Genomic DNA, 120,511 nt, shown 5'->3' on the forward strand with positions numbered 1-120,511 from the left:
AGAAAAGAAGACTGAGAGGCAATCTTATCAATGCATACAAATATCTTAAGGGAGGGTGTTGAGAGGATGGAGCCAGACTCTTTTCAGTGGTGCCCAGCGACAGGATGCGAGGCAACAGGCACAAACTGAAACACAGACACTTCCACCTGAACATGAGGAAATACTTTTTCACTGTGAGGGTGTCAGAGCACTGGACCAGGTTGCCCAGAGAGGTTGTGGAGTCTCCTTCTCTGGAGATATTCAAAACCCACCTGGATGCAATCCTGTGCAACATGCTCTAGGTGACCCTGCCTGAGCAGGGGAGTTGGACTAGATGATCTCCAGAGGTCCCTTCCAACCTCAACTGTTCTGTGATTCTGTGACTTGCATATTGTYTATACCAATCAATATGACATTACAATATTTGATACAATTATTTATCAATGATATATTATTGGTAAGTAATTTCATTTCATGAAAGGCTTGAGTGATACACACTGTTTTCTGAAACTGGTATGAATATCACATATGAAGAGCCTTTAGAATTTCTGAAGTKTTCTAACACTATATATTACATACACACATGTATATGAGTTTTAGAAATACCACAACATACTTATATTTGTTACTTGGTAAAATTAGTTGTCTATTAAATGTATAATATTCAGATCTATTTTTTCATGACTGTGCTGGGCCTTATAATAGTTTTCCCACAGAATAAACAGTGTATTTTAATTACATTAATGATTTTTTTCGTTTGTGCTAAGGATATATATAGAATGTATATACAATCTACATATGCATGAAAAATGTTTTGGTTCTGTTAATCTATTTTTATCTTCTGTTGTCTATTACTGATTGTTTTTGTTTATTTTTCAGCACACCATCTTGTTTTAGGAATTGCAGCGCAGTATGAATTCCCTAGCTTTCTCCAATTATCAACCCAGCATTGCTCTGTCAATAGGGGAGGCTGTTGAATTCAAGATTAATAAACCAAAGCCTGCTTCAAATGCTGCAGGTAGGTTATTTTTAATTAAATGTAGAAAGAGCCAAATTTATGCCACTTATGTATTCAGTCAGAATGTGCACTTTAGAAAATCAATGTTCTGATCAAAAATATTTTGCAAATTAGGGCAGTAACTTGCACGGCCTCTCATGCCAGCATGACTTGCATGCCAGCTCACACACTGGTTCATATTGGGAAAGAATGGTCACCACTGGTCTGCTCATTTTCTAATAATAATCACATTAAGTAATGTTAAGTGATGGTGTTCAGATAAAAATGAGGCACAAGTTGTCTTGTGCTGTTCAGGTGATTTGCACTGAACTCCAAATCCTAATGCTGGAGCAGGCAGCTCTAATGCTGTTTTGTTGGAGAGGAGGTGCACAAAATCAGCTCTTTTCATCTTTGTACTTCTCATGGGCTGCAAAGGGGGTCAGGATAGGGCAAAGGTTTGTCACTGGGATTTCAGATGCCAGGTGTGTCATTGGGTTTCAGGTGCCTTGGAAACTTCTGAGTGCCATCATAACTCTTTACAGCAGTTAACAGCTCTGTTACAAACAGGAACAGGACAAAACTAAATTATGCCTCATGACTAATCCAGACCATATGGGGCCAACTAGAAGTTATAAAAACTTGATTGATTTGAAAGATTGATTCAAAGAGCTTTCCCCCAACCCTGAAATTATACATTCTTCAAAAAGCAGATGCCYTTTCTGCTAGTTATGGCACAGACCAAATGACCAAACATTTTATGCAGTTACTGCAGAGACTAAGATACCTCTGAAGGAAAGACAGGTATCTCCCTTTACAGAGACCAACACAGGCAGCCTAAATTAGCAACTGATTTCTGTCTATTGACTGTGCAAGGAGCCTAAGCACCTCCAGAAACGCTAATAGAAAACAGGATAAAGAAAGAAGGAATGTTAGGTACTACAAGGTTGTGTCCAAACAGTCCTGTTTAATTCAGGGCTTCTGAATGATGGTCCATTCCTGGAGAGTGTTTTGTGTTTACATACAAGGTGAACTTAGCTCAGATTGGAGAGGTACAGAGGGAGACCCCCCCACCCATCAAGCACATGCCCCTAGCCCCAAGGAATATGGCAAATTAGAGCCGGTCCTGTTCTGTTGAAGTTGGGCTACCGCACAGGCAGGAACRCGTGAACTGTGGGTTCAGGCAAGAGATGGGGAGCCTAACTCCGACTTAGCCGCTGGGACACTCTGCTCTGGTGGCTGAGCTGTGCTTGTTTGCTCCCTGGGTTACTTCTGTTTTTATCCAAAAARTGCAGAGTCCCCAGATGAAGGGAAAGACCCTAAGGTGCTGAGCACAGCGTCTTCCAGCTGCATGCCCACATGGTCCATCTGCAGCCACCTTTTTAGGCTTCTCTGAGGAGCAAGGCACAGCATGGATGTAATAGCAGCAGTGTCCCAGAGCTGGGCACTTGCCCCACTCTCTGGGTCAAGGCAACCCTGCAGGAGCCAGGAGCTTTGGTGCCTGCAGCTCTCTGCACTCCAAAATCAGGGCACCTACTGATCTCTACCGACTTTAGACAAGCTGGTGGTTGAGAGTACACTTTCCACATTGTGTTCATGCACASAGGCAACAAGGCTTCACCCGGAGTCCCAGTTTAACTGATCTCAATATGGGTACRTTTTTTATACTCAGTGAGGATCCTGGTCTCCTAAATTGGAATATAATCCTTACCAGGACTTCGAACAAAGATTGGACAGGACAAAGTTTCAACTAACAAAGTAGCATTACTACCTACAGGTTTTGCACTTAAACCATTACAACAGCAGTAAAAAAACATGATTTGCAAACTCAGCTCTAATTTTCAGGCTAGTTATGGTTGTCAAGAATTCAGGACAGCAAATTCAGGATTCTGACTTGATCATTTAAAAATGTGACTGACCACAAATTTCACATGGATTTGTATCATCCAGACTCATCCTTAAGACTTGGGAGCATGTGAAAGTAAGATTTGGTGTCTGACTGATTTTAGTTATGTATAACATAAGTTATTGTTGCTAATCTCAGTAAGTATTAACACTAATTTTCTACTCTAACATACTTATAGAGCTTATATAGAGAAAATGCAGTGATCAGTTCTCTTCTAGAAATCTCAGAACAAATATTTAATGTTAGGGAGCAGGCGAAACTGGTTTTAAATCAACCCACCACTAGTGATTATTTCTATGTATTTGTTTACTACAAAGAAACCCTTCAATAGAAACGGTTCTGAATAAGTAGGCTTACAAAAAGACTTCCCCTAATATTCTATAACTTAAATTTCAGTTCACTACTTATTCTATGTATCTCAAATCTTTGACTATTCAAAGGAAAGTCTGATTTGACTTTGGTATGACTTCCATCCTTAGTAATGAAGAGTGTAAGTAAGTGTGATATACTGTCAAACCACTTTGCCATGCTAGTGGTGCTTACCACATGAGTACAGCAAGCGTGAAGAGTAACCACAATGCCAATGGCTGAGGGTTTTTTAAGCAACTGATGCTGGGAGATGAGATTAATAGGCAGGTGTTTGTGACAAAGCAATGTGAAGCACAATCTTCACTGATACATCAACAAAAACTGAGTAACTGACTCTTTCTGGACTTCTGTCCTTCAGCAACACCAAAGGAAAACTGCTTTGAGAGCTGGGCATTTTAAATATGAAATCACTTGATTGGGATAGTTTCCTTAGAAAAAGCACCATTTTGCTTTTTCACATGGGAGAAATCCCATAATGACCCTATGCTTGGGAGAGCTACCAGTCAATATCCACAAATCCATTTCATTACTCTTCTATTTAATCCACAAAATTCTCCTTCACAGTGACACCCACAAAAAAAGTCCCTAGACAACAGTTAGTCTGCTGACATGCTGTAGCTACTGCCTATTCAGCTGACTAATATCTTTTCCTATTCCTTTCTACTCCCCTGCTTGCCTCCATCCATGTGCTGTTTCTTCAATGTAAGTGCTTCGTAAGTCCAACTCCATGATTGTGCTCTTTGGCACTGTTTGCAGTAAATATAAAAGTAAAGATCAATAGTTCACTCCCCCTGCCATTACAAGAATTTACTTCCTGTGCTGCCCTATTTGGTTACATTTAGAGCAAAAGCACCAGTCCAAATTACAATACTTTGACAACTTCAGGTATTAGATTGCACACTCCACACCCCAGGTGAATCAATATAGCCTCCCAAAAATACAGCGAACTCACATTTTGCTAATTTTAATACGGAGGATAGAGTACATGTTGTCTCACATTACTGCATGTACTCTTTTACCTAGGGTGTAATGCAAGTTCACATCCTAAATTATCCACAGTCAGAGGAAACACAGAAAAGTATTGCAGAGCTCATGAGAGGACTGTTTCTGTAGCACCATTTGGGACACTGTAATATCTGAGACATCCAGGCAGGGCTGGCAGATGTGGCACACCATATACAGGAGGCCTGTAGGCTTCTCAGGTAGCAGCTAGTGGCCAGGTGGGATATCTAAGGGAGCTAGACTCCTAAGTTCAGACAACTGAACTGTATCCATCATAACAAAAAGTGTACTTCAGCCACTGTAACACTGGCCTTATTACCTCGACCCGTTAACCTGATTTGGGTTACATTCCATCTTGATGGTGACTCTGGCTGGGGGCTGCGATAACCAGTCTTGCTGGGGAACACGTGGACTCATCTTTGACGTCTGCCCATATTCACTGGAAGAGGAGGCGGTCATCTCTGTCTTCGCAAGGTGGGGCGATCCGTAAGCGCACTCGAACAAAGACTGGTCTTCACTCACCACTGATAACGCTTCCTGAAAACCAGAGAAGAGGAGTCAGCATGACAGTGTTTCAGAGCAGATATTATAATACCCCACAGGAAAAAGGGTTGCTCATCTCATGACAAGATGTACAGCTGGCTGCTTATTTAAATGATTATCATTTTTTAGGCGTGCTGCTTGTCCACAGGGGTGAGGACTCAGGTGCCAGGCCCACTGTCATCTCATAGAGACAACATCTCCCTTGAAGTACTGACCTGGTGAGACATTTCCTGCTAACAGCTAAAAAGATGCACACAGATGCCCTATTAAACACTTAGGAAAAATGGTTGAGAACTAACAGTGAGAAAAGCGCAGGAAGGGAAGTGAAGCTCAAGCCTTTTGCTTCCAAGATATGGATGCTGAGGGCCAGATCTGGGTGTAAACTGCCATAGCTGCATTAATTTTTCCTTCAAGAAATGATTAAAAGTCGGACTTTGCTGACTCACTGGGAGTTTCTCTTCCTTCCTTTAGGATTAAGGCCAATCCCTTTCTGGACAAGGAGCTGAGATACAGCTGGGTGTAACCTCTGAACCAGGGATCCTGCTCTTTCTGTGAGCAGCAGCAAAGGCAGATCAGCCCAGGATTTGCTGTTGGCACTGGTGGAGGTACTAACTGGCTCCTGGGCTGGACACTGCTCCTCAGCACACACCCCGAGAAGACACTGTGCCAACCAGCCATCTCTCTTTCTCAGAACAACGCTTCCTGGTGTACTGGCTAGACATCCCACTCTGCTGCTGTGTGGGAAGGACTACCCCAGGCCCTCTTCCCTTGCTGTGGTGACAATGTGGTTGCTGCACCTTTCCGGCCCCAACCATTCGGGGTGGCAGAGTTCAAAAGATGCGTCAGTTGTGAGGCCGCTGCAGTTGCAGCCAGCCAGAGATCAGACACAAGAATGAAGTAGTCATTGGGGAAGACAATCCTCCTTCCTCATCATGAGAGACKGGTATGGATTGGTATAGACTTCTTCCTGGTGTTATCTGGAGCCAAGTCGTGGGAGAAGATGACTTCCTGGCAAGACTTTGGGTGCCCACCTGGTCCACCAGAAAGCAGAGGGAAGGGCTGAAGCTTGTGAAGGGATCCATACTACCTAACCTTACGTGTCTAATTTGGGTACACTTGCCAGTGGGGTCCATGGCCACGTGAGCTGGTCTCCGTTAGGGCTCCTGCCTTCTCTTTGGCTCCCAGAACTGGGCAACCATGTGGATAGCAGGGCTGGGGAGCTGGTCTGCCAAAACCCAGCCCTCCAAAGAAAAAACCCTTTCTCCATCTGCAGGTGCTCTGTAACTTTGTAAATTGATAGTAACCCAACGCAGGACTACCTCCCCCCAGCTTTGCCCTGACATGGATAAAACGGGGGGCAGCCCAGCACCTCCCCCCGGCAGGGCTGCTTCAGCCTGCTGCGGAGCAAGCCGCATTGCCAAACGGAGGAGGTTTGGCTGAAGCTGCGGCATGCTGAGGCATTGCAGCGCGCCAGATGAGAGCAGCCGGCGAGCCGGCCAGCTGGCGATGGCTGGAGGCGTGGGGGCCAGCAGGGAGGGGGGCTGACGTGCTAGCCAGATTCGGGGCAGGGTGCTGCGTGTGTGACCGCACCCTCGTGAGGCAGTGTGTGTGGGCCCGTGCTGCAGCCAGCCCCATTGCTGACGGCCAACAGGAGGACAATAAAATAGCGTGGCTATTCGTGTCAGCAAAGGAGAACAAAATGGAGAGGGGAGAGACAGAAGAGTCAGAGCGATGGGAACCCTCAGGCTGCAGGAAAACACTCTGCTGCCTACCATGCTCTTACCTTCCTCAGCTGCTTTACACAAGCTTCAGCAATTATACACTATCTTAAAAATCAGGAGTTGCATTTATTCATTTTAAGGGGTAATACATTTATCATTCTTTTTATTTGTCTGGTTTGTGAGCCCTCAGGGTGCACTCTGTTAATATTCATACTTTTCTCTCCAGCCACAAGGGCTAGAACATCACTTTCTTTCTATTATTTCTCATGAAAATTGAGATTACCCCTTAATCTCTTGACTTGCGGAGCTGGATCTCAAGCGGAGCTCCAAGTACCATGAGACTTATGACTGAATCGCTAACGCTAACCAACTCCCTCTTCCTGCCACAGGCCAAGAGGCAAAAATCAGACAGAGATCTATAGTGTTTYGTTACTGCTGTTTGGATGGTGTTTGAGTGCAAAGGTCACCTCCAAAATATCACCATTAATTTTAACACCCTAATTACGACCCCTATTTTCCATGCTCTTTCCCTCCAAACAATGATCAGCTTCCTAATTGCTRCATCCTGAATCTCTGGGGGTGCGAAAGTGCTTCCAGGAGAGGGGAGAAATGCTAGAATACGTCCCTTTTGTCCCATYTCTCAGACTCCTGTGGGTCTCCGGTCTGCCCGATTGTGCTAAGAAATGCTCTTGCTGGTGGTCTGACACTTTCCTGATGAGCCACTTCTGCTGGAAAAGCCTGCAGACAGCTCCTGCTTTTCCAGGAGATGTGGAGGGAGATGACTACTCATCCCTTGCACCCCAAAGGCTGGCTAGACTGTACTGAGACAGCAGGGGGGACTTGATGTGCTTGGATGGTAAAGTAGCAGGGGTCATATCACAAAAACCAAAGAAAGAAAATGTTTTGCTGGAGGGGGAAAAAATTCTGTCACTATAGTTGATGCAACTTTTTCATGAAGATATATATTTACAGCCTGGCCAGGCGATCACAGTATATCCAGTGCCTAAGACTATAATTTGCTGCACAGTTCCCTCTCTTCTGCCCCACTGGAGAGCTAATACATGCGCAGAATAACATGCTGTGTAATGTTAATTTTGGAAGAGCTAGCTACAGCAAATACATGAAAGAGTGAATTGTACAAGAGAAAGCATATACAAGATTGCAAATACAAAAGGCAGAATATTATTTTACTCTGTAAACCACTGACTAACAGATATTTTCAAAACAGGCATCAAAATGCTACATAACGGTTATATTTCTCACCCTCCCACACACAAGTGAAGCAAAGCAATTTTATTCTGCTTCCTATTAAACCTGGCTCCACCTAATGTAAGTTAATTTAGGAATACTTAGGGTAAGCATAAATTTAAACCAAAAAAAGATGTGATTTCTATCTATTGGCTTTACTAATGACAGTAAATATTGCCTATGCTATGGATGCATATTATGTTACACAAAGAGAGAAAGCACACACATTTTAACTTCCTGAGGAGGACAGTGAAAGCCAGAAATATGATGCCAATTAATAAGTGTTATGAAAATATATAAAAGACTATGGCAAAAACAAGACAAACATAAATCAACCTGGGAGACGGACTATGACTTCATATTTCACTAAAGAATGTCTAGTTATAAATGGAGAAAAAATATGCAACTTGCTAGCTAGATCTTTATTCTAACTTAGTTACACTCATCTGTACTCCATCCTGTTATTATTGCATATTGCACACTCTATCACAGTGTCTTCTCTGATGTTTTACTCTGAGCCTTCATTGACTTCCACTGGGGTGTCCTCAAGGACTCTAGGACATGTATTACTCATCCTTTGTGCACATTACAAAAGCTGAACTGGTTGACAAAGCTTTTGCATAATTTTGAGGAGTCAGCATAACTAGAGAACACAGCCTAAACTAGAATTAGCCTAACTTCCTCCTTAACTATCTTTTCTCTCCTCTTGCACACAAGTGAGATTGAGATTTCACTGTGGGAAACATGGAGACTATGTTTAGCATCTGTTCTGCTGCCAGGGTTGAGGATTCAGGCAGCTGCACCTTCTGTCGTCTTTGCCAAATGCACTCAAGGCCACTGATGTCAATTTACCAGCAACCACAACAGGGTGATATACCTGGTCCTTACACACCCTCGTACACAGACAGAAGTCTCCTGAAATACATGGGTGGGAGCTGTGTGTCACGGGTTTGTAATTGCTGACTTTTCTTTTTTTCCCCCTACTAAGCTTGAAATGTGAGGCACTCTGGGCAGTGAGTGGCCCAGGCACTTCAGACTCTGCAGACCATGCAAGATGCACTGACACTGAGCAATCAGCTAATACAAACTGATGCAACCTTGTGTGAAATTCGTACTGTGGGATAGCCTAGAAATAACATCAAGAAATGTGAAGCATTTCTCAGCTATATAAAACTTTCTGCTACATGATGTAATTTGTATCCCTGAGACAGACAGAAAATATCCTTCGGCTGCTCCTTGTATGCTTCCTTTCAACTTGTCTATCCTAGATTTCTCTTTACTAATTAAAGTCTAGAAGCCTTAACCCTGTGGAAGCTGTGGAAGGAAGGCTCTAACAGCAAACTATAGTATTGTACAGCTGATGGAAAGCAGTATAGGTAATTTTTGCCTAAATGCAGGGTCTTAAAAGTGCACTTTCCACACTCATCATAAAATCAAGCTCCTGGACCAAATGTAATACAAAAATTGTCAGTGTTCACCATTATGAAGAATAGCTGCATGGTCTGGCCACATATAAACACAGACAGAGACATTAATATTGACAACGTCTGGCAAAGGGCTTTTTACATATGGATGGCAGTTCTATTCCTAGTAAATGTTGTTCGTTACTCATTTACATGCTAATCTATTTTTCTCATCCATATTAATGCTGTTACTGGAGCAGTTTGGCAACATCAAGCAGTAAGTAGGATAAAGCAAAGTAAACATTAATAAATATTATAAAATAGATGCATTACAAGGCTCCATTGAATCGTGCCAAATTTTGTACCTTTAAGGGAATAGTTTTAGTATTGGATTGGTCATCTTCCTGGATTTCTCATGACAATAACATATTGTCATGACATCTCAGAAATGAAGCCTTTCCTTTTGTAGTAACCAGTGTCTGGGGTAATGTAATATGAAGAAACCAACACGTACTACATACAGTGGCAGATGGGAAGAGTCTTTCATGCATGTTTGTGAAGTAGAACAGTTTGTAATGTTATCTGAGGTAAATATTAGACATGCCTGTCATCTTTTTTTTCACACATACTTCCTCTCGTGATGTCACCAGCAAAACTAGAAAATCCATTCCTTCAGTAAGAGTTTTTCATTTTTTATCCCTTGTACTATGCAAAATCTGGCTTTTCATTTGGACTTTTTGTACTAGTAATGAAAGAACAAAATGTCTTTCTGTATTTGGTTTTGATTTATACTGTGCTGATAAGTTAAAAAAAAAAACAGGCCGACAAATTAGTAGAACAATAGGTGCAGCAACGCCTTTAAAGTAGGCATAAAGTCATTAGGACAAAGGTGTTTATTTAATCAAATACAAGATTACTTGGCCTAGAAACATGAAGTTACAGGAAATGTGATTGAAGTAGTCCACATCATGAGGAGTATACACAAGCTGATCAGTCCTTTTTAACCAATGGCAGGAACTAAGAACAAAGACACAGTTTTTCCTAAAGTTTGATCAAACTTAAGAAATGGTAAAAGGAGATAATGAGGTGTGCAGTAATCTAGCTTGTGCAGAGCACTATTGGGGAAAAAATACTGTTGCAGGATTTTAAAGGAACTGGAGGCCATTCTAAGCCAGTGATGCTTTCTTTCATGTTAACTCTACAAACACGTCTGCTTGTGCTTAAAATTCAGTTGTAACCTCTCTCTCCATGCCACCAACCCAGCTTCCACTTTAACATTACAGTATTTCCACTCATTTTTACAGCAGTCAAATTGAATCAAGCCTCCAGATAGTGTACTCATTGTATATAGATATATATACACACGCATAAATATTCAGCTCTGTTTTTTTATTTCCTCAAATATTCCCATGGTTTATTGCTTCTTCCCTACAACAGAAAAGATTTCCTAGATCTTTTTTATCTCCATTGACTTGTCCAAAATCTATGAATCTATGAATCTATGCTTTGTTGCTCAAAAAATGCTTCAAGAACTGTTAAAGTCAACAACTTACTGGCCAGTTCTGTCAAAATCTTAGCAGACAACAGATGATCAAAAACATGGACCACCAAATAGCAGGACATTGGGCAACAAGTACGTGTAGAGAGCAAGATGCACTGGGAGTCACAAATATAGCAACAACCCTCTTTGTATGTTGAAGAGTGCTGCAAACAGTGAAATAAGTCATTTGTTGCTTGTAGTGTCATTTGTGGCCCTCACTCCCACACTCCAAAATGGAACTGTTACCTCTGACTATGAGGGACTTGCAATGACACTGCAATCAAGAACTTTTAATTAACTTTGCCATATGTCAATGCATTTATATAAACTTTTTTTGACACCAGTTTTATGATATTTTTCCTCACTGATRTGGACAACTTTTTCTCTAATCTGACTTCATAATAATGTATATGTAAGTGTAAGCTTATACCTCCACACAGCTAGAAAATCCATTCAAATATAGTCTATTTCCTATCATTTGTCTGATGCCCAGAGTTGGTCAGAAAATGAATTCTCTAGTCTATGAGGAATTCTGACATCCTAGGACTTATTTTCATTTTAAGTTGGACAAAAAACTGGTACATGAAAACTCCCAGCAAAGCATTTATTAAAAAGATAAATTCTAAAGAAATGATGCATGTTTTGGAGGTGTTAAAACATTCTAATATAAAATAGTAAATACAATATTCTTGTTACTGAAGATAAAGTATTCATATTATAATTGTACAATTGTATGAAATTATTGGATGGCAAGTTTTATCAAAACATTTATCAGAACAGGCCATTTCAGCATTATTGAAATGATTAGTTTCACCCTTTTCCTAGAAAAAGACCACCAAGTTCCTGTTAAACATTTACATTTTCAGAGGGATCTGCAATTTCTGAGGGAAGACTGTTCTGATTCATACTATGCAATTAGCTCTATCACGTGTTTCCATGCTTTGTTGCATGGAGTATCCCTTGTATACTTGAAAACATTCCTTAATGAAATTGTATGCAATTGAATTACAGACAATTGTAACTGAAAGAAAGAACAGGGGAAAGAATGGACTCATGTGCAAGAGAGCACACAGTATGTACCTTGGTACAACTGTTCCAGTTGATTTTTACCAGGCCACTCAGAAATTCACTCTTTTTGCTTGCTACTCTTATATTCTTCCTCATAAGTATTCTCATGCAATTGGAAGCTGTTTATTTGGAGCAAAAGGCTAATTTCAAACAGGCCAGGAACGTCATTTCCACACTGGAACAGATACCATAGGAGAGGCTGGACACCAGAACTTCCCAGCACAACGAGCAGTCTTCCAGTCTGAAACTCCACTCTACTCACGTCTGAAACAGGCACTGCTGCACAACAAAGCAAGCTGCGGTTGAACTGCTAAAGGGCTTCTAGCCTAAATTTGCAGCCCTAGTTTAAAGCCAAGTCTTTGAGCCTTGGATTCATTGCATTTAGCAATAATCAGCGAAACAAAAGACAAACGATTGATGTTTTAGCCTTACTGTAGCTTACTAATCATGACATTCTCACAACTTTATTCTGACCATTCTCAAAAGAAACAGCTTCAAAAGATATGGAGTATGGCATGTGGAACATACTGGAGAAGTTAGTACTTGAAATGCAGTCACCTGAGTCAGGAATCACAGCACACATCTGGAATATGTTTTCCTTCTAAATCTCTAAGTCTTGGATTCATTAAATCAGACAAAAATCCACATATTATATTCATGAGAGAGTTCAGGAACAACAAAAAACCTTGGCAAGTACAACATAGGAAAGACAGATGTTGTCCTCACCTCCACTCATGAGAATCTTATAGTCAGCTCAGCTAACATCCTCCACCTATTTCAAATGAGCACTTGGGTCGTCAATGGTAATCCAAGTATAGGCCCGCTGCTGCCTCTTATTGGTATCTTCAGCTCTTGATGAGAAAAATACAAAGGATATTTGAAAGCAAGGGAGAGACACTGCCTCAGTTCTTCTTGAAAAAGGAATAATCAACCATTTATCAAAATAATGTTATGAAACTGCAGGCTAGATTTATTTCTGGGAAACAATCACAGATGCGTTAGGACTGATCCCACAGACCTCATTGTGCAAGCCATTCTCCTGGCTTCACTAGGACTAGTGACGTGAACAGAGGCCTCAAGGATAAGTCCAAGGGTTTAAAATTTTGTGTTTTAGTGAACAAATTCTAAGACATTATAAATTTAAATGTAGAATGTGGTGCTTTACCACATTCTAATGTATAAACTGTCATTCCTGAAATGTCAGCAAACCCTATTTTTGCCCAAACTATCTTTGTCACCTTCCTTCATTATGGAGTAATATTTGTAGCACCAGATATTCACCACCAGGTCTCCAAGTGCTTCATAAAATAAGGAAAAATCATCATTCCACTTTTGCAGATGGGGACGCTTCAGGAAAAATGACTAAAAGGTGGGTCTTGGGTTAGAAACCAGATCTTCCTCATGCCAAGTTCAGTGCCGTATGCACTACCCTGCATCCCACACATAAAAGTCATCACATTCAGTACAACTGACAAACCATTAACCACCAGAGGTCTGGAACCGTCCATGAGTGCCTGATTTAAAGAATTGCTATTTCACAATCAATTATTTCATCTGCTACCTCCATACGAGAGTAAAGAGCAAAAGCATAGTTTAATGCCAAACAAGAGTTAATATATGGAAATAGGAAACTGTTTCATACATGTCACATACCCTGGACACCATGAGAGTTAGCTAAGAAAACTCAACAATTGCCATTACGACAGATCTCTCATCAAAGTAATGCAGCAGCCTTTTTCAAATACAATGCTGAAAGCCTCCATCCTGCACCTGGTTCAGTGCACATTCAACGCTCAAGTGACTTTAAACCACTACTTCAGAGGGGGATGGCTGGGAACAGCTCTGCCCACACACAACCAGTGCTAGTGCCGGAGAACTGCACCAAGTCCCTGACCTCAGAACTCACAAGACTGTATCAGAAATCCTAGGGAATAAAGCAGAAAATCTGGTGCTATACCATGATGAATCCCATTCTTTTTTTCCTTCTGCATAGGCAGAGTGCTGTTAAACTACCTAATGGCTGAGGCAATGCCGGGTTTTATTTGCTACACCTGTAGCTTTGCTATTCAGGCTCCTGGGGCTGAAGGCTGCAAATGGCCTGGACTCGTGTTAACTCTGTGAGATCTCTTTGGAGGGTTGGAGATCTATGGCTTCGCGCCCCGATGCAGTGAGAACATGTTGCCTATGTAAAAAGAATATTTGCTGAATATTTGTCAGACTCCAAATATTACAATCACAACAAATGACACTGCAGATCTAAAGTATCTCAGAGAAATAAGCGGTAATTGTTATCTTATTACTATGGCTTATGTATTGTATGTCAAATAAATACAATAAATAAAGCATAATAAGAGAATTAGAGCATAATTAGAGAATTACAGAACCAGGTGGGAATTCTCCAGCATACCCCAAGAACGTGGGCCTGGCACCTGTTTTTTCCAGTGGGCACCCAGGAAGCATCGGCTGGCACGTCTCTGTCACTTGGAGCAGAGGTCTGAACTAAATGGGCTACATGGCCATAAACCTCGAGTGACACTGATCAGTTTGGCTCTGAATGTGTGTCCCTACGTGGTTATGTCAGTCCAGACTCAGGAGGGCAAAAAAGAATACAACCGCATCCTGCAGATTGTAGATTGTACATGCATTTTTAAAGAAACTTTAGCTTTGTGTGCTTATTTTAGTACTTCCAGCCATATAAAGTAACACTGTAACACTGAAGTTTGAATGACTATTTTTTTCAGTCAATACAATAGACTTTTCTTTCTTTTCATCTTGATAGTATTGTTAATTATGAACTTTGAAAGCTTCATTTTTTTTTTTCCTCCTTCAAGCTTCTAGGGCTCCAAAATGGCTAGAAAACTGGAAGAACTTGGATATAAAACTCCTTTTCATTTCTGCATTGGTCCAGGGCTAGCCTTTGCCTTTACTCTGTTTTTAGTATAGGATTTTATCAATCTGAAGGAGCAGCCAGCCTTCTATTTTGTTGAAAAGTATAAACATCTGTTTTTCTCTCAGAAATCTTTCAAGCAAAGATTTGTCTCACCAAACAGGTAGCAAGTTTGTAAAGTGAACCACAGCCCAACCAGAAGTGAATTGCAGCTGYGTGCCACACTTGCTGTGAACTTTTGTTAATTACAATGATATTGAGAGTCTTGGGCCCAAAACAATTCCACATCCCAAGACAGTGACCACCTTCTAGGCACTCAATCCTATCTTTTCTGTTTTTCTACTTTGTGTCTTTGGCATCGCAGGTAGCCCCAACAGTTTGAATACCATGTCTTTAAGAATTACTGCGTATTTAATGAAGGTAGTCACCTGTCTGGAATTACAGGCTTTGCTTGAACACAGTTACTGCGCTGGTATTTTGGTTTTGTTAACTTTCTTGAGAAAATTCTTAAAAGAAAAGTACCATGTGATTTTTTTCTGCCTTATTCAAAAGATTTGCCCAGGGTTATAACAAGCAGGTAATATTTGCACCTCTTTTCCTCCAAACAACAAGATTATACATGGTGTTCATTCCAAGTTCAATATTTGTTACACTATTGGTATATACAATTATATATGTCCATTATATATATGCACATATGTATATACACACACAAACAATTTCAGATAATCTCACCCTCAATCTCCAAATAAATTTTAAAGTAAACATAATTCAAGCATCAAAATATTTTTCTCTAAGGCATACTATATAYCATAAACAAACTCATCTGTCAAGTGAGGAGAAATGCACAGGAAGGAGTGAAGAAATGGCTAGAAAACCAATGCATTGATGAAAGAATTAAACAACAGGGGTAAAACTGAAAGGAGCATCCGAAGTAGTTTCCTTTCCAATGAGCCTTTGGTTTTTATGAATGCCTAGTAGCATTAGGGAAATAACACTTGGATGAGGGCCATGAGCTGAAAATCTGGGTGACCCATCCCTTCCTCTTAGCCCCCCTGCACACAGTGTGTATGTGTGTGTGCATGTGTGTGTGTGTGTGCGCACACATGCAGGTGTACATGTGCGTGAACAGCAGACTGTTCACTTTCTGACCAGAAAGGCTGCAGATACAGGGGAAAATATGGGGGAAAAGCTCCAAATGTAATCTGCTACTCCAAAGAAACTGTGGGATAACAAAGGGATGTCCATAGGCATGTTACCATGTAAATCTGGCTGGCCACCTCAAGCCAGCAACCAGGCACAGCAATCTGCCTGCAGAGAGAGGAGGAGGAACCGTTCACAGGCATTTGCAGAGCCGCTTTCCCACAGCTTGGCCTCCTCCTCAGAAACCACTTGGAGCTGGAGACCCTCTCACCCACCTCAGCAGCCTGCTGAAGTCTCTGGATGTGCCACCTTCATACAGATTCATAATTCTCATCTTCCTATTTAGAGAACACTTATCACACTCAACATTTATTAATTTCCCTGCTTGATAACCTTTGCTAACAAATGCTGTTTAAGCCATCCTTATTTATAAGAAAGTTTTTATTTACTTCCAAATGCATTCCTCTTGGTGTTTTTGACTGAGTCTTCTGCATTAGAAAACTGGTATTAAAATGCAAATTGCTACAGCTTTTTAAAAAAAGYTACATTAAGACTGCTCTCCAGTTTCGTGGAACATTTTAACAGAAATCTTATGTTTTTACTAGATTGCCTTCCTTTTCCTCAGCCACCTTTGATTCTATATCTGTCTTGTATGTATTGAATATATATATATATATATAGTATTATATGCTTCTCATGGTATTCTGATTTTTATGAGCATATGGAGTATTGCTCAGATAGCTAATCTTTCTAAATTCAGAATGAACTTTTCAAGTATGCCCACTGTGTATGTAAAATATGACTTCCTGTCATGATAACCTTTATAGCTATAGCCTAACATACTTTCCTATAATTGTTTATAATGAATATCTTGATTCATGCTTCAGCACATGTTATTTTAGTCATTTGCTTCAAAACATGACTAATCAAATTAATATGAGGTTGGATGTCACAGCATTAAGACATTCTGCGTGCGCAGAGATTAACATAGGAAAGTGCTTAGTAAAATAACAGTAAAGTTAAGCATGTGCTTAAGCTTTAGCATATTCAATGCACTCTGCTGAACTGGTATAACTTAAGCATACTGTTGTTTCAGCTCAGGTTTTAACTGTGAGATCAGTCAAAGAGATTGCTATAGCTTTTGATATTGTACTTAGAGAGGTTGTCAAACCAACAGATCAGAAGAAAAATGTTGTTTCAGGTTGATGAGAGACAAAGATTGGAGTGAATGTTCTTTTTCTTTTCCCAAACAAAAGAAAACTGACACAACAAAAAAAAACCCTCAACACACAMAAAAATATTTACTTTGTGTCACTCAAAAAATTTTTTAACTCCAACTACACTTGTGGTTTGATTTTTCAACTGAACTCCTATTACTGTTACTAAGCAATGTCTTTTTAATGTCTTTCTAAACAAAATCACCAATCTGAAATTATAAAATGGAAACGATTATTGTAGAAAAATTTCAGCTTTTTTCATTTTTCTCCCTTTTTTAGGAGGAGTACCTCACAAATTCAAACTCTGCCTCCATCAGGTAACTCTTGTGGTTCTGCATCCATGTTCTCTGCTTAGTCTATTACACAGCAGAAACAGGTTGCGGCACATTTTTAATTGGACAGATGAAGAAGAAAAGGAAAATGCGCATGGTGATATCGATGCGACAACAAGAAAAATCCTGCAAGTTTTGCCTGTAGTAATATCCCTTCTGAGCCAGTGATGGCCAATATTATCACTCCTATTAAATCCATTCTGTGACACCAGCATTAACCCCAGAAAGAATGGAAAGACCACCTGCTGCTGTTGATGAAAACTGAACTAACAAAGTCAACACAAATGAAGACAATCTCAAGTCCAGAACACTGAGATACGCATTTACTACAGCAAAAGAAAATATTTCCCCATACCTCACTAATAAGACCAAATGACTAATACTACGAGAAGTGAAGCTGTATGGATGCAAAGCTTAAGATACCCTAAAACAAAGATTTTACTTTTCTTTGGATTGTATTTACAAATGACTCCCAATATGACTTTACATACTGTCTGCTATGCCTTAAAACATACAGGAGAGGTATGCAGGCTGTTTCTCTTTTATTGTTTCCCCAAACAAACCCATTTCCTACAAGCTGTTCCCATATCTTTTGTGCCATATCCAGCTTCCCAGAAAAACAGCAGGAAAACAAAGTGTGAACTCAAAACAACCCATTTCCACAGAACAATGTGCCATACCAAGGAGAGAAAGCTACGGGGGGGGGGGGGGGGGGGGGGGGGAGGTCTGAAGGGGGAGAGAGAAAGAAGCTGTTTTGATGCTGCCAAGGGACTTAAAGAAAAAAGGAAGAAGGAACTTTTAAAAGTCACAGAGAGGAAGAGTTGTGTAACTGTAAATATGCAATAGGCTGGTTGCCAACTATTTCAAAGGATTTGAGGTTTCAAAATCATCCAGAAGGCTAACTGATTTGCACTCTGGGTTTTGAGCTTCCAGGAACACCTTTGTATGTCTGAGAGCCAGAAACTAGCATATCTTTTTATAGACTACTCAAGCCATACTTGGTCATAATTTCAAGTTGAATCAATAAGGAATGTAAACAGACACCATTTATGCTTCTCTGCAATCTAATAAAAATGAAAGCATGGACTAAATAAAGCAAAATGATACATGTTGTTCTATAAGAAGGGAAAACCAGAGACTGTATTAATTTAGTTCCTGGCTGACCTAAGCAATCTTCAAAGTTCCTGGTATTCAGTAAACCAAAAAAAAACATATTCTAAACTCCCATAGGTATAATGTGTATCACTCATTCAGACATGTATGATAAAAGTCAATGATGAATGTCACTGTGCCATTTGAAAATCCTGTTTCCATATTTGGGTTATCAAGGATAAAAAAACAGAAAGAAGGAATAAAAACAAGTAAGGAACAAAGTCTTGCTATTCATGACAATTGTGCAAGTAAGAAAGCAACTATTTTAGAATAAACTCAGCAACTGGAATGCATTTCCCCAATTTGTGAATCTGACCAGCTTTGAAATCTTTGAGTAGGGAGATATTCTGCTTTTGCGGTGAAAAAATGTGTTTCCTTTCTGTTTATTTTTGATAAAAGATGCAAATGCACAGACCTTGCAATCATTTGCAATTAAAACCCACAGTCCAAAATACTACCCCTTGTAAACACGGACTTGGCATTAATATGAAAGACGTACTCTGCAAAGAAGGTGATAAGGGGCAACATTTGTGCCATGATGCCTTACTAATGCATACTCTTAAACTGCCCTGGTACTGTGGAAAAAAGGGGCCTTTCAAATGTAGTATTTACAGTAGTATTTACTAATCATGACTCTTCTGTCATGCTAGACTCAACCCGGAAAGGGACTCTGCTATGTTGGGCACTAACTAAGCCAAAGCAGTAGATAGACCTTTTCACAAAATGCCTTGGACAGAAACTGAGGGAAACGGATAAAAAGCACAAATGAAGTGCATAGTATGACCAATGTGACTGTCACAGTTGTGCCAAAGGTTATTTTTTAATTCAAAGGAGCTATGCAAAAGACAATAAAGAATGAAAGGATGCTATGCAAGGCAGGCAAAAAGCAGAATGGAGATGAAGAAAAAAGACTGAGGAAGGAGGAAGGGGAGCAAACAGCTATTCAGCACAGAGAAAAGCAAGACCAGCTGAAAGCCTAGAAACGACTCATCCTCGTACTGGCTCCTTCTGCAGCTGCTCTCACTGGCTCTGCTCTAGCTGGTCTCCCTCTCTACATTGGCATCATGGTGGCAGGGAGGGACCTGGAGGGATCTCTCCAGTTTTTGATGACCTTTAACTGTCCAGGACCAACCCTCCAAGGATCTCATGCTGGGGACAGCACGCAGTGGTGGGGGAGGCACGAACCCAATGTGCAGTGCTGACAGTGCCCCCAGCCCCCTTTTAGCACCGATTCCTCCCTGCCGAGCATGAGGCGGCTGCAGAGAGCTGGGCCCCATCCAGGATGGGAGGCCATACCCCTGCATGCTGCTCTGGGGGCGCATCTCCTAATGCAGCACATCCCACCAGCGGGAAGATGGCCTTGACTTCTCGTGTGCAGGATCCTCCTGCCCTACTGCAATGGGGGAGCTTGGCTTTTGGTAATGTCATGAGCTGCCAACAGTGGGGGTAGCCAAAGGCAACAGTAACTCGATAACAGTACTTCACATGAGAGCAGAAAGGTGGGCTTTTTCTGCTTTATTTTCCCTCTAAAAGCCTAACAGACTGAAGACTGGAATTTGACCAAGGAAAGTCTTAGAGTTTTCTTAATATATCATTCAATCCAACTGGAAAACATCCAATTAATGAGGCTTTTGTACCTGTGGGTGCCTAATAGCCTTGCAAATCAAGCTACTAATTATGATGCACACATACATCCATAGGTGCCCAGCCTCAGGTACTCATGTTTAAACTATGCATCTGTTCAAAGCACAACTTTCTCAAGACTGTAATTCTGCAGCTACCCAAATGCAAAGTGATTGCTGATTATTTCAAGCACCGTTTTGACCAAAACAAAACGGTTTTTAATTTTTCATTGTGCACTAACTCCATCAGATTTAATAGAAACATTGGCTTGGTTTTACCACGAGAATGCTGTCTCTTGTGAATGTTTTTAAATATCTGAAAGCTTTCTGAGCCCTTTTATTATAAGATACTTTAGTAAGACTGGAAGCTAAAACAGATCTTTAAAAACCAACTCTTTTGTAAGAATAYGGAAAACAGATCAAAAGCTTCAGGAAGATTTTTTGCTTCCTCCTGTTGAGTATTTCATCACTGACCAGACATGTTTTAAAGTTGTTTATTACCCGCTCAAGCTTCAGACTTTGGTCATGACTGTGAAGAAAACGTTTGCTAGAAACATTTTAAATTTCTGCCACATCTTCCTGTGTTGTACTTTTTCTACAAATAGACCTTGTATGTTGAATATGCTAAAAGTTACATTTGTCATATACACAAATACATTTTTCAGTCAGTTATTTGAAAATCCTGTTCTTATTTACAGTTTTTAAAGTCTGGAATTCCTGATTCTGTGTTTCTATTACAATCCCTGAGGATATTTCCAACTCTTACTATACTGATTAGACATTAGTGAGCTCATCAATTCTTGCAAAGCAAACTGCATTACTAGTTTCAAAACCTGGTAGTTAAAAATTTTGCATTCTATGTTTATCTTTTATATGAGCATTCCTATTAACATAAATGGACCTATTTGTAAGTAAGGGCTAACAGTCTTTCATATATAGATATTTCTGAGAACACTAAAACAACTTCAGCATTAACTGAGCTTTGTGGCAGCCTATGAAATTTCAGGAGCTGAGTATTACAATGCCCCATTTCATGGCAGATAAAAGTGCAGAGAACTTAATAATGACACCAATTCAGTGGGAAATAGAAAATCAGACTGAACGTGTCTCAAGATGGGAACCTGAAACAAGTGTCTGTTTTTGAAAATACAGACATGGCTGATTTTTCCCAATCACACAGTGAATTTGTCAAAGATCTGTGGATATAACTCAAAAGCCTCCCTTCTTGGTCTCTATCCCAGCCATTAGCATTCAGAACATGAGTGTACAGAACTTGCTTTGACTCGTCAGTGCTACATATCTCTCTGTTCCCACTGGGCTTACAACATGTGAATTAAAAGAGGCAAAATGTCCTGTACTTGGCCAGCAATGGCAGGAGAAATTAGCAGGCTATTGATTACACAAATGGAAGGTTTCTGGATTGTGTGATTTTTTTTTCTCCTGTTTTTTCATGATTCAGGGAGAAAGATTTTCCCACATAGACAAGCTACTCTTACAAGCACATCACCACGATCTAAGTTTGCAGAGTGAGGTGAACCATGTTACTGGTGGAAACAGGTGTAAGATGTTTGTGTGAAGATTTAGGAGATGGGCTGTGTGAAGCCAGCTCTGTTCTTTGAAAACATTTTAAGTTGAGGGCAACTGAGGATTACATAAAGCAGAGAAAAAGCAACTGAGTGAAAAAGAAAACAGAGGAAGAGATGAAGTCCTAAAAGAGATCACAGAAATCTACAGGGGGAAAGAGGACGGGTGATTAAAGAATGGGCTGAAGTCTGTGAGACTGGAGGAGTCTGGTGGTGGCTGGAGCACTGGGAAGGCTTGGAGAATGAAGAAGTCAGCCAGAGAAACTGTAAAAATCAGAGGCAACGTAGGTAATATTCATGAGGACTTTGGTGTGCTGGAAATATCTAGAGTGGTTAAGATTATAAAAGGGAATATCCATTGATTAGTGTTGCAAAAACTCTATGTATGGACACAAATCTTTCACAGGTAAGATTAGAATTTTTCAGAGCACTGTACAAATATAACTTCAAATACTTATTATTCATTTTAGTTTAGAGATATTTTTTGACATATGATCAGCAAAACCACAGGCTCTAGGATGCTTAGAAAGTAAATCAGAACAGAATGCAACAACAGAGAAGGTCAGAGAACTGAAAACTTCTATTACAAGCTTCTGCATTACATTTCTTCYGTCATCTAAAATAAGATAGAATCAGCATTTGGTATTTAGCAAATATGTTGAGTAACAGGCTGGAGTAGAATGGAGAGATTTTAAACGTTCATACTACACCAAATACAGAAGATACAGCTTAGAAAAACAGTGGCTGGTTAAATACATTTTTCATGTCAGCCCTGTTAGGGTTTTTTAACAGTAGGACAAACTAGGGAATCTCAATGCAGTCTTTTCTGAGCCAGCTGAGTTTACAAATAGTGTTGTGTGAATCTCTGACATGTTAACACTTGGACTTTTGCTAAATGATCTGCCCCCCCAAAACAGTATATTTAGGAAGGAGAATGCATTCATATGTATGAACTGAGGATTCATTCTTGTGCATTTGTTCCAGTTATGCTGGGACCACCACAGGCATCGCATCCCTTCAAATAGCGAGACGACTCTCTCTGCCATTTGCTGGGCACAAGGTGCTCCAGAACAGGTAGGGAAGTGCTGAAAAGAGGAAAAACCTTGTCTTGCTAAAGATACCTTTACACAACTTCCCTGGAAATATATTTTCTCATTTCAGAGGGCAGCACACCCACCCCTCTGGCAGTGGTGAACTCCTAGAGGAGTGCCGTGGCCTTTGTGCAGCATCTCTACCACACTGTAGTTGAAGGGCACAGCAGAGCTTGTTGCTCAAGCCAAGGCATATTTAATAAAAGAAATTCAGGGTCTTTGCACAGAAAAGAGTCTTCTACCGTTGCCCACTGCTCTGTAAAAGCAAATGTAAATTTTTAGCTTGTACTTTGGGCTTTGGTTTCTCCATGCATTTGCCTAATTCACAGAAATAATCAGGAGTCACGGGTGCTGTTTTGTGTAGAACTTCTTTGCTTGCAAAGCTTGACTTTTTTGGAAGTTTGGCCCTCTGCTCTCCTCTGATTGGCCACATTCTCGTTTATTTACACAAGTTTGATGATTGCAAATGGTCTCTGAAGTACTGGAGATTGTAGTTTATACTCGCTGTCATGAAAATGCATAGTATAATGACTCTGTTTTTCTTTTCTCCTAATGTCTCCTGTGTACTAAGCTGATGATAGTTTCAAAAAGTCTAAAACTTTGTCTTCCTTATGATCCTCGATAGACTCTAAATACTTCCTTGACAGATTTTGTTTTCCCATCTTTATTTTGTATTTATCAGCACTGACCTACAGTCATTATTATTGCTTCAGCTGCTAATGCAGCACTTTGCAAGTCATTTTGAATCAAGTTATATCGTTTCTCCTTCTCCTCAGCATCTACTTTTAGTGTCATTAGCAAACTTGGAAGCTTAATTTTCAGCATTATCACAATCATACTTGGTATATCTGTTATCTAATATTTTAAAAGAGCTAATTCTGAAGATTTATCAAACTTCCTTTTCAAGAAACTGCAGTTGCCAACTTTCGTGATCTTCTTGAAAGTCTCATTATATTTCCCTTTGAACCTAAATTCTAGAGTCAGCTGAAAGCCTAAGGCAATTAGTTCTCATTTCAGAAAAAAACATTTGTAGCCTAACAGTTGCAAACAAACAAACAAAAAACCCTTGAAAACATGAAGGTCAAGGTTTAAAAAACAGACAAGAAAGTAAAGAATACAGCACATATTACTCCTTGATATTCCATGATTTTGAAGCTAATCTCATCTTCTCTTGCATCCTGAATTTTGAATATTTTTTACTGAAAAAAATTATAAAATGCCTTATCATTCATCTTAATTTGAATATTGCGTCCCATTGCTTTCTACCTTCACCTTGAAACTTTCATATAGAACCTTTTCCAACATTTTTCTTTGTCTTCTTATTGAATCTTCTGAATTTCTCAGAGTCCTCCTCTTTTGACCAGGGAAATGAACAGCACAGCAGCCAGAGAAAAAGGGAAAATAATACCTTGGGGCTCACACACATCCTAGTTAACACTGGCCATATTCAGGCAACCTACCATCCCCTTTAATTGATCATCTCCAATGTTATAAAAGCCTTCAAGCTCCACAAATTACAATATTTGGAGAGAAAATTGCCACTAACATATATAGAGATGCATTATCTTACCTGTGATATTGCAAACACTGTAGATTTCTGACATCCCCCCCCCCAAAAAAAAAAAAAAAAGAGCTGAGGGGCTCAGTTACAATTCAGTCACTACATAGAAAATACATTTCTCCCTATAGGTTAGACTGCCAGCTCTATTGCTTTGGATATGCCTCCTGGCTTTTAAACCTTTAGGATAGAGCTGGGGTCTTTAACACTAGAGGGTCTTTTGTAAGTGAAAGCTGAGGTCTTCAAGTATTCACATCATTTAAGAAACTGCCCTTTAGGAAAACCACCAAATATCATAAGACTCCTGATAAAAATTGTGAGAGCTGGCAAGTACTGCATCCTGTGAGAAGTAGTTGAGACTGACAGAGGCTGAGGCCAAACTAAACCTCTGTGACCAAGGAAAACGGCATTATGAAGGCCCAGGCTCAGAAGAGAAACATACTGGGAATAGAATTTGCTCTGGTCTGGATTCTAAAAAGGTTAGATTTAGTATGTGATGAAGGTCTGAAAAGTAAGTAAATCTGGAGACAGCTAAGATTTATAACGCATGCTAATTGGAAAGGATCTGGGCACCATTATGGAAAAATAATTCATGCAGAATACATATAATTTTATAGACTGTGCTATACTTCAAAATGTTTTTAACATCTATTCAAAATGCATTTAAAAAGAAAGGCACTGTGGTTGTCAAATCTGCAACACACTTGCCAGCCATGCAGCTTTGCAATTCATAGTTCATTGCAAGTCCATTTTGAATGTGTGGAGCTAAAGTTTCCCTTCCTAAGGTGAGACAGAAAAATGCAAAAGCATTGCATTAGTAGCAATGGCTAGTGGAAGCTTTCTCTCCAAAACCATGTCATTGATACCCATGCAGATAAAAACCTAGCAAAACAACACCAAACAAAAAGTCTGAAGAGTTTGAAAGGGAACAAAGTTACCACTTTACTAATCAAAACCACTTTTTGTTTCCATATGTTAAAGATGGGAAGGAAAATATGGGAAAAGTTTTGAAAAAATAAAAATTTCTAGCCTTTGAGCTGTTTAACAGTACAGGTTTGGAGGGAGGTACAAGAAAGAAAAGTACAGCAAAGCCACTTCATCCAAATTCACCTACTGTTTGACTGTCTTTATTTAACTTTTAATTATATTATTTTAGTAACCAAAGACTTTTCCTAGGAGAAAAGAAGATCTAAACACTTTGAATTTTCCTTTCCTTACTTTTTCTAGAAAGGTGCTATTGAATAAGTAGTTTTTCTGACATTGCCAGAAGCAGGTAACTGCCATAATGGCTCTTGCCAATTGTAAGGAAGCAGGTCCCCTGCAAAATTCTCCCCATCCAAAATCTCGATTAGCAGAAACAGTGGGAACTCTTGAGTGGTTTGTCACCTTGGAAAATCAAGGTCCTTTTTTAGATGTCTAAGTGGAGATTTAAGAACCTAACTTAAGGACCCTTTTTTGAAAATTCCAACCCACTGCATTTAAAGACTTTCTACTACACTTGCATTCTCAGGCAGAAACTCATAAGATTTAGTTAGGATTGTAAAGATTTACTATACTGTTATCTTACTCGAAACAGTAATGGACTCAACTTATTTGAATTGTGACTCTGAATACATAGTGTTGAAAGAGTTTATAAAGCTGACATCCAGAGATTAAATTCCTGTCTACCTTTCTTTTCAGCTCTATATGTATGTTCAGCTTTTCTGTAGCTAGTACATTTCCTTAAAACCCATAGATTCTAAATTAAGGGTAAATTTATATTTAATATGGCCAATATTTGAAAAAAATAGGAATTCAGCAGTAAAGTTACTATGCTAATGATTAAAAGAAAACACAAAAAGGAAATTAAAGAATTGTCAAAACTTGGTAGATAGAACATGGTTTTCAGACAAAACCTATTTTTATAAAAGTTATGCTTTCTCTACAAAACCAAACTAAACAAGAACTGTTAGTTAACTGTTTACAAAACATAAGCTAAAAATAAGTAGTTTCAGTAAAGACTTTTAATGGAACATTTTCGGGACAGTAACTGCTTCTTGACCAATATTATGAAAAATACATACAACTTTACTCTTCTTGCTATGTAGGAGCTCCATGCATGGGAGCATTTTTTGCTCTGTATCTATCAGATGAAGAAAAAGATATGTCTCTTTCAGTCTCTTTTTTCCTATGTTTTTCCTCCACATAGAAAATAACACAATTTCCTGATCTTTTCCTGGGCACAGCCTCCCCACTACTACCTAATACAACCTACATAACACTGTACATGCTGCAGACACCTCTATTCTTACAGGTGTGTAAAATGTGCTGGATTTGGGGCCAGGCACTCTGCCACAGCAGAGCCCAGCATGATGAAGCACTTAGGCACACTCTTAATCTAAAATGTCAGCGGAACCGCTCAGACGCTTTCAGTTCAGCATGGGCCCATATGGTTTGATGGATCACATCTATAAAGACCATTTGATGAACACTGTGCTGCCTGCGATCCTCCACAGAGCCTGTCTTTTCAGCTGGGGTAACCCAGCCCCATCCAAAGTTGACTGAAGTCAATGGAGAGCCTCAGCACCTTAAATGGGCAGGATTGTGCTGATCCGAAGCCAGGACAGGAAACTCTGAGGAAACATAAGAGCTACCCTGTTTGTTGCCTTGAATATTTGTTTAGTGTTTTGGAATTTACTGACTAAAGCTGCATGGAAGAAACTTGGCAGCCAGAGACTTTTGCCAAGTTGAGTTATTTTGGTTGTATCAGAACTCCCGAAATAAACCCAAAACTCCAGCGAGACTTTTGTCTTCACACCGTAGCCTCCATCCAGCTGCTCAGAATCACCCTGGATTGGCGGTCCTGCTGTAGTCTTGGCTAACGAGGCAGATTATGTTAAGAACATTATGTGCCCAGTCCTCCTCTCACTTTACACCCATCTGATACCACTGTAGCCCTCTGGATGTAGTGTATTCAACTCTGATTTACTCCCACTTAGGGAAAAAAGCAAATTCCACAAGTTTGAGGTAGAGCTCAACACAAAACTCTCAAAGTTTGAACTTTGTTGAGTGGCCACCATGCCATATTTCCTCTCACTGAAGCAATATTAACTGAACCAGCCACATTCATCAGTTTATCGACTGTACAGAAGGGAAGCCAAGGGTTCCACATCTCAGAAGTGGCTATTTTGTTAACTAAAATTTTCAACAAAAATATAGTTCTTAAAAATACCACATTTAGAGTACAGTGGACATGGAAAAGGAGCCCACAGATGATTCAGCCTGAGTTTGTGTTCATTAAGAGGGTTAATACAAACGCTCTGATTGTTTCTGTTGTTTATGAATCTCGACCTTCAGAACAGCACTAAAATGTGCTGTCTCCTAAAGATGTTCCCTACCGATATGACACACACTTTGCATTGTTTCACTGCACACAAGCATTAATATCCCAGAGGTAACCCACCCTTCTTTTAACGGCTGGTGACAGGTCCAATGGCTGAGCAAAAATCAGTTGAAGGAAAGGGAAGTCTTGTCGGAAATGAGATTAATCTTGTAACGAGTGTTCAGCCCTGATAACCCATCTGTGCAGAGAACTGCTTTAACTGGAGAGCAATTAACCTTCACCTGACAAGCTCTGTCCAACCGTTATAAACAACATTAAAGGCACAGGATCCCCCTCTTTTTTCCCCCCTTATGTAGACTAAACAATCAGATTTTGAATTCCATGAAAACGATACATGTAACTGTGCCTTGATGACAAATCACAGGAAAAATTTTTAAAAGGTAATGGCTGTATGGAAATAATGTGAAAAATGTCTCTGGCCACACTTTAGTAAGTTGAGCTGATTAGCAAAAAGCAATAATTTTGAGCACTTCCAAGGGAATACCTTACGCATGAGGAAAGTAGATGTGAATACGCCAAAGACTAACAATAATAAAAATTTATGCAAGTAGATAAGAGCTGGCTAGTCAAGACCCAGAAACATTCCTTTTAGGATGCAGCATGCATTTCCCTAACACTGATGTGAACCCAAAGCCAAGGGGCAACTTCCTAGAGCTTCTTCACCCATGGCCTTGCGGAAGTTAGTTGTCAAAACTAACTTCAGCTTGCAGGACTCATCTTCAGGACCTGGGCTTTTGTACCAGATCCCCACAGGACCGACTCTCGCATCCAACAGCCGATGCTCCAAACAATGTATTTATTATGTTCTTTGAAGTGGTCTATAAATCCATCCTCTGATTCCCACCCTGTTAGAGCACAACATGAATTTAAACAACAGCCCTTCTGAGAGAGGCAATAATCCTCATGCTTCAGTAGTCTAAAGGGATAACAGAACGTGGGTCTATTTTTCAAAGATGAATAGGCATGATATAAATCAAGTCATGATAGCAAAGCACTGCTGAACTCTATGGGGAAAGGCCAAGATACCGATCTCAGTCACAGTGGCAGAAACCTGGAGTGACTCCACTGGAGTCATTGGCAGAACAATGAACAAAATTTGGGCCAAGCTCCTGAATAACTTGAGTAAAAGCCTGGCCCCAGTCAAGTCATTGGTCGAATCCTTTTGACTTCATTTTGGCTGATTTCACTCCAGGTTTCCTAAATCCTCATTCATTCTGTTCATGTGCCTGAAAGTAATTACCCTGAACTTACTATTAGTAATTGAGGTTTTAAGGTCTGTTTACTTTTCTTTCCTTTAGGTTTCTCTTTTTCTTACCAGAAGGTTAGTCATGGTTTTATTTCTCGGTATAGTGAAGCAAAATTTCCATTTCAGTCATTTCAGTTGAAAATACATGGCATTGTGAATTCCAAGAGGTGGCCGTGATTCTTTAATATATCCGGAACATGCCCTGAACTATTTGTGGATGAGCACTACCTCAGCACTAGCGAAATGTACAGTTCATTGGGTGATGCATACAAATAAGGAAAGGATGTGGGCAGTATGCAAGGTGATGGGGGGAAGTTGCTTATTTTTAATCTGGAGTGTCAATGTATTTTAAAGCATTCTGGTTTACAGTATTGTAAAATGCAGGGCCACTTTTCCTACCATTGCAAAAAAACCTCAGACATTTCATAGTCCAGTATAACAACATTGGTCCTAAATTTCCTAAATTTTTATGCAAACAGATCTATTGTTCTGTGGCTTAAATGTTCAAATAGCAACAGGTAGGACGTTACCTTTATTTCAAACATGAAGTGCTTAGATCTTTTCAGTAACTTAGATATTAACAGATAGGAAGTTCCTATTGAAAGCACTTCCTGTATTGGTAGTCCCTGATTTTGGCGACTTATCTTGGTAGGAAACGAACACAGGAAGTATCTGTCTACAGACTCTTTATCATCGAGGTAATTGCTGTGACAGCATTTTACTGTTTACCAAGGTAATAAACATGTCTTCTAAAAAAAGATGTTTTTCAGCTCTAAAGAACAAGGTTTAAAAAAATCTTATGTGATACCACTGTGGTTATGCATAATCTTCCACGTAGGACATATATGCTGCCACTTGTTTCTCTCAGCACATCTGTAATTAGGGGTTTGTCAGAGCGAGATGTTTCCCCTTTCYGAGTGTCAGTACAACTCCTAGCAGTTAAGGAAGAGGTCTGCAAAGGCAGACTCCCATGGCTTTTTCCCAGTTATAGTACTGTTTCCCTATATTTCGCTCTTTGATGTCTGTAAAGTCAGGTAGGTCATTTTAAAGAGTTCTGCTGCTTCCTGTAAATAGTTATTCACCACCCCTTCCTTCAGGTATTTGCATATACCCAATACTTCCAATTTGTTGTTATACTTCCTTCCTGTTTGTCAGGCACTACTTAACCAGGCAATACATACATTTAACTCACCAAGTCAGAACTTTTCCTAGTGTAAATGTGTTAACATGGCTAAGTGACACCATTTCCCACACATCAGTTGAGATATATCCTCCAAATAAATATACATTTCAAGTGAAGTTGAGACATCATATTATATGCATTCCTTCCATTCATTCATTTCCAAAACCTGCTTGAAAGATAATTTGTCTGGTCCATTGTATGTGGATGAGTTTGATGTGTCTTTCAACCTAGGGCTCTTTAAAAAGCCTGCTAACTATTACTCATGACTCTTTTTAACCTTTTGATAGTTAATGACATTTTTATGATCATAATTGTCCTTCTATTCATCTTACTTTGGGAGGAGTTAGATATATGACATAATAATTAACAGAACTGGTAATCACTAGTTTGAACCCAGTAGTTCTTAAAAATCATTACTGACATTATTACTTGGCTGTAACCAACTAATACCCTTCTCCTGAAAGCAACGTCTAGTGGTTTTAATAGGATAACTACCTGCATAATAAAAATTAGCAACTCAGTTTCTAAGCTTGCATGCCAAGGAGATAGAAGACCTCCTTGTGGTACAGGTTGGCAACCTGAATGTCACCAAATTTCCTGAAACTTCTCTTCCCTCTCGTCACTGTGATGAACTGTGTTACGGGACTGTGCAGCCTTTCTTTTAATGGGGAGGAGCGAGAAGGAGGGATAGAGCACTATTCAACCTCAAGCAGGTTTGGATATAACATTTAAAATAACCTTTTCAACCATAAGGACACATTCATCCTTTAAGGAAAAGATTAATCACTTTTTTATGTAAGCACTTTGAAGTTTCTGTCTTTTTTCTGTGTTTTGAAGCATTTCTTCTATAATATACAAATGCATACTAAGGACAGCAGAATGATAAGCAGAGCACATGCATTTGTCAGACCATTATCATTAATGACTGTGAATAACTGCTGGTGGCATTTCTCTACTGTACCACTACCTATCAAAGAAAATTAATTTTTAGCTAATTAACTGTGAACTGTGAAAACAGTTTTACTCTGTTAAAATTGATGATAAAAGTGATATAAACCTGACTTTTCTTCCCCACACACACACTTTACTTATTTYCAAAATAATTCTGCTGGCTTGATTTAGAAACTTACATTGTGAAGCCTACTTCCTTTTGGGGGAACAGCATTATATATGTGCACTGAATTATAAACTGTCATTGGAAAATAAATATCTTCTTTTGGCATTCACGTTTCTTAAAAATACTTCTGCATTTATCTTTCAGCAAGTCATTCCCTAAGGGCTCTTGATTCTTTTAATGTTATTTCTGAAAGGCCCTTTGTAACTCATGGAATTTACTGAAAAACACTTTGTTACGAGATAATACAGTTCTTGTTAAGAAGAACAAACAAATAAACAAACCCAAACAGCCAAACATATGCATTTTCCAGCTGTTGTCCCTTTCCTGCAGACTTACTTCTGGGAAACAGAATCCTTACATTGCACTTAGTTTTGGCATATGTAGCCGCAAACCAGATAGAGTTAAATAGCTGCTGATTAAAAGCAAGATAAAACAAAGTAAGACCTCCCAAATACCTTCTTCTATTCTTGTATGACTATTTTGTATTTGCAATCCTACATTTGTATTTGAGTTGGAAATACTGTTTTATCTGGAAATAATTATAGGCCTGATTATCCTGCCTTTATTGGAACAAAATCCCCTTGAAATTGGTGGAAACTTTGAATTAAGGAGTGCAAGATCAGGCTACACAGTTTAAGGCACTCCTTCTGTTCTTGTTTCTGATTCACCAAAGCAATTAGGTATGAGCTTAGCTTTAAGAAAGTTGAATTATATCACCAAAGACAATTGGACTATTTACAGATCTAAAGTTAAGTATAACATTGAATCATTTGCTAGTTAAGATGAAGGACAAAAACAGAATAATCTTCATAATTTTTTTTAATGCAAGGAACAGAAGTACAAATTACTGTATTAGTTCTATTGGCTTCAGTGCAGATGCAGCCCTCTAAACAAAGACTTAAACATTATCATATGCCAAGAACAGATTTTTTTAATCTCCTTCAGCTTTCCTTGACTTTAGAAATATTTGAGGGAGTACTTAGCCTTTTTTTAAAAAAAAGTGAGAAATAAGTAATAATCTAGAGAGAAGGTCTCTTACAGAAAATCTTGCCTTTGTATATACTGCTTTAATCAGTACATCCATACTTTTTCTAGCCTTAGAAAATGCAATGATTCTCCTGTTCTCTATCAGATATACATACATTTTCTCACAGAAATCATAGCTTCCAATCCAACAGCATTTTAGAAATTAATAATAAAATGTGGCCATGCACATATTTAGAAGTAAATTACAGTAAAAGAAATATCTACAAGTGTGATCAAGAAGCCATTGAAGCAAACTTACTGAAAAGATTTTCTAAAAATAAGTATAATTGCACTGGCAGTCAGGGACAGAAATATAACAAGGCCTGCTACAGAGCAAGGAATTAAAATTCTAGCTGCGTTTTTCTATTTAATGTTCTTTCTTTCACTATAGGATAATGGGGAAAAACAAAATGACCTTCAGGTAAGTATTGTTACTTCACCACAAGGTGACACTTAAGTGATTTTTGCTCCATTCTGAAAAGGAAAAAAAAAACGAAAAACAGATGCCTATTTCAGAAGCCTTTGATATTTTCTAAAATTATATTTATTGTAACTGGTGGGATACATATAATTATCAGCTCTGTATTGATCTGATAGTCTTCAGCTTCAGTGCTCTGCATCATTGTGTCACTGCACACATCTGTCAGGTGCTGTTTGTGCCAGAAGAAAACATGTCACTTCAGTGCTGAAATCATGACTGTTAGGACACATTCTCCACTTGAAAAAGCATTTTTTCCTTAGAAYGCCAAAAAAATGTAATAGTGAGATTATCCGTACATGCATCAGGTAGATGGTGTGAATATACTAAAAATAATCAGCCTCCTGACTGTGTACAGAAACCAAGACCCCGACCGTGGAGACGCACACACTATCCCACCACTTTCCTCTCGGCTCTTTCTTACATTGCCCCCTAAAGCAGCTGCCATCGCTTCTTGCTACAACTGGGCTGCAGGAACCACCGGCCTGAGCTTGGATGGCTACTCTTACAGCAGAAATGGCAAAATTAAAGCAACTAATCTCTTTCATAGTCTAGGAAAAAGACACTGCTGCTTCTTCCTTCTTAGGAGAAACTTTTCACCAAAGACACCAGTGAGGAACAAGCTGTTCTAGACTTGCTGGCAAAAGCTTAGGAAACTGCTCTACTTATCAGCACTGAGATGAGCTACGAATCGTGCCACTTTTCCTATCATTGGGGAGGAGGGAAAAAGAGAAATGAGGGGGGCAATAGAAGGAAATTAGAGTATGAGAAGAGATATATTTCCCAACAAAACCAGGCTTGTGACATCAACGCCAGGCCCAGAAATCTTACACAAATGTTTGTCTTCAAATATACCAGTTAGTCCCAATTAAGTCAGTCCACCTTCTTGTGAATCCAAACTCTCTGCAGATTTGTGATACAAAAAGGATGAATCAAACAGTTACAATGGAAAGCCACCTTTGCATGTATATGCATCCATAGCAATTTCTACCTGGTTATGAACAAACAAATAGCCATTCAGAACCCAATTTTCACACTTAATGACTCTACAGGTTCCCTAAAAAAGCAAGTAAATACCCTGGGCAGAGATCCCATATAAGGCTTTCTACCTTCAGGGCTACAGTCTCATGACGACTATGTTGGAAAAACTGTGCTACCTGACACCAGCAGAGAACACAGGCCAATATTTTGAAATTGCAAAAAAATAAGAGAAATCATATTACATAGCTGTTTAGCAAAAAAACAGACACCCCTTTGACCTACAGATGGAATATTTTTATTTTGAAAACCTTCTCTCAGTTAAATAACTTCTCTATATACCCAGTATAAAAGCAGAATTGAATCTCTTGGGACTGGGTTAGCTTCATGTCAGAGCATTTCCCGCATCCACAGTACAAAGCACCTGTCATTTCTTCCCAATCATTTTACATTTTGCACTTGCATAAATAAAAACCTTGCTTCAAAATATAAGGCCTTTCTAGCCCCTGAGGGCCAAAATCCTCAGGGTTTTGGGGTGCACATTTCCCCCACAGGTTTTATACTCCCGGATAAGGAGACAAAAATGTACATTTTTTTCCACTTAGGAGGCTTTGCTGTCTGCATTGTACAGGCTGCACAATGCATGGTAATATCTTCTCATCACTGTAGTGTAAGGTACAGGTAAAATAACAACAAAGTGATATTGCTTATTATCACTTGCCCTACTATAATTCAGCCCAGGGAAAACGTCAAAAAATAAATAACAAAAATTCCTCAAAATATATACAACATCTAGACACATTGTACCATCATTTTTGAAGAAAAATTCCCATTGATATCAATAATATATTCTGTTTAATAGATGCAACCCCCCCCCACGTTACTATCTCAGCACATAGCACCTTCTTTTAGCAATGCAAAACTTGACTCTCTGAACCTCAAGATTTTCATATAGAGCCCTATCCTTTCACGTCCTCTGTGCTCTGAATTGCACAGTGAAACCAAAGGGAACTCAGCTGTTTTGGGAGCTACTTAGTGTATAATAGATACTGGCCAGTAATGCAGAGTAGATTCCGATCTTTGTCTCTACACATAAACTCTTGAAAGCATCACTGATTACAAAAAGAGAAGGTTCATTATTCTTTTTAATCACATTGTCTTGAGGTAAGACTTTCAGATTTCAAAAATTTTAACAAAAAGCATCAAATGATCATTAAAATGTAAACAACTAAGCAGAAGTTACTCAGGATCAAACTGCAGCTCCACTTAGCTAACGGCCAGGCACTGCTGCTATCCCATATCCCTTACTAAATCTCTGGCACAATTAGAAAAGTACAAAAATACACAATACCATGAAGAAATCAAATACCTTGATCCCAAATCTGATAATACAATGATGCAGAGTCCTCATTGTACATGCTGTTTTGCTCTTTACGTAAAATTAGTTTCACTATCACAAAGCATTTAGTTACAGTTATACTTCTGCAATTAATCACAGCTATTGCTATATCTGTAACTGCTGTCTATTGCAACATACAGAGAAGCAAAAACTTGATAGATAGACATATAGATTTATTCAACTTTCTAAGTGACACAACCTGAAAAACTCAGCAAAGCTGTTCTTAAAAGAACAAAACTTACACACCGAGATAAATTTATAAACCAATAAGAGAATTTTATTGTCCAAAAAATTAAAACAAAAAGAACACGCCCAGGAGATTTTGCCGCCACCATTAAAATAACATTAAGCACCGTCCTGAGTATCAGGATAGATTTTCTAGAAAAGCACATCATTAACATCTGTGTGACACAGAAACTAGCTGGTGCCTCTCACTCCCGCTTGCTAATATTTACGTCCCCATCAACAAGAGAAACATTTAAAAGTATCCAAAAGGTTAGCATTCTTAAGAACCCTTTTTTTCCTTTCAGTGAGCAACCTCTCCCCTTATGGCAGTCCGCAAACACATCCAAGTTGTCATAATGATACCTACAAGAAATTTCAGAAGCTCTCATAAAAGGGCTTCGCATATGCAATCCACAGCACTGAACAGTGAATTTAAAAAACCCAATTTTTTTTCCGAGTTTGAAGTTTTTAAGCCTTGCGGATGGTTGGAGTAGGAAAAAGGAAATTTACTAGGCAGTACAAAGGAAATCTTGTTGTCCTCTATTGTGGCAGTGGGGGTGTTGCCCAATTCTAACTTATCTAGGTTGATAAAGGAAACCAAAGAACACGTTACTGAAAAAAATTCCAATAAAAAATGTACCCCTTTCTTACCTTAATAGTGCTTGCCATAATGTGATCAAGATTATTGATTGCTAATAATTGTTAATAATAATTATTGCTTCGCTCTGACCAGAAAGAAGTTTTGATGAGGTTGTTTAGAGCGGATGAGATTGTGCTAACTCTGGGAAATGAAGTCAGCCAATGGCAGGAAGAGGTTTCTATTGGTCCTGGCCACTGCAGCTCAAAGAAACAGGATATTTGGGAGTGAAGAGATAAGAGTCCTAAAACAATGTTGTTTTTCTTGATGATATGTGACTAGATTTTTTTTTTTTTTTTTTTTTACAAAAAAAGTCAATTGCCTATGACTGCCTAGGCAGGTGTGATCTGATGTGCAGTAAGTGTGACATGCCACTTTGAGGCAGGATGCAGATGTCAGATGAAATGGGCCAAATTCAGCACTGGTTTCAGAGACTCTATTCGCTGGGGAATTGCCAATTCAGGGCCAAAGCCAGACTTGGTATAAGCGGGTGTATCTCCAAATATGTTAATGAAGTCTAGCCTGCTTACACCACATCTATATTTGTCCATTAACCTCATTCCTGGATTCTTGAGCTATTGACACTTTCTAGCCTATCTGATCTAGCACATTTTTTCTTAGAGAAGTAACTAGACTGGAGACAATCCTTTCTTTTTGATGCCTCTTTCTTACTGAGAAAAAGAATCACAAAAACACATACATTTCTAAAGCAAATGCCTGAATGCCTTCAACGGTCTTAAAATTTCCACACTCTTTCTTTTGTTCACAGCTTTCTCTGCTCTGTCCATGTATGAAAATGAGATGATTTCATTGGCAATTCCCTTCCTGAACTGAGTGTGATGGTCATTTGTTACTTGGTGTTATACCAGATTTTCATTTACCTGGGTGTAGTGCTTGGCAGTCTCAGGACACCCCCAGTACTACAGGCTGCGTGAATGAAAGACTGTCCATGTCCTAGGACCTTGCTTAGGAGTGCTGAACTCCTAGTAGGGGAGGAAAAAAAAGGATGGGAATAAGAAAGGCAAAGTGTTTTCACAGCACCAGCCAATACAAAAGTGCACATGCAAAGACCCACTCAGGATCCGGTGCTGGCACAACCCTCTTGTTCTTGTGAGTCTTTCAACATCTTCTGTTTTTGTAAAAGATGTAGTTCTTGGTGTCAAGAGATTCTGAGCTTTCATCTAGAAGAGAAAAGTTTGAAAATAGGACCCTCAAAAGTTGTAGGAAAAAATAAAAGAAGTCAGTTTTGTTTTGTTTTGTAATCTTRTAATTTTTAAAAGCTGGTCTGATAATGACCTGCTTATGATTTCCGGGTACTTTGTATAACAATATTGAACCACGGACATGCTATTTGAAAGCACTGCAGCACTGGGTAAACAATTCTCACTGCAATAGGGTCCTGCTCTTGGACCAGGGACTCTGGTATGATAAAAAAGAATAAGAAAGAATAAGAAAAAGAAATAGGTTTGTAGCAGCATTATTTACCAGAGGTAGGTGATCTTACCCTCTCCCAACGCCTTCCTCTCCTGCTCCTTAGGAAAAGAAATGGAAATTAGGGCGCTGTTCTGTAACTGGTGATGACTATTGAAATTTCATACTACCTTTGGCAATTGGTATGCTTTTTTTCCCCAATGGTATGCMGTGACAGAGGCAGAACCAAGAGGCTCAGTTCACTCTTTCCCTCCCATCCTGACCCAAACAAGACTAAACGCAGCCACCTGCTTCTGCAGGGCACGAAGCGCTGCCCGCTTGGCCCTCAGGCATTCACTTCACAGGAGCAGCTGCCCCTCGCCCCAAGTGGGAAAGAGGACGGGCCCCCCCGAGGGGCTGAGCGAGCCTCCCGTGCGCTCGAGGGCAGGAGGAGTCAGGGAAGGGGACACCAAACACCTGGCTTTTCCTCCCCACTCTGGACGCACAGCATCAATTCCACTTACAGGTTGAGCTTCATTTTATAGTCTGCTTTATGGAGCTGCTGTTTCTTCCACTGCAGAGGTGACTTCTGGTCACTACAGACCTATCTAGAGTCAGCACTGCTGTGCAATAATTTATACTCTCTATGAGTTTATTTATGTGTAAATCCAGTGTTTTTGCCCTACTGAGTGTCTTCTTGCAACCTGCATCAACTGAACTACTGTGCTTGTGCAGAGTAGGTGGCTTCTGGTAACTTTCCTATTTTCATTATGAACAGTAAGAAAAGAAAGCAATTTACAGTAATTGTATTTCATGGGGATGTTGATTTCCTCCCTTTTCATCTCCAAACAATGAGTAAGACAGCCAAAAGATTAAAACCTTTTTCTTGAAGTTTCAAAGTGTTGTATAATGTTTCAGTTGGGTGACTTCCACTCTACTGAAGTCTATGATATATATTTTTTCCCCCTTTAACATACTGAGCAGCTTGAAACATCCATTCCAGCTCTCCCGTGGATGGGGTCCAAAAAATTCTTTCAAAAGCATGTTTTGGTAATGATTCTTCTCCAGGCTATCTCCATATAGACAAACCTCCTGTTGATTCCTGTAGCCCCAGTAGGGCTTTTGGAAGCATAAGGCATGCAATATCAAGCCTAACTGAGCTGTATTATTATTGCATAAGTTTTATAGAGCCCACAACCCAGTAAGGATTTTGCCATTTTAAACTGGCACACATTCTGTGCCAAAGAATTCAATGAAGTTTATTTGACATTCAAGCTAATACCCACACGCAGATTTCTGAGTGTTTATGCTTGTGTCGATCCAGTTGTGAGACAGAGCCTTGGTATTGTAAGGAAAGGAAAATATTGGGTTATCAAATCACAGTCATCCAGTTGCAAAAGGAAAATAGTACAAACACTTCTACTATTTTTCTCTTTTCTGAATTTCGTTAAGATTAAATAGAAAGAAAATATGTTTTGTTATGTTAGGCAACTATGTGCTATTGTTTGAAATAATAGTGTGCGAGTTAAAAAAAAATGCAGCTTTGTCAACAAACAGAATGAAAACACACAAAAAGCATTAAAAAGTATTAAAAAGCCACACAAGCGACGTAACACCCTCTCTCCCCACATTCTTTCTCTCAAGCTTGTCACCCTAATTTGTCTGGACTTTTTTCTGTTGAAATTTTCATTTATATTCAAACCTGTATCTAGAAACCCCAGAGCAACAAAACACCACCGCATGTACTTAACATTAAACATATTCTTAAGTTTCTTAATCAAAACAGAGTTTTTGCACCTGCTTTAAAGTTATGATTGTGCTTAAGTTCATTCCTGAATACAAACAGGCTGAATACAAACACTGCKTTAAGTGCTTTTTATCTTTAAGACTAAAGAGCTCCCTCTTTAGAGAAGAGCTTTTCTAAACTGTAGACAAAAGATCTGATCCTCTGTTAATCTTCACCCACTTCAACCAGCCCTGCACAGACCTAAAGATTTGATCTGACCATCCAAAATAAGTGATTAGACCAGGTCCTAAACAAAGAAGATGAATCTCCAAAGAAAAAAGTTGGTTTGCTTCTTGCAGCCTTCCTAGGATTTATTACAAATATGTTTAATATGTATGCACTGATCTAAAGACAGGCAAAATATTTCCAAAGTGACTATTTCTCATGCCATTTGAAACACCACTAGTGCCTTGAAAAGCAATCCAGTCCTCAGATTTTTTTTTTAAATCATGTCCGCTAGAGTGTTACGATGCAGGAAATACATTACAATATTCCTTATGTAAACAGGTCTGCAATCCGTCTTGCTGTCTGGGAGGTATACCAAGAACTTTGTTCTCAACTTTGGCTGACCATGAGACTAGAGACGAGCTCTTAATATCCTCACTAGTGCCACAATGTCTTTTACTCTCACAACTCTTGTTCTGCAGCCTGCTGGGACAGCATCTTTCCCTTTTTACTTTCTAAAATGCTATTAGGATTGCTAATAACATGGCCTTTGTCCCTTTAAATGTATAGACTTCCTTAAATTATAAATAATTCTCTCTTTAAATTCAATTGGGACACATTCCTGGAGAATGTACGGAGACACATGCACCTTGTGTTTTCTGCCCAGGTCAGAGCTTAGTATGCGTACATACACTATCTGCAGGTGTAGGTACCAAAAGAAAAAGAAAGAACCGAGAAAAGAAAAGTGAAATAAAGCTGTGTTCTTCTTAATAATATTACAGGTAAAAAAGAGACATTAGGTAGAACCAGATTACATATCAAATAATCTGAGTACAATAAAAAAAAGTCTGCGATGCAGTTTTTTGGAAGCAGATTTTAATAAATAGAAGGAAGTTTTTAATGCTACTTCATGGCATACAAAGATATGTGTTTAAAGTTCTTTTTTCTTTTTTAAAAAAACAGTTCATTTTGCATAATTGTAGCTCTGAACCTTTTATTCAGTTTGGCCATACTCAACTCACTGCGTGAGGGCAAAATACGCTCTTATCAAGTTTTCACCAAGTTCTTCAGCAGGACTTCCTCCCTCTAATTTATTGCTTTCAGCTAGCTCTGAAGAAAATGTCAATAAATCTGTTCACAGAGAGTGCAATTCTCCCCTCACCACAACGAAAGCTCTCAAAAACGGGCTTTTCGCAGAGGAACAACCAGGGTGCCCAGAAGAAAAGCTCAGCTTCACAACCAGAGGCAGCCTTGAGAGGCGTTTTGAGGTGCAGCCTTGCTCTCCAAGGCCAGCCACGCTCCCTCTCCAGCCTTCATGCCCGCCTTGGCATCCCCAGCCCCCAAAATGCCAGCTCCTGCAGTCCCGTCTGCCCCTTTGCGCAGCCCCAAATAGCACCATGATGCTCCAGGTTTCACCAGGTGCAGAGGTAGGCTCTGCTCCACACCCTGACATACACTGCTTGCCGTTGCTCTGCCCCAACTCTCTTCCAAAATATCCAGAATTTCTGGGGCTCTGGGGTTCCCTAAAGAACCTGCTCCTTCTCCACACAAGGGAATTTGATTCGGAAACCAGGGATGAGGCAGCAGAGACAAGCTCCTGCTGGGAAAAAGCACAGTCCAACCCTGAAATCTGCCCCTGCCCAAATGACCCCTGGCTCCAAACCCCAAGGTTACCGCAGGGAGGAAGGTGTTATTCCAGGTGAAGCAGTGCATTTGCATTCACCAAACTCTAATTAATGTGTCAAAGCAAGCAGTCCACGTAAAGCTGTGCTGTTAATACTGCCTGGCCACTGGGGCAACATGGCATCCCATAAAAAGCAGCATTTCCTTCAGCCTTCTTTCAAAGCTTTCATGTTTCTAGTTTGCCTTAGTGTCAGATTTTGCACCACAATGAAGAGAGGAGGAGCACGGCCCTATCCCTTGGACATTTTCCCACTGAATTTTTAACACCTGCGAGTGCCGTGGGGAAAGGCCAGGGCAGCCAGGCAGCTCCAGCCCGGCTCTTGCTTTGTGCTGGTCTCAGTAGCTGTCGTCACTAGAGGGTGCTCAGTGCCCCTCTAAAAGGAGAGCTCTGGTTTGTCTGACAGGGCTATTGCATCGTTTCCTCCACCACCACAATGCACAGCTCTTTATACATATACAAAGTCTGCTTTTTTATACACACACACACACACACATATATATAAAATATTTTAACACAAATAGATAACAGATTTCTTTCAAAGGCATCTATCTTCGGTTTTGCCCTCAGGGTCAGTTACAGCTTAACTTCTCGCCATTCTCCTGTCTTTGCTTCCTTTCGGTCACTCCATGCACGATCTTCAGTGCCTCCAACCTGTTCAGCCAACGAACCCTCCGCATCCCTATCCCATCCCCACCTTATTTCCTGTGCCTCATGTTCCACAATGGCAAGAACGACCAGTGCACCTGATTTGCCTGCCAAGCTGGAAAGTTGGGAGAGAGGCTGATTTGAGGGCAACATACATAAAAAAAAAAATTCTTTTTTTTTTAAACTTCATGAAACAGTAGCAACCAAAAATGTATTGTTTCTCCATGGGCAAATTTTTACAGAAATAAAATGCTGCAAATTTTCAAAATGGAAGTCAAAGTATTTTGTTTACTGACTCTGATCCCTTAAATAGCTTTCATCACTCAAAATATTTTTGGCGATTAAACTACTCTTCAAAAATACTTTGCCCACCTTATCTGTCCTGATCATCTTGGGAGACCAGTTCTATTCCATACATAAAATATACTGCAGAAATGGGAGATAAAAAAAATGGGAGCTCTATTTGCATGAATTAGGTTGGCACAGTTACCATTATCTTGGCACTGGAGTTATTTGCGATATTTAACACACATACTTCATAACAGCTTAACGAGACAGGGAAGTGATGGCATTCTCACTTGCAGACAGAGAATCAAATCACTAACTGCTGACGTGGAATTCATTTCATCAGTCTTCTAAAATATCCAGACTAAACTAGTTCTCCAAGACTTTTTCCACAGTCCCTGAAACAAGTATCTTCATCGTGTCATTCACTCTACCCTATAACAGCTACTTAAAATAGGTGGGATGACTCACACCTTTAACATACTTCTCCCTTTCTTTCCATTACCTACAATAGGCACCTTCATGATATGTGGGACACCCAGCTTTAGGGTAACTCAAGTTATGTGAGATGAGTATCACTCCAACTTTCCTTTGATTCTTCCTCAGTTTTCCTTTCTCTAAAATGGTGACAATTATATCACCAAATACCAAAGGAGTGCTGTATGGATTAATAATTAAAGTGCACTGAAAACTTTGGCTGAAAGTTGCCACCAATATGAAAGCTATTTGTTTTAGGCTAGATGATGATTTAAAGCTGATTAAGTGACAATGATACTGCAGGGACAAAAAAAAAAACACTTCAAAAAAGCAAATTCTGTGCGAGGCAAAAAACAAATAGCTCTGAGGGAAAAGACCAACATTTTTCATCACTTTCTCAAATGTTTTTAGATAATTTTAACTGAAGCATACAATAGCTTGAACTGCTTACTCCAGAATGCTGTCCTTCAAGGTTTTACCAACCCTGGATTGATGGGTGTTGCGCGCAGTGAATATGTCTGGCATATTGGATTTCTAGACCGTATAAGTGAGGCTGTTTCAAGATTTTCATCAAGAATGGAACCTATTAAAGTGTCCCTCACACTGCTCTGGCTTTTATAGCATGCTTTGGAGAACTGTATGCCTTTTTTTTTCTCCATGACCAGGAAGTCTATAGAAAATGTTTTCAACTGCTTTATTTGACCTTTCACCTCTTGGCTTTGCCTAATCTGCAAATTTGAATAGGAGGTATAGCTGTGCTTTTTTTTTTTTCTCTGTCGGTCTCTCTCTCTCTAAGTAACTAGTTGAATTGCTGAAAGCACCAGACATGCATCTAAAATTGGGACGCTTTCTGTGTTGTACTTTGTTAGTGGCTGTAAACAAGAAACAGATGTGAAATATCTGTGTTTGGAACCTAGTGACCCAGAAAGACCGGGGCTAATCCAGATCATTCTTAATAACTGAAAACTGCCACCCTGTGACTACCTTGACATACATGCACACACCTACATGAACCCCCAAACACACACATACACACACACACGCACGCACACACACAGAGACCCTCAGGACTTTGATATGCCTTTACATTAAATATGAACTCAGAATAGCTCAGATTTGAACAACAACAAAACTGGATTCTCCATGGATATTTTTTTCCCAATATTTTGATAAGCCTCTTTCCATTCAGACAACTGGCTTCAACAAAAGGTGAATCCTCCAGCAGTGGGGAAGAAAGAAAATAAGAAAGAAAGAATAGGTATATAAACAAAACTTTGACCTACCTAGTTCATCTCAACTTGTGCCAAGTATCTCACTGCATCTTATGCTGGGACTAAATAATTGCCCTATCTGAAGTAGGAGACCTTTGCCTGTTTTTTTCCCATGGCTGTAGGTGACAGACCCAGGTAGAAGAGTAATGGGGATGGGATTGCTGGAGCAATGCAAAAATTAATACTCCACCAAGAGCACTGTTTTTTTGTCAAAATCTTAAAGAAGAAATTCAGGTTGCAGGAGATGCCATTCCTGTCACTGTTTCCAAACATTAAATGTATGCTGTATATAGTAAAAGTAAACTACTTCTATTGCACTGGTAACTTGCCATTGCAAAATGAGCACATTCCAAACAGTAGCATATTTTCTCACAGTCTAGGACAGAGAGATACATTTAGCTGGCCATTTTAAATACTGAAAACAAGAAGACACAATAATCATTGAACAATTACTTGCAATGAAATTAAAAAAAAACACAAATAGAAAATAAGTCCACTCAGGAATTGTGATAGTATCTTACATCTTCTAGAAATACTCCTGAGGCTAGATTGTATGGTCCAGAAATGATAAGATTCACACATTTCTACAACTGTCTGATATTTCTGCCATTCTCAAAGTCCTAGTGCCATATGCCTTGTGAGAAAAAAAAAACAATCAGTATTAACTACAACTGGTTTGACTTTCAACTATACAATTAAATTATAAATATTTATCACCTGTTTGAAAACCTGTTGAGAGGAAATAACAACCAAAAATGCCTGTGGAAGCTGCAGTTTTCTTGTGGCTTTCTGAGGAGCAGCAGATAGGTCTCAAATCACAGCATGATCTTGTACTAGAGACATAAACGGCCTCATTCCTCTCCTCAGTTAGATCTGACACCTTGGAGCTTTACCACATATCTGCAGTGATGCCCATGCAGGATTGTCTGGGTAGTAGAAAAGACTTGTTTGGAAATTGGGTGATTCCAGGAACTGTCTATTGGCAACTCCCTGCCTTTGGCATTACTCCAGTAGTTTACAGAAGAACTTTTTACTATCAGCATGAAATGTGCCTGAGAAGTCTCTTTAAAGAGTTACAGCATACCTTGGATCTGTAAAGCATGATGATGAGTACCAAGCATTTCCAATATCCAAGAAATGCCACTTTGATAAAGTCCTACCTGGCGTGGTTTCTGTACGACTACATTTATAAAGCTCAGTGCATTTAGAAAAATGCATTTACAACAACATACAAGAACATTAGATAATTATCTTAAAAGTACAGTGAAACCAAAGGACTTGGCAACAATAAAACAAAGCATTTTCTTATGGGGACTAAATATACCTGCCAGGAAGAGAGAAAAAGAGTTCTCAATTACATTAAGGGATACAAACTGTGGGCATAAAATGCTTATCACTTCAAAGAAAGCATTGAATATAGTCAGTTGCCAAGACAATTTTAACCCAGAGGTTTTGTAGACCTAAGATTTGTCATCATCATCACAATCTTATTTCACATATCTAAAGCACTTTGTAGCTGACAGAATATTTTAAAAAAATAAACACAACGTCCTGCTTCTACTGAAAGGGATAGCACAACTCCTTTTGCCTCAGTGGAACTAAACTTTCAACCCACTGGAAATTAAACAAAATTACACATTATCACAGTTTCCTGCAAACTGAAGATCCTGAGGTTCAAAGAGCTCTAAGTAGGTCATGTTCCAAGTCACAAAAAGTACTGTCCAATAACCTAAAATGAGCAGAAGTGGAAATATGGAAGGAACCAATAATTGATAAGATTTAATGCATGATTTAAGGCCCAGGAAAGAATCCCTACAGCCTTTTCCTACTATGACAGACTTGCCAGACGTGTGAAAAACTTGCTAAAACATGTGTGTTAAATTACCTTGGTGGCCCATGACTTTCCCAGCAACCACTCCCAATTAGTTGGGCTCCAGTAAAGCAGAAATAAAATTTTGCATGCAGCATTAGTTCCTTAGAATGGTGTTTATTCTAAAAGCATCTGTATTTTGTGTCTAATCCTAGAAAATGCCAGACTTTTCTAATTCATGGCACTCAAGTCCATGGGGTGTCTAGTTCTTCATCTCCATCTTCTTAAAATGTTGTATCAGCTGAAAGATAAAATTTTAAACTCTTGCTACATCTTTTGGACTTGATCTTACTCACACTGAAGTAAAAATCAGGGCTTCCACTTATTTTAGCAGCTATAGAATTAGGCCCATTATTTTCCACAACATACTGTGATTGATCCATAAAAGAAGCTCCTGTTAAAATGATATTATATAAAGTGCTTTTGCATTTCTCAAAAACAAACTGTGGCATTAAGACAGCTTGGTTTCCTTTGCATAAAAGTTTTTCGCCCCCAAATTCTTCCTCTCCACTGCAACAGACTCAGGTCCCTCATGTTGCTGGGGATGCTGTGCAAGAGTCGGGGCATCGTAGCCAGTTTGGATTCACGCCGGCACCAATGTGCCAGGCAGCTGCTGCCAAACTCTGCCCAAAACATTCTCCCTGCCTTTCCTGCAGTGGAGACACTCTTTCAGGACTGTCTCCCTCACCTCCCTGCTGTGCTACACAACCTTCTGGAAAGCTAACACCTTTGAGCCCTCCAACTCTCCACTGAATGGACGGATAGCTCTGTTTCCTTATGAAATCTGGACGGAAACTATTTTAGGCAAATCTGTCACACTGAAAATGTGAAGAGAGACCAAGCCTCCTTCTGCTTTGTGTCTTAAAATTATCCTGCTGGTCAAATCTGACCCTACACTGAGCGGCTCCCTTGGTGGAGGGGTAATACTCTCTTCACCCATAAAGTTGTATCTGATTTCCCATACATGGTTCCATTTTAACAACTGAGGCTTCAGAGTCGAGCAGAAAATTTTGTCTGGCTCATAAATGGCAAAATTTTTTAAGAGGAAAGGAGAGAAGAAATGTTATTCAAGTTTGTCACTTTTTTAATGATCTGACAGTAAAGAAGAAGAAGAAGAAAGAAAGAGGAAGAGGAAGAGGGTCTGAGGGTCTGGCCAGTGTTCTTCAACCTTACTAGGAAAATTCTCCTTAGATTTCAAAGTAACCAAGATTTATGTTTTCCTTAACTGTTAATATTTCACAGCTTTTCAGTTCTTGGGCTCAATAAAGGACATTACAGGTATCTGTGTTGTTTTCACTTAGCAACTCTAATTGTTGAATTTTTTAAAAAAAGATCCGGTTTTGGTTTTGAAAAATAACACCACAGATCTGAACTTCAGTCCTGCAAGACTTATATATGGACTTATCTTTACACAGTTGAACATTACATTCTCATTGACATCAGTGAAGACTACATAAAATGTAAAAGCTGAATTTATGGATGTTATTTTGCAGGCTCAGGACCTTAGTTTTTTGGTTCCTAGTTTTTTGGGAGAATTTTCATGCTAGCTCTAATATACTGCTAGCTCTAATATACTGCAGGCACAAATAATTGAAGCTACCAGTTTGCATGTCCAATGTAGGTCAGCCAACTGCATGATTTACCACTGCAATCAGATACTCAGAATTTCAGGAGACCTAAATTGTAGGTGAAAAAATGCAGGCAATTTTCAGAAAACTTGAACTTTTCTGTGTAAAGTGGAAAGCAGTCATTAATGGATTTGATCATTAGCTCTTCTTACACATAAAGTATTGCATTCAGAGTAGAAAGAATCAATTTTATTAACTGTACTACTCATTTCTCTACTAATAAGGCTTTTTTATACCTGACATTGATGATTTGGCTTACCAAAATTATACAAAAATGCCATATTAAAAACAGTCCTGTAGAGGTTGGTTGGTCTTCCTACCCTGAGTTGCTGATACTACTATTAGTGTCAGTACTTCACAAAGCATTATTCAGCATATCAACCTCCTTCACTAATTAGCCACTGGTATTTATCATGCATATCAATTTCAGAGAATCAGGCTTAAATGACTATCTCAGGAAATTAATGATGAACAAGAGCCAGTACAAATATAAGAGCTGGAACTTCCACCAGTTAAATAATAACCTAAATCAACTCAAACTCAAGCATATATTCTTTACACATATTGAACTGAAAGATCAGTTATATGCATACAAGTGGTGCTAGAGGAATGCATAACACAACAGCATTAGGTAGCAAGGCAGTTTCACATCTTCAGAGAATGTTAGCCACCCATATTCACCCTCTCTCCTAAATCTTCTAAACTCAAGGTCAAAATCAGGAGGTAGAAGAAAAACATATGGCTTAATATCCTAACACTCATGCCCAGTGCTTGTTCCCCTCCAAGGCAAAGCTGCAGTCCCAGTCTTGCAAAGGCCTCTTACCATGTGGAAAGTCTCTATCGCAGTTGGGTGAAATTGTATTTATTTATTGGCAACTCAGTTATTTGCCAAAGAATGTGGTTTTAGGACAGCTGAAGCCATTTGTTAGTTCAGGTCAACCTTGCTGAATAGTTTTGGCTGAAACAAAAATGACAACAGACTTCGAAAACACTGGACATTCCCTTGAACAGATTTTTTAAACAGTTTCAACACTTTGTTTTCAGGGCACTTGTCAAGAAAGCAAAGGAAGGAAAGAGCAAGATTCACAAAGTTTCTCAAGGGGCGGGGGAAAAGCCTCCCGCCTTTTATGCAGTAACCCAGCATGTGCCCAGTCACAGCACTCTCAGCTAATCTCCATCTCCTGCCAGTGGGGACCCGCCACCTGCCAAGGCAGCAGCTTCATTACTAAGTCAAGTCATTCACTCCCCAGCTCTGCTCCTCACTTGCTATTTAAGTATCCTACAAAACATGGGACAGAGTGAATTACAAGCAGCCAAACTATGATACAATACTTGGTCAGATGCTTTGCTAAATCAGGACCTTTGACCATAAACTCCTGCAGGGTACGATATGATTGCCTGAAGACCTGCACGATGGTAGCACCAAATCTGGGGGTAGAGAAAGCCTTGTTTGCCATTGAAATACAAATAACATGCAGGAATAATATTATAAAAGAATGTATTCCTCTCAAAGTTTGTGTAGGCTTCATTCAAGCCAAGCATATGCAGAATCAAAGCTGTTTATCTGCCAATATCAGAAGTATGATCCAAGCAAGACCATCCAGATATTGCCAGTCACACAGTTCTCTCCATGAGGAAAGAATTTAGAATGTAGTATTTGACTAAGAACCACATAATTGCAATGTCAAAAATTATAGTAAATGGTTCTAACCAATTGCCAAGAAGTGGGATATTTTTCTGGCTTGAGCTTTTATYAGAAAAATAAAAAATGCAGAGGTTACAGCAAGTGTGATGTTACTAAGCTGTCATTCTAGAAACTGTCCTCTGAAACAAAATTGAAGAGGATAACAAATAAAATGATACATGTTAGTTCAAGTATGGTTGGAAAAGAAGTAGATCACCTTTGCAGGCTTCCTATACCAAACAACAGAACTTTGTGCACTATGAATAGCCAGATTCACACACTGTGATTTATGTTATTAATTTTAAAGACTGTACAAAATAAGAAGTCAAAACAATTCACTCCAACTAGACTGATGTTTTTAGTGGACACATCTCTTAACACAATATTCAGCTCCTGCAGGTGAAGTTTCATTCGAAGGCTCTTCTTCCCCTCAGGCTAATTTTCTTATTGTGTTATTTTTCCTGTGTTTTTTTTTTTTTAATTTTAAATTGCCCAATTGTTTTCAAGCCTGAACACCTATATGTTAAAATAAATCTCATGCATTAAAGTACGTTATACACACTATATATATAATATCATGCACTCATCACCATGGTATTTTCAGCCCCAGGCTTATTAATTCACAATGATTCCAAGATCTGCAAAGAAATCCCCTCCCCAAATATTTAGAATATACAAAGGAAGTGCAAAGAATACAGTAGGGTGGCAAACATCCTTCTGCACTGGATAAATTAGGCTAAGTAAAGCAGGTCATTAGGGAGTAGGACTTTACTGAGAGAACTGGTTTTTGAGGTAAATTGCAAACATATCATCATAGGGATATCGGTCCCACATTTTGGGGAGAGGTGAATAATAAACCCATTAAAAAATGCAACTCTGAGCCATGTGGAATCATTTCCAAATTTGTGTTGAATTCCATTAATTGCCTTGAATTATAAAAAAAAAAAAGAGAGAGAAAAAATAGGAAATGTCAGAACATCCTACTACAACATTTCTAAAAGAAAGTGTTTCTAAATATTCAGACAGAACTGTGTCCCATTTACAAAAAAGTACCACAAGCAGGAATAATTGCATGTGTCTCCTATATTATGTTTATATGATAGTGTGCTGAGGTTTTCCCTTTGCAAAGTTTCCAGGGTGTGATGCCTCTCCAAGAGAGAAGAGATGCATGGGAGTATAGGTGTCCCTGGCATTTCTTGCCATCTCTTTGTTTTTCAGTATTTGTGTTTTATCTTAGGCAATTAAATACTTAGCAAAAAAAAAAAAAAAAAGCTTAGGTAATTTCCTGAATACCAGGTCAGTAGCCAAATGCAGGTGGAGATATAGGTGGCAAAATGCAGAAACAAGTGGAAGAATGAAACAATTCAAACTGGGAGCTAAGGGGATGGCAAATATTATTGAGAAAGYTTCTACAAAACTAGGAAGAAAACCAAAGGGAGTGGGACTAGAAAGAAATTGCTCTCCTACCCAAAGTCTCAAACATCATCCCTGTGTACTACATTAAAGGAGCAGCAGAACAGAACAGAGACACATTGTGCTGCTGCAAGATGATTTGCAGGAAAAAAATCAGATCACACCCATCAATCAGCTGTTGCTTATTGCCCCCTTCACCTCTGAGCATGGATAAAAGAACCATCAAGTTGYGGGCTGAGTCCCAAGTTGTGCTGAGCATGACTGCCCTGAAATCAGGGGGTGTCCTAAGGCACCAGCACCTCTCAGGTCTGGCCCAGGGAGAGTTACAGCTGGAAGCCTTGATAAAGGAAAAAGAAAAATACATCTCTGCTTCATAATAGACAGGCAAACCTTTTAAACAGGAACATTTTGCTGGAAAATACCCAAATCTGACACAGGCTTGGACATCCAACACTTACACTTACAGAACAGCAAACCAGGTAATCAAATGCACGTAAGTCAGAAGAAAACCAGCTTTGCCTACTCCAACCATACCAGATCTGGTGACCAACAATACACTCCGGAACTCACAGAAATGTGCAAGAAAGTGAAAAAATTCACCAAAAATTGTCTGGTTATGAAAGCAAACAAGTCTTTTGATCTGCAGTAGGTGACTTTGGCATCACAAAGAAATACAGTTTTCATTTTAAAAAATCATTGTTTAGCTGGTTGTGCCAAAGAAATAATGATGATCACACGGAAGCACAGCACTGCTTCTTGAGAAGAAAAGTACCTATCTGAAAYATTTATAGATAAGCACGACTGTGAGTAACTGATCAGGGCCCTGTGCTACCCATGTGTGAAAGCAGGTAACGCAACCAGGCATGAACTTTATAATTCAGTACTAGATTCAGACTCTTCAGTCCACTAAGTTGGAAGTGGGTATTTACATCTTAGTGGGGACTGGCCATAATTTTGCATTCAATCCCATGGGTTGCAAAACTTGGCTGTACCTGAAGGATCTTGAATTTTTGCCCGGGCATAGAATAAATAAATATGAACAGCAACATGTCTCCAAGGAGAAAGTTCAAGGCAAAGGAAGTAACAGGGAGTAAAAAAAAAAACAAACAAAAAAACCTGTGTGAATCCACACTGTCATTAAACCACGTGAAACTGTCCTCTCACAGGAGAACACAGGCTGAACTGCAAAACATATGACGTTGCCCATCATAAGGGTGTGGGAAGTGATCTGTCACCTGGAATAGCAGGAGAGCAACTCCTCAGGCCTGAGTATGTGTTGTGAGCTAGAGTATGCACTGCCCAGGTGGCAACATCTGCTCAGTCCCTCAGCTGTCCTCTCTAATCCCTCAGCTCCACCAATGCCTTGTGGCAGCATGCCACTTTAAGAGTGGTGCTTTGCAAGCAATATTTCCACCCAGACCTTCCTGGGGAGACAACTGACACAATGTGGAAGCTACCAAACGCTCTGGCCAAAATTATTTGCCTGCAGCTCACTGATGAAGGATGCTGCCCCTTGGTTTGGCCTCAGTTGTGCACTCCTATTAATTACACAGGATGATGGCACAGGGGTTTCAGAGAAGGTACCACAGGCTAAGGGTGGGAGAAGGGCACATATAGCAGAAGGACTGGCTACTACTTTGTGTTTCAGAGTAGCAGAGCTATTATAACTAGTAGGATAAAAACAGTAATAGTTACTATTTCCATTAGCAAGCCTCATCCTCTCTGTGGATGGAGGAAGAGATGTGTTATAAGAGACCACAGACTGCTGACACCTTACATTTTAAAGAATTATTGTTGTCTCCTGTGAGGGGCTCAAAAATGCCCACCAGTTTAATGGCAGTACGATGTAGCATGTGATGTAGAAGGGATGGGAGAAATGTTCTTAGCAGGTTGTCTCCTTCACTGATTTTATCACAATTGTTTTAAATATCATTTATGGCTTCAAAATTAAGGAAAACATGCCGGGGAAAACAGTGGTTTTGTGGGAATTAAAAACAGTAGGCTGTATTTCTAACAAGTATAAAACAAAGGCTTATTTTCTTCTCTAAAATAAGCTGTCTGCATAGAGCCAAACTGTCAAACCTTGATCAGCTGATTTATAGTGCATTAGCCATACACAGTCCAAAAAAAAAAAAAAAAAAAAAAAAAAAAAAGCCTCCCCTAAAGAAATCACTGAAGATTTCTTTTGCTGTAGAAGACAGTTTGGGTTGCAGAGAATCAGACACCAGAAGAAATCCTAAGGGACCACTTCCAGCCGTGTAAGGGCTGTCTGCAGGCTGTCCTACACCCATTTAAAAATCAGGTAGCCCTGGTGAGCAGGAAAGCGATCTCCTTCCTCTACAAGCTCTGCACATAAGTTGTTACTGGGCCTGTGCTTTTTGGTGAAATTTCTGACAGCTTTGTAGCAGGCCTAATCTAATAATAGATCTAATAATAGGCAGTGTAATATCACACATGCCATTGGTCTCCTGGTGGGATTTGACTTCCATTAACAGCAAGTGCTTAGGAACATGCTACAAGTTGTTCTGGACTTCAGTGTGTTCCCAGAGCTTTGCCTCATGTACATAATGATGTAAAAAGATAATTGTCAAGACAAAGTGACACCATTTTTTATCAAATGAAGTTGAAATAGAAAATAATTTTTAAGAAATGATCACACTCACCCCTCTCCACAGCAACAGGAAAGTGTCTCCAGTTTGTCAACTGGAAAGAGATGCAATTAGCTGAGGGAAACAAGTATTCCCAGGTTTTAAAGAAGTACAGCAAAACACACACACGATAAAGGCTAAATTTCCAAGAATAAACAGCAACAGCAGTCTTCTTTGGCAAAGAATGGGAGTCAGTGGGTAGCAAACCCTTTGGGGAAGTGAGCATGGAAGTGACTGAAATTTATTGAAAGGGAGTTTGCTAATAAGAAACTATATTACTGTGCTGGCACAGGTATATTCTATCAGCATTTGCTAAAAAGTTGCTGTAAACTTCATGGAGGGGAGCTCAGAGTAAATATTTTGGAGAAAATACATATTTGAGGAAGGTAGCTTTTCATATTACAATCTCCATTTCATTCAACCTCCAGGAAAGGTCACTGATTTAATCGAAAGCTTTTTCCTTTGGTTACACTCCCAAATGTATATACCATCAAGATCTGGTGTACAGAAATAATTTGAAGCAAATCTTCTAAAAAAGGTTTTGAAGATGCTTGCCAGTAGAACATTGTGCCTCACAGCTATAATATCAGAAAAAGCCATTCAATTTAAATTAATATATTTGGCCAGACAGCTATATTAAAATTCTTGTTGTTTTTTCTGTTATAATGGTAGCCTGTGGTATGACTAGCCCTCTTCAAAAATCTGTATAGTTATTGCCTTTCTCTTGCCTAGGGTGCATCATATGTTTTTGATTTCGATGAGCTGCATTGCACTACCTCATTAAAACAAACACTTATGCAAAACAAAAGGCTGCGTATCACAGCACAGGGTATGTAAGCCAGCTTTGAAGACTGCAATGCTTCAAAGTATGTTTCAAAGGGGAACTTCCATCGACCCAGCTCCACTTGTGTTTAACATTTGTGTATGATGTCAGAGACACACAGTCCTTTCTTAGCTCCTGCAAACAAGGAGGTTTCAAAAGCAATACTAGCTGCAGCTGCAAAGCATGCAAGTGCAGTGCTCACCTACAGGTCAAAGGAAAAGGTAAGATTTTCCCCCATATGCATTCCTCCTCTCAGCCAGACAGTGCAGTTTCTCTACCCCCAAAAGAAAATACAGTATCTTTTGCCTACGCTGCTGGACAGCTCCACTTTTCCTACAGCAAACATGACCAACCGTAAGGAAACCCCTTCTCTCTTGTCTGTCTCTTCCCGAAAGCCCCCGCACCTTTTTCAGATGTATCCTCTTTTTCAGTGAGACACTATTTCCAGAGCATCTTTTCAGGGAATTAGGAGGACTGTGTTCCATATGAACCATTTTTCTAGTTAATTTTCAATTACTACTTTTGGCTGAGATGATCTTTGTCCTTAAAAATGTCTATTTCCCACTCATTGGAGAGGAGCACTCATATAAATGGAGTCTGGGGTAAGTAGCTTAAATGTAGACATTGCAGATGTCTAGAGTTAGGTGAATCCTACCAAAAACGTGAGATACGTGACTTTATGTGTATACATTTTTTGGTGGCTTGTTTAAAAAAACTTGAGTGCCAAGGTTGATATTTTTTATCCAAACCTCTCAAGCTGTTTACAAGGCAAGTTACATCATCGCTACTACAAGCTTAACAAAGTTTACGTGGGCTGCATCTTGGAAGGTCATCGGGATGTTATAGAATCTCAGTGATTATCACAGTTGTATAATGTATTCCTCAAGTTTCATTACGTGACAAAATACTTAGATTAATGCAAGCATTAATGCAAATATTTGCAAATTTTCAAAAAATGTTCACTGTTTGGCATTTTTGACACTCTAGAAGTTCATTTTTAATCACTTATGAAGGTCCTTATTTTCAAAATTAAATAACCACTGCTAGTCAAAATTCAGCAGGATTTTATATGAACTCCCTTAAAATGTAGCACCATTAGTTACTATACAGATAAAGAATTGCCAGTAAAGCCTGTGTACTACATCATCCTTCAGAAATAACTATTACTAATCAGCATGTTCTACAGTTTTAAAATTGGGCATAGATTTATTTTTCCATTTGGAATATTTTGAGGTCACGAAAAGAAAATTATTAAGGGACCATGGTGTTTGGAAGCTAAGGATACAAAACAGTGCTTGAGAGGGTGACCAAATAGGTATCTTCTCACCTTATTTTTTCCACTTTATTCTTGGAAGTTCTGTACTGAAGAATTACTTCATTGAAAGAGAATTGAGCATTGCCAGATTTGCTTCTGGCCCTGCAACTTAGAGAGATTTAACTGTCCATTCAGAAAATGTACTACAGGAAATTCAGCAAACAGATTGGTCATATAGTTTGAATGTAAGATTGTGAATTAGCATAGCGATTTCATACTTCGTAAGCAAACCATAGGCTGAATGCATTGATGCAACATGTGAATAATCTCAAAGGACAAACAAATATGTGGAAAGTAACTCTATGCTCATGGACAACTACAGAATTAAAAAAAGACAGCATTTAGAACTTGAATAGTTTGTTAAAAACTATTCAAACTGTTTGCCTTATTATGCCCTGCTCGCCAGTTTATCTTGTCATCATCCTATAGATTGTTATACTGTCTCGTATTTTTTAACACCATAATACAGCCTTTTTTTAAACAGACTTCTTATGCTTACAAGTTAGAATACTTCATTTCCTTTTACAAAACCAGCAGCTTGACTTCACAATGTATGTACTATTATCTAGCATTAAATTTTTTTTCAGAATACAATGGCAAAAAGTGATACAGTTCATAACCAATTAAAGTATCTCTGTACATATAGAGATTAAAAAAAAAAAGCTAATGAGGGTGAAATCCTGTCTCCATTGAAGTCAGGGGATTCACTGGCTTCTTTAGAACCTGGGCTTTATCCTAGCTACTCAATACTTTTCACATTTGAGAGGGAACCATTTAAAATTATAAATAGCAGCCAAAGTGCATGTGTGTGTGAGAGGGAAGATATAAAAAAACTGCCTGAAAAGTAAACTTCTTCTGGCAGTTTTGAGCTTTGTTGCCTCCAAGGCTAAATTTCATTTTAAGTAGGGGATACATTTCTACTCATGCTAGCTATCTAAAAGGTCTGAGCTAGTCAGACAGACTCCCTCTGAAGATAGTGGAGTCCCTCTCCTCCCTCTGGAGTCATCTTCTAAGACACAGGTTCAGGCTGCCCAGATTTCAAACAATGATGACTGCCACCCACCCACCTAGCCAACTTTCACTCCAAAGTTATTTCTATTTATACGCCTATATATGGATTTAAGAGGTAGTTTCAGGTAGAAAAAAATGGCCAAAAAAAAGTCTTACATTACTCAAAGAGAAGAACAATTTGTACCATGAAATATGAACTTATCTTTGTCCTCATTTGATATTGGCAGCAACTGCACAGCACAGTCCTGATCTTACAGCCACATTCACAAGGTCCCAAGGGCCAGCAATCCAGGCCTCTCCCCTGCCAGCAGAATACTTTTCCCACCCTTAATTGACATGAGGGAGAAGCAGTTGTTTAAAGTCCAGCATCTTGCCTCAGAAGAAATATTTGTGCTTTAGACCAGCCTGGACTGAGGGCCTCTGCTCCAGAGCAGGACAGCCACCCCCTCAGCACTACCTGCTGCTCTACCACAAAGTGACCTTACGTGTCCAACTCCATTTTTTTCTTCAGATCAGCTCTTCCGGCCCAGGAGCACAACCTTTAGAGTCAAAAGTCTCAATTAGAGGCAGCGCTTGGATTTCTACCCTCAGCTGTGATCATCCAATGGGCACTGTGCTACATTGCTGGTGAGCTCCAGTGAAGGCAAGTGAAATCAATGCTTAACTGGGCCACACCTGATCAGCTCCCTCGCTGCTGCCCTAGGACTGGGCGAGGGCTCAGGAACCTCTCCAGTGGCATTTCTGCTCTATTTTTTGTCATTCTGTGGTTGCATCTGAAAAGCACAAAGATTACCCAGTGCACAAGCAAAGAGACTAGAAGTATTATAGTAGACTGCACGTGACCGTCTTTTCCTCTGAGATTTTACCATACTTATATTACTAATTGTGGGTTTGTTTTAAATCTTTATTTCCTTGTGGGGTTTCCAAGGTAATTCTTCTATGTTACTTCAATTTTATTCTGCTCAGAGGGCAAAACTCCTCAAAGCAGGGAAGTATAACATTTTATATTACTTTTTTGACAATGTTTTCAGGGATATATAGCTAAAAATCTGACAATATTCATATACTTGCTCCCAACTGAATGATTTGTCACTTTTTTCTTTCTTTAAATAAAAACCAATCAGAAAACATTTCTTATGGAGCTTTTTTTTTTCAAATATAAATATACAGATTAGATAGAAAAGCATCTGAATGCTTAACTCTGCTAAAATACAGAATAATGCAGCCAACAGAATATTTGAAAAGAGGTTGCTCATTTGCTACCTGAAAATGAAAACCATTAAAAATGGATGCTGGCTTAAATGAAAGTTATGCAATTACAGACTCTTTCTTTTCTTTTAAGCCTCTCTCTCTACCAAAGAGTTTCTTGTGCTCTTATCAGTGAAATCCTGTCAGAACTTTTCTTCAGAGGTCGGAGAAGGACAATGGATAAGTCAATAGGTTTATACCTACACATGTGTGAAGCTGACTTTTGACTCTCATATCCAAATAAATTTTTCCCAAAAGTTGCCTGTCACAGATGAAATAATAGTCTTAAGTTATAGCCACGTGCAGAGTGAGATAGAAAGGTTGCTACCCCCAGTCAAGTCTGTCAGATTTCTGGCTGTAGAATGACTTTTCCTGTGTCTGCAATGCCAAAACCAGGAATACTAACTGCGGTTGCTACAGAGAGCACTTCCAAAATTAACTTCTCATAAAATAAAGTCTATCTCATTCAAAACAGTATAAATATTCTATATCTAAACCACGTGAAAGTATATTACAGTGGGACTACACATTATCTGAACCTCACCCAGGAGAAAGGCAGCCTGGTTTGCTCATCAAGATCACCAGGAATATCTAGTAAAGCATATGAAATCACAAGTGCACTGTCCAGCTTCCTGGAAAAAATGTTTTCAGAGACATGTTCTCTTCCACACAACTCCACCCATGATGTCATGGCCCTCATTTTTATCATATTTTTCAGCATACACTCTCAGAAAAGAGCAGCTGATGTAGTGGAAAGTCCTGGGTTATCAGATCCCAGAATTAACATCAAACCTATCTTGGAGAGCCTCTAGTTAAGGCTTGCAGTTACAAGATCATGAGAATTCACACATCTTAAAGACCAAATGCCTTACTCCGGAGCTACTGTTTCATTTCTTCAGTGTGAGACTTCCCTCTGACAGAGTGCTATGTTTGTAATGCTGATGCACTCCAGGTCAAATCCTGTGGCTCTGACTTACGCAAACACCCAGCAGATTTTAAGGACTTTGACTGCATGAGAAAAACGTTCAAAAACTTTCACAGGAATAATTTCTAATTTTATCTGTCTTCAAGTGATGACAGAAAGTTGTGATTTACCTTAGGAATTTTGCTCGGTGTCTGTTTGTTTGTAATTTATGTACCTGCCAGCAACTCTTTGCCTGTGCTGCTTCCTTAATTTACCCTCATAACATCTGCATGAAGGAGGAAAATACTGTTACCTCCTTTGTTGCTGGTGAGATGCTATCTCCAGTGCACAGACACAGACCGAACCATAGGGAGACTTAACACTGTGCTCATAATCACACCCAAAATTTGTCACGAGGTAGGTAGCTAGATGCAGATTGCCTGCACTCCAGGGCAGTATACCACATCTAGCTTAACCTACCGCATCTATCTGAAGATGAACAAACAAAGGCCACCTTAGACATTACCTCCTCCTGGTCTTGGCTATAAGGGTAAGCCAAAGATAAGGCTGTTTTTCTTTCTGTCCTCTTGAAGGGAGAGGTGTGAGGGGCCCGCATGGATTGTGACTTACTGTTCGGCAAAAGGCTCGGTGAGATCAGACAGCAGTGGGGCGAGAAGCAAAGAGGGGCCATTCTGGTGCCCCCTCCCAACTCTGCCTCTGACAGCTGTTTCAAAATTTGTTACAAACTGGGAAATCAGACAAAAGTGGCTTTTGAATGTCAGTGAGGCTTCAGAAGTGAAAAATACACAGATGGGGCCGAAAATTACACAGACAGCCAGTTTTGCCATGGGTAGTCTACAGACACCAATGAAGCCAAAATGTTAATTTATTCCCATTGAATACCTGGCCTCCCATGACCAATGTCATCAAAAATATTAACATTTTGCAAAGCTGTTCCAGTTTTTCAGAAGAGCTACAGACTCCAATTACCATTGAATGGTTGCCATGTTTCACCCCAGAATTGGCTCCATTTCAGTGATGAGTGAAGTGACTCCTATAAAAATAGTTTGAAAAGCACTCAGGGATTCCTTCAGGATAAAAGCTGCAGTATAAATTTAAGTTATTCACCATATGGTGCAAATACCAAGAATGTTATGCCTCCTTGTCAGCAAAAACTAAAATCTGCAAGAGGCATATGGATACTAGCTAGGAACGATACCATCAACTTGGGTAATAAGGTTGTAAATTTGAACCCATTTTAAAAGAATTTATTCTGGGACGGGGGAAGAGCAAGGATTAGTGCATACTTTATTTCTGGTGTGTACTTAATTAAGTGTGTACTTAATTTGTACTTGGCAGAGCCAAACACAGACAAAGCATTAAAGCAAAATATTATACCACACTCTCAAAGCTACAGGACTAAATATGCTTTTAAAAATTACTTGTAATCCTACAAGGGTTGGAGAAAGGAAAATTACTGTACAAAACTGAGTTACGTAACTTTAAAAAATCACAGTCCCATGAGGCCAAGAACTATTTTTTTTCCTTCCCATCCTCCCAGGAACCATAAAATACATAATTTACTAATTTTTAAATTCAAACTGCTAATCCCTGTAGCTTTGATACCTTTAACTGCATACTAAATCTATCCAAGACAGCAGTTTGAAACATATTTGCTAGGATTTTTTTTTCCATCTGATCCATTGTTATAAATGAAGTTAGCACTTGCTTTTTCCTTTAAAAATAAGGAGGATCTTCAAGCCTGTGAATGCATCTTTCCACTACAGAATCAAGAAGCAGCTATATATGTAAATCTTTTAGTGGGATTCCCTTTGCCTAACCCTACCCTGCTAAAGCTAGACATCTAGGCTAAACTAGTCACCTAGGCTTCTTTGAAATCTATCTTAAAATGGGGTTAATTACTCTCTGGATATGCCTCTCCTTCCATTTGCTGTAAAGATAGATTTAGCTTTCAGACAACGAAAGTTAGATGAGATGAACCTTGTCTTTAGTGACATAAAATAATGAAGAAACAGCATTTAAGTTAAGACATATGTGGAGCATGGAAGAGCTCAGGAAATGGTAAACAGGGATTGGGTCATCAGAATTACCATTTTAAATCCACCTCAGCTCAGGAACAACCAGAAGTTGTTCCCAGCAGACAGCTGGTTATTTAGTGGTGGTTTTAATCCAGGTCTCAAAGAATAAAATATTATCCACACCTCAGATAACACCCATGTATGGGTATTAATATTGGCAGTCTCCTCTGAAAAGAGGAACGCTTTCTAGAGGAAGAGACCAAACTATTCTCTCATCTTGCAGATGGACTTTCAAGGCCATGACTGAAGGCACTGACGTGATGTCCTGCTCTGTATTGTTCTTCCAGGCAAAAGGGATTGCTGGTCACCTTGGCCCGGGGTCGCTTTGGAGCACCCAATTCACACGCAAATAAAAGCATGAAACAGAAGCAGAAACTTCATACAGCATCCTGAAGGAGCCACAGATTAACCTAAAAGCTCACTAAAAGCATTTTTCCAAGGAGACCACTTGAGAATGGGGCCACGTGCCTTTTGTATTACAACCTAAGAAAAAATGAGATTACATCGACCTGGGGAGTGTTTTTGAGTGGATTACAAATATGTCACTGAGCACCAATTCTTTCATACTTTTTTTTGATATTCTATTTCTCARTTCTTGAAACCATTAAATATTTCTGACTTCTCTTAATACAAAACAAAGTCAAAAAATGAACATTTTTTACTGCAGATGCAAGCCAGCTAAAGATATTTCATACAGACATCTCAAAAAGATACACTGATAAACTTTGCACCAAAACCAACAGCAGCAGCACTAAAAATGATTCTGTGGAGAAATAGTACTAGGAAAAGCACTAATCCTGTAACCGTCTCAGTCACTAAGTTAATTCACAAGCACAGAGGCCCATCAAAGTAGCAACAACAGCAGATGTCGTATTAATTATCATCTCTGTCATTTGTCAGCGACTGCACAAGGTGGATCAGTGGTTGGTCCAGACAGAATGCAAGTGTACCAGAAGCTCGAGACTTTCTGCAGAGTAACTTTCAGAGAGGATCAATTGTCACAGGATGCAGGTTCGTATTTTGTCGCAAATTAGAAACTGGTTAGCAAAGAGTAGGAGACCGGTTTTCAGCATGGAAGAAAGTTAATGCAGTGTATCTCAGAAGCAATATTCAGTATATTTAATCCCAGTGATAGTTATTCAATGGCCCACGTTGTTTCCTACCTATATTACTTCTTCATATAGATTTCCATGTTTATCTATCATAGCACTGTGCTTTCTACCTAGCTTGGTGAAACATATCCTTCAGCTTGTCTTGAATAACTTAAAAAATACATAAATATATATATCATCTGCAATCCTACTGAGGCCTCACTTCCTGTTTTCCAGCTCCTTGCTGAATGTATTAAACAATGCCAGATTTAGGATGCAGTTTGAGACATCCTGCAACAGATCTTGGATGGATGGCAGGTTAAAAAGTGAATGTCTATTATTATTTATTTTCTCTTTCTTATCAGTTTTTAATAGGTGACTGAATGTCAGTTTTTTCCTTGGCTAAAAAGCTTCTCGAAAAATTTTTTTTAATAACATGTTCTTCCAACTGCACTATGCATTCTAAAAAGTCTTGTACAAGACTTCCAAATTTCCTTTAGAAAATTCATCACACTTTGTCTCTTTCATATCACTGATCTTGGGGGTGTATTTTTAACTTTGCCATTGTTTATTATTGTGACTAGTTAGGTGTTATTTTTGCCCTGCRGTAAGGTTTGGAGATGCTTCCCAGCATTGCTGTAATGTTTGCTTTTAAAAATAAATACAAAGACTGTCACTCTCAGGTTCTCTGCTTCATTGGAGTGCCGACATTTTTGTTGTTAGCAGCTCAGTCACTTCATTCTTAAGGCCTTTCACAACTTCTGGATTAATACCATCAGGTCTGGGTGACTTGTTGCTATTTAATTTATCAGTTTGTTCCAGCACCTCCTCTGTTGATTCTGGCAATGGAAGGAAAATGTTTTAAGGGCGCCTCTAGAGTAGATATCCAAAGCAAGTCACACACGCATCCCTAAAAAAATCCCCATTCCAGCAGCCAGAACTACAGATTACAGACTGGTTTGTGGATGCAAGCCATATGAAACCAAAAGGGGGATTCAAATAACTCAGGTCTTTCTGCTGTTCAATGCACGGTATTGTGTCAAACCTTTTTATAATTATCACAATCTGTAGCAGATTTTTTTCCCCAACTGTAAGCATATATGTGCTTTATTCAATTAAGGTGGTTGACAGTCAGCTCCCACCTGCGTGGCTGTGTCTGGGTGGTGTGTGTGCATGCACACACATGTAATTCCAGTTGCTGGCCCTGAGCACAACGTGATATAGTTGAAAGACGAATTTGACCCACACTGTCGATGAACACTAGATTATGTTGTTATCGCCACTATCTGGGTATCACTCCAGAAGTCCCTGCCTCAGGCAACATCCACACTAACTCAGCCACAAACTATTTTCATCAAGTAATTCTTGCACTGAGCCCAACCCGCCGATGTACATGCCGCCTCCTGGCCTGAAAATCTAGGAAACAAGAGCAAACTGTCCTGAAGAACAGGCTGCGCGGGGGATCTCTCAGCTTGAATAAAGACCAGCAGCAGCCAGGAGACAGACAAAACCCGCGGGGCCCTGACCTCCTTATGGCATCCCAGCCCTTCCTCGTCCTGGCCGCAGCTTCATCAGCACTCGCAAGAGGATCCGCGCGCAGCAGCCAGCACGGGCTGGCCAGCTCACACATGCGCCGCGCTGTGCACGCTCCCCGACCCTGCTGCTGCAGGAATTTTAGAGGAATGACAGCATTGTATTTATACATCACCCGCCAGGGGCCTGTGAAGGCTTCGCTAATTCTGGACACCTGTAAAGCGAGCGGGAGGTGGGCAGYGGGGGCAGCCGATACAAGTGGGAAGAGGCAGCGCAGCGTGGCTGGAAGGAGGGAAAAGCATCAGCTGGAAAAAAGAGCAACGCCAGCCAGCCTAAGACACATGTGATGGGAGCAAGAGCAAGCGCTGTCTTCATTTGCTTTGGAACAAACTCTGAAATCTTTCAATATCAGACCCAAACCTCATTAAATGTGGGGTTCATTTCAGAGCCTGGCGTTGCCTTACCAGTGGCTGCGTGACCAGGTCCTTGCTCTCGCTGACAGGGCTGTGCTTTACCCCAGCAGAGGGGCAGCAGGTCTGGGCACAATCCAGGCAAAACCCAGGGATAAACCCCAGACTATACAAAACTGTATTTTTGGCTCGCTTCCACCCTGTGTGTATTAAACCAAACACAGCAAAACAAAGGTGGGGGAGGATCAAATCTGTGCTGAAGCAAACAAACAAAAATGCTTTCTCTGAAGCCTGCCTAATAGATTTAATATGATTATTTTTTGGAGGCTCTCAATCATTTAGTTTGGCATTAATATAAATCATATAATCCCTTGATCCAGAGAAGGCACTGACGAGACTCAGTCAAGGCTCCAGAAGGGATGTGCTCCTTAACTTGGAAAGTTGGCAGATGATTTAATTTTGTTAGCAAATTTGACAGTGTCATAGGAATTTTCCAAAATCAAAGAGCCCTTTCATAGGCTTCTCTACCCAATACTTAATCCAGTGTCTAAGAATAACATCCAGCCCTCATTAATTAATGATATCAGTCTGAATAATGTCAGATTGCCTCAGAGACCTTGCTGGGATGGATGAATCACACTCTGCTGGCTCCAAGGCTCTTACTCTGACAAACTGCAGTGCGTGATGATGGGCTGCTTTGCCTTGAAAGCTTTCGGCCACCGAGTCCTGTCAGCTTTCAGCCTAACCCCATTTAACGTATGTGCTGAGCGCCGAGGGGCAACTGCGAGGTTAATGGGTGTCTGCATGAGAGCGCACAAATAACACTGAACTGCTGCAGACCAGAAGCAGATGGCCCATGGGTCACAGGCTGGCTCCTCTGCTGCCAGGGCAGGGACAAGCACCCGGGGCAAGAGGAGCTGCTGAGCCTGAATCTGGGCACAACAGCTGGCCTAGTGGGAGGGGGACATGTTATCCAAAATGCTAGCTTCAGAAAAGTCATGTCCAGCTATCTTTTGACCATCAAGGTGGTACAATTCAAATGCTCAGTTGGTCTTTCAGTGAACCTGCTCCTTTGCCCAGTCTGCTCAGTTGTACGTTCTTCACTAGGAGACCGTCTTCCTCACTCTCTGGGTGCCACAACATGCTAAGCAGCAGGCTGGGTTAGCCCAGCCGTAACATCTCACAGATGTGCCTCTGCTGTGTCCAGGACAAAAGCTGGCCTGTTCACAGCTAGCTTGGATATCTCTGCAGAGCTGTATCAGAAAAACTTTCTTTTTTCAGTCTGGTTAGGTGGTACTGCACCTTCTCATGCACTTTGTGCAACAGAAGCAAGGAAGAACTGCAGCGATCCATTAATTTTTGAGATTCATAGCACAAACTCAAGATTGTATACAGTGATGAAATGCCACCAAGAAATCTACCTCTATCTACACAGGACATAATATTCCAATATGAGAAGAGATGCACCAGCAATCTCCATAAATTTACAGTTTTACTGAAGCCATAAYTGAAAACTTCCAGACTGCTTCCAAAGTGGACTGTACTGAATATTGATATAAAATTGCTTTGTTTCTATTTGCAGCATAATCACAAATCAAGTTTTCACGTATCCAGATCTTCTGCTTCCTGTGATAGTTGAAAGTGCAGTGAYCTCTTCTTATCTACCACTTATGATTATGAGGTTAGTAACATTTGAATAACACAATCTTTTTATGTAAATGTTGCAWTCCTGAGCCCTCATGAAAAATTTACAGGCAAGACCAACAACCACATTGTTTAACACATTCAAATAAATGTTTATTCACAGATGCTCTCCCTTTTCCTTCTCAATGACCATTGCTAGTCAATCATGCTGCACCCTGATTTCCCATCAGATGCCCTGATCTTGCCATGAGTGGGCCTGACCCCACAGCACAGGGCTGAACTGAAGTCTTCAAGCTCAGCATAAATACACATGTGGCATTGGTTGTGGGATCCCGGTCACAGAGGCGAAGTGTCAGAGAGACAAAGCTGGGACTTGTCTTTTTTGTTCAGTGTTTGTTTATATGCTGCACACGTTATGCCCAGTAAGAAAAAGCCATCAGTTTCAAGTTACAAATATACTATAACTGCCGTAAGTAATTTATTTTTCTACTGTGCCTGGGAAAGTAAATTTGGCATTTTTTTTAATCTTATTTGATGCTGATGTATTTTGATTGTCACTCCAAATATATACATTTTTTATTATGAATAAGCACCATTTTGATGTGATATCCAAAGCTCTGAAAGGATTTGACATTTAGGGGTGGGGCCTTGGGAAAGGCTCATCAGACTTTGGGGACCCTTTCCTGAAACAATTTTCAGTTCAGTAGGGCTGGTTTGAGAACAATTTGAATGTGTTATTTTCCCTAAGGCATCTTGGTGCTAAAACTGATTGACAAGTTTCACATAAGTACATTTGTGTTTGAAAGAGGCACTGGCAAATGAATAAGTAAGAAGCATTAAACCTAGAGTTAGTCATTTTACAAAAGCATTCTGAAAAACTACACTCATGATTGCATTTGAAAAATCTGGTAACATTAATTTCAGCACTGAAATATGATTTCTTTTAAAAGCCTTTTCCTCCATGGTCCTTGCCATAGGATCCACCCCAACATCTGGATAACAGAATCTGTGCTGACAGACTAACGCACATGTGGAGGAGTGTGTCTGCTACTTTGCTGCTTCTCAAGACAGACACATTGTTTCTCTTTCCAACTCTGTGTCCCCTCCTTTTCTTTTCCTTTTTCTTTTCTTTTTTTGTCCTTTAATGAGGCTGTGCATGTCTTCCAGCTCTCTGCTGTGAATGTGACCAGTATGCAATATTGCATTGCATCTACACAGAACGTCTGGCTTAGGTGATACCAAGCAGTTACTGCCCGGGCTATGAATGTTTGCTAGGTTATTAACTGGCACATCTGGTTCTCTCCCTAGGAGGGTGAGTTCTGCAGTGCCCCAGGAATTTCTTTCATACACCATTTTTATTAGCTTTTCAAAAGAGTACAGATTACCATTGTAAAGGAAGATTTGGGTCATTTGTGAGGATATTGGTCCCCTACCTGTTTATCATGTTTAAAAAGCGAGACCAACAGAAACTCATTATTTGACTCTTGGAATTAATCTTTTTTTGTTTTAGGACAATCCTATTGTTCTTGTATTTGACAGGTCGGTTTAATTGAAAAATGGTTTGCGATTTGTGATAGATAGACCTAAAATATGTTTCAGAAAGCCACAAAGGTAACTTAGTTTAAAAATACAGCCCTCAAAACATTAATTTCTAATCTTAGTCTTCCTGTCAGCCTCACTCCATCATCACAAGAGAGAAGACAAAAGTTGTTTCAGGCTTAATCAAAAGAAAGAAGTGCATGTGTGGCTCCAGAGAGCAAATTTATCTACTTTGCCCACACATGGAAATTATACAGGTATTACACAGGATGTGAATTTATAATGCAAGAGTTATATTACTATAATTTCCCATGTGGATATCCCTATTTCAGTAATGTAAGAGTGTTCTTTTCTGTTTTTGTCTGTGTCACTTCCGAAGCAGTTTAAGAGAACTACTGGAAAAACTGCTTTTGTTTTCTTATTGAAAAAAAGCGTCCACATGGGGGAGGTACAGAGGTAGCTCTCCAGCGCTTTCATTCTGCTGTCCTAGTGAAGTTCAATACTCCTGGCCAAAGCTCTCCTGAAGCAAAGCTGGGAAAAAGGAGCTTAAATACCTACCTACCTACCTCAATCCCCTCCTTTCCAGGAGGAACTTTCCTCTAACAGTTAGTTACCTGAAACTGTTGCTGCAGACTTAAAATATGGAAAATATTCTCCATGTAGAGCTAAGCAAGTACAGAAAAAACAGGTTGCTGGAATTGTTATTCAATTTCTTTTGGATCCATTTGAGGCCAGATTTTTGGAAGCTGTTACCAGCTTCCATTGTTCTGAATGGGAATTGTTTGGCATTCACAGCCTTTGAAGGGCTGGTACTTCATGTAGGTGTTTAAATGGGAGCTCTGCTCTCCACTAACCTTTTGCAATTTCCTTTRGCTAGACTGACCATCCAAAAATACCACATTGTAAAGACAAACTTGTAAACACTCACAGAAAGCATATTTAAAATTGTATGCATAAATAGTTCATACTCCTCCACCCCGGAAAAAAAAACAACATTCTGTGATTTCTCCGACCAAGGGGCAAAAAGTTCACAAATGTCAATAAATTCATGCACTGAAAACAAAAACAAAACAAAAGTTCCTTATTATGGAAATGCAAACAGTGAAAGTTTTCAAGAATGTCACAATCTAATTCAAGATTTCTGTCAAACAGAACAAGAAGTTAAATCCATCAAGCGAAATTCTGATTTCTTTTTATTATTATCAAAATAAATAGGATGTCAAGTCAAAACTCTAAGCCATAAATTATAAAATCAAATAAATTAAAGCCAGTGGAATATAAAGATCTTCTCACCTCCTCAGGTCTGAATCTTCTCAAAAGCCCACCTTGGCAGCAATAGACTTGGCATTATTCAGTCAGCTCCAATCTTAAAAATAACCGCAATTTACTTGGTCCACTAAAGTTCATGGAAATCCTTACAGGGTTTTTTGTTGTGCTTTGTTGTGCCTATAAATTGCATTGTCTTCTTAAGGCTTCCTGTCCTGCAAACAGAGGCACTAGCACAGAGATTCAACTGAGATTGTATTTCCCCCTCTTCTGCTGCTTTTATTTAACCAAAAAAAAAGAAAAAAAAAAGAAAAAGGAGAGAGAGAAATGGTAGAAGTTCCTTACAGGAGTTGGAAGAGGACATCTGCAGGCAATTTAACATGAGAGTTTGTTTCTGTGTCAGCTGGCAACCCCTGGATAACTCTGTCATGTAACTTATAGGCTAAAACATGATGTAGGACAACCAATGAGATGGGTAAATATGGCAGCACATCAGTTTTATTTGATTAAGATTTATACTTTTTCAAAGGGAGCAGCCCTGCCATAAACTATGAAAACAAACATAATCCTGCAGCTAAGGGAACATCCCACCCTGCGTCACCCCAACAGAACTGATCTTCATCAAACCCACCTTCCACTGCAGTGCATCAAAGTCTTTCCCTTCCTTGTAATGCAATTTGAAGAGCAACTGAAAAGAGTTTTTTTCAGACAAGGAGGGAAATTGCTCCATTCCTTTCATGGGGAACAATCCCTTCCAGCAGTCCCCTTTTGAATCAGTAAGAATCTAGCTTGTATTCCTTTAGAGACTACAGCAGCTGAATGTGGATGGGCTCATGCAAGAGAGAGGCCAAGTCTTAAATTTGTGCCTCGGTTCACTACTTTCTGCCGATTTTGAAAGGACGTTCAGAAACATAGACTGGTATGTAAAGAGAGCTCTGGAGATAACCCTGCTCACAAAGTCCCCCCACTCCATGTGTTTAATCTCCTCCCAGTTAGACAAATCTGGTCAAGTGAGGAATGCTTATTCATTCTGGTTCCACTTCTGTTCTTGCATCAGATCTTATATATTCTGACATTTATAGCTATGCATTTAAACTGAGGCACTGATTAGATGCAATTGTTAAAATTACCCTCCTCCTCCTTCCTCCTTGTGTGTATGCTTTGGTTTGAATTATTAGCAATTTAAAAATCAATCTTGGAGTTAAATGTTTAATGATATAATTGCTTCTGTTGCCTAAATTTGTTTAGTTTGTGCTTTATTAGCATGTAATAACTGAAAGTATATTTTCCTCTGTCTGAGTTAATGATGTCTGCTGTGATGGCTCATGCTCCGTTAGCTGACTGGCTGCAGTTCTGGGACAATTCTGAGGGAACTGGAAAGATTTTCTGAAGCTGTAACTAAGGAGTAGGCAGCTTCCCTTAGTCTCTCTAACTGAATGAATTTGAACTCTCAATTGGCCTCCACTTTGAGCTTTAAACAATTTTTTGTTCATTCTGAGGTCATTTTGAGGGCTTCTTAGTCTAAACTTCAGGGCAGGGAAGCTCTGCTGTCCCAGATCCAGGACACACATGCCAGCTGGGTCCCAGCCATGTAGCACAGTGTGCTCTGCAGCCCTTGTCCCCCAATTTTCTCCAAAGAGGGGATCTGCAGGAGAGCATTGCTGCTCCCTGCCTGCTCACATAAACGTGTTCCTTGGAAAGGAAACTTGGAGGCTGGAAGGAAGGTGGCATAGCCATCTGTCTCCTGCTGACAATGCAGCAAGCACTGCACCCCGAGTGCCTTCAGAGATCACCTGCAGTCCTGCCGTGCAAGTCTCCGCGGTGCACCAAGATCTAGAGACATCAGCTTGGGTTTGGGACACAGCTGCTCCTGCATGGCCTGCCATCTACTCGATCTAGCCCCTGCTTTCCAATGCACTAGTGTGTAAAATGCCATGTTGACATAATTTTATTACTTTGGAGCTGGCATGTTCGGAAAGGACTTGGGTATTCCCCTAGTTCCGTGTTTATATTGAGGATATGCCACATAAGGTGGGTTTCAGCTCATCTAACGATGAACTATCTAAAAGTCCTCCACTGCCTAGTTTAATCTATTACTGTAGACTCCCTCTGCAAACAGTGAAAGGACACAGGCACTTCCAAGGTCAATTCACCTCTCTAAAGAGAGGGCCCCAAATCTGCTTAAACTAAATATCAACCAAAAGCAGCTAAAGTTAGGTAAGTGTCTTGTCCAGCGTATCCTCAGGCTCTATCTAATCATTTGCCATTTTGAAATTCTCCCACCTGGATCTATTTTTCCTTCCCTGTGGGCATGAAGCAAATGTCACAGTTTGCAATGTCAGGCCCTGTGACAGAACCGTAAACATAAAACACAAACGTAAAAAGGGCTACACATTTGGGGACCAAACACAAACTCCTATTCCTAGCTACTGCCCTAGGGGTGGTGGCAACGAAGTTTGGTGTACGTTCAGATTTCTGATGTACTTAAATTACCATTGATTTAAGCCAACATACCATAATATATTCTTTATAAGTGTGATACCTACTAGAGAAGTCTATGCATTGCTAAGCCCTAGGACTGGCTATGCTGGACACAGGAATTCTCACATTTGCAGAATTCCTAGCACGTTATTCACAGCTGTTACCTCTGCCAGATTTCTGGGTTCCTGGAAAACCTCTATATATGACCACGGCAGTATGGACAAATAATTATGTAAGCTCATCCTGGAAGGCTCTCAGCACACCACAGATTTATCTACCTCAACTATTTTGCTGAATTTGAAATAGCAGGTTAAACAGTCCTACCTAACTTTTACTGCTATGCAAGGAGGTGATAATGACTACCAGTAAGTTTATCTTTGATCCAAGATAATCAGAGACAATATACAATATATGATGCACATGCCAAACACTTCTCCAGCCTCAGCAGAAGAAAAATTGATTCCTTTTACGTCACACAGAAAGAAAAAAACACTGGAAGCAATAGAAGTGCTGGCCTAGGCATGTATGGGATGTAGTAAAGTAGAACTAGCGTACATTGGTTGAGTTTCACTGTGTTGTAAATACAGAGGGTAACATTTGGGGTTTGCAGGCTGTTAGGCAGCAGAAAGCTTACGGCAGCTTTTCTGAGCAGGACCTGATATTGAAGGAAGCAGATGCTAGAGCTTCTTAGGTACAGAGCTCACTGGAAAGACAGACATAGGTATTTAGGGGGCAGCAGTGGTCCTCTGTTGACCTTTTCCATTTTTTCTCAGACAAAAAGAAAAAGATGCACATTTTTGGTGAATAAACGAAATTACACCAAGAAAACACTTCACACACAGAATCAATTTCTCTTTATAATGAAGCACACCTGGCAGTACCCAAATAGTGGCTACTGGTTTGAGCCAGAGGAAAAATATTTTTTTCGCAATGAGAATTTGGCTTTGCTTGAGAAAGAACACTAGGAGTCTGAAAATTTCCTACAGATCAACAGTCAAAGACTTATGGCAAATAATTAAATATCAAGTTGGTGGAGGTATCTAATCAAACAGCCATAAATTTTTATGAGGTAATGTCTGTATTAATGAGCTAAAGAGGGGGATTAAACAGCACAGCAGTGAAAGAGCTGATATTACACTTCTAAGTCAACTTTGTGACACCAGCAGGACTGGTGAAATAATCTAAAGGGGGCTTGAAGAGATTAGAAAATGGACAGAAAATAATGAAACAAGATTTCAGATTTAAGGATGATGGTTGTCAACATGAGTCTACAATATGAGATCCAAAAATAAAAGAAGAGATAGAAGAGATTTTTTTGAGCAGCATATGCAGAGGAAACACATCACCAGGCTTAGAAGCAGCTCTCCCTGTCCATGAAATGCTGGAGCAACAGCCCTTGAAACATGGCTTTCAGTTCTGGGAAGCGTTACCAGAAGGATGACGGCATGGTGATTCGTGACCAAGCAGCTAGTTAGAAGCAGGACTGGCTGCAGTTGTAATGGCGATGGGGGAGGGCTGCCTCTCCATCACCTGGACAGCGTGAGCAGAACTAACATGGACAGGCTGTGGGATGCGCCGCATCTCCCCTGAGCACTCCCTCTACATCTGCCCCCTCTTTGGCAAGGTCAGGAGGAGTAAAAGCAGTGTGAAATTGAAGGCCGTTGGATGTGTACAGGCCAGATATACAAAGGCTGAGTGAAGAGGGGAGCAGGGTGGCTGAACATGAGGAAGTTCTTGATGATGATGATGAGTTGTGTGGAATAATCTTTTAAGAAAGGTTAAAAAGTAAAGGTCCCATTGCTTGGTATCTTTATGTCCAGATCAAGGCAAAATGCAAATCCAATGTACATTAAATAGCAATCCCTGTCTCACTGGGAGATATGCTATTTGTGTGAGGATAGTCCTGGACAGGTGGCTCCCATAACCGCTTGCCAAGGAAGGAAGAGACCATCATCGCAGCTGTTCATGCCCATGGGCTGCCCAAGCACYGCCCCGGTGGAGCCCCCAAGGTGCCCCTTCTCTCTGGTGTTTCACTGCGGCCACATGCGAGAGAGGCAGTGCCTTTGAGTTACCAAATACAGCATGGCTGCTTGAGCTAATGGTGTTGCTGGCTGCCATTCCCTGAGATGGCCAAGACTGTGGAAGGAGGAGAAACCTGCATTGGCAGTGGGTTTGGGAGAGCTACAGGCAGCAAAATAAGCTTGTGGTTTGGGAGCCCTCAGTCCCATTCCAGGGTCTGGAGCTGAAAGAGAAGAGGAGGAATCTTTCCAAGAAGACTTTTCTTCTTCTTTCCAAGCCTGACTCTTTTCGTCTCTGTCCCAGTCAGTCTTGTCTGTTCTTCCTCACTTCTGCTCCTATCTCCTCCCCACCCTCAGCTTGCCACCCTAGCCCCAGTTTCTGTGGCCTTCTGCTCTATGATTTCTACCCATCAGCAGTAGAAATGTTCAAACTTTTAACTGTCTGGCAGACTGCAGAAGTGACATTTGAATACATCTGATTCCATACAAGAAAGGGTTAGGGTAAAACATATATATTGGCCAGGGCATTAAAAATGCATTTGGTACTCTTTAGTTTGCTCTTTCCTGCTTATGAAAAGATAATTTTTGTTTAAAAATGGCCTCACTTAAGGACTTATCCATGCCATTAGTCCCCAGAACAATAGAGATTAAAGTCTCTAGACCATCTCCTATCAAAATAACATGCTTTTCTTTGAACATGTCATTAACACTGTTTTCCATCTGGCTGCTGGCAGCAATCTTGGATTTGCTCTGAAATGCTGAAAGTTCATCAGTTATAGTACACAGAAGCCATTATCTCTCTTTCCCTTTAGCAAGGAGGTATTTGCTCAGGCAGCAAGAAGGAGGTAGAGTTCAAGAAAGGAAAAAGAAGAATTTACTCATGTAAACTCTATGGCAATCATTTGGTCACAGTCCAGAATTCAAAACATTTGAGAAGTAAATCACAGTTTCTGCAAGTAAGGAAAATCTAGTGTTCAAATACAGTAGTGATTCTGACATTATCATGTAACTGATATATGTTGACAGGGAATGGAAAAAACATCAGATTTTAACCCTGGCAGTCTGGGGGCCATGTGAATGACCAAAATAGCAGAGTACTCGTGCAGAGAAGTGTCATGCATGTTTGTGCTAAACTTGGTTCCTTCATTTTATGAGAACCCAGAGTAAGCCATGACTATCGTTCAAACAAGGTTTAACAACTGTGATCCAGCTAGCATAATTAGAAAGAAGCACTGTGAAATTGAAATAGCGTTGTTATCGTCTCAGTAAAAAGAATGGAAAAAGCTTCTAAAGTTTTTCCAGAATAATGAATGAAGTACACAGTGAGGGGTAAGCAAAGGGGATGGGACTTACAGCTATTCAGCAACTGCAGCTTCAGTGACTGCTGATATGCATGCTTTTCCACATCTGTCACTGAGGGACATTTGTAACCCACGAGATGAGAGCATGCATGCAGCAGTTATCATGGAGCAGCTGTCAGGCAGCAAGTTAGCAGCCTAGACAACCCGCAGCAGCTTGTTCACCTCTGTACTCTTGGGCTAAATGTACATTCACATAGCTAGAGGCCATTACAGGCAAGATGTCCATTGGATTATCGTTGCTTAGTACCTTTAGGAGTCTTTAGCCAACAACTATCAGGAGCCATTTTTCCATATTTTTTGGAGGGGAACAGAGTGTGTTATTAAATTGACTCCAGGGGTGACATACTGCGATACAGTAGTATTACATACTCCATATGGATTGCCTGCTCAACTGTCGCAATGCATCAGCCATTAGCTTACTTCACATGTGACTTTGGGCAAATCTCTTTGCATCTTTGGCTCAGATATCCATGCTCTCACTCTTAGCTGAGCTGCCGAAATGTCATTTTATAAGTAATGAAAGAAGTACGTTATCAATGCAAGGCATCCACAAAGACCAGGCTCCTAACCTAGTCAAGACTCCAAAGATAGGTGGGAGGAAAAGTCAGGCCTTTATGAGCCAGTAAAATAGGGATAATAGTAATTCCTCCCTCCCTTCTTGTCCCCCATGCCTTTGTAGGTAGAGACTGTATTGTGGATATAAAACTTCCAGCATAAAAAAGTCCTGGATCCTATTTAGAGTCTCTACAATTCCAGGAAAAACAACAGATTGTATCAGACCCAGAATACGCTCCCTCATGAATAATACCAGAGAAAAAAAATCATATTTAACCATAAGACAACAAATTAGGTAGACACAGCAGCGTATCATCTACACTGTCACAACTTGAAATCCAACACATTCTTTGGCCAATAAAGGGGCTCAGGGATCAATACTTCCTTTAGCAATACGGGATACTGTGCACAGAAATGTGCATGTGCCACCTAGTTCACAACCCAGGCACTTAAGTCCTAAACTCTGGAGTAATTTTCAGAAATAGCTGTGGAGTATTTTTTTTATTTCTTCTGAGAAACCAGATTTTCCTTCACTGTGGTGTTAGTTACAGTTTTCAGATTTGGTAACTTCAATTCCATAGATTCAGAGGGAACAACCTCCTAGTTACATCCACAAAACAAATGGGGTTGTACAGACACTGATCAGCTGAATTTGGCTCAAGGTGTCTGATGCCCTTTGAGAAATTTTATAAAAAAATGTCCTCCTTGATTAACCTATCTGGGACATAAAGTGTCCCATTTTTTTCAACTTCTGAAAGGTAAAAGCAGGCCATACAATCTACAAGCACCTCTGTTCAGCTGTTGCCATTCACCTATCTCTTCAGTWATCCCAGATCTCAAGACCATCACCAAGGAACAGAAAAGCTGGACCACTTAAATATACTCAGATCAAATCTTCCGCTGGCATAAATCATCCTTGCTTCAGTGAACTATACTCATTTACTCCAGGGTGAAATCCATCCTGATAAATGCAGTCATTTCATTACCTATATAGCAGTACCTTGGCCTCTTCCTCTCCCAGTGAGCACCAAAGGAGCAGCAGTAACTCATTTCTTCCTGAAAATTGGTTCCTTAAATCCTCCTACAGTGATGACACGAACTAACTAAAGCCAGATAAACATTTGATCTTTGCAAATGAGGCTGCTGAAAGCTGAATTTAACCCCTAAAAAATAAAAGTTTTATTAAATGGCCAGTCATGACCACTGACAACGCATGCTCACTTCAAAACAAAACATGTGAATCTGAGGTACTATTTGCACAGTGTTTCTAGGTCTATCTTATAAGAACTAGAGTTTAATGAATAACAGAGCAAAAAAAATTGCATTAAAAAATTTGTGCAAATGACAATTGATCTTGCCCATACAAATCACAGAATCACAGAATCACTGAGGTTGGAAGGGACCTCTGGAGATCATCTAGTCCAACCCCCCTGCTCAAGCAGGGTCACCTAGAGCACATTGCACAGGATCGCGTCCAGGCGGGTTTTGAATATCTCCAGAGAAGGAGACTCCACAACCTCTCTGGGCAACCTGGTCCAGTGCTCTGACACCCTCACAGTGAAAAAGTATTTCCTCATGTTCAGATGGAATTGTCTGTGTTTCAGTTTGTGCCCGTTGCCTCGCGTCCTGTCACTGGGCACCACTGAAAAGAGTCTGGCTCCATCCTCTCGACACCCTCCCTTCAGATACTTGTACACATTGATAAGATCTCCTCTCAGCCTTCTCTTCTCCAGGCTAAACAGGCCAAGCTCTCTCAGTCTTTCCTCATAAGAGAGATGCTCCAGTCCCCTATTCATCTTTGTAGCCCTTCGCTGGACTCTCTCCAGTAGTGCCACATCCCTCTTGTACTGGGGAGCCCAGAACTGGATGCAGTACTCCAGATGTGGCCTCAGCAGGGCTGAGTAGAGGGGGAGRATCACCTCCCTCGACCTGCTGGCAACRCTCTTCCTGATGCACCCCAGGATACCATTGGCCTTCTTGGCCACAAGGGCACATTGCTGCCTCATGCTTAACTTGGTGTCCACTAGGACTCCCAGGTCCTTCTCGGCAGAGCTGCTTTCCAGCAGGTCAACCCCCACCCTGTACTGGTGCAKGGGGTTATTCCTCCCCAGGTGCAGGGCCCTGCACTTCCCTTTGTTGAACTTCATGAGGTTCCTCTCCGCCCACCTCTCCAGCCTGTCCAGGTCTCTCTGAATGGCAGCACAGCCCTCTGGGGTATCCGCCACTCCTCCCAGTTTTGTATCGTCAGCAAACTTGATGAGGGTGCACTCTGTCCCTTCATCCAGGTCATTGATGAAGAWGTTGAACAAGACTGGACCCAGTCCTGACCCCTGGGGGACACCGCTAGCTACAGGCCGCCAACTAGACTCTGCACCGCTGATCACAACCCTCTGAGCTCTGCCATTCAGCCAGTTCTCARTCCACCTCACTGTCCACTCATCTAACCCACACTTCCTGAGCTTGTCTATGAGGATGTTATGGGAGACAGTGTCGAAGGCCTTGCTGAAGTCAACATAGACAATCTAGCCACTGACTTCTTGAAAACATCTCCTACCTGTCTTCTAAGTTTGATGAGATATAACTCTTGTTAAGGTGTTTTAGTTAATACCAGTCTAAGTAGCTAGAACCTTAGGTAGCTCCCAAATGACTACCAAGGAACTGCCCATTTTGTCTGAAGTAAAATAATTAGACTGAAGAGCAAAGATTCAACTTCCTGGTGAAAACAGTGTTCAATACTTTCATGGACCACCCTGTTTGGAAAGCTAGCATAAATGATGCCTTTTCTAGATTTGACCCTTAATATGCCAATATGAGAGATCTACTTTCACTGTATTTGTTTGAAAATTTCTATTAGTGACAAAAAGACCTTGATCCCTTGACACCACAGACAAAAATCTTCCTTAATATTATGTTTAACATCAAAAATTGTAAAGTTCCCTATTAAAATAACAGCCTCTTTCAGTGGCATGGGCAGAGCAAGAGGCAAAGTCAGGGTTGGTTCATACAGTCCTGTCTATAAACTCCTCTCCAATCTGCAGTCTCATTAGAGCAAAACTGTTTTGGACGAGTGAGGGAACACACAAACTTTGGTATAAACATGAGCGCCTTCTACCCAAGCCCTTTCATCCATTGAAAGCTGCCCAAATGACTGTCCAAAAAGAATGTGTTTGTTCTAGTTAGAGTTTACTGGATAGCAAGAATCCATTGGTCTTGCTTTAAATCACATAAACACTTCTTTTCTTAGCGGTTTGCCATTACTCCAAATTCATGTTACTATTTTAAGCCTTTAGCAGTAGCAATCCCTATTAAACTAGGGCCCTCATCCTGCAAACAGTTGGGCACACACTCAATTTTATCAATGCGGGCCATCTTATTTCATTGGGTCAGCTCACTCACAGGCACTAAACATGTAGAACTGCTTGAAGATCAGGGCCAAAATTCCCCACGTTGTGTTGAACTGAAACCAAAGGTCTGAACAGAAGAATGTCCTCCTTCTTCTTCCTGTCTACCTCAAATATTTCTGTCCATTAGGTTTGGGCAAAACACAACCCTTTGATTCAGGTGAAACTACACATCAAGGAGAAACAGGAAAACAGGAAAACTGTTCACCATACCAATTATGAATGCTCTATCCAAGCTGAAAAAAGTAAAGCTTAATCTTTACTAGATATGGAATGAAGCTGCCCAATCAAAATGTGGACACACCTTAATATTTTTAAAACATTCCCAAAATTGGACAGGGCCTGGACATTCTGAAATGAGACGCAAGAGCTGTGAGATTGGTTACACTTTCTTCTGGTGGAGGGAAAGGCTGTTTTCAAAATAGCACATAGGAAAACTCACACAATGCAAATGAAATTACCCTTACTGCAAAAAGATGTCTATGAATATTCATATTGGCCACATTCATTTGTCTTCCACATTAATTTTCTGCACATGTTCAGGCTGTCAAATCTTAATAATTCAGACATTCCTAGAAAGTGATCTTCAAAGTCACAGCTCTAAATGTGCACGAATGAGACTGGGTCCACTTATTCAAGGAAATGAAAGAAACAATATCATGTGACTTACCTGATGAAATACAGTTGGACAAAACTATATCAAGGATGATTATAATGAACCCAATGTGTCCCTTCCCCATCACCACAGCCAATCACCACAGACAGAAAAGACTGGGACACCAGATAGTCTTTCCTATTGCCCATGCATGACTCTTTCTTATGGCTTATTTTTAAGCATGTAGTTAAGTCCGCTTTTAAAGCCTAAATGAASAGAGTATCCATGGCAGCTTTCAGAAGAATGTGTTTATACCAAAGTAAATTCCTTAATTACATTAACAGAAATTGGAAGGATTTTATGTTTATTTGGCTAGTTTTACTATCCCAAGCATAGTAAGAAAATAGTTGAAGTGCCTCTCTCACTCTCCTTTTTAATGTAACAGCAACTTCTGCATGTTGTACTGCTGAAAAAAGACTCCTACAGGGTTCCTTGAACACCATGACAGAGATTTTTATGCAGCTCTTCTATGCTAACAGAAAAACACAAAAATATTGCACATATACAGTAGATGTTATTGAAAATGCTGTTAGATATGCAACTTTCTTAGGACTGATCCAAATCTAGTTCAGCAAACTCCTAACAACTGTTCCTGAGATGTCAGACTGTGCTTGCTTGTTGTCTACGCCATGAGGGAAAGATGACTGACTCCTACTGGCAGCTTATCAGAACTGCTCCCTATTAGACTTGCTGCAAAAAGATGCGCGCTTTGCAGCTTGCCCTCTCCAGTTCTAACTCCCATGGTAAAAAATCCTCCTTCAGATGCTGGTTTTGGCAGAAAGCATGAAACTGAGTTCTTCTTCATATTGCTTTTTGGCTTTGTGGACACTTAAAAAGCGTGAAGAGGTATTAAATGCCCTTAAAATTTTTGGATTGTTACTATTTTAATTCCAGGTGACTAGACACATTGAGGGGACGTTTGTTTTTTGGGGTTGTTTTTATACTCATATTCCATAAAAACAACTGAGCACCATAAGACTGTGAAAAGTGTTGGGTTTTGGAAAATATGAAGAGAGGGAAGGGAGGAGCTCTTACACCACTGTCTGTCATTCTAGTATCTAAACACAAACCAAAAATGCTGTAGAGAGTTATATAGAGAAGTTCTTTCATTCACTACCTTTTTACAGGAAAAGTGAGTTATTTAAAATAATATTTCAGTTTTATTCAATTAAAAATAAGTTGAAAAAATCAGTTTTTCTATAGATAGTAGCTGACTGGTAGATAGCAGTTGACTGAGAAGAAACTCCATGAAAGATGCTGTAGAAAGAGTAAATTCAGGGAAAGATAGGAAGACAGACAAACAGAAAGAAAGAAAAAAAAATGAGAACTTTTCACTTACAATCTGCCTAGTGTGGCTGATCTACTTCTTTGATTACAGCAATCTTATTAAATCATCAGTTTAATGATTAAAAGTTGGTTTAAAGTTAATAAACCATTTTTGGAAGGGAGGATCCATGTCAGTGATAAACACTCGGTTTCATAGGAGCTGTAAATAAGGATCATTTGGCTTTCCACACCTATGGCATTGCTATACAAGTGTCTTTATTTTCTGAAAAAGAATTACTGCTCTTCAGAAGATAATCTGGAATTTATCATTTCCAAAGCAGCCAGGAAACCCTTTTCAAACAAAACCTTTAAATGATATAATAGTGAGGCAGAAATAGCGTATCCCCCACACTGGTCAGTTTGTGAGGATCACATGCTGCTGTATATATGCAATATCTAAATTGTATTGTTCTTAATGCTGTATCATCAGCTACACCTGGTAAGTCTAGCAGGTTCCTGTCCTTCAGTGATAGAAGAATTAAAAAAACATGTAACTTTAACAATGAAGCTGAAAACATGGTACAACACCTTCTGAAATGCAGCTGAACAATGCTATTTTTAAGGTCGTAACAGTTCAATGTCTATACTCCTATGATTTACATAAAACCAAGCACTGAATCTTTTCTAAGGGATTTTTGGTTTGCTTTGAATTTTTGCATTATGCTCATTTTCCTTCTACTGAAGTAAATTCAGTGTTTGCAACTGACTTCCAAAGAGCAGAACTGGGAATATATGAAGTCAGTATGTTTCAGGTAGACATATTTATTAAGCATGCTAAATATTAAAGAACAACCAAGGTTTCCTAATCTAAAAAGGGTTATCCTCAAAATATCCATGTACTTCAAACACATCAGAACAGGTGTCAACCACAAAGACTACACGACTGACTCAAACGATAATGTATAAATATCAAGGAATAAAAGACTCAGTGCTGTACAGCAGCAAAATTTATAAATGTACAACAACCCTGCAGTATGCATACACACTCTTTAATTTTATCACTCTCAAAACATCTGAAGACTCGCAGTAAACAGGAAACTAACCTTGATGTGAGCTGCTGGATCTGGGACAGTCTGAATCATGTCCTTTAACAGGCCAACGTGTTTACCAGAAGCTCAGACCCCAAGGCAGCTGCATAACCAAAGAAACAAAAGTCAGATGTTTATATTTTAAAAGTTTATTTTCAATAGAAATCTCTTATCTTTTTATAGACATAAAATCATCTTTCCTTCCCCAGATCTCCTCCAGAAGCTGTACAGCTGAAGCTCTAAGACATTTTTGTTTCCATGGAGTCTGTTAGGGTATATTTCATTCAGTTGGCCCTGAATTTCTCATGGAAAATTGGCATCTGTCTGTAATGGATCATTTTCTGGAACTGCATGGACCCATTATCCATCAGAGACATCAGGGATTTCCACAATCCCTTCTTCCCAATTTAGAAATATACAGCAGGATTGGGATAGATCTGGAGCTGATATAAATAAGCATTGTTTCACTGAAGTTGTGCCCATTCACAACAGCTGCAAATCTGATCCAGCCACTCAAGCAACAGCACTTCAGAGCACAGATCCTCCGGGATCCCTTATCAATGTCCAGTAATAAAGTGCAGAGGGGTGGAAGGGTGGGAGTGTGCATGTGTCTGCATGTGCAGGGAGTGGGGGGCTATTAAATTAATTTAAATATATATATATATATATACACATAATTAAAATAATATAAAGTACTGCTCAGGAACTAGAACATAGCTATGTGCTAGTAAGTTGGGACTGATAGTCAGGAAACTAGARAGCATATGGAAAAATGTGGGAATGTGAATGTCATTTAAAGTAATCTGGCTTTTTTTCCTTTCTCCCTGAAAGCCTGGAAATTCCCATTTCTCACGCAAGAGGTTTCCTTTGACCATGACCTTGAACTTCTTTCATCTTTTAAAGTGGCAAGGCACTATCAGAAAAATACTTTATTTCCTCAGCATTGCTTTTTCTATTTCATTATCTGTTCTCACATCTACACTAACTTGCAGATCAAGTTGCAGATAGCTTTTATCTGTTTACTTAGGCGAAATGTTGATAGACGGACTGACACTGAATTGCAGTTTGCCCCAGAAGCAGTCCTCATGATGTAAGAAAGCCATTTATAAACTACGGTACTACACAGTTCAATTAAAGATATCACAGTTTAGATCTTAGTACATTTCCCCCTTACTACTTAAAGGAGAAAGCCTTGTTCCCATTCAGATCAATGAAAACTAAGTACTTAATTCTATGATCTATTAGAGCAACCCTATCACAAGCCAAATTCCCATTTAAATTGACCTTTTATACACTTTCCTTGGCTATCTGTGGATGATCAAATGGGACACTGATGTCATGGTTTTAAGTGAAGATTTTTCTTTCCACAAAACTTAAATATCAAAAAGCAATAGACACTTGTTTTGGTAAAAGTAAACTTTCAACAGTGACATCGTTCAGATTTAAGTCATACAGAAGCACTAGCAGCACTGAAGTGCCTTTCAGTTTCCCCTTCTCCTGTCCCTAGCAAATCCACGCCTGCGTGCTATTCATTGGATTTATGGGATTCATGCTTTAAGCTCTCAAAATATCATGCACAGAATCTGGAAACTACTAAATTTCAATTAAACTGAACAGATAAATATTTTAAACCTGGTGTTAGATCATGTTTTCACAGTTTTCATACTTCCATCATTGTATTACCATAATGGTAACTCAGCCCCAGGAAAGAAGGAACACGAAGCCTGTCAAGGAAAAACAGGACTTACGCTGCATCCGTGTTTATTTCTATCTCTCTACAGTGGACTCTCTTTGCTTAGCATGCAAGTATGCATTTGGTCTCTCCTCCCTACCYGTATATTTTAGTAAGTTAATCAAGGACCATGCAAGACCATGAACGCGCCCAGCCGGCTAACGTCCAGAGAGCGGCTGAGCTGGAAATGCCTGACAACAGTGCAAGGACTTCTGGCTCTCCTGAACTCTCACCACCCAGGTGGTTCACCTGAGGAGAGTAGGATTTTGTGCATAGGAAGCACGTGTTGAGCTAAGAGGTGTGGACTCCAATCCAGAAATGCCCCATGTCATTTTTCAGTGGAAAATAGACTTTTCTTTCAGAGTTTAGATTTGCTTTGAGCTATTGGAAGGGCCTGGGCTTTAGGAAAAGTTGTTTGAACTATGCCAGGCTCATTCATATCACATCTTTCCCCTAAGAAGAAGGATTCATTATAAAAGAGAAGATGGCAGAGAACATTTGCAAGCCAGTTGCCAACTATACACCACATGGTATGGGAATCAAAGACAAGCAAATGGTATCTAATATGAGTTGGAAAGATGCATGTGCAACTGTTCTGGCCATTTGATATATTCCCTGTACTGCTGGGTAGCAGTGATCCTAAAAGGGGGAATTCTGCTTTAAACTCCATTTTTGGAAGTATATTCTTGTTTCTCACCTGGATATTCATTTATAGTTAGTGAGACATCTCCTACGCTGCAAAAGGCACAACTTTATTTTTGCTTTTGCAAATCATTGTTAAAAAAAGCTGTGACAGCATTCCTTACTTTTTTCAAACATAAATATAATTTTAATTATTTCAGCTCCACCTTTACTGGCTGGAATTGGAAGCTTCCAGACATCTGGTACTAACTTTCCGAACCAGATGGTATTTATTGCCAGAACCTCCCCCACCCCCACCCCAAATTTCATGCTGGCCATGTTTGTGCTTGACAGTCTGTCACAAGGCTTGCACGTGGCTGTAGATTTTGCACTGTATTCCCTGGCTAGCATGGCTCTAATTTAAGAGTCAAAATGACACTAAAGCCTGGTTTAGGAAGACATCTCTTTTCAGGAAACTGAAACAAGGAAATTATAATACAAACAGAAAGTTAAGCACTTGCCTGRGCACTTTCCTGAATTAAGGTTTAACCCTGGAAGATATAATAATGTCCACATAACTGTAAGGTCTTCTTATAGTTTCTGGAGTCCTGAGTCAACAATAGCTTTCATTAATTCTGATTTCAAGGTACATGCCTCTTTGGCATCCCACCTTACGCGGAGTCAGAGAGCAGAGAGACAGCAACAGTCCTTTTGGCTGCCCCCAAGGTCAGACCCTGCAGTTCCTCCTGGCACATGGTCAGACGCGAGTCCATCTCGTGATCAAAATGGAGAAAGGCCCTGTCGCACAACAGGAACCTTTCCCACTACGTAAAACAAATGTGCTAGTTCACTGGCTCATGCAACCAGTAGGGCCATGTGTGTCCGGTCATCTAACCAGACCAGTAGTAGCTACAGAGCTGCCCTGAGCCATGGTGCAGCCAGGGGCAGTTATATGATGGAGGCTCATCAGGCCACTGCATGAGACAGGGAATCAATGACTTTTTAGGCGAGCAAGAGTGCGCACTCTCATCCCATAACCAAAGTACACCTGCCATATGACAAGAAACAGCATTTTGGTCATGTACGGGACACATTAATATGTACTGAGGATGTCCCAAGGACCCTGGGACGGAGGGCACCGGAGAGTAGGCTGGAGTCTGCTGGGACACTACACCGGGGTCACAGCGCTGTGCCCATGTCCTCAAGGAAAGAGGGTAGCTGGCCTCAGGCTATGGGCAGCATTAAATGTTCAGGACAGGATCTGGCCTGTGGTACTGGTTTCCATCCTCCTGACAAATACTAAGCATCACACATGAGTAATATTAATAATGAATAATAGTAATATCACTTATGAAGTAAACATATGAGATATGAGGCACAGATTCCACTCTGATGTTCAGGACAAATGAAAAAATCAAAATAAAATAATGTTATTGTATAAAATCAGCAGACCTAGATGTGCCTGTGCAATTGCTGTACTCCAAGCAGGAGGAGAAGATACACTATAGAATCTATTGTCTTTCCATGCATGTGTGCATGCAACCAGTATTTTTGAAGTTATGTAAATACATCAAAGGGTCCTAGAATTATGTACAGCTCTGGAGTTCACCAGATATGATTACATTGTTTTTCCTTTCATAGTCATATCAAAAGGATTAGACTTATTAATGTAGGTATATATGGCCAAATAACTGAGAGGCTGAATGTGCCCTCTGTATGGGGGGCAGCATGCACCTCTCTCATACATTTTTGCACCCATGTTACCCCACCTCCTGCCATACACTTCCCTATTTGCAGATGGAAATCCAGATTCATTTTTTGTAATTTGGTATGCTGTGCTCACCTAAATAAAAGCAGGTTCTTCACAATGTAGCCTACACCCTGCATTAAAGCTCTGTGAGAGAGAGCATGACCTGGCAGTCAGCAAAACTGACRGAAGAAGACTCTGGGCCAAACTCCAGACCAAGCTATGCCCACTCATAGCAGAGTTTGGGTGTAGCAAATAAAGAAACATGGTCCACACTGCAGTTCTACCAGGGATCAGTGTGGCCCAAAATACTTATCTGCATAATGTATAACATTCAAAATACAGCTGGAGCATGTGTACAATAACGGATAATAAAAGACTGCTTAATCAATGAAAAACAACATGCCAGAATTCCTGGTCCAGATTCTTGGCTCAGTGAATGCAAGGACGATATTAAATGGTTACCTGAGCACAGGCTGTATGTGAGAGAGAAGTGCCAAAGCTCTGCTTGGATGACAACTGCTGTCTCGAAAAAGCYCTTTATCACTGCGTCTAAGGGGAGAAATGATAAGAGCTTGCACTTTATAAATACGTGAATATGAGACTGTATGAAAAGCTATGAATGGCACAGAGCACTGGAAATTTACACACGCCCACACACACACAAAAACACACACACACACACACACACACACACACACACACATATGCCCACACACACCAGTATGATGAATAATACAGACTGGCATTGTACAGAATTTGTATCAGCATGACTTTGGGATGTTTACTGTTACTCACAGGAGGTGAATCCATGAACAGTTATGCACACTATCCCAAGCGAGTGCCAGTAAGACTTTCAGATCCCCTCACACTGTCATGCAGGCTGTACTTGCCACATATTTTATAAGAACTGATGTTTTTCAGCTGTTGGAGAATTTCTGAGATGTGGAACTCTTCATTTCTAGATAGGTTTTGAGGTCTGCCCATGAAATCTCTTTCTGGGAATCAGGGCCCTACCAGCACTCATGAGATAGTGTGTAAAAATAAGAAAGGTTGTGATATCCAAAGGTAGAAGGACTGTAAACCTGGTCTTAATGTTGTACTACTGCTGTAACTTAGAGCTGCCTGTTTTTGGTAGATGAATGCCCTACACATGGTTTTCAGCCTTCTGTGATTTGTGGACACCTAAAAATGTTCCAGTTAAGGTGGGAGCCCTTGTATAGCAAAATTTAAGCCAAGTTTAGGCTTGCTACACTTCAGAAGTAATCCGCAGACCTGCAGAGCTCCAAAGACCACTGACTGAAAACCAATGTGCAATCATTCTGCTAATGCAGCTGCCGCTTTATTCATATCATAGGCTGAGTTAAGTTCTTTAACAGAGCTAAGAAGAGAAGAGATAAAATCCTCATCCACTGAAATAAACTGGACTTTTGCCACTGTCTGAGGCAGGCCAGAAATTCATTCACACTATCTTAGTTTGTATGTGCAAAACTCAGGAGCAAAAGAATATTATAAACATACAATTTGGAAAGTGCTAAACAAACAAACAAAACAATATTTTTTCTTGTACTAGATGCTACTGCAAGTTTATGACTCCCTTCTCTGATACTTCCAGATCTAGAAGAAAGTACTCTAGAGCCAGTAGAGCAGCAGGAGCCAGCTCCTTCCCCATCCCTGAAGTTTGCTGGGAACCTGATTGGAGCCCTCCTGCCATCTGAAGCACCACTGAGCACCTCGCACCTCACATGCACTTTCCAGGAGGGCAATTCCTTAAAGGTGCAAGGAGCAAAACTCAGTAGTATCTACTCAAGAAAGAACTGAAGTCACAGAAATGTTTATAATTCAGGAGCTGTAAATCACAGGTATGATGAGCAGACTCTGTGAAACACAACCCTTCCAAACCAGCGCCAATATTGACACTAAGATATAACAGAGCAGAACTGTGTAACGTGGACTTACAGTTTTTATGTTTAGTTTGTGGTTGGGTATAACCACTTTAGTTTATTTTTTGGCTTCTTTTGTTGTAATCTCTGTACATTCTAACAACCTCAACAATAAAACCCTGTGGAAAGATCCTGCTAGATTCAGAAAATGCTACTGTCGAGGCAATTCATCTGTAGTCAGTGCATGTAGGCTGTTAGGAAAAGATTTTGCAATTGCAGGTGGATACCACAAATAAAACAACAATAAAGGACAAGAAAACCAAAATAGGAAAAGATGTGTCAATCAACATACAACTTTCCATACTCAACTAAAATTTTTTGTAGTCATTCTGCCTTTACAGGAATGAACACAGTAGATGTATTGTGCACTGTCTGATGCACTTAGGTGCAAGAATGAGGTGACCCTAAGTAGCATTGATTGTTGCATTAATAAATAGATCTGGGCTAGGAAAGGTCCTAATCTGTGAATCTGGTCTATTTCTCTTCTGTACTTGTAAGCACATTAAATAAATAGTAAGTTGGAGGAGTAATTAAAAAAAAAACTTAAAAAAGAGTTAAATAACTTATTAATAACTTTACAATTATATCTTTCTGAGAGATTTTTGGATAAAATGGCAACATTCGTTTAAAAAAATCAGTAGGAGAAATAAAAACTAGATGGAGGGTTTTTTGGTTGATCAATTGGTTTCAATTTTGGCAGCTAAAAACTGAAAGATTTTTCACTCTTAACAAATACCCCAAAATGTCAATGAAAAATGAGTGTTAAACCTCTTTTTTTTTTCTGGAAATAAAGAAAACTCTTCCACCCAGTCCTCCTTCTGAAAAGCCATCTGTCTGAGGGTTTGTTTCATGACTACTCATACTGATAATTTCCCTCCCTCATGCAACGTTAACACCATTTCAGTCCATCAGATCAGGTCTGACTGAAAACAAAACACCTTTCTGATGGGCCTCACTTTGAGCTGCCTCACTGCCCTGATCCAGCTGCTCGTGGAGCCCAGGAGCCCCGGTGCTAACACCACCAGGCAGGCAGGAGGAATACGTGGTCAGCAGCGGTGGGTAGGTGAGGAGAAGTGCCGCTCCTGTTGGCAGCAGTCGCAGGCTTGTATTGCTTTAAGCTGACCATGAAACCATGACCTCAATATTGCCATTAGCAAGTCAGTAACTGAGTTACAAGCCATTTTTCACCACCTGTTTGTGAAGGCCCAGATGGCCAGGGTCTACAGTTAACTCTGCACTAAYAACAGTACTCCGGGTCCTCAGTGTCTGTGGGCACAAACAAACGCGTCTATCTGAAGACCTATTAAATCCGTCTCTGCTGGAGTTCGTTGACACAGCAGATAGAAGATGGATTTTTTCTAGATCTCTAGATGTAGAGCTGTTCTGCATATATTTTATAAAGCATATATAAAGCAAAATATGAGCTGGTAGTACAAGGAGTTAAAAATCTAATGGATGAACGGTGCTCCCCTCCTTGGAGGGTCAGTCCACCCCCAGGGAAAAGACAGTAAATGTTCCCCCTCTCTTTCCCTTTGAATGTGGAGTCTGTGGAGAAGGCACATTTCTATGCTACCACCCAAATATATCTGTGTAGCTACTGCTTATCTTAAGTTCCAACCCATGATCTCAGGGGAGGATACAGCCCTAAATTAGCTCATTTACAGTAGGAACTTTAGACTACAGCCAAAAATATTTGTTTTTATTAGTACTCCCTATATAGTACGCCTCTGACCAATAACTTGTTTTATTTATTTTTCTGGCGAATTACCATGTTCTTATTCAAAGCCATAATGAGGATTATATATCAATGTGGAATGCAGAGTAGCTATTCCTGAAACTCCCAACTATGTATAAAAGAGTTTGGAAATCCCCAAACACTATCTCTTCAGTCCAGGCCACTTACAAATGTGGTTAACATGAATGAAGTAATATCTTCAGAAAGGAAGGAGACTTTTGAGTCACGTCTGACACATTTAACTACATCAACCACTTTCCGTAGCTCAGGGTTTTGACTGTCTACCTTAATACCATGCAGGAGTGTTTGATAATGATTAGTCCCTGATGCTTATCCTGTTACAGGATACTTATACACATGCACGGGATACCAAAGGGAGAGTAAAGAATGAATTCAAGACTTTGTGCTCTCCAAGTAGAAAACCACAGAGTTCACCAAAGAAGTTGCTGGATCAAATCAAATTCCTGCTTGGTGCACTTTGTTGCCTTTTTGTTTTATGCTAGAGCTCTCCTGTCAGATTTCTGTGTTTAACTATTCAAACTCAGCTCAACTCCATGCTTAGCTGAAGGTGTCGGCCAGTCAGCTCCACACGAACAAGACATGCAGCCACAGAGTAACCACCATGTAATTTCTATCTGCAGATTATAATTATGGACCTTAGTACTCTACAGAAATATGACTTTCCAAAGAAAAATAGAGTGCTGTACAAAAGCAGGATGACATCAGGGGAGATATATAGTGACAAATACTAGTTTCTAATTTACATTCATTCCACTGTTAAAGTCCAAGCCTGTTTCAAACGTTTTAACCCATGCTCCACTGAAAATTGCACCTGTGGAAAAATACGTGCACTGATGGTGCAAATTCAGCTCTGTCATCAAAAGAATTCATGAGAAATTATTTCAAGGCCAAAATCACGAGCTAAGGAAAACTAATATCTCTCGTTGAAAGGTAAAAGCAAATGAGAATATTTTAGAAAGTGAAATGATCCAATTCAATAATAATGAATTATGTCACAACCTCCTGTGGTGCATGTTATCAGTTCCTTCAAGCCTTCCTTGACTAATGCCTCTGCACTTTAAGACCATTTCTTCAGGAAAGATTTGCGATTAACTAGTGCTGACATTCTGCATGCAGTTCTGGTCCCTGAATTTTCCAGCCTAGTGGCAGCTATGGGAAGCTGAAGGACAAATAATATACAAGAGCTGAGACTGGATGCTCTAGCTGCCCCCTAGCTGTCAGATACTTATGCCTCGATTCTCCTTTCACTTACAAGAGATCTGCTCTTAATACATCCATGGAAAATTCTGGACAAGAACCAATCTGAGTTTTGTGATGCACACAGCATTCAGATGATATATTAATGTTTTCAACCATATTTAAGTATCGAGTAAAAAAACTGATGTCCTATACATAATAATCAGGAAACAATAGTATTTTTAAAAAGTCAGAATTCTGTGAACACCTTACAACCTTTTTGAGAATATCAACTTGAATAAAGACTAGAATTTGCATAATCAGGTATTATAGACACCATGCACTTTCAGTAAATACCGAGTACATTAAATAAGTACATAATTTACTGCAGTTTATTCACAGAGTTCTACCAAACCTAGAAAAATTTGGAATTGTTACATTTGAAAACAATATCTAAAATCTGAAGAATCTAAAATTAGATTTATGAGAGGAGTCAAGTGCAAAGTCTGTAAGCCACTTAGCTTAGACATATATGAGCCAGAAATACAAAATAGTTAAAATTTTCTCTGCTTTCCATAAATTTCCTTGGTTGTCATATTTGAGAAATGTATATGCTGTTCAGGAACAGAATGTGCTGGCACAGAAACTGTTGCATGCAAACGCTCACTTTGGGGATGCAAGAAACACTTCAGTAATCTGCACTGGATTTTTTTTCTCCCTGTAGGTTTTGGGGGAACGTTTTTTCTTCTAATGAGGAATGTCATTGTTTTAAGGAGCAGTAGCTGTTCGTTGTTTTCTCCTGTGTATATGGACTCAGTCATGTTGGTGCAGGGTGATGCAAACAGGCCAGGCAGCTATGTCCCCTGGGGGTTTTGCCCATGAGACAGCTCCACTGAATGCCCTCTTTGGAGCTGTCTCAGAGTGTCAGTGGGAAGAGACTGCCATCTTTGCCCAGCCTTTATCTGTATACCTCAGTCACTATCTACCAAACCATTTCTTCTGCTGTGGCACCTCCATATGGCACTCTCTGTGCTGAATTCGCTCAATTGCCAATTTTGGGTGCCAACTCAGTTGCCTTTGAGGATGAGAAGCAACAGCAGTAAACTTGCCTCCCTTGACAGGTTCCCCCAGGGGAGTCTCAGGCCTGGATGGAGAGCAAAAAGCATATCAAGCCCTAAATTGGGCTAAATTTCTCAACAGAACTTTTTTGAAGCAAGTTAAATCAAGAGCAGGCTGCATGAACGTAAAGTACATCGCATAGCCACTTACTGCAGTATATTGTCAATCCCTATAACAGAGAACATGTGACAGCTCTGGGCACATGCAAGCATGTTATTGGCTTATGGGCCTAAGATGTTCCAGGGAGTGTGAAAAATGGTCCTACAGGTGGAGATTTTGCATAAGAAAGTCTGACCTAGCCATGAGATAGGGACACTCGCTGAAAGTGAAACAACCCTTGACTGAATAGTCATCTGAGGAGTCTGAAGCAGGTTTCACCAACACAGCTTTGTTTTCAGAAACATTCATGACACCTATTTCCCTTCTAGAGCCATGTATGGACATCCCCTACCTAAGCAAAAGAGGGGAGTCAACTGTTTCTGTAAACTTCGTAACATGGGAGGTTGCAGCAGAAAGCATGGATACGTCCTCAGTGAAGGGTTAAGTAAAAACAGGCTAGAGAGGATGATGGAGCATCCTGGGTGATTCTTCACAATTCCCTGCAGGATTTCTGGGGGTTTTTTGCAACTCCACCCTAAGAATCTTGGAAACCCATGGCACAAGGGCTTCACAGGGAACAACATTAACCCAACAAACATTACCGGCAATACTTGTTTTGTTCCCTTGAAAGTATTCATAAGAAGAAAAAGTGTAAATGCATAGGATGATGCTTCTTTAGGATACTAGTAAATTAAGCCAACTTCAAGTGGAAATGATCACTTGACTAGAGAACAAAACACACAGTTCAGCAGAGGCTTTTAAGTTCTTCAGACCAATTTTCCTTGATGTTACTGTTTTTTACTCCTGTTATGTGTCCTTGGCATAAAACTCTTATTTCTATTGGTTTAATTTCTCTTTTTACTTGTGGCACTTCCATTTCAGATGAATGAAAGTTAAAAAATTGAAACAGCTGTATAAACATGAGGTATTTAAGAAAGAAAGTGACTTTCAATAAGTGTTGACTTGTACTGCAAAAAAGTGCTTGAAAAGTACATATCAAAAAGACTGGCACTTCTATTGCAATTTAAATCTAGCTTTATTAACAAAAATGTTAATGCATTATAAAAATAGAAATATAGTATATCCTCAGCAAGCAAGCACCTTGGAAGGATATAAGTCATCTTTAATAATGCTTTGATTTGTGACCTTCACAGCTTTGTTTTTGTTTTTATTTCAAATGCATTTGAAGAATGTCTATAAATAGCTAGGGCTGACTGAATGTAAAATTTTAGGCTCATTTTTTCAGCATCTGGATTTTGCAGCAGTTTGATAGATGAAACATGGACCTGTCACTTGTGAAACTGTGAAGTCTAAAGTTAAGTCCTTAGAAAAATAACGTTTTGTTGATCTAAGTGTATCTCCTCACAGCGAGTGTAAAGCCATAACAAAATTTACAACACATTATTGAATATGCACTAAGCAAAGACGCATGTTTGACTTAGAAATGTGAAGAAATAAATTTCACATGAGCAAGAAGCTCATTAAGCTCAACTGAAAACTCCTAGAATGTTTATTTCTTTATATTGCAAGGGAAATATTTGTATTTCACCTCATATACTATTTAAAACCAGAGTGCAAGATTAATACATTTAGCTCACTGAGTCTTCACGGAAGGCAAAATGCAGCAAAACCAGTTGACTGCATATGTATGGGGTTTTGCATTTGAATAAGTGAAAAAGAAATATTAAAAATTACAGTGCATTTTACAGAGAGCTAGAGAAGATCTGAGATTACAGGGTTAAGGCATGTTTAGCTCACCCCAGTGTGTTTTTCCAGCAGAACTTTGGAAGACCCCAGTGTGGCAGAGTTACAGATGCAACCACCTCTGCACACTGGAAGTAATTCCCCCAGTGCAAATGGGACTACTTTCAATGTATAAAGACATGAATAGGCCTCTGCCAGGATAAGGCTACAGTTATTTATCTTCTTGCTTAGCTTTAATTAAAAATCAGGACTTAATGGAACAAATATGGTCTACAGACCAGACTATCAGTAGATGTAATAGGAAGTTGGGGAACAGGATACAGGAGGATTTTCTTAAACAGTGGGGCCCTTTATATTTAGTTATTCTGTAATTAGTTGTTTTTATTGACATAAGGCATACAGATGGGCTTATGCATTTCTATAGAAATACAGCCAAAGTTTATTATCTTATTACATTTATTGCTGTGCCTTCCATCAAGATGGTTCACAAAAGCACTTAATTAGCACAGGGCCCAATCCCATTTATGTTAAAGTAAATACCAAAGCTAGCACAGATTTCAGCCATGCCGAATTGGATTCCAACCACTCTGTAGGTATACATGTGTTTCACTCACTTCTGAAGGCGGTTATGACCGGAAGGAAGCAGCAACTCTTAAAAGAGAATGTTGTTGAAGAAAATAATTTATTCCTGGAAGTAACAATAATGACAAGCACGGTGCAATTTTAGAGAAAGAAATAATTTAGATTATCTCTTTAGCTAGGGAAGCCAGAATAACACCTTCTCCCCTACGAAAATGGTATGTTCTAGACTGTATCTAAAGGCTGGCTCCTTCACAAGCCCCCACAGCTCACCATCATCATACAAACCTAGGGGAAACGACACCACTGTCCATGTAGCTTAAGCAGTTATACGGTTCCAATGTTTCTAGTGTTTGAATGCCTCATGATTTTTAAAAGGGAAAATGGAAAAATATGGAGGAAGACATATGCAAAAAATAAAATAGTCTAAATGCATTAATAAGTACTTGGGCTACTTTACATTGCTGAGAAACCTGTTGAGGCTGTAGTCTGTTATACTTGAGCCAACAGGGAACCAGCTGGCCAGGACAACCTAGCTGGTAGCAGACGTGAAAGACGTGTATTCAGTTTACCCTGTTAATACTGAGAGAAACTGGACTGAACTAGGGGGAAACAACTGGGAAGATCAATTAACCTAGCTGCAGTGCCTTGCTGCTGTAGCTAACCTGTTTCTAGCACCTGAGCTGGTTCTTTAAAACTAGTAGTCAACACATAACACTGAATTGTTTGCAGACATAGGTGAGGTGAGGTCTCTCAGGAACTTCGTCACCAGAATTTAGCACAGATTGCCTGCATCCCAGGTTGGCCATCCACCCTTCCTTTTCGTTCAGCCATACATTAAGATCTCATGTCAAATGGATCTGACCTGAATTTCTTTAGCTACATGAAACTCAGAGCTTATTTAGAACAAAGAAATTGTTCTCTCAGTATTTTTATAATTAAAAATTCTCCTACGTTCCCTCCCTCCAAAACATCGATCCCACCTCAAATTCTTCTGCTAAACAGTGATGAGAGTTGGGCCCATCACATTTTTTAGATTTTACAGAGGTCCAAAATCTGACTGTAGAGTCTAAGTTTAGGAAGAGTTTTTATATATCTCTATATGTTTGTTTGCTTTTCAGCCACTCTTCCCCAAGTTTAAACAAGATCTGTCAGCAATGTTTTGAATGTAATGAACGATTTCCTTTCTTTTTCCCTCTGCCCTCACCACCCTGCTCCACATTTCCCCGGTTCCATTTAGACCTATGAACCGCTCACGTTTTTTGTCATGTTAATGTCTAAAATCTTCTTCCTCATTTTAGAGTGTCACCCCCATTCTTGTGCTCAGCCAGAACTGACAAATGTTTCATCCAAAAATTATTCAAACTTTCCCAATATTTTTTCTTCCAAAACCCTGCTGACTCTTTTGTGCTGATTCTGACCAATTTCTACAATATGCAACAGTACTGAAGGTAGTTTGAGCATATGGCTTTTGTGTCAGCTACAGAGATGCTGTCAACAGAGTTGGTGCGTCCAGTGAGACTCCAAACCCAGCTTTGTCCTCGGGTCTCCCATATGGTGAAACCCAGGCCCCACAGGGAGATCTAACAAAGGAGAACGAGCCTGAATGGGAAGGGCCAACCAAAACAGTTACGGTGTTGAATTGTGACCCCTTAAACTACTTTCTGGTTGACATGCACTTACAATGTAGGCCAGCTTTTATCTCTACTTGCATCTTCACTTACCAAGAAAACCTCTCTACTCCCCATCAATGTAAGCTTCCCGCAAGACATCACAAATGTGCTGCTGCAGCACCAGTTTCTCTCCGCTAGCTAGAGCACACAAGGACATCCCACCTTGTGCTGGGAGAAGATGCTGTACTTAGCAATGGCTCCTGACTCTACCATGTGCTTCCTGCAGCACCTCTTTGTCTACACAGTGGAGCATATATGAGCTCTGGGGCAGGAGAATCACAGAAAAACTGAGGTTGGACAGGACATCATTTGTCCTGACCACCTGCTCAAAGCAGGGCCAAGTAGAGCAGGCTRCTCTGGGCTTTGCCCAGTCAAACTCTGAATATTTCTAAGGCTAGGGATTACACTATTGCTCTGGGTGCTTGTTCCAGCATCTGACCACCCTGATGGTGATCTTTTTTCCTTGTTTCTACTCAGAATTTCCACTGTTGCAACTTGTGACTGTTGCCCCTTGTCTTTTTGCTGCACACCTCCGAGAAGAAATGGGAAGCTACCTTCCCATTAGATAGCTGAAAACTACAGTAACAATTTTGTGTCTGTTCTGCAAACTTTAGACTTTTTTCACTCATGCTTCTGATCTTTTGCCCAGTGCTACATTGTCTAACGGACAAGTCAGATACTAACATGATTTAGTGCAGCTGAATGTGTGTAGTCGTACAAGTGAAGGCATGAGTTAAAAAGTAYATGAACCCTTTAAATAGTGAGTCAGGATATGTTTCCTTTCTGAGGGCCAAAAAAGCATTGTAGGCATCTCATGTGGACTACATATTAAAAGACCTTTTACACTCAGCAACGAAGTAAAAAGAATAGCCATGTGGCTGTTGTGCCCACATCTGTCCTCTAAGACACTGTCACAACTAATGTATTACCATAGCTTTAGTATGTGTTCAAAGTCCTGGTGTGGCTCTAAAAGTTCCACTAAAATTCTATTTTTGTCATTTCTTATTCTCCAAAATTATTAACTGTTAGAGAAAGCTACTTATTTTTGTATTAAAGAACTTTCTGGACATGATAGCATGTAAATTCAGATTTATTTTTTCTGAAACATCAGTCTATCAGTCTCCCATTTCTTTAAATGAATGTACTCTTAATAGGAAAAAAAATGTTGGAAGTTCAAAGAATTTAAGTGAGTGATGTCAAATATTTCTTTAAATCTAGATCCCCACATTTCTTCCACTTTATATGCCAGGCATGTATAAATGTCAGATACCAGTTCTAAAACAACTGTGACTCTGCTTTTTCTGTAGAATTAAAAAAAAAAAATCACTATCTTTTTCACCCTAAGCTTTGACTCATCCTTGTGCAACCTATTAGTGAAATATAGCTGGGATGAAAAAGAAACAAATCGTCATTGTTAYTATAACTGTCTTTGAAGCTTGCAGTTGATGTATGTTGCAATTTTTCAATGCAACAACTTTTAGAGGGGTTACAGCACTGGCTGTATACCACTAGCATGCTTCAGCTCTGAGCAGTTCAGACCTTGCAGAGGAACCCCTTAAGTGACTCAGTCTCAAATATGAACTGCAAGGATCTAAGGCCCAGACTTAGCTCCCATTCATATCAGTGGGCTTTGGGTCTGACCCAAACTAATAAGGAAATGAGCAGTGGCTTTGGAGAACACTCTGAGACCGACCAATTTTCCAAAATGAGGAAAACAAAAAGCAATCAAATTCCATCGCTTTAGAAAGATTCACATCACAGGGAAAGTTAACTAAGATGCTATTAGTAATACGTATGATATTCTCTCTTTATGGTACACAGAAGTTGTACATAGGTACTAAGGACTCAGCAGTGCATACGAACTTGCTGTAATTAGAACTGTTCTTTGAGTACCAAATAACTTTGTAACGACTCAGGATTTCCCTGGCCAATGCAACGTCACAGACCCTATAAAAATAAGTTCTATCTTGCCTGGAATAACTGGCCACAACACCTTTTCTTCCTCTCCTTGGTGTAAGAAGGCAGGAGGAGAACAGTGCCGGTGTTTTCAGAAGAGTACAAAGCACAGTGATCTGGAAATCTTCATCTTGCTTCTGAGGTCATAGTATGTCAGCAGGGGACCCACGTACTGTGACCTCAAGGGGACCATTTTCACCATCAGTGATGACAAAATAACAATATGCTCCAAATACTCTCACTTTTCCACTGGCCAGTCTGACATCCCAATGGTGTACAAGAGAGGCAAAGCACCTTTGCAGGGGTTCTGCTTAGCTGAGAGTAAACAGCGCAGTCTTGTCAGGGGTTAAGGAACAGTTAGGCCTACTTTATATTTGTGAAACGATTAGTCATAGTTAGGCCAGTTTCACATTTGGAAAAGGAGAATAGCTTTAGTTAGAATGGAATTATGTCCCTGAGATAGACTTCAGAGGGAACTCTAATGGCAGGATGCAAACAATAAAGTTTGCCAGGCTTTTACAGCATTTAATAGCTTATGGAGCATATTGTGAGTATACAGTCATTTCAGTATGTATAAGAACCATCTGCAACAAAACCCTACATCTCTGCTAGGATCAGAGCAACTAAATGGGGGGAAAAAAAAACAAAAAAGAATTTTAAAACAGTAACCAAATCCCCTTCTTGGCCCAAGCACCTTCGTCAATACATTTGGGCAGTTCTTCTCCCTAATCTAGAAATTCTTTTTTTTTTTTAAACTGTGGAATGGAATTCTTGTTACAGAATATAAAGAAAACATGAAGTTCCATTTAAGGATATAAATACTTAATGCCTAGCTACAAAGTATACTTTTTCCTCTCTGCCATGCTTGTTTAGCTATTAACTTGAGGGCTGGTCTACATATGAACTTGCATCAAAATACGTCAGCTGAATTTAATTGATGCCTTCTGTTATTCACAGCCTGGAAATGAGCACTGGTCTGAATATAAAGGTTTCTTGGGTAGCTGTAGCTGTTCTACAACTCTGTTCTCACTGACTTAGCTTAAAACCCTTTGCACAGGGATAAACATCAACTCTTCCATTGAAGCCAGTGGGAATGTTCCTCTGGAGTCCAAAGGCAATTGGCTTTATGTGAGGACAAGCCAATTAAAAGTATTTACATAAAAATACAAGCATAGAGAAATCAAAATCAAACAAGACTGAATCATAAGCTGAGCATGTTGAAACCCTACAGAACGGAAGACAGGACAATGCAATACTAGTGACTGGAATACTGCTATTTTTATTTCTCTGTGGTAATCACTCCAAGCAAGAGACTTCTTGTCTGAAGGAAGGGATAGCAGCCTTATGGGTTTTTTTCAGTGAAAAAAAGATGCAGCTTTCAGTCATCACTAACTATTAGAAGATTTGAACCAAGTTTGCAGCACAATTCTGGTTCTCACAAATAATGTGTGAAGTAAGAAAAAAATGAAAAGTAGCAAAGTCACAGCTCTTCCCTCCAGTGCTGTTTACCTCTCTCTGCCCCAGTGGTTCAGGGGTTGCAGCATTCACTTGGCACATGGAAGAGGCAGGTTCAACTCCATCCTCTGAGTCAGAGCTCATGATTCCCGAGAGCATGCTCCAAGACACATGCAGTGGGATATAGAATGGGTCTTTTAACTGCTCCTTTTGGCAATGTTATGGTTTACATAAATAATTAGACATTCACTGTAGCTGAGACTAGCATGTATGTGTCCTACTAATCAGGTGTTTCAAGCACTGGGCTACAGTCTTTCTTACTCTGTGACTACACGTTTTGTTCAAAACGACCCACTCCAACAGATGGGATTGAGGGAGACCAATCCAAGAGTAATAATATAATAATGTACATTTAATGTAATATTCCCTTTACTGTAATAATGAGGATAGCCCAAACAGGAGAGATCCCATTTTACATCCACACTACTTAAACCATGGTAGGCATTTGAACTGAGGTCTGAGTAGTCAGAAAGCCTTGGAAAATGCATTTCCATAGACAAGTGAGGGAATCAAATTTATGAACTTCTGCAGATGGAACAGAAGGAGCTCAGGGACAACATTTCTAATGGCTGGATTCACAACAGTACTAAGGAAGAGTACAGAATAAAAATTATTATCCAAAATGTTTTAAAACACAATTGCGGGCACCCACCCAATGTTCCGGAAGTCTGTGAAACAAATGAAAGATCACTAAGTAACTTAACTGAAAGGACCTCCCATAAATATATCCACCCTATCCTCCATTCCTTCACCATAAAGGAAGGGGGCTGTTCTATGGATTTAAAAATAATAATCTGGGTTTAGGAACAACTCCTTACAGAGAATTTCCTGCCTCTTCTAATCTCAACTACAGCAAAATGGGATACCTCAAGTACCTGAATCTCAAATTACGCAAATTTAAACCTATGCCTTGGATACTAGTTACAAGCTTGTTAGAAATTAGCACAGATCACACCCTCCCATCTAGCATGCTCTTCTTTGCACTGACACAAATTAGCAGGTAAATAATGCACCCATTTTATTGTTGTAATTTTCCGTAATCATTGGAAAAAGTTCATTCTGGGAGTAATTTCACAGGCAGATTCCCTGCTTAACTAACAAGCCCTCTGGATACAGGCTACCTCTGCTACAGTCATCAGGTAGAAGCCAAATAAAGGAAAAGAGCATAAAGTGTATGAGGCGACCTAGAGACAAGTAAAGAGAAAACTTGTTTCTTGAAGGAAGATGTTGCTTTCCACAGGAAGGCAAGAAGAGAGGATGGCAGAAGAAAAGCAGAGGAACACATTTGCCAGCTGTCAGGTCAGAAGATTAGGGAGGATATCCCAGTACTCTACTTTCTGCCAGTCTGTTCAATACTACACCACTCAGAGTAAAGTAACAACAGCACAGGGTGTCTTACATGCATAGTGTGCCCAAGGATTATTATGACCAGAGTGTCACTTTAATTCCTCTCTTATCTTGCAAAAATAGCTTTTACTTTATGACAGGCACACAGAGAGGGAGCATGGCAGAGGGCATACCTGAAGGCACCCTACAGCTCAACATACACTACTCAGTAGAAAAGCAACTCTCTACTACCTGCGTGAGGTCTAAAGGGAGAAAGTTCCCTGCCTAGTTAACAATGGGGTGCACAGCCAGCTATGCCCATACCGACCTTCTGCAAGAAAAGAAGTATATATGCAAAGTTGTCTCATGTTTGCCTACCGACAAGAATGTATTCAGCAAGTTTTATCATTTTAACCTAATATAAAATATTTTTTTCAGAATTCTTTGTATCAGACATTGCATTTTGCACCTTCAGATGCGATATTCCTCATATTTATCACCATCATCTTGATGCCTTGATGCATCACATTCATTCACTTGTGGAAAATGAAACCGTATTGTTTCATTTTGTTGAAAACACTCCTATTACTGTCATTCAACTGATCAGAATACTCTGAATTCTTACTTTTTTACCATGGCTGAAAGAAATGAGATGGGGACAATTCTTAACCACCTTTAGTTTTCAAGAAGACAATATTTGTCTCTCATTCCACTTCAGCAGTGGTGAGATAGCAAGAAAAGACAGCCAAAGGTAAATACTAGTGCAAATAATTTCTTACAATTTTTTTCCATGACAGCAAGAATCTGTATCTATTTTTCTACTAAATCTAAAAGTACAAGTAATTGTTTTCCAAAGAGACTAGTGGTTTTGTGAACCCAATCAAGACAAGAGAGAGGGCAAATTTTCAAAAACTCCTGAGCATTCATCTGCTAAAAGTAAGCCTCAAAATGGAAAACAAGGAACACCCAAACTCACTAATTACTTTGAATATCTTGATTAGAGTTTAAAGAAAAATTACTCTAACATATTATTATGATATACATAACATTTAGCCACTTGTTTTACATGAACTTTTGTTTGTATGCAGCTACATTTTTCTTGCATTTTGCACAGAACAAATCATGAAGTAAAATCATTTAGCAGCAAAGGGCAGAAATTCAGGCTGACACATATACCATTAAAAATGCTGGCTTCCTACTCAGAGTGTAAACAATCTGAAGAAACTGAAAGATTGACAGAATGTAGACCATTGTGTGGTCCTGATTTCTTTTTCCATGCACACTACTCATTTCTTCCTTTTCTTCTAGCTAGCACCTTGATGTAAAACAGTCTCTAAAACCCAGTAAGGTCTCAATAACAACATTAAATCAGGCATTCCTTTTCAGCTCTTTCTTTTTAATGGCTATGCTGTCATTCAGTTTTCCAGGACCTCTCTGAGTGTTTGGAATATGAGACATCCAAAGCTGTTGCTGATGGCAATGGAGGAAGAGGACAGGTTGCCAGCTGTGTGATCCCCTGCAGTAAAGGCCAAAGCAACAAAGCCTTGGAAAATACCCGTACAAACAGCTGAGGAGTCAAATGTCAGCATCTTGATCTGTGACCACCAAGCCACCCTTGGAGCACCAGTGTGCCTGGTGGGTTGGTAGCAGTAGATATGCTCAGGAAACCACTGAGCTGGTGACATCCCTTTGCCTGCTATTTACCAGCATGGAGGAGTCTCCATGTGCAGCTGTCTGTAGCTGGCTCGCTTGTACACTGAGGTCTGGTATCGCTGGGGTCTGGCTGGACTGCTTCTGCATGGTACAAAAACAAAAAGATGTCATGAAGTCCAGATAAATATATGTTGGAAGGGGGAAATGAAGTGAAGAACACGTAATTGTTATTTTATCAAAACCCCTCCTTTGAAACTCCTGTTCTCATATTTTTATATTTTTATATATCTCTCTGCCTGMGACTTTCTCTCTTCTGCTTATTTGGGGGAAGCCACAGGAAAGAAATAAGCCAGACTCCTGTAAATGGGACTGGGTGTCTTGCTGTTCCTTTGCACGGTAGGCATGTCTTTGCTTTCCAGACTTCACTACCTCCCAACTTTACCAGCAGAAGACTGAGCGACTTTGCTGGGAATAAAAGCCAGGATGAGCGGCTCTCATGCCAACTCTGTGCAGTCACAGAGGGGCCAGCAGAAGCAGGGCAAGAGCACTGATAGCGCTCCGATAACACTCTGACCACTTGCCAGGACCGCAGCCTGCCGGTGCAGACAAGCACAGACTCGAAGCTGTTTGCAGCTGTGAGGTTGAGTTCCCAGAGTAGGAGCCAGCATCGCAAGGCTGCGAGCAGCTCTGGCACTGCTCGTGGACGCTCTCAGCGTTCACGAGTGGAACCGGGGATCAAGCATGCCCCCCCAGTCATGCTCCAGCAAGAAAAGCATGCCCTTCACAAGCTTTGAACTCCTAGTGCCTACATGGGAAAGCAAAAAACTCAGCTTCTCATCACAGATGTGCAAATTTTCCCCATCAGATTCCTATAATGATCTGGAGCTAGAAAATCAACAGGAATTTTCACTTGGGACGTTGCTGGGAACAGAATTGTACCCTTAATCATCAAAATAAATGAACATTTAAAACTAACATAACCTTGCAGTACATAAAGTAGAACTGCTTTGGTGGTGTCAGTTAATTCCAACTACTCTCTGCCAAGGTTTCATTCTGGGTATAAATACATAGTTTGTCCAAGGGAGCAGCATATGTCCCTGTTCTCCTTATTTTGACACACCTTTTKAGATGTGCACAGTTCAAGATAAATCAGATGTTAAAAGAGATATTTATGATCTTCAAAACTCCATAAACTGCATTTACGCTTACAGTATCTTGGCTCGTTCTAGGCTGAAAAGACCATAAGACCTGATGTATACTTATATAAATAAATGAGCATATGAAATTTAGTAACAGGAGCTCTTGTGACTCATAGAAGTCTTTGGAAAAATCCCCACTAGTCTATTAATAATAGAGAATCTGTAATGCTAAAATTACAAACTCCAGCACGTCTCCTCTTCTTAGCATACCAGAGAGACCTTTTTTTCTGATAACAGTAGCATATTCAAGACAGCATAGGCTTGACACAAGCCTAGTCCAAATTCTGCAGCCAGATACCTGAAATTACAAGCATTCCCATACAGAATGTTGGATATTTAGCAGAAATCTCAGTTCAATGTAAAGAGATAATATTTTTTAATGAGATAAGTATGAAAGTGCCCAGCACAATCAGTGTAAAATTTCCAGTGTTACTAAATTGGGTATCAAATTATCTCCATTTTTTGCTGCTCCTAAATTAAAAATTATGTACAACAAATGCATATTGAAGTGCAGAAGATGCTATATAGGGGGGYTGTGACATCTGGCACAGATGAGACTGTTGCTGGCAGTTTGATACCAAAAATTCAACTGAGAAATAATTTACAGTATTGACGTTTAACATGCCATGAATAGGTTACAGAATTATACTCCACAGATAAATCAGATGCTCTCTTTGCTTTGAAGAATTATTTTCCCATGCTAGCTACAGAGACATAGATGTTACTGAATGGTTAGAGTCACTTGGATTACATGTTCAGGTTTTCTTTATAGCCACTGTATTTAGGGACTTAAAGTTTTGATTGTGCAGCACAATTCTGCCACAAGGAGTGATTTCTGGACCAAATCACACAACTAAGAAATTCAGTAGATCACAGGGCTCTGTATTCTGAACAGCACTGTCCATCACTCTTGCACTCAGTGCATTACATGAGGTAGAGTGATAACTTTAGTACAGAAAACAGGTAGATTGCTTCCTACTTTCTATATTTGCCAACAAACCATCTGTCTGTTCTCCATTGGTGAGTACCTATGAAGGTGACCATTCTTATTTTGCCTGGATGGCCTGTAATACCTAGAGGTACAAATAATATCACTGGAAAAATACATACAATATTTCATCAATCATTAAAGGAACACCGCTGTGACTGGGAGGCCTACATTTCTTTCTTCTTTTCTTTGTTAGTCTTTATGTATGTTTTATCTTTTATACAGTGCTTCAGGGATCACTCAACAAATGATAATCTCCCCACATACAGTCCCAGTATAATAAACAAAGTTAGGTGGAAAAGATCCTTTCAGCAGGGAAACCACTTTAGTTCCATTTTTGGCCCAGTTCTTAAAGAAACGAGACTTAAGATATCATGCTGTGTGCATGAATGAGTGTTTCTTGACCTTTTCTTCCAGCAGCTTAGGAATGATTGCCCAATTTTTCCCAACTTTTGCAAGAGGTTAATAGGGTTGAAAATACTATGTTCGTTAAAGAGCGCGGGAAGCAACAGCTGGGTAAAGCAGGGAGATTTTGCTAGACCCTCTACTGAGGGGAGAGCTAAGAAATGAGTGCCCTTAATTAGACATCAGAGAATCCACAGAGGAGAGTGGTGCCAAAGTTGGGCTGCTTCGTTTTGCTGCTCGCAGACTAAATGCACATGTGGCTGATGTGCTCTGTGCAGACCACTAAAAAAATGAATTCTGCCCATCGAAGAGAAATGCTCCTGTCTGTATCCACAGTCCTTCCCTCCAAAACTCTGCTTTCTGAGCCATGAGTTAGTGCCATCGTACAAGAGCGACAACTCCATTTAGGGCTGTCACCCACAGATTCACCTGGAGTGCATCTGTACAAGCCCAGTGACTGACCCCAGAAGCTGCATCTCGCGGGAAAATCTTGGTTCTGCACACACGTTACGTTAGTCCCAGAAGCAGTCTTTTCTGCTTTAGCATGACCCCTCTCTTAGACGCATTTTTCCCTTTTGCAAATGCCCGTAAGATTATACACACCTTATCTCTTGAATTAAATTCTACAACTTCCTGTCACTATGCTCTGCAGATGAAAAAGCCCCTTGCTGACTGCCACACACGTTCCTGATTTAACACAGGATTGTTAAAACATTGCCAATTCATTCAAGCAGGAAATATAGTCACATTCAAAAAGACAGTGTTTTGTCAAGGTATGAGATATACTCAGACATATCTACAGTATTAAAACCTTAGATTTGGATGAGTTAGGAATTTTACCAAGATAACAACAGCAACAAAAACTAGCAGAGAGACAAAGAAAGGCATTAATTTCTCAGTATTTTAGGCTTCAGTTTTCCACACTGACAGATCCTTGAATTCTTGAATCTCAATAAAAGAAGTGCCCCACATTAAGTACAAACATCCCTTTAGCAAAGATCTGGGCATGAACGGGCACATGCTTACACCTTATTCACATGGTAAATATCTTTGTGTGACAACAAAGCCCACTTTATTTACTATTTGTCCTCAATAAAGTTTATGAAGAGGACGACCAAGCTAGGGGTTGTTTATCCTCAGAATAAAATGTGAATCTTTCCTGAGAATATATGTGAACTAAAGTGCTCCTCAGTGAGAATACGGTTGGCAGAAGCTGCCCTCAAGAAAATTAGCACTGTTCACAGCTAAATAATATATTTGTATTTGAGCTAATATATTTGAAAGAATACATTTATTTTCAGCTGACCTAAAATATTTTCAGCTTGCACAGGAATGTGTTAGCTCTATTAATACAGGGCTTTTCTTTTAAGCAGGAATTATATAAGAACTAATTTTAAACTATTATTGTTTTAGTGGTGGCAGGTAGGTTAACATTCCTCCTAATCTGCATCATAACAGCTTTTTCTCTCACAAAAATTTTTGACAAAAGAATAAATTACAGATGTCTACTTTGCAGCCTTACAAAAAAATTGAGTGACTAAACGGTAGAAAACAGTCAGAGAGAATTATGACCAAATGCCACATATTAAAAAGTTCTCCACATGTGGCACAGAAAGAAACAGTCAATTCACTACAATTGTCTGCTTAACAGGTTGAGCCTCTACCCAACTGGTAGCAATCAGGCAGGACACTAGAGTGGGCAGGAAATCTAAAATTAGGTTTTACTACCTATAATGGAGGATTTATGGGATAATTTAATTGGCAGTCTTGGGACTGAAATCCAAGGTGGGGGAACAAAAACATCTTTCTGGATACACTCTATGAACCCTTCCTGTAGTGGGCTGAAGAATAAAAGCACTGGGGAAATAGTCTAAAGATGTAATATCCCTTTTCTAGTGCTAAGCAGAAGATGCGTGAATACGTTCATAAGTTATGTTGAGGGCAGGGGATACACCAGAGATAGTAGGAAGCCATACATTGACATAAACTGATTTTTCTTCTTTTAAGGAGAATGTTCTGTGAATTGCTTCTTGTAGTGAAACTTGTCTTCTACTACACAAGGGATTATAAACAGTTCCAGAGTAAACAGAAGGCTATAATTCACTCCGATGCTTTTTCTGACRTCACAGACCATGAAAGCACAACACAAACAGCTTATTGACTGCAGCAGATTGAACTCAGCCTTGTATTCACGCATCCCAGGACAGCCACCGTCATCAGCAATATTTATTGAACTATTTGGGCTTTTGTTCCCCCATGGCACTTCTATGCTTATATAGCCCTTCTGAAGTTAAACCCCAAAGAAATGAGAAAGTATTGGCTTGCCCTGTCCCTCCTCCCTGGGAGAGCTCTGCAAGGGTTAATATTTTGCTCTCTGCTGGATTAAAGCCCTGCGCAACTTAACAGGGGGTAACAGCATCCTTTTCGCAGTCCTCATGTGTGTTCTGCTGATGTCAGCACATGCTACTGATGTATTTTCCACGGCTTATTACATTTATTATACGGGCTTCATGCCAGCTTGGGAGGTTGAGCGAGAGGCGCAAGGACACTGCCCACTGTCACCTTGTGCACAGGGATGTGCTCCCCAGCGCTGCTAGCAGGCAATTCCTCTTGGCGTCTTCAGGGCTCGTTCCTGCAAGGTGCTGTGCACACACTTGAGCGGCTAGACCCCTCCAAGATGCACTGACGTTTGCAATCGATCCCTAGCTAGACAACTGCCTGGGATGTACGGAACAGAAATACATCCGTATGGGAAGCAACAGAAATGCTGGCCCCTTAGAGAGCACATTTTCTCTTTTTAATGCCATGACCAAATAGACTCTCAGATTCAGTCCCTTTGAGTTTCCTTTCCTTTTTTTGTTTGTTTGTTTGGTTGGTTGGTTTTTGGCAAATACTGTTTAAAAGAAATGGCATTCACATACCTCTACTTCCCAACTATCAGAGGCAACGCCTACCCATTTCAAAGGTCTTTGGTAATACGGTTGCCATTACTGGCCTTTATGAAGAAACTGCATCATCTGATAAATGCCTTTATGCTTAATAGCAAAAACACAGTCATATTCTATTTGATGGTAACAAATTTTGAGGCGATGATACAAGAACATGCTTAGTGTTATTACATCTAACTTACCACTGGAAATGTCAAAAGGAAAAGCAAACAATCAAGTCAGTTTAAAAACCCCAGATTACTGTTCTTAAAATAGGAGTGACATCAAGTTTTAAGCTATCATAAAATAAAAAAAAAAAACATAATGTGTTCCCATCTTTTTCAAAAAGCAACATCCAGGAATAAGCTGGAAAATTCCAAGTCTGTCCCAAGAATTTCTCAGCATGTTTCAACCTTGCTTGGGATAAACTGAAAAATCCCAGAAGCAAGGGAAAAGGAATAGATTCCAAAAATCAACTTTTGCAAGAGCTCTGCAGTTAGCCTATAGTCTATAGTGAACTTGGTCAGGCCATTTGGAAACCAGCCCATCAAAAAGGCTACAACACCTCCAAAAATATACGCTTAAGCAGATCTAAGTGTGACGATTTCAAGCATATGTTGATGTTTTTATCATTTTGCTTTTTTTTACTCTCCTGTTCCTTGAGCACTAACATCAATCATCCTTCATTTCTTGCCTTTTATATTCTTCCCCTAATCCTGTTTCTACTAAAGTGAATGAGAAAAATCTCCGTGTCATCAACAGTAACAAGTTTTTGCAGTTTTTACACCACTCATCCTTCTTTACTAAGGGAACCACCACACAGTTTGATACAAACTTATAAGCCATTGTCATAACTAGGATGCTGTTGAAAGTCAAAGTCAGATTTCTTATGAAACAGAAAATTTCCCTTTCAATATATTAGTTAACTTAGCTTTATATTTTAAATGCTTCTTCCATAAACATCCTTTTTTTTTCTTTTCTTAGCTTACTTTCTCCATCCTTGAGGCTAACGTGATTACGTTACAGTAAAGAAAAAAACCTTTGTGTCTTAAATACGGCCTCTTTGTTGCCTAAATTTAAAATACGTGAAAAGTTTATAGACCTTGTCAGATTCAGGGTGTGGTACATTACACTTGCCCTCATGAAAACGCAGCCTACATTTGTGAGTAAGTTGCCTTTTCATGGAAATACTATTCAGAGAGCATTTCCATAAAAATTCACCTTGGCACAGCTCTGTTTCTCTTGTCATTTGCCCAGCTGTGTTCCTTCTTTGATTGATTTTCATTTTGGAGAAGGCACAACAGTCATTTTAACAGGGGAAGCAGGGGAAACTTTCCATTTTTACATAAGAGCAAACATCATTGTCAATTTAATACGGCTGCATGAAACATCAATAAAACCTACTGTAATTGTATTTACAGTCAGAGATAGTCTGAGAGAACACTTCAACCTCCAGCTGCCCTTACTAAAAACAAGACAAAAATACAGTGCATTGAGTCCTAAGTTTAACTTTCAGAAGAGGAAACACCAGGTCTTTTTGAGGGTTTGATTTTGGCTGGCTGAAGTCAATGTGAATCCTTCCACCAACTTGAGCAGGAGATAGAGTACAGACTCATTTGCCCAGTGGGGAAAAGGGGTGCAGAGGAAAGGCAAGGGGCCAGCCTCAGAGAAAAGAGAGCTGTAGACCCATACGGACAAATTAATGAGATTGTACTGTCATTGCTGGTGCTGCTCCTGATCCGCCAAGTCCCAGCAACGCCCTGAGGCACTAGGCATCTTCCAAACCCAGAATCATTTATTTCCCCCAAGGGAACACTAAAAGTCCCATCTACTCTTGCAACAGGTGATATCTGGGCCAAGACAGAAAGGATCCCATGCTCTCCTCATCTGCCTCACCAGCCCCGTACCATTGCCAGAGGGAAGGTGAGTTAGACAGACTTACTAGCCCAGGTGAGGGTACCCGGAGCACACTGTAAGACACAGGCTGCACCTGTACTTCTCCCTATGGGAGCAATAGCTGGGGGCAAGGGGACAAAGGCAAGGAAACAAGGGGGCCGGGCCTTCCAGCATGCCATCAGGGCTCCCCACTCCGCTGCAGCCACGCAGCCCCATATCACTGCACTCTGATGTGTTCAAAGAGTATTTTGACCATGTTTCCTAAACACAAATACTAAATTATTATTTTAAATGATGGGTTTCATATTTTCTGAAGCATTTGCCCTGCACTGAGGCTGAAAATGGACAGTTTGTGGTCTCTTTTATGAAGTTGTTTTTATCCTTTAGGAACCAAAGTGGTAAACCACTAATGGCATGAGCATTTTTCTCATTATCAGTTACAAGGTTAATGATTCTTATGTAAGCAAGTAGTATTTTAAAACCATTTAGGCTTGCACATTCAGTTATTAGACCTCAGACTGGTTATTGTGTCTTCTCTTAAGAAAGTTCTTTTATTATGTTAAATTAAAGATGCACTTTCAAGACCATGTGGTAATTTGCATCAGTAAACACTTTCAGGAACTTGTTGTGACAATGTCTTAGAACTGGCTCATTTTCAAAATCCCTTACATAAAAGTTTAGTGCACTACAACTCTCAAGTCAATTCAAAATAGTTAAATGATCAATTAAAACTGTGGTCAGGTAGCTGATGCAAAGGCAGACTTTAACCCCACTGCTTGCATTGAGCTCTGCTTTGTGGTCTTGTGGAAGTTACTTAACCCATTCCTAAAAATCATTAACTGAAACAAAGTGTTTCAAGCTTGTGTGCCCTGACCCTCCAGGCACAACATGATGTTAAGTCATGTCTCCATCTCCAGAAGCCCAATGCCACCCAGACATAGTCTAGAACAGACCATAGATATTATTTTTACACAAGGATCAAGGCAGAGATCATGTCCCTTTTTGCTCAAGCCCCATCCCAATACTAGCACTGAGAAAAATGTCATAGCTACTAATGGCACTGGAAGATAAATGTCCAGGTTCTCAATGGGAATGGGAAAGTTTGGAAAAGGCAGAGAGCTCAGCATAAAGACTCTGGCACAAGAAAATCAAAGCACATTCATAAAACAACAGCTCAACATTTTTAAAAGTATCAAGCACGTATTATATAGTAGYTGCCAAAGGGTTGCTGTCATCTCCAGGAAAAGCAAGCATGCCACAGATATTTCCTGTGCACACCGATCCTAGGGGAACAGTAAAAGCTGGTTATTGCACAGACCTACTCTAAATGTTCTCACTTTCATAATACACAAGTGTTTTCTCACTGCATCCATTTTTGTTCAAAGCCACTGGTGGGCACCATACCTAACTCAGCTTTTGTTTAAGTTCTTATGTTCTTCCAAGATAATTGGCCCTATGGGACTTTAATCTAAATGGAGTGTATCTTTTTAGGGACCTTGTAGAGGTATTTCTAATGTTTAATGGTCTCCTGAACTACTATTTTCCTCCCACTGTGAAGGAAATGGGCTTGCTGCCGTCCGTTTCCCTTTAGCAGTCATTACGGCTAGCAACACGGATGTAGAAGCAAGATCCTTTAGCCCATCCTTTGCTTCAAAAATACTAGAAAGAAGAGCCAGAGAGTTCATTCTCTTTAGACCTTGCTCCACATCAGTTTGATCAAGCAAAGGTTCCCTTAATGCGCAGTTACTCAAGATCCATCCATTTGGAGTCATGCAGGGGGGCTAAGGCAATTCTCGCTCAGCCCAGCTTGCTGACTCAGGGCTCCTTGCCGACACAGGCACATACCTACCAATGGTGCAGGAATGTGAATCTGTCTATGTGGGGTTATTTCTACCTTTCTTTCGCAATTATTTCTCAAAACACTTTCTAATGTCTTCCAGACCACAGACCATATGTTGAATAACACTGCCGTAGACTAGCTGGTTAATGAGTTCTCACAGCCTGCAATAAGGCTCCCCCTTAAGAGCTGGTAGACATCTCATTGCCTGCCAGCAGGCATAGTTAAGAACTGGCTCTCAACTGCTGTCAATATCTAATTTAAAATGCTTGTAATTATAATAGTACAACAATAACATTTTGTTTACCTAAAAGCTAAGTTCTTCATTCATTCCACTTGCCCCTGGCAAACCTGAGCCAGGCACAAAAAAATCTGGGGGTAGACTTCCAAAAAGTTTAGCTAGCCCTTCAGTTTATAGTAGTCAAGAAACATTCACCTATGGGACATTGAATCCAAGCATTAACCCTGGCGCATTGTCAGCTAAACCCCTCCACAGTGTTACATGCTTGAAACCTCTAGGTGTATCCTCCGCATCTAGGTGTAACCTCCGTGGTCAGTCTGTGATGGAAGGAAAATTAAGGTGCTTTATTGCATGCTGTATTTTGCTGTGTTGCTTCTTCCTTTTGTGGAGTCCACCTTTTAAGACTGCTTCAGCATTGATAACAGGAGCCATACTGGCATTCTGAATACTGAAAATTTATACTCAATAGATAGCAACTACAATTTTAAGTTTCCCCATGCTGCTCTCAGCTCTATATCGAACAATGTGAACAGGGCTGAGAAGGGAAGTCTATCTTCATATCCTTTCATTCTTCTGCATTTACACTGTTGGATTACTTGTCATGTTTTCCTCCTCTTTTCTTGCCCATTAAAATCACCTGTCTCCAAAAAAAGGAGCTAATACAAGAAACATGATGCGATTTGGCTGTAAATGTCATCATATCCAAAGCACCTTTCAGACTTAAAACAGAAAAATTAGGATTCCCCTGCAGTAGAAAGCTATGGGCCATGTGAGGAATTAAATTAGGAGACCTTGACAGCAAATCTCCACTGAATCCTTGCTGCCAAGGGACTGGAAGGAGGCCAGAGATTTAGCAGGAGGCGGTCCTACAGGTGTATGGCCCATGTCTCTTAATCTATGAAAGATGAATCCATACATAGAGATAGTGGAAATTCTGTGAGTTTGAACAAGGTAAATTTTATCAAGAGGAAAAGCAATGCCTGTTTCCTGAGCTAAAACGGCAGTGCCTTTAAATTCTGTGGTCCTTGAGGGGTATTGCAACTTTAGGAACTCACCACAGTGAAACCACTTCCACTGTTTTCCATGCCCAGTGAAAACATTAGGAAGAAACACTGAAGTTAAACTGTTCTGGCCCCCCAGAAGCCAATTGGGAAGCTTCTGTCAGTTCAGCAACGTGGAGATTTCATCCACAGACCACAAATTCAGAGTTTCCAAACTCTTTCATTGAGTTATTCTGGAACAGGGGAGGAAGAGGAATTTATGGGTTGTTGGGATTTTTTCCATATAAAACCAATTGAAAATGTAAATACAGAACAAACTGTTAAATGTGCTTGCTTTTCATTTTTCTTTTTAGGAGAGCAACGGGTCCAAAGGAGAACAGGACTGACAAATGCCCTTAAGTGCGTGTGGTAGAGGACATCACTGGTTTTGAGTTTCTGTGGACCAGCTTCCTACCAAACCACTAAAAATGAGACAAGAGTTCAAAAATTCAGTATCACCTACTTAGCTGAGAGTGACTTTTTGTGAAATCATTTGCCTCCCTAATCCTTTCGCTGATTACATAGCAAACAATGAAATGCAGATGAGAGTCTATAGCCACTGAAATCTTCCTGGGGCAGCTCAACGGCTGGCACAGAAGAGCCAAACTTGATTAACTTCAGTAGGAGTTGGATGGGGTGCTCAGCGTGCCGATGCAGGGAATATTTTCATCTCACGTGAATATCAACATTACCACTTTGGGATTCTGGTTGCCAGTGATGATTTGCTTCCTCACAGACCCATAAACACTTATGGCTTACGTCAATGTGGTTTCAGGCTCATTTTTAGCTTAGACCACTCACTTTACACAGCCTAAGAGGAACCCAAAGTCAATGGTCAAAAGGAGGCTCACTGTACTTCAGACTAGTTTACTGATCAGAATTGTACTTCTGCAGGGAAATGAGGATGCCAGAAATCAGTGCAGAAAGCTAGCCAAAATTCATCCAACCGTTAACAGACAGGAAGTAGGAATCACACTTTTCCCACTACAAATGTTAAAACTATCCAAACTCAAATCCCCTCCCCACAAAATTCAAATGTCTTCTTTCTATTTTTCCTGGTGTTAAACATATGTTACATATGCATTAAAAAACTCGCACACAATTTGTCCAGTTTTGAAGCAGAGACCGAAGTACAGCAAACATCCTTGCTCTCACATTTCTGCTTTCCAAGAGAAGTGCCAGAGAAAGTATTCTATTTTTGTAAGAGTTTAAAGGGCATGGTCAGAAAAATGACTATGTGAAAACGGCACCTTTTTATCCAACAGATCTGTTCCCTGTGAGTATTCTGAGTCATGTCTGCTTACTTTAGTGACCAAAATAGATTTTTACTACTCTTCACTCCTCTTTAGTCCTGTAGAAACAACACAGCAATGAGGGAGTTATATAAATCGTATTCTGGATCAAAACCCATAGAGACTTAACTAAATTTTAGGTGCAGAATCAAGGACTTGACAGTGGCTAAGGGGACAGCCTGGCTGCCCATCACTTTCCCTGTCATATGCCACACAGGGAACATCACACCCAGTGGTGATAAATGAAAGGAAGAGGAAAGTAGAGGCTCCCTTGCCCTGGCTCCTATGCCTACAGCAAATCTGCCCTCAAGTCTGTATTACTGCTCCGCGTTGAGCTTGCTGTTTAGTTACAACTATCTTTCCCATAAACGGTCATGGAAATCACTAAGAAATAATGAACACAAAGTTCTCCCCTCCCTCACCTTAGGTCTTGCAAAGTTACTCTGAATGACTGACTGCAGCTTCAGAGGTAAACTGCACTTTTCTGCCTGGCACAGTGCTTAGAAAATTTGCACAGCAAGATCCCATTCAGGGCTTAAGCTGCTCCTGTGCATAGGGCCAGGTACAAACTTTATGGCCTTTCCCAGTGCAACCTTTGCATAAGTGGGCCTTGACAGATTTAAGCAACGTATTCACCCTAGCTGTATCACTTATATGGCAGGTAAAACTTTTTTGCAGTGCATGAGACGTTGGACCATTAAAAAAAAATGAAATGGATAGTTCTATTTTCTTCATGAGCAGAATGGAATCTTATTAGAAAGATTCTAATACTGAAAAAAATGGTGGCTGATGTTTTCATTTTCTAGTTTTCCTAACAAAGTTAAAAGAGATAATACTGCAGAAAGCATAGAATGGCTTTTCTCCTTCTATTCCTGGTGAGAAAACTGGACAGTAAAATGTTAGTTTGACATTACAAATGAAACTATTACATACTGAGTCAACTTTAAAATTAAAATAATAAGTGAGCAATAAGATTCATCTGCAATCAGACTGTAAAACATTCATCTGGTCTCTCTGCAGTACTCGTATTTGTTTTTCGTTCAGTGCCCGTAAGATCAGTTGCTGGGGCCTGGATCAGTCCCTACATACAGAATTCAGTGCACTTAACCCCAGCCATCTGAAAATTAAGGTACCTAGTTCCATAACCAGGCTTCCTATCTAAGCTGACGGAGAGAGGTCACATTTTCAGTGACTTACCCCAAGCTAACATAATTGACTCAGATTGGAAGATGAACCTGTCCTCTAGCTAGGGAGGGAACTTATACGATTACTGTCAACTAGATGCTTAACTTCTAAATGGCTGCAGTTAGGTGAGGTGGATCCTACCCTCATAAAACAATTTTTCAGTCTCCTCACAGTAGAACTGACTTGTTTGCATAAAAGGTAGAAGAATCAAGAGCTCAGGTTCAGATTTCTCCACACTCTTCCCTTCAAGAGCATGATGAACTGCTTTGCTGAAATGAAACCTTCGTTGTGCCTGCTAAGAGGTGCTCTTTGTGGTTTCAGGATGTTGACATACATATTGGTGACAGATGATTTGGCTTTTCCTGATTGCAAGAGATACACAGCATGCTGCAGACTGTTTGTTATAAATACATAAAAATAGTAGCAAAGGAATGAAAAGTACTGGACCAAATTCCCTGCCTCACATTCTGGGCAAATCTAATGCAACTGGTAAGCAGGCACAAGATGCTATCAGGACCAAACTATACCTTTATTTGATTTTAAATCCCTAACTTTTTCTTTTTCAAATCTGCTTTTAATGCCATAGGTGCAAACTTGTGCTAAAAAACTCTATAAGCCTTTGAAGAGTCAACTATAACCAGAAAAATCACTGTAACAGTGGTTCTTGGAGAAATCAGGGATAACTTTTATCAAACCTGCTTTCCATGGGTCCTGTAAATCAGCTTCTTTTTCAAGCAGATTTTGCAATCTAGTCTCAGCATATGTTGTAATGCAATATATTAATGTTACTTTTATAGTTATATTATAAATCCTCTGTGTATAATTTGTGAACTCTATAGAGAACAGTCCATTTTATAAACAGAATTTTAAAACCCCAGGTTTAGATTTATTAAGGAGTTTATTCAGAATTGACTAAGCCTTCTTAGAAAACTAAAATTTCCTTAGAAGACTTTCCTCCTGCATAGCTACTAAACTTTTTTCTTTATAAAGCTCTTTTTACTTTTCTAAATTACACAGATAAAGAAAATAAAAACTATGATAGAAATGCCACTTAAGAAAATTAATTTTCTTTGGTTGCTATATTTCATATTTGTTCTCATTAAGGATAGAGTAATCTACTAAAAAGATACATTGTACAGTAGAATACATCGATATGATTTTTATACATACATTTAATTACACCAGAATGAATCAGACAATAACTGCATGCGGTATAGCTACTACATATCAGAAGATACATGTGATTTCTTAAAAAACTGTGCTTCCGTCAATTCAGGTCAAATATACTATGTATACCCATACTTAATAACCTAAAAATAAAGTAATAAACACAGCGCAAAGCCAGAAGGCATTATGAAAAGCTCAGACTGGTAAGTCTACATGATTTATAAATTAGAAGAAGTCAATCAGATTTTGCAATACATTTTTAAGTAGTTTATAGAGCTGCAAGGTGCTACTCCTAACTCACCACTGTCAGCACTAGAAAAAATTAAAAACAACTGTTGATAAACTGATATATTTGCTAGCAGCCTCATATTAGCAAAAAAGACAGTTACGGATCACTTGTAGAGGCCAGTGGAAGGCAGAAGCAAAAGAAGCTAGTCCAGCAGGCAATGCATTGGGATGAGGGGTGGGTACCAGAGAAGGGAGTCTCCCTCTTGACCCACCTGCACCTGCACAGCCCAGTCAGGCCTGCTCTTCCCACCCCGGTGCATCTGAGCCAACAGCCCAGGTGCTGTAGTAGCGCCTGTCACCTGCCATCCTCTAATTAGAGATGAAGTTGTGGGTTAGTAGGAAGTAATAGTCCCTGACTTAGTGGCCGTGCTCTCAAATTCCTTCATGCTATCCCATCTGTTCTCACACCAAGAATTGCTCTCAAGCACTGGTCAACTATTCAGCTGGTGCAAAATCTATCAGAATTGTTTCTCCTGTTCCTGCCTTTTTGTGAGGTGAGGAGAAAAGAAAACAAGGCTGTTTCATTACGGACCTCCTGGAAAAACATGGAAACTTGGGTGTCTAAACTGAGCTGATTGAAACCACATTTAAGCTCATATTTGTAGCCTTGTGCAGTACTGCAAGTCTGCTGGTGCTCATCGCTTCCTATATGCCAACCTTTTTTTTAAGTCAGCGTCTAATTAGGTACATGTAGTTCCAAGTTCCAGGCTACCTGACAAAACCAGAAGATCTGAAACACAACTGAAATCAATATTGCTTTTGCAGGAGCATCATTTAAAAAAGGCAACAGCTTCAAATATTCTACCAATATTGCACAGTGTCAAAGTGCATGGGCAATCTACGGGTTTCTCTCTGTTACAAGGTAAAGAGAAGCACAGCAGCATTTGGTGGGCAATGAGAAGGCTGAAAGTCAAACTATTGTCAGGATGCTTTAATAAGCACCTGAATGTCCTATCATTCAGTGTGCATATTAAAACAAAACAGATGATCTAAATTCAAAAAAAAGTCCCTGGCTTTTCTGCCACTTGTGCACAAGAGCAGTCTCCCAGGTACAAGTGGTCACAGTGAGTTCAACTGAATGGCTTGTGCAGCTACAGGGTGAGGGCCTTAGCTTTAAACCATTCTCTATCAGAGCACATTGTATCTCCAGATAAAATAAAAACATATGTTTACTGTTTTCTCTTTGGGAAGACAATTAATATTTATATGATGCATTATCAAACAAAAATAACTAGCTATTTTGTTCTTGGAATAAAGTTTTCTTATTGGAATGAAGTTGTGCCAAGGAGGGATTTCATCTGATGCAAGCAGCATGCAAGAACAATCCACTTCCCCTAATAGTTTTCTAAATTAAAAAGCAGTATTTCAGAGTGTGCCATAGAAAGGTAAGTTCAGGAAAATGAACATTACAATGCAGTCTCATACTCCATGCAAGAAAAAGTGCCACTGAAGTTAATAGGAGATATACTCGCGATAGAAGGACGGGGATCAGACTTTTTGCAAATCCATTCAAGTTTACTTTAGATCAAATATCATTTTAGATCTTAAACACCATAAAAACTGTCTGACTGTATACATTTTAGTTTTGGTGTATACACCAATTAACAAGGACATGCAATATGTCTACAGCAGAATAAACTCTCTGGCTTTCATTGTTAAATTACCGCTTCTTGTATTTAATCAAGCCCTCCAGATTATACACATACCACTAAATATAAATAGAAGAGGTTAAAATGCAGTTTAAATATAACAGATATGTCCACAACTCCATATTTAGATATACCCTTTAATTTTTTTCTATTGCCTACTTTTTACTTACATTTAAATTTAGCAAAACAATTTTAGACTGCCAGTTTTCTACCTACAGTAGTGTAACTAAGTTACTAAGGAAATATATTAGATTTCATCCATTTATTTCATTATCTTCCAAAATGCCAAAATAATACAAATTCATGTGGTTCAAACCTTTAACCAGGCAAAAGACAAAACAATGCTTGTGTTAACTGGAGAATTTGCCTGAGTAAAAACTGACGTGACTAGAACCACATTGGGAAATTAAAAAAAAAAAATTCTAGTGGCCATGAAAGTGGCTAGTTGTGGGTATAATGAAAAACTAGAGTGTGGTGTTACTGCACAAAAGGTAATTCTTTCAACCAAAGAAAAACATCGTTATAATAGAGGCCGAAAATATCTTACCAACATGAACTTTTTTTTTAACAAAAGCATTTTAAATCAACCATATGTCAAAGCTGACATACAAAGTATAAACGAATCCCTGGCCTACCTTTACAGCTCTACAGCAGAAAAACAAAGGTTCAGTACTAGGTACTCAAGGCTAAGCCTGCACCAGTGGCCTTAGTTGATATGGATCAGGCCCAAAAGGCCCTTTCTGACCATACCCCCTGTCAGCAACTTCCCTCTAGAATTTAAGGCAGAGGTTTCCACAAAAACTACTTGCGTGATTAAAAGATGTATGGTTTGAACTTACAGCTGCCTTTTCAAAAAAAGAAAAGCTTACTTAAAAGAAAACGACAAGCTTCCCAATAGTGGGGAAAAAAAATGCAATAGATTTTTCAGGGGAAAGGGCTCATTTCAGCCCCAACATTTTAAAAGATTTTGTTGTTACCTTCTAATAACTCCTCTAGCATTTAGTAATGCAGAGGCAAGGAAAGGAAGGAAATGAATGTAACATGTAACCTTTCAGAGCTACCAGATGCCATCAGCACTGCAAAAGCTCTTCATGTTTTTTGATCGTCAGTGGAGCGCATATAACCAAGAGAAGAAACTGCTGTATATGCGGACATCAATGAAGTGATCAAAATGAACTCCTCCGCACAGGGAGAACCAGTGCAGTTAGCCTCACATTTTGATAGTGCAGCACTGGTGCTTTGTAGAAAGCACAACGGGAAGGGATTTGCCTCATCAATAGTCAGGTATTTTGCTCATGTTCAAACTAACCCGATTACAGACAACCATTTCAGGATTTCATATTTGTTTACACAACTTCATGTGCACACAGAAAATAAACTTCCCACAGAAGAGCAGGTAGCAAAGACACATCACACTGCAAAGGTGAAAGTACTGATTTTTGGACGGAACCATTTGAACTCTGACAACTGCGGAAACTAGATTGAGATTCCGGATAGAAAAAGTCTAACCTATCAACATACAAATGATCATACTTGCAATAAGAGATGCTACTTCAAAGTTCGTAACGATTTGTATTTAGGCTCGTGGCTGATATTGCTGAAACTCCTCAGTGGAGTCGTACACTCAGATTGCTTCAGCGCCTGACAAAGTAGTCAAACTTTGTTAAAGAGAGAGAAGTCACAGAGTTAGTACCACTATATAAACTATAGGAAGAAAGAGCTGCCTAATATATAGCTATCAAAGTATATATTTAGGAGCCAGAAGCTACATAAATTATAATCCAAGCAGAATAACACTTTAGGAGCAAAAAGTCCAACTAATCACATCTAGAACTTATACTGACAGATCATTTATAAAATTCTTGTTACATGTAACTCTATCCAGTACTATATGATTTGTTTAACCTTTAGGATTAAATCATGGAAGGGGGGGGACAGATGCTATTAAAAGCTCTAAACTCAGACATGCTTTTGGAGGTAGTGATATTTTTTCTTGCAAAGTTTTTCAGAGTTGCATAGCAAGTTAGCCATTTTTGCATACATACGTATGAAACAGAAAATAAGGACTGACATTACAATTTCAATGCACAATATCTGTTTTTTTAAATGTTCTTTATGAAATAGATAATCAATATCAAAATATATTTGTCCCATGTTAAGTATGGCTTAGTTTATTTTGCCTTTATTTATTTTCTTTTAATTAGGAACTTGTCAAACAAACAATCTATTTAAGGACCCGTCTCTTCCTTGATTTTTTTATATTAGGTTAGGTGTGTTTGAAATCACATACCTGATACATACAGCTTGATGAAAGTTTACATTTCACATCCTCGTGAGAAGCTGCCTTTGTCTACTTCATTTGTTTCAATGAAACCAGGGAAGCGGATAAAGGGTTAAATCAAAGGAATGTGACATTTCTCCATGTGCAGTTCATAGACCTATCCTGGTTTTCCTAATGGACTCAAAATTACATGGGCAGAATGTAATTTCCAAACTATCACTTCAGTGCTGAAGCAGAGTGCTAATTCAGAGAATGACACTTAGAATACAAGTAAGAATTTTATAAAAAAAGAACAAGTTTACTTGCACTGTGGGTTCTTAGCGAAGGCAGCAATGAATGGAAGTTTGTGGTGGTCAGAACTTGCAACTTCAGCTTTTGCAAATATGATTACGCACACTCCAAACTCTACAGGAAAGTCATCTGGCCACCAAAACAGATCTCGGCATATTGCATCTAAGCGCTTACTCTAAAGTACCACAACCAGCCCTGACTCTCATCAGACCAACTCAGGTAATTGAAGGTTTTACTACATGTAATAGCGAGTCAGCTTTTGAAAAGGCAATATAGGTATTAGTTAATTGAATGATGAATTGCTGAAACAATTACAAAGACACCAACGCTGCTATTAGGAACCAGGGAAAAAAAGGGGGTGTGGGGGGGGTGAAATTCAGAGGCTGAGGCCTGGAAAGACAGCAGCCAGCCTGAAAGCAGCCGGCGCGCAGGCTTTACAGTTCAGAAAAGTCGGAGGGGGTCAAGCCTGCGCGCTGAGCGCACGCGGGGAAATGCGCGGCCCGGGCCGCCTCCCCGCGGCGGC

At 39.9% G+C, this 120,511-nt stretch overlaps 1 protein-coding gene across 1 annotated transcript; it reads right to left on the reverse strand.

The window, feature by feature from the left end:
* Positions 1-4,569: 4,569 nt before the first annotated feature.
* On the reverse strand, positions 4,570-80,788 carry LOC112972540 (transcriptional regulator ERG-like; the record flags this gene model as incomplete). The annotated part of the gene is made up of 2 exons (XM_026079160.1): positions 80,719-80,788; positions 4,570-4,787 (listed from the first exon to the last, which is right to left on the reverse strand). Coding segments are annotated over exons 1-2 (257 nt in total), but the record flags the coding sequence as incomplete, so codon positions are not given.
* Positions 80,789-120,511: the final 39,723 nt, after the last annotated feature.

This window comes from Apteryx rowi, unplaced genomic scaffold (genome assembly GCF_003343035.1).
Source record: "Apteryx rowi isolate R43461 unplaced genomic scaffold, aptRow1 scaffold_493, whole genome shotgun sequence".
Lineage (NCBI taxonomy): Eukaryota > Metazoa > Chordata > Aves > Apterygiformes > Apterygidae > Apteryx > Apteryx rowi.